Source organism: Marmota marmota, unplaced genomic scaffold, assembly GCF_001458135.2.
Source record: "Marmota marmota marmota unplaced genomic scaffold, marMar, whole genome shotgun sequence".
Lineage (NCBI taxonomy): Eukaryota > Metazoa > Chordata > Mammalia > Rodentia > Sciuridae > Marmota > Marmota marmota.
Window position 1 is genome coordinate 13,038,895 of NW_025999960.1, and position 112,170 is coordinate 13,151,064.

A 112,170-nucleotide genomic window follows, 5' to 3' on the forward strand; every position below is an offset into this window, starting at 1 on the left:
TTTTTTTTTTTTTTTTTTTTTTTTTTTTTTTGTTTTTAATTTTAGAATTTCCTTTCCTAAGATTCTGTTTAGGATTTTTGCATCTGTGTTCTTGAGAAGACTGATCCATAATTATCCTTTCTTTTTATGTTCATGTCTAGGTTTAATGTTCATAAAATAATTAAGTAAGTACTCTTTCCTTTTTCTAGTCTCAGAAAAATTTTTATGTAAGATTGCTGTTGTGGGTTTTTAAAAAAGTTTGGAAGAATTCAACAATGAAGCCATCTGAGCCTGGAATTTTCTTTGTGGGTTGTTTACAAATTACAGATTCAACTTCTTCAAAACATATTAAATTACTTAGGTTTTTGGTGTCACTTTTGGTAGTTGTACTTTTCAAGGAATTGGTCTAATTCATCTAAGTCCTAAAGGGCATTGATGTAAGGTTGTATATAATTGCTTCTTATTATCTCTTTAATATGTGTAGGATCTGTAACAATGTTCCATTCTCCATTCTTGATGTATTTTTTTTTTCTTTTCTCTTGAACGGTCTCCTTAGGGATTTATTCTTTTCATTAGTCATTTCAAAGAGCTACCTTTTGAATTTGTAGACTATCTCTGCAATTCACGAGTTTTATTTCAGTAAATTTTTCTGCTTATCCTTCCCCTCCCCAATTCCCTTTCTGTGTAATTTGCTGTCCCTTTTCTAACTTTTTGATATGGATACTTGGATCATTGATTTTAAGCCTTTTACCTATTTGATATATGCACTCAACAATGTAAATGTTTATGTAAATAGCTGTAGCAGCATGCCCTGTATTTCCATTAACTTTTAGTTAGAAATGTTTCCCAATTTCTACGCGGATACCAGAATTCACAGGACTTTAAAGTAAGTGTTTTGATTTCTTTGGTCAGTTTCAGAAAATTTTCAAATATTGCTTCTGCCCCATTCCTTTTCTGAGTTCTGATCATTCATGTGTTAGACCCTGACATTGTATCCCATTTCTCTCCCCCTCCCCCACACAGCTCCCCGTCCTCTCTTGTTTACACCTTTTTTCTCCCTCTCTTTGGGTTGTGGATGCTGTGCTTCACCATCCATATCTCCCAGTCAGGGCCTGAAGGCTGATTTTTCCAGCTGCTGGTCATGTTGGGGCTGACAGCTCTCATAGGCCAGTCTTCCAGGAATTGAACTCAGTGAGGCGAGCCCACTTCCCTCAAGATCATGCCCTTTGCCTGGAAACAACCTGCATCAAATGATTGATCCAGAAGCATAAAAGACAGGCCCTATTGCCCCTTGGTAAAATTCTGAAGGGCTATCCCAGTTTGAGAGTTTCCCGTAATGCTTTTCCCAGTTTTTCCTCTATTTTACTTTCTTTGCTTTCTTTAATTCCCTCCTAGTGATAATCCCAGTAGTGCTCCCCACAAAAATTTCTGCATGCTAATGTCAGTCCCTTGCTGAGCTAGCTGACCTTCCATACCATACTTTGGTTTATGTTTTTTCCTACTAATTTATGTTACATACAGTTCACTGATCTGATCCATTGTTATGATGTACTCGAATTAACTACGTGGTTTTAAAATTTAAGTTGTTTTATTTATAATTCTATAATTTTCTTTATATGCATTTTCAATTATCTGGTAAACATCTTCCTATTGCTAAAGTCCAATCTGATAACTAATATCTGGATCACCTACAGGTATGTTTGTATTATCATTTTTTCTTCTTGGTCTTTCTTGTTGCTATATTAATGATTTTTAACTCAAATGTGTTGAACAACATATATGAAAAATTATAGAGATTTGGGATAATGTTATCTCCTAGCAGAGAATTCAATGTCTTCCTGGCAGGCAGTAGACTTGATTATCTCAATACCATCTAACATACATCTGATTCAAAGGTGGGCTTCAGCATTTGAGGGAACTTGTTGATTTTTGATTCACTCTTCCTGCTGGATCCAGCCCCTCTGGTTTTCTAACTGGCCCCTCCTTCATTGTGGGTCCTTAACTGTCCTTTTTGTCTCTCCAGCTGTGAGGCTTCTGAACACTCTGTTTATCTGTTATCTATTGCTGCTGCTCACACTGCTTTTGCAAAACAAGTGCTTCCAAGGGGTTCTGGGGCTCCCCTCAGTGCCCTTATCTTCTCACAGGTATCTGGATATTCAAGATTTGGGCTCCTAGATAGTTCTGCAGTGTTTCCAAAAAAGATTTTAAAAAATTTAATCCTGACTTGCTTGTTTTTCTTTGTTAGATGGTTGTTCACTAACAATCTACTTACATTATTTTTTAATATTTGGATAATCAAGATAAATGAATTTTATTTGACTATTGTTTTAATATACAAATATATGTTTATTTTTTAGAAAGAACTTTCTTCTTAAAGACAGTTGTTGAATAACATGTACATATTTTTACCAACGAACCAACTTATCATTGCAAAAAGAAGTATAACTTTTCACTAGTTTTAGTGCCTCCCTTCCCTCTCAAAACTGTCCTCAGTTGGAAAGACAGCATTGTGTAGCAAAAAGAAGACTATAAGCTTTAAAACAGAGGCCTGATTTGAATCACTTCAGCAGAGTCACAGACTCTCTGGTAATTTTCAGGCATGAGTCAGCTCACTGACCCACAGCTCCTTCAGAAAGGTCCCTGAAGTAGTGTCTTAAGTACATTCCATAAATATTCTCTTAGTCTGGTGATAAGATGAGCCGAGTGGAATCTCCAAATGGTAAATATAAAGCAATACTGCATCCCACTTAACTCATTTGTGTGAGTGACACAGATCTTTGAGAGTGACAGTGGAGTATCATAAACTTAATCAGGTGGTAGCTCTAATTGCAATGGCTATTCCTGGCCCCCATCATGGGGTTATTGATCTGGTTATCAATCCTTTTCCTCTTCATCTATGCTACACAAATTAATTTTTGCATCGTAAAATAAAGTTACTTAGACTTTAATGCAATCAACCAGCAAAAAATAGAATCACTTCTAGCACTTTAGCTAGCATATTAAATCTCAAATCTCTGAGTGCAACTATATCATTAGATTCCACTGACACAAATTATATTCCTCCTGCCTCTGTCTACACTGTACCACCAATCCATTTCCTCATGTTTTCACCAGGCTAGATATTATTATTGTTGTTTGTCATTATATATGGTAGATTGAAAGAATGGCTACAAATTATTTGCCCTTTCTCATCAGGAAGTAAATTCTATTTCCCCACTTGATTGAGAATGAGCAGATTTCTGACCAGCTTTGATGGACAGTGTGTAGAGAAAATGATGTTATACAAATTCTTAATCTAGGCTTCATGGAATGTTGTAGTTTCCACTCTCAGACTAGGAACCATTCCACTCCACATGAGCAAACCCAAGCTAGCATGTTGAAGAATGAAAGATCATACAAAGAGTTCACTGTCACCCGAGAGATGTGTGTGAACCCAGCCATGAAGAGCTGATCAGGCACAGACCAGAAGTATTACCCAGCTGTTCTCAGCCCAGACTAATAAACACAGACTCATAAGCTAGATAAAATTGTTGCTTTAAGTCACTAAGTCTTGGGGCAAGGGGTGGTATGTTATATGGCAATAAATGATTAGCAATGTACACAACACACACACACACATACACACACACATGCATTCATGTATTTCCTCCTGGATTTGACTTTCTGATTGGTGTCCTGGTGAATGCTGGGATGCATTGCTCTATTAAAAGTCTGAGACAATGATAGGTAGTATAGGTGGAACATTGAAGAAAATGGTTCTTCCTTCTGGTAAAGAAAGAACACTTCAGTCAAGGAATGATAAGGTTGCAACTGAAGAATGATCAGTAGAGTCTAGAAAACTCGGGATCATCTTTTTTTTTGTGGGGGGGTGGGTATTGGGGATTGAGATCAGGGGCACTCAACCACTGAGTACTATTTTATATTTTATTTAGAGACAGGGTCTCACTGAATTGCTTAGGGCCTTGCCATTGCTGAGGCTGGCTTTGAACTCATGATCCTCCTGCTTCAGCCTCCCAAGCTGCTGGGATTGCAAGCGTGCGCCACCACGCCCAGCTCAGACTCATCTTTTTGCTCTCAAATGTCACTATTCTAATTCTCATGATTCTGCTCTTTGTCTCAGTCATTGCATCCACATAAGAACATTGTTAAGATTGAATTCCTGAACCCATGTGAGGGCACTCAGCATCTGATTCTTAGCCCCTTCCTTCCTTCCTTCCTTCCTTCCTTCCTTCCTTCCTTCCTTCCTTCCTTCCTTCCTTCCTTCCTAACTTTTAAAGATGTGGTTATTTTTGCAATGTCATGGACTTTATGAATAGGTGACATAATTTCCTTTTCCTTAACCATGCTTTTTTATTTTCAACCTTCTGCACAAAGATAAAAATCTTCGTTAATCTCATAGTTAATGATATAAAAAAAAAGGTCAGCAAACTTTCTCCAAAGGACTAGATAGTAAATATTTCAGGCTTTACAGGCCACAATATGGTTTTTATCATGTGTTCTTTATCTTATAACCTCTTAAAAATGTAAAAAACATTTTTAGTTTGTACCATACAAAAAAAGATAGCCAAATTTTCCCCACTGTTGGTAAATTGCTGACTCATGGTATAAAATATCTACTTTGTTTTATAAGAGAAAATGCTCTCATTAGGCTTCTTGACAGTCTTCTATGGCCTGAAGTCAAGTAAAGAAGAGCCTTATTTATAATTGAATGTGACTTGTGAAAAAGGTAGAAATAGAGAGTTCCTGCTCACTTTGACTCTCTCAGGCAGTTTTCCCACTCATTCATTCAATAAACGTGTTAACATCTGCTGTGTAGACTCTTTAACTATTTTTTTGTGTTATCCAGATTTCACTGTGTGTCTTTTCTTTAAAAGGGCAATTCCTCTAGTTTTTTTAAATCAGAAATACCAGGTCTTAATACTCATGTTTTAGGGAAAATTTGGATTAAAATTTCTACTGGTACTCAAGAAAATTCATGATGATAAAAAAATGAATGTAGTTTAACAATGATATTTTGCACTCAATATTGACACATCCTTCTTAATGTCACAGCCTAAATTGAGGAAACTATGTAACTATCTTTAACTAAAAAGATACTATTTTCTCTTATCAGTTGAAACTTTCTTTAAAAAAGATCTCAGATCTTGGAACCACTCCAAATAATTTCTTCACACTTTCCTCGTTTGCTGTCATGTAACACAAAATCTGCATCCAGGTAGGTTTTTTTTGGGGGGACTGGTCTTGATATGTTGCCCAAGCTGGCCTCAAATTTGTGATCCTTCTGCCTCAGTCTCCCTAGAGGGCTGGGATTAAAGGTGTGCACCACCCCATCTGGCTTCCTTATTAGCTTTATACATCAGCCATAAACTATACTACATTTAAGAATAAATATTTCCTCTGAAGCAATTTGTACTTGCACTTTTCAATCTCAGAGGAATGGTCATGTTTCTTCTCCCAAATGAAAAGTGTAACTGTTAGCTTTCTGAATCGTGCTATTCATCCAAGGAAAACTTTATCCAAGGTGAGAGTAGGTATTTTATATAAAAGGTGCCAAAAGGAGCACAGGACTTCAGTATTGAAATATAAAGATTGCCCCAATTGCAGCTCTTTGGCACAGACATCAACTATAATCATCTGATCACCCACATCACCAAAACATGACACACTTTGTAATGAGAAGCGGTGGTGATTTTCCTTTTGACTATGTAAACATAAAGGGAAATGCCTTGGGAAATCACTATGCATTGTTCTCTCATTTCTCCTAAATATACATATGCACAACCAGTTTTCCGATTTGTCAAGTTCTTGAAGCAGGGGAAGAACCCAACAGCCCAGGGTCATCGCTTTCGCTCCCCTCTCTTGTGTCCTTTTCTTTGCTCTCCTGCTTGGCTAGTTTGTCTCTTTCCCGCTGCAGCTTGTCCTGTTCCTCCTTCCTTTGGGACTCATTCCAAAGTGAAGCTTTCTCCAATTTCTGAGCATGGAGGACATCTTCTACATTGGTGATTCGAAACAGAGATTTCTGAGAACCGGTGTTCATCCTGGTGGCACCTGAATCATCCTCTCATCTGCTTCATCCTCTTCACCTGTGACCTCAGCACCCAGGGCCAGCAGGGCCGCTTTCCTCTGTTGTCCCTCTTGTGACACCATCCTGGGCTTCACCACAATCCGTGTCTGCTTCTCAATGAGGGTGACAGTGCCCCATACCTCATCTTCTTTTTTCACTTTGGTGACAACTTACTGAGTTTCAGACCATCTTTACACAACTTCCTTGCAGATATTAAGGAGGGAATCTTCTTCCAGAAAAGCAGACAGGACACCCTACAGAGCGTCCAACATCTCTTCCTCCTCCTCCTCCCGAAGGATGGATACCAAGGATGTAAGGACCCTAAACGGCTTGGTCCACTCCCAGCGCCTCCAACCGTCCACCCAGCCAGGATCCAAAACCTGCATCCCTGCCATCACTTTTACTGGAGGCTGCTGCGTTCACTTCGCAGGGAGCCACCATCTTGGAATCAGGCTTAGCCACATCAGTCTTGAGAGAAAAGAGATTCTTGCAGGGTAAGCCAAGATACTCATTGGTTCTCTGGCATGTGTTGCTCCAAAAGTTCACAACACTGAGCCTTGAATTTTTTTTTTTCTTTTAAGTTCTGAAGTGCAGATAGACACCTGTGACCCTCAGCATAGCTTTCATATTTCTTTTTTTTAAATATATTTTAGTTGTTGATAGACCTTTATTTTATTTATTTATATGTGGTGCTGAGAATCGAACCCAGTGCCTCACACATGCCAGGCAAGTGCACTACTGCTGAGCCCCAGCTTCAGCCCCAACTTTCATATTTCTTGTGCTTCTCATACTACGGTATGATAGTAGCCCCATCTACTAAAATACTTTATTCAACAGGCACTTTCTCCATATGCATATAGGCATTAGTTAAGGAACTATTTTGACCTGCAAGATATGAATTAGAAACTTTCCATTCTTTAATGGCAACTGGATCTTCACTACCCCTAACCCAACCTGTTCGGATAACCATCCCAGGTCAGTCAAGTTGCCATGACCAGAGTTCAATAGCAAATAACAGGAACCATTTAAACTAAAGCAGGAAGAGATTAAATGGTAGAGATAATTAGGTGCTTATAAAATTGTGAAGGCTGAAGAAGCAGGCTCTAGGCTGGGCTTCCAAGAAGAACTACCAAAATGGTAGTGCAGAACTGTCCCACTAAGTGAACTGTGCCTCTGCCACATCCAGGAACTGTTGGAAATAGTAGTGCCATCACAACTGCTGGTTTTAGAACCCTCCTACCGCCAACTTCTGCCATGATGTGGACCAGGAGGATGGTGGCTCCCTGCCTCTCAACACCCATAGAGCCAGACATGGTCCTAAGCTGGTACACAAACACCTCCATGGCATCGTATATCAGAAGTGAAAGAAGTGGAACTCTGGCCTCACTCAGTACCCTTGAACCTTCCAGATCTCATGCAGGTATGTCTGTTCAGCTAAGCTTTGTGACTAGCTGAATTATAAAGAATCAGGGAAATGTAGTCTTTTACAGTTTATCCTCTATTTCCTGAAACACAGTGTGTATTTGGGAACCAATAGCATCAACATAATCTGTAAGGAAATAGAGATTTGCAAAACCTTTTACACAGGGCTAAACTACACACAATATACTCAGCACACTGTGGGTAAGACAGGGTGGGAAAGTTCAATGTGGTAAGTGGTAATATACTCAGGTAAGTTCAACTCAAGTGAACTGTTTTTTTCTTTTTTTCCTTTTGGTACCAGGGATTGAACTCTGGAGCACTCAACCACTGAACCACATCCCCAGCCCTATTTCACATTTTATTTAGAGACAGGGTCTCACAGTCTCAATGAGTTGCTTAGTGTCTTACAATTGCTGAGGCTGGCTTTGAACCCTCAGTCCTTGTGCCTCAGCCTTCTGTGACAATGTGATTACAGGCATGCGCCCCTGCACCTGGCCTGTTATTGTTTTTGATTGTGTCTGTTTTTCCTGCCTTAAGGGTAAAATTTATACATTATTGAGATATTTTGTGGCATTATCTTTCTAGAGTAAAGCCCCTTTGATTCACTATAATGAATTAATATTTTTAAAGCACTTAAAATAGTTCCAAGCACACAATAAACACAGTTTGCATATTCACCTTTATTTAGTATTTTTTAAATGGACATACTTCCCCACTTTGGATGGGATCCATAAAGGACCTATTTTATACTAAATTTTGTTCTTCAGTGAAAAACACTAGAGGTTGATTTTAGTATTAGGATGAAGATCCTAAATCTCATTATTGCTGTAGCTAATATATTACAGGGAAGAGCAATTGGTGCTGAGCATTTGGCTAATCACGTAATTAAACCTAAACATTACAAATAAAAATAGCCCTGCTGTTTTAGAGGCTTCCTTTTGCATCTTACACCTACTTTCACACTTACCTGTAGTTCTGCTTAACAAGATTAGCTATTGCTTTTCCAGAAAAATCCAGGAATGATTGAAAGAGAACTACACAACTATTTATCACATACACATTTATATTTTGAACAATTTTAAACACAACCTAGATGTAAGTTTGTAAAAAGAGCTCGAAGACAGCAAGAGAGAAGAGTCACATTGGCAGAGAAGAACAGCTGCAAGTCAGAGAGGATGCAGTGGAGCCAGATCTGGAGCCCGCGCCCTGGGGAGTCAGCACTGGAGAGCTGTACAGAAAGCTGCCATTTCAGGCTTGCAGTGTGCAGGCCTAGGATTCCCAGTGGGAACCCCTGAGTCTGATATGAAGATCCTACCCGGGTCTTCATAGCTCACAGCTGCTTTCTTTTTCCTGTTCTTCAAAGATGGTTGGGTTGATTAATCTGTTTTGAGGTCTTTTGGACTACATGCTTCCTCAGATTCTCCTCTGCTATGACTGGCCCAAGGGAATGGGCACTGTGCAGATCTCCCAGGCTCTGAGACAGCAATTTTATCTCTGCAGCCCTCCAAAGGTACATTTTACAACTCTGCCTTTCAGCTTTTGAATGGGAGGAGGAAGTGATCATTTTTTTAACAAGGGTTGCAGTAGACTACAAGCTTGACACCTTTGTTAGGTCTAACCACTTCAGAAGAAAACAGGATGGTGAAGGAGGAGGCACATCAATAGAAACTACCATTGGCAGAGCTTGTGTCCTGAATCAACAGACTCTGCTGTCTGTAAACCATCTGTTACCTCGAAGAGCATTTATTGTAAAGTAAATTCTTCAGCAATGGGGAAAAACTATAATGATTTATGGCCAAGCAAGGATTCATCCATTCTCTCAGAGCTGATAGGACTCTGTCCAGTGTGGTCAGTGAGAGTGGCAGATGACTGCTTTACAGAGAAGATAACCAATCATCCCCATTTTCTAAGATACTCTTGGTTTACGCATTATCTCTTCATTCATCCAGTTAATAACTCCATTCATTCTCAAACCTTTCCAGATTTGGAGGGTCAATTAATGGCCAATTTATGTATAAACAAATAAGAACCAGAAAAAAAAGGAGGAAATGTAGCATTTACTCTCATCCAGTACAGTTTCTGTAGCCCTGACAAATTATGAATTCTGCTCACTGAATCAGGATCTTAATTGGATCTTCAGTGATGATGTTCAGGGTGGGATGGGGTAGGAGGCATCCCTTGTCAGTAGCCTGTACCTTCCTGAGCACCCTCCCTGCAGTCTTCCCCTGAAGCTAAACAAGACAAGGCTATTAGCATCACTTTTTTTTTCTTTCTTAGTATCAGTGCATAGAAAATGATGCCCCCAAGAAGCATTCTGTGTCTGGACTTCTCCTGCTCTCTGTCTTCTGCTTTCCTTTTTTTTTTTTTTTTTAACCCAAGGCCATAGAAACCTTTTCCCCAACTCCAGCCATGAAGTCTAAAGATATTACTCTAATCTCCTTCCCACTGTTGCTGCCTTTCTTGTAAGAGTTGGCCATAGAGAAACTCTGACCCACCTTGTGTGGTAGTAGGTCATGGAACCCTTATTCCTGAAGAGGTCCTCACTGTCCCAGGGAGAAAGAAATGTGACTCAAGACACCAAGAAGACTATGAACAGACAGACTTTGCTAGTTTCCCTTCTTGGTTCATCAGTCTTAGATCATAACCCCCCCCCCTTTTTTTAGATTTTTAGATTTTTTTATTAGAGTATTATAATTACATATACTATTTGGGTTCCTTCTGACAAAATTATAATACAAGGATTTGATTTCAATCTCCATTCCTTTCTTTTCCTCCCTTCCTCCCTCCCCCTCTTCTACTCTACTTATCTCCCTTTCACTCCTTTATTATTTATTTTTGATTGGTACTTTTTACATTTGTAAAGGAGAAATTCCCATTGGTACATTGTTATGTGTATATGACATGATTCTGTTAGATTCATTCCATTTTTCTTTTCCTTCCTCCTTCCCTCTCTCATTCTCCTACTTCTACTCCACTGATCTTTCTTATATCTTGATGATATTTGATCCCCTCCCTCACTGCCTTCTTTTCCTTATTTTGCTCTAACTTCCAGATATAAGAGAAAACATTCAACCCTTGATTTTCTGAGTCTGGCTTATTTTGCTTAGCATGATTTTTCTCCATTTCCATCTATTACCAGGAAATAATTATTTCATTCTTTATGGTGGAGTAAAACTCCATTGTGTATACATACCACATGTGCATCTGGAACGATTCCAAAACTTGGCTATTATGAATTGTGTTGCTATAAACATTGATGTGGCTGTATCACTACAGTATGCTGATTTGAGTTCTTTTGGATAAATACCAAGGAGTGAGTTGGCTGGGTCAGATGGTGGTTTCAGTCCTAGTTTCTTGAGGAATCTCTACACTGCTTTCCAAAGTAGATGCACTAATTTGCAGTCTCACTAACAATGTATATGTGTATCTCCCCCCCCCCGCATCCTTGCCATCATTTATTGTTATTTGTATTCATGATATTCGCTATTCTGAATGGAGTGAGATGAAATCTTAGTGTAGTCTTGATTTGCATTTCCATGACTCTCTAGAGATGTTGAACTTTTTAAAATATATTTGTTGACCATTTGTGTTTCTTCTTTTGATAAATTTCCATTTCGTTATTTTCCCCACTTATTTATTGGGTTTTTTTTTTTGCATTGAGTTTTTTGAGTTCTTCATATATTTTAGATTTTAAATTTTAGATATTAATCCCTTGTCAGAGGAGTAGCTAGAAAACATTTTTCCCATTCCTTAGGCTCTCTATTTACCCTATTAATAATTGGCTGTGTAGAGGTTTTTTAATTTGATGGCAGCCCCCTTTTGAATCTTGATTTTATTTATTGAGTTTTAGGAGCCTTGTTAAGGAAGTTGGTGTCGACACCTATCTGATGAAGTGTTGATCCTATGTTGCAAGGTTTCGGGTCTAATTCCTAAGTCTTTGATCCATTTTGATTTGATTTTTGTGCATGATAAAAGGCATCTCATTTTATTCTTCTACATGCAGCTATTCAGTTTTCTGAGCATCATTTGTCTGAAAAGTCTGTCTTTTTAACATATATTTTTGGCACTTTTGTCAAGTATCAGATATATGTATTTGTTTCTGTATCCTCTATTCTATTCCATTGGTTTTCATACTGACTTTGGTGCCAATACCATGCTGGTTTTTCCACTATAGCTCTGTAGTATAATTTGAGATTGGGTATTGTGATGCCTTTTGTATCACTTTTCTTATTCATGATTGCTTTGACTATTCTGGGTTTCTTATTTTTCCAAATGAATTTAAAGACTATTTTCACTAGTTCTGTGAAGAATGTCATTGGCATTTTAATAGAGATTGCATTGAATCTGTATATTACTTATGGTAGAATTGCCATTTTGATAATGTTAATTCTGTCTATCCAAGAACATGGGGGGTATTTTCATCTTCTGATGTCTTCTTCAGTTTTGTTCTTCAGTATTCTATAGTTCTCATTGTAGAGAACTTCACTTCTTTGGTTGGATTCCCAGATATTTTATTATTATTATTTTTGAGAATATCATAAAGGGGATAGTTTTCCTATTTCTTTCTCAGATGACTTGCTGTTAGAGTATAGAAAAGCCATTGACTTATGAGTGTTGATCTTGAATCCTGCTACTTTTCTAAATTCATTTATCAGTTCTAGTCATCTTAGGGTGAAGTTTGGGGGCTTCTAGATATACTGTCATGTCATCAGCAAACAGTGATCATTTGACTTCTTTTTCTTTATTCTCTTGCTCTGTCTGATTGCTCTGGCTACAGTTTCAAGAACTATGTTGAATAGAAGTGGTGAGAGTGGACATTCTTGTCTTGTTCCTAATTTTAGAAAAAAAAAAAAACTTTCATTTTTTTTCCCCATTCAGTGTGATAGTTGGCTTTGGATTTGTCATGTCTAGTTGTTATAATGTTGAGTAAGTTACTTCTGTCCCTAGTTTATCTAGAATTTTCAGCATGAATGGGTGCTATTTTATCACAGGCCTTTTCTGTGTCTATTGAGATGATCATATGGTTCTTGTTCATAATTCTATTTATGTGGTTAATTACATTTATTGATTTGCATATGTTGGACCACCTTGCATCCTTGGGATGAGGCCACTTGATCATGGTGTGTTATCTTCTTAATATGTTTTTGAATGTAGTTTGCTAATATTTTATAAAAGATTTTTGCATCTACATTCATCAGGGAGATTGATCTGTAGCTTTCTTTCCTAGATGTGTCTTTGTCTAGTTTTGGGATCAGGGTGATACAGACTTCATAGATTGTATTTGGCAGTGTTCCTTCCCTTTCCATTTCAATAAAATAATTTGAGAAAGATTAATGTTAATTCTTCTTTAAAGGTCTAATAGAACTTATTTGAGAATCAGACTGGTCCTGGGCTTTTCTTTGTTGATAGGCTTTTAATTGCTGTTTTTTTTTTTAATTTATTTTTTTAGTTGTAGTTGGACTCAATACCTTTATTTTATTTATTTATTTTTATGTGGTGCTGAGGATTGAACCCAGGGCCTCACACATGCTAGGCAAGTGCTCTACCGCTGAGCCACAACCCCAGCCTTTAATTGCTGTTTTAATTTCATTATTTGACATTGGTCTCACAGGATGATCAGGAATACAGTGCCCTTTTACTAGGATGCCACAGCACTTCTGTGCTTGTGTATACCACATGTTGTTGTCCTTGGTATTCTTTATTACCATTGGTATTACACTGGTGTTCTTTATTACCACCTGTGTGCTTTGTATTTTTCAGGTACATAGTAATGTCTTCCAAGCAAGGCTCTGTGTTTCCACTTATTTTTAAAATCCCTTCTGGGATGTAATTGAGACCATGATGGACTTTTCCCACTTAATATATTCAGTCCATCAGAGGTGATAACAAATAAGAAAAGTGTCAAAATGAATAGATTGATAAGTTTAGTAAACTAATGAACTAGAATAGCTAGCATACTAGTAAAAGGGCACTGTATTCCTGATCATCATGTGAGACCAATATCAATGAATGGAAAAAAAACCAACTTTTTATTTCTGCTCAGACTCAGAAGAAGGCAGAAACCAAGACCACTGCAGTGGAAGTGTCTATTTTATGTGAGATTTTGTATGACAGAAATGGAATTTCCAATCCAGAGAAGACAACCAATTACCAATAGGGACAAAAAGTTTCCTCTTGCCATACTAAAAAATAAATAGATGAAAATACCTAAATATTTTCAGATCTGTATCAAAATTTAAGCCCAATAATTTTAAATTAGAAGAAAAATCAAAATAGAAAAATGGTATATTAGGCTATGTCAAAACACAAAGCTATTATATGAAAAAAGACATTATCAAGAAAGCTAAAAAACAAGGGACAAATTTGAAGAAAATATTTGTAATATATAACAGAGAAACAATTATTACCTAGGATATGTAAAAATATGAATAGGTAAGAAACATTCTAGTTTGTGGGGATGTAAAATGGTATACCAATATGGAAAAATAGAATGGAGATAATGCAAAAAAACTAAAAATAGAATTACTGGATGGATCCAGTAATCCCAATTCTAGTTATATATTCTGAAGTATTGAAAACAGGGTCTCAAAAAGATATTTTAATGCCCATGCTAATTCCACCAAAAGGTGGAAGCAAGCTAAATGTCATTGATGGATGAATGGATAAAGAAAATATGGTACATATACATGGAATATTATTTAGCCTTGCAAAACAAAGAAATCCTGTCACATGCTACAATGTGGATGAACCTTGAGGATAATATGCCAAGTGAAATAAATCCAGTCACAAAGACAAATTCCTCTTGGATAAAGTAACTAAAGTAATCAAATCCACGGAATCAAAAAATAGAATGATGGTCACTGGGGGGGGAGTAGAGATCGGGGGAAAGGATGAGTTATGGCTCATTGTGTATAGAGTTTTAGTTTTGCAAGATGAATAAGTTGTGGAGCTGTGTTGCACAACAATATGAATATACTTAACACTACCAGCTGTGCAGTTAGAAAAGTTTAAGATAAATGTGTTTTATGTAACCAAAAATTTAAAAAACCTAGAGCTTTAAATCTCAGTGGGAAGCTTTGTATGTAAATTATGCCAGGAAGAGGGAAACAATTGATTTGAATTCAGCCATAGCAGAATTTAGAATCTAACCAGTCAGCTCCTAAACTTATTCTGCTGGGAGGTCTTCATAGCAGGATGGATTACTGAGAAGGTGAAACTTCAGAGCTTCTGAGGGGGCCGGTGGGTGCAACATGATGCCCAAAGGTTAGATGAATGCACATCTAGGTGAAAGGTCCACGGTGGTCTGTGATGGTACAGAGGCATGTGGGAGGAGGCATTCACCAATATAAGTTTGATTGGCAGAGCATGTGAAAACAAGATTTTTCAAGGAATCCAAGCATGATTGGAAAAAATTTAGTGCCATCCTATGTATATTTAATAAAGTGATGAACTTTTTTGAAGATTTATGTTGTATATATGAATGTGCCATGAAAAGCTAAAAACATAGATATTCATCATGATGAAATTAGTAGCAAGAAGTTGGTTTGCCCTGCTATCAAAAAAATCTGTAGTCACCTAACATGCCAAAAGCAAAATTTTTTAAAAATTTTATTATTTGTGCTTAATTAGTTCTATATGACAGTAGAATGGATTTTGACACATCAACATAGATGGAGTGTAACTTCTCATTTTTCTGATTGTACATGATCGAGAGTTACAATGGTCCTACATCTGGCCCAGCTGCAGATCAGCTATGCTGCTATAGATTTTTTCCTTATTGTATTATATCCACCCACCTGTGGCCCTGGTCTGCACTGAATGTCTACTTTTAAATTCCAGCAAAGTCACACGTCTTTTTTTTTTTGTTCACCCACCTGGTGGAGAAGCTACTTGTCTGTTTTCTTGGTTTCATGCCATGAAGCTACCAGGAAAGCAATCTCTTCTATTCTCTGCCATCTAGAAAAGCCCCTAATGGGTATCATCTTATTTTAATTATGGTAAAATGACAGACAACTACAAGTATGGGACATGTGACAAAAATCTGATCATTGTCAGATTATAAAAGGTAAGAGAAGACAAGAGGTCCTGTCACACACTGCAGGTAACTAAGGGGACAGTACAGTTAAGTGCAACTTGTGTTCCTAATGAGATCAGAAAGTAGGAAACAGATATTAGTGTAATAACAGGGGCAATTCCAGTACTTCGTTTGACTTAGTTAAGGGTATTGCACCAAAGTTAACATCCTGGTGTGCTCATTGTGCTAGTTGTATAAGATGTCAACATTGGAGCAGTGGGCTAAGGAATATATGCATGCCAGCCAGCATGCTTGCTTTCTCTGGAAGTGTAAGCTGAGGGTAAGATGAAAGGTAAAATAAAAAAACATTAAAGTATGGAAAATAATATAACACTCATGTATTATAACTTAGTGACAGGCATTAACATTTTGTCATATATGATTCATTTTTTAAAAATTATATTACAAAATAAAAAACGCATATTATAAATAAAACTTAGGGTGTTCCCCTCTTTGCTGTTGCCTTTGTGTCCCCATCCTTCATGAGCACTTTTCTCACTCCACGTTTACTTGGAGCATGCTTTCACACTCTCTTATTAATATATTGCTTTACTTCGTGGTTAAAGCATATGGAGGTAGGAACATACTCAATACATCTGAATTGTACTCATAAAAATAGTTAAAATGGTAAACTTTATATGTATATAGGGGAAAATACCAGTGTAAATGGACTTATATGATACTTTAGATGAAGATTTTCAAAATCATCCCTCCTAGGCACTTCTTCATATACATGCTAGAGACTGCTTTCAGCCACAACTCATTATGGTCATATATTTACATGGCTTGAACTCTTGAATAAGGAGCCCTATGAGCCCCCAAAATCTAGATATCTTTTCTGGTATTTTCAGCTAGTGAGGTTTCTATGTGCTCAATGATTGTGGAAGGGAGGAGGGAGTTAAGGAGGGTGGAATTGAGGAAAGGAAGGCCTTTCACAGTAAATACTCAGAGATTTTTCACAATATGAACACTGAAGGTCACACAGGGTATGTGTACAAGCCAGAGGAGGAAGACCTTTGCAGGAACCTGTGGATGAGTGAGGAAGATGATGGTGGCCATGGGAGATGAATTGACAACACAGGAAGAGTCAGCAAGAAGGATGAGTCCAGGCTTCCTCGAAGAAGTTGGCCTATAGGGACAATTTTAATGATATTTAGAAAGGAATTTCAGATAGCCCAGTGCAGTGGGTTGAGAGAAGACTTATTCAATCAAGTTCTGCTGAAAACCTGAAGTTGTGGTCACATGACTTCAGTGTAGGAAATAGCTCTGTGAGAGTTGATTCCAAATCTCCCTCTTGGATGCATCTTGAATCCAAGTCTTCCTGGGAGATGCTCAGGAACATGACCACCACCAGCACCAGCCACAGTATTTACCCAGTGCTTGCTTTATCACATTCATTCTCCCCAAAACCCTCTGAGGTCTGTGGTATAATTCTCTATATCTCATGAATGAAGAAAGCCAGGTGTAGGGAGGTTCAGCAGCATCCCCAGCCCTTAGCATCCTCCTCCACGGGCCTCTTGTGCCAACCAGCTTACTAGAACCAACCAACATGTCGGAACATTTTAGAATAGCATGCTAGAACCAGTCTGATTCCCCAGGGTCATCAGAACTGCTTTCTGAGAGTCTGAACACTACTGACTGAAGTGAACTTCCCATTCGCTCACTGCCCACTGCCACTTGCTCAAGACCAGAAGTTCCACCAGTACCATCCTGCCATGTGGGGGTCCCAGGTGTCTTGCTGCCTCTGACAGTACAGGTATGAGTTAATGATAAAAATCATAGATCAAGTGAGAGGAAAAAGAGTAGAAGGGGTACAGGGAGAGAGAGAAAACCATGCTTTGTATTTAGGAAGCATAATACTATCTAAAATGTCCTGAGAATGAATTTCAGTCTTCCAGACAACATATGTACTTTCAACCTGGGCCCAGATGTTATGATGGAAGAAGAGAAAGACATGGATGGATAACAAGAACATTTGTTGTGTTTATTGGGAAACATAAAACCATGGTAACTGTACAGAAGGAGCTATGAAAATGATTAGAATTCTGGGTAGACAGGGGGTCCTAACTAGAGGGATTCTTGAGGTTGGACTTTATTGCCTCCAAATAAATGTCTTCTCTTTATTGCCAGCAGAATGGAGCTGTTGTTGGCCCTCCCAGGGCGATTTCTCCCTGTTAGGGCGGAGACCACTCGCTTCCTGAGCCACTTGAAGCCTAAGTTCAAGTTCAGACAGCACGTGTTTTCTTCCTCTGAAGGCACGTCCTCCTCCTTGGAGGGCTCTGAGGAGACTGAGGAGGTCTCTGCAGTGCAGATCTCCTGGCTTTCCATCTGCCAAGACAGAGAGGGTGAGGGATGGACAAGCCACGTCAGGAGCAGTGGAGTCAATATTTACTGCTNAAATACCCCATCCCACCATCTTGGGTGATAACAGCAGGAAAAGAGTTGTGGATTTCTTTAGAATCTTCTCCTTCTTTACATATACATACATATATGTACATTTGAACTTGTATGCACTCATCCTTATATATGTGCATGTCACATCAAAGAATGTGAAATTACTCAATTGTATGGCACAGCCTGCAGGAGACACATATATGTCTCTCTGTAATTCTTAACCACTCTCTCATGAACTCTTTTTGAGGATCACCTCTTAATGACCATGAATTTAGGTGATCAATGACGCTTAGATTATTAAGACCACTAACAGTGGTCTTATTAATGATAGTAAACTCCCTTATCCACAAATTTCTGCCTTTCTTCTCATAGTCCTATAGGTTGAATTACTAGATTAGGATTAGAAATATATTAAAGTTATAATTGATACTAAATTACTTTCTAGAAAGAATACAGCTATTTAAATGCCCATCCTCCCCTCATCTGTTGGCATCTTTAGTCCAACATTTCCCATGATACTCTAGCAAGTGCTTGGGGGGAGAGAATAAACACCAAATGTCTTTCTGTCTGTCTCTGTGTCTCCCCCCCACTCTCCCCCCCCCCACACATACACTTTGGAGACTCTGTCATGTTTGTCTCTTGCGATTCTTGTGGAAGGAAATGCTTCCAATTCCTGAGGCATACACAGGATAACTGAAGTCCTTCAGATCCTGAGCTTACTAACTAAGAGGTACAACTGTTAGAAGTCTGTGTTCTGAGAATGTTGGCTACCGTGGCAACAGAAGAACCACATTAGAGCCAGAAGTGTGGAAGGAGGAGTGGGGGATAGAAAATCAAAGACTCATCTCAGTCATTTTTAAAAAATTTGTTTTAATTAGTTATGCATGATAGTAGAAAGTATTTTTACACATGGTACATAAATGGAATATAACTTCTCATTCTTCTGGTTGTACTTGATGTAGGATTACACAGGTTGTACAATCATATATGCATATAGGGTAAAAATGTTCAATTCATTCTACTGTAATTCCTACCCTATACCCCTTCTCCTCCCTTCATTCCCCTCTATTCTTTCCTAGACCCACCTGCCATTGTGAATTTGCATCCCCATATAAAAAAAAAATTGGGGACTTTGTTTCTTTGGGATTGGCTTATTTTGCTTACCATGATATTCTCCAGCTCCACCCATTTACCTGCCAATGCCATAATTTCATTCTTCAAGGCTGAGTAATATTCCATTTTGTATCTATACCACATTTTCCTTATCCATGCATCTGTTGAAGGACACCTGGGTTGGTTTCATAGTTTTGTTATTGTGAATTGAGCTGCTATAAACATTGATGTGGATGCATCATTGTAGATTGCCAATATATATATATATATATATATCTCCATCCTTTGGGTATAAACTGAAGAGGGTGATAACTAGATCAAATGGTGGTTCCATTCTGAGTTTCCTGAGGAATCCTCATACTGCTTTCCAGAATGGTTGCATCAATTTGCAGTCTTACTTGCAATGTGTGAATGTATATTTTTATCCACTTCCTTGCCAACACTTATTGTTGCTTGTATTCTTGATAATTGGCATTCTGGAGTGGAATATAATCTTAGAGTAGTTTTGATTTGCATTTCTCTAATTGCTGGAGAAATTGAACATTTTTTTCATATATTTGTGGATTGATTGTATTTCTTCTTCTGTGAAATGTCTGTTTAGTTCCTTCGCCCATTTGTTGATTTGTTATTTGGTTTTGTTGTTGTTATTGTTATATTTTTCGAGTTTTTTGTATTTCCTGGAGATAAATGCTCTATCTGAGGTGCAGGTTGTAAACATTTTCTTCCATGCTGTAGGCTCTCTTTTCACATTATTGATTTTTTTCTATGACAAGAAGAAGCTTTTTAATTTGAATCCATCCCATGTATTGATTCTTGATTTTACTTCTTGCACTTTAGGAGTCTTATTAAGGAAGTCAGGTCCTCAGCTGTCATAGTGAAGATTTGGGACTACTTTTTTTTTTTTTTTTCATTAGGCACAAGGTCTCTGTTCTAGTGCCTATCTTTGATCCATTTTGAGTTAATTTTCAGGCATGGTGAGAGATGGGTGTTTAATTTAATTTGGTACATATGGATTTCCAGTTTCCCCAGCACCATTTGTTGAAGAAGCTGTCTTTCTCCAAGGTATGGTTTTGGTGCCTTTGTCTAGGATGAGAGAACTGTATTTATGTGGGTTTGTTTCTGTGTCTTCCTTCTGTACCATTGGGCTACATATTTGTTTTGGTGCCAATACCATGACTTTTTTGCTACTATGGCTCTGTAGTATAATGTAGTGTCTGGTATTATGATGCTTCCTGCTTTACTTTTCTTGCTAAGGATTGCTTTGGCTATTCTGGGCCTCTTATTTTTTCCAAATGAATTGCATGATTGCCAAAACAAAATTTTAAAGACCTACATGTTGTCACATAAATAAATCTTCATTCTTCTTTGTTAGTCCTTTTTCCATTACTGTAAAATATCTGAGATAATCAGCTTTAAAAAAGGAAAGATGTATTCGAGCTCCCAGTTTTGGGGGATTTCAATCCATGGTCAGTTGGCTCAATTGCTTTTGGGTGTGTGATGGGAGTGCAGGGAAGGGGAAGCTGCTAGAGAGAGCAAGGGGTCCCCATATCTTGCTCAAGGGCACATCCTAGTCACCTAACTTCTCCCCAGTAGGTTCTGCCTCCTGAAGGTCCACCTACTCCTCAGTGGTGCTGGAAGCTGGTGACTGAGCCTTAAGCACAAGGCCTTTGGGGGACACAGCATTGCTGTTCCAGGTGTAGGTTCCCCTTGTCTTGGTGTCACACCAGGCTCTGCATTAAGCAGTTATAAAATATCAACATTCCAAATGGACTAAATATAGAAGTTAGGAAATACACATGTTGTCTTTTGATGGAAGATCATAAAAACAAAAATAGAACATTTGATTCAATTTTTCTTTAACTTCATTTGTGCAAGTGAAGTTTCCTTAAATACAGTTAACTAAAAAAAAGACCCTTAGGATGATCTGTTCAAAAGCAACACATTTTATGTCAGAAGGGTCTTGCTTACATGCTTTTCTGTCCTGTTTTTCATCACTTTGAATGTTTGCTTTGTTAATAAATATACCCCTGATTATTCCCTGACTAAACTCTGTTTATCCTGAGAGATCTGAGATTAGAAGACTTCATTCAGTTTATTAAAAAGACACATTAGCAGCGTCTATAATAGACTGATAATGCAGATTAATGTGAAAAAAGAGCAAAAAAAAAATCTTAACTGAAAAAATGGTCAAAGAATATAATAAACAACTTTCCAATGCCTAATAGTGGTTATAAATGTATTGCTAAATATGCAATCAGGTTTATTAAAATTAAGACAATGAGATACGGTATTTACCTGTCATCAAGGCAAATATTAAATAATGATGATATCAAAGAGTAAATAAGGGCTGGGATTGTGGCTCACAGGTAGAGTGCTCACCTAGCATGCGTGAAGCACTGGGTTCAATCCTCAGCACCAAATAAAGTAAAATAAAGACATTGTGTCTCCGTATAACTAAAAAAATAAATATTTAAAAAAAAGACTAAATAAGTTATATACAGCTAGTGAAAGAACCAATTGATGCTGTTATTTTGGAGAACAATTTGGCAATTTCTATTAAACTAAAGATGTGTGCACTGTATGATGCAAATAGAGAAATATCTGTACCTGTGTATGTGGGGAGGGGAAATCATGATCAGCAGCAGCAAAGGGCAGGGCTTTGAGCCCAGCATCACCCAGCAGTGAGTGGTGATGGCACTCAGGCCCCCAAAGCCTCAGGGCAGGACTTTTCTACTTTCCTGTAAGTAGAACTAGAGTCAGAAGTAAAATGATTTAGTCAATCCCTGATTCCAAACAAGCAACTGAAATACTAATCTGAAGTTTTACTAAATAGTGCTTCATTTCATGACATCACTAAGTAGAAAATAGTCCATGTGATGAGCACTTTTCACAGGTAAATAATTATTTCATGAAACAATCCAATTTCTTTTTTTTTTCATTTTTCTGCACAGAAAGATGAAGAAGTACATCATCTTATCAGCATCTATACCTTCCAGCAGTCTATCAATGGTTAACCAAGATTTGGAACTCTAGGAAGAGAGAGAAATGGAAAACGGCAATTCTTTTTTTTTTTTTCCTTTAAATTGCTGAGTTAGCAAGGCTAAAAGAAATGCTGATTATCCATTTGGGAACAAGTTTGGGCTGCAGACCAGGGTTAGACAACCTCTTACTCAGTCAGTAAAACTTGGAGATTTTCCAAAATTTTAAATGAAAATGCTGGCAAAAGTAGAGGAAACATGCCTATTGCTTCATGGAGAACAGTCAAGTTTTCCTTAGAGATGGCAATATCAGGAATCTAACCATAAAATAATCAATCTCAAGTAGTTTCTTCACAAATGACCCTGATACAATGCTTTATGACCCTGTGCCAGGGTGTCTGAGTCACACCCAACAGGGGAGTATCGGGTTTCTGTCTTTCTCCCTGCACTCCCAGGGCTGGTGGAAAACCTCCAACATGGTGACACTTATACTTAATGTCAAACTAGAGTTAAGAAGAGTTGTCTAGGAGCCTTATTTCTAGAGCTACACGCTGTCTGAGCTCGACTTTGAACTTACAGAAACCAGGAATGCTAGTTGCTATGTGAGACCAGTTTTCTACTTCTCCTTTATTCCTAGGGTTTCCATTTCCCTTTAGTCGAATTAATGTAATATATTGCTCTCCTAAGCTCATATGAGTCTATTAAGCCAATCAATTAGACCAAAATTAGAATGCTTTGGGGAAAAAAATCCAGATTTAAATGAGTTCATGTTTTATTTGGTCACCCTCCGTAAACTTTTCTTTTGTCTGGCCTGGTCTCCTCTATCACATCATCTCCACCACACACATACACTACTACCCTTGTGATGGTGACTGTACCATGTGCATGACCATTCACACGCACACATTAAAAGACCTCTGGAAGAAGTGGGACCCGTACACTTTTAACCACAGAATGTTAATAAAATTTTTGAAAATTAAGAATCATATTTTATTAAAGATTTTTAAATTTTAAGATGCATCATTATTTAATATACTACAAAAAGAGAAAGTTTCTGCCATTAAAAAGAGACACTGTGATTTCCATTTTCTTTTTGTCTTTCCTCTTAGAGGGTTACCAATATTGTTGATTGTTTTGAAGAACTAGCTTTCATTTCATTGATTTTTCTCTATTGTTTTCCTATTTTCAGTCACATAGATGTCTTATGAGTTTTCTTTCTTCTGCTTACTTTGGGTTTATTTTGCTCTTCTTTTCTAGTTTTTTGATACAGGACCTAGATTATTCACTCCGACTTTATTTCTAATGTAGCATTTGGCCTCTAAACTTCCCTCTCAGCCCTGCATTAGATCCATCTCACAAATTTAACATATTTTAACATTCTCATTCAGCTCTATGTATTTTAAAATTTCCTTTGATACTCCTTTGAATTACATGGGACTATGATGTTTAATCTTCATGTTTAGAAATCTTCCTATTGCCTTTTTATTATTGATTTCTAATTAGTTCCATTATGTTCAGAAAACACATTCTGTATGATTTCAACTCTTTTAAATTTGTTGAGGTCCCCCCTCACTACCCCAGAATATGGTCTGTCTTGGTAAATGTTTCATGTGAGCTTCAAAATCCAGTATTTCTTGCTGTTGACAATGGACTGTTCTATATATATCAATTAGAAACTGTTAGTTGATTGTAGTTCAAAGCTTTATTATTTGGTGCATGCACACTTAGGATTGTTATGTCTTCTTATTGGATTGATGTTTTTGTCATTGTGTTCTTTGTTGTTTTTTGTTTGTTTGTTTGTTTCCTTGGTATTGGGGATTGAACCCAGTGGTGCTTTACCATTGAGTTACATATCCATCCAATTGTGTGTGTGTGTGTGTGTGTGTATGTGTTTAACACAGAACTCAGTGCTAAGTTGCTGAAGCTGGCCTCAAACTTGTAACCCTCCTGCCTCAGCCTCTCGAGACACAGGGATTACAGGCATGTGCCACTGTGCCTGGCAATTTTGTCATTACAAACATGATGTGGAAAAATGGACACCTCTTGGCTCCAGTAACTTTCCATTCTCTGAAGTCTGCTTTGTCAGATATTACTATAGTCAATTTTCTATTATTAGATTTTATATGTATATTTTTTCTATTCTTTTGCTTTCTACCTTCCTATGCCATTTAATTTGTAGTGAGATTCTTATAAAGAGCACACAGTTAGATCATGGTTTTTACTCACTTTTCCAATCTCTTTTGATTGGTATATTTAAATCATACTTTCAGGGCTGGGGATGTGGCTCAACCGGTAGCGCGCTCGCCTGGCATGCGTGCCGCCCGGGTTGGATCCTCAGCACCACATACAAACAAAGATGTTGTGTCCGCTGAAAACTAAAAAATAAATATTAAAAATTCTCTCTCTCTCTCTTAAAAAAAGAGACGGTTTTATGCAGATTTTAAAAAATAAATCATACTTGCCAATAAAGTAACTCTTGATATGCTCATGTATGAGTCTGCTGTTTTATTAATTATTTTCTTTGGTTCTTGTTTCTCCATTTTTCTTTTATTAGATTCCATTGGATTACTTAAACATATTTTTTTGGTAAATTCCTCTTAATTTATTATAGGATTGTTGAATATATCTCTTTTGTAGAGTTATTATAGTGGTTATTCTGAATATTACATTATTAACCACTTTGAGTGCAATGTGAACACATTAATTCTAATTAGGTCTTTTAACTTCTCCATTAAAAAAACAAACAACTTTTCTTGAGTGTCAGATGATGTTATAATTTTTTAAGTAAAAAAGGTATTTATAAAGTCCATGGAGAATAGCATAGTCTATTACAGTCACTCGTCTTTCCAGTCTTTCCTCTGTTTCTCCTTCTTTCCAGACCCTCCAATGTTTGTTCTTTATCATTTACTTTCTGTTTAAGGAAATTCCTTTAGCAAATCTTTCAGAGGAGGTCGGCAGCAAATCCTTTTAGTTTCTTCCCATTGGAGGAGCCTCAAGCCTGCAGGGGCTTCTCTGAATGCCTCCCACACAGCCCACAGTGCTATTTATTTATTTGTTTGTTTCTTTGGTACTGGGGATTGAATGCAGGGGTGTTCACCACTGAGTCCCATCCCCAGCCCTTTTTTATATTTTATTTAAAGACAGGGTCATGCCAAGTTGCTGAGGCTGGCTTTGAACTTGCGATCCTCCTGCCTCGGCCTCCCAAGCTGCTGGGATTACAGGTGTGTGCCACTGCGCCTGGCTCACAATGCTTTTTTTTGGGGGGGGGGCAGGGGGGCTGGGAACTGAACCCAGGGCCTTGTGCTTGCTCGCAAGCACTCTACCAACTGAGCTATATCCCCAGTCCCTCACAGTGCTTTTTATGTTCAGAAGTTTTATTTTACTGAAGGAGACCTTTTATAACTTTAGATATAGATTTTAATCAAATTGAATTTTTGTGCATATGTAAAAAACATAAACAAATTAAGATTTTTGTAATTTTCCACAGAATATATATCCTTTCTGTTACAGACTCTTGGGAATGCAGAAGTGCTTAATAAAAGCACCATTATTATCACTGGGATATTCTTCCAAACTACTGATGTCCATTCTACAAGTCTGATACACAACTGGAGACAATTAATGACAACTATGTCAAAAGTGCCACTTGTCAAAACTCATTGTAAGATGCCTCTGTATTTCTACAATGTCAAAAATACTGTTTGGAATCCCATGCATTATTATACAGGTTTATACCCCTTCCTTCAGTTTAATCATTTTTAATAATATAATAATGCATTATAGTTGTACTAATAGTGGGTTCATTTTGACCTATCATACATTCATGGAATATAATTTACTCTATTCAGTCTCTAGTACTTCTTCTTTCCCTTCCCTCCTCTCTAAATTTTAAAGAAAGATGCATCAAATATAAAACGTTCTAGAGAAATCTCTGTCTCTGGAAAACTCCTGAACAAAAACCACATCTTCAGTTTAACACAGAATGAAGGGATCAAGGAGAATATTTGCTCTTAATGTGCGCGATGACCGACTAAAGCCCTCCTGTTTTCAATGGTCTTTCTTTTTCTATCTTAGCACCTTCCCATTCCATTTCCAAGTCAGCAGTTAGGATAGTCTTTCTACAACGCATCTTCTCCTTAACATCCTTTGTTCCACTGCCTGTGGGATAATATACATGTGCAAGTGGTATGTGTACATGTGACTGTACACCTGTGTGAGTGGTAGAGGGCATGCAGGGTGTGCTTGTGATGTGTGGGGTGTATGTGGGCACGTGGCAGACAGAATGATGGTCTCCCAAGGATGTTCATGTTTTAATCTTTGGACCCTACAAGTATGTAATGTTAGATAGTGAGGGGGCTTTAGAGATGTAAGGATCTTTACAAGGGAATACTACTATATATTATCTGAGTGAGCCCCATGTAATGACAAGAACCCTTAAAAGAGAAGGAGGGAGGCCAGACAGAGAAGGAAATGTGATAAAAGAGAGTGAGACAGAGATTTGAACTTGAAGATGCTGTACTGTTAACTTTGAAGACGGAGGAAGATGCTAAGAGCCAAGGAATTTAAGTGACTCCCTGAAGCTGGAAAAGGCAAGGAATTAGATTTTCTCTTTGAGATCCCAGAAGGGAGGCCGTTCCACCAACACCTTGGTTTTGGAATTTCTGACCTCCAGAACTGTAAGAAAATAAATTATTTGTATTCTTTTATACAAATATTTTATAATACAGGATGTGTGTGTTTGTGTGAGGTAAATCAATCTGGGAGTTTGTGTGTACAGGGAATAGAGAAATCATGCTTTTGTGATGGTGCACAATGAAAATGCATCCTATACTAATAGAAGAGGGGCAATAATTAGATTTTAAATTTTGTTTCATGTATATGCAACTCGTGACTTTTTTTTAAAAAGAGAAAGAAATCACAACATGGTCATTTGCAAAGTTCATTTATTATATACCAATATACACTTCCTGTAATAAAAAAAGCCTCCCAATACATTGAACCATCTTATAAATGAAATAAGAAAATAAAAATTTCATCTGTTTACAAATGGGGTTAAATTAACCAGCACAAGGTACCATCTGTATGTCTGCCCTGCAGAATATGTGAATTCTAATCCTGAAAATGGCCATGAGGAAAAAAATGGTGCTTTATTATTTGGCATTGTAGGACTGCTCTTGAATATTTATATAAGCATACAATTGATATTCTCAAGTTAGTATTTTAAATGAAAAGGATTCAAAATATATACAGATTTTACAGTTTTTCAATATTTTTGGATTAATCTTTAATATTTACATTTAAATAAATTTAGATTAAACAATTTTTAACATTCAGAAGACACATTTTCAACTTTGTTTTGATATATTCTTTAGAGAAATGAAGATGGAAATATATCTTAAAGATGCTATTTGGCAAATTTTTTCCAAGTAACAGTGACTTAAAAGTTATGATAGTTTCTAGTAATACTCAATTTTCATAGCAAAGTGCACCATTTTACAGTATTATGTCTCTAGAAAATAATACATAAAACAAATATTTCTTTTCTTTGGTACACTCCCAAAACACTATTGAGATATTATCTATTATGTCATACTTGTATGATACTTATATTTCATACTTGGCTTTAATAACATATAAAATATACAACAAATGTTCTTGCTACTGATTTGACAAAGAAGTGAACTCTAGAAGTTCTAGGCAGTGAGTAGTAACTTTTAAATCCATTCTACACAAGTATGTTTTGGAAATGAGCAAGAAGGATAGTTTGCATTTCTCTGTAGTGTTAGCACTTTTATTTCTATGGACAATCACTCAACATTGTATTAAATGACACACGAATGTCAGCAAACACCTCCACAAGCTAAAATGAACCAAATCCTATTTAGATGTGCTAAATTAAAGGAACAACCTTAGCATTGATAATTACTCACAAATAAGGAGCCCGTTTTCTCATAGATGATTATTATTGTAAACATCAAAGAAGAGCATTACTGAACTATGTATAACTTAGGTTTCAAATTTAGAATATCTCCAATAGACAGACGCATACAAATGGATTTCTGAGCCCACCTACTTAATTCCCTGCTCCCACCCCAATAATATAAATGTTTTGACTGTGAAGAAAGAAAACTACACATGTAAAAAATCAGAATCAAATGTACCATACATTAACATTCTGATGACTATAGAATAAGATTATATACATAAACATATAGCAAATTACAGTTTCCTGCACTGAATGTTTATCAAATAAAAATGTATCAGACAATACTGGGTAGTGTATCTCCACGTGACCTGTGGTATTCTAAACATTCTAAATGAGAATGGAAGACGAGAGGGAGAGCATTGTTCAAGGACAAAAGTATGACAAGACGACTAAGAACAACTTCAAAGCAGATGCTTCCACAGCAAGCAGCTGAGCTGTAAGCATTATTTTTGTTGTTGCTTAAATTTAAATAAAGCCCCTCTCTATGTTTAATAAAATGCTTTAATGTTTACCTAACAATCCATTGAATGAAGAAGTCACTAATTCAATGTCACAAATGGGATGGGCAAACTATCCCTTTAGTGTGGACACCAAGTGCTGTTGGCTAGAGTCTGACAGTTCATCTACCTCACAGGGACAAGCTCACAAGAGGTGTCTTTTGCTTCTCTCTGTTAGCCAAAAGCCCCAAAGAATTTGGTGCAAGATGTGGAAAGGCATTAAGTGTTGATAGTTTGCCACCAGGGCATTTTAAATTTAATGCTCTGAGAATACAACGATCTGTTACTTTGGGAAGGTGGAGGGTGGGGAGCCAGCTCAAAGGAAAAGGTGTTATCTGATGACCATTAAATGCAGCCACACTTATTCTGCTTGTATAGCAGCAAAAACACACCTTCATCATCTCACAATGCTCTAGTCAAACCTGGGTAGCAATGTGCACCATGGATTTTAAATACATTAACAACCATTCTCAACAGAAACCATGATTTTCTTTCTCGTAGGTGTCTGGTGATATTAATAGCAAATGTCTTGGGAATCTTCCTGTTATTTCCTATGAGTAACATTCCAATCAAGATAATTCAAATGTCTTGATTTGGGCATAACTTGCAACCACTTCCGACAGAAAAAGAACATTTTCTCCTAGGTTAGTGATGCTTGGAATTTGGAGGATCGTAGATCCAGTCAAGTATAATGAGTGCCATGCTTCCAATCATGAAGATAATTCCAATCACAAGAAAAATTAAAGCCTGTAATTCAGACAGAATTTGTTAGGGAACAGGAAAACCATATTTAGCTGTTTGTTTTTATAAGTTATTAATATAAGGTGGCAATCCTATTTGCATATTAAATTGTATTATTCTTAATAAATTAGATGTCCAACAAATCTATTTTGAACCCTAGTTGGGAAAAGAAGGGGAATACAGTGCAGTGATATAACCTAAAATTTCAACAACAGAGTAATGGCTAATTGATTTGGTACGTCTAAAGGATGGAATACTTTATGATCAGTAAAAAATTAAAAAGAATGTAATTATGGCATTTGCCTGTAAATGGATGGATATGGAGAATATCCTGCTAAGTGAAATAAACCAAACTCAGAAACTTAAATATTGAATGTTTTCTCTTAAATGCAGAAGCCAGAGTTAAAAAAAAAAAAAACAGGAAAGGGGGAGGGAAGGATAGGATATAATAAAGATAAAGGGAAAACCAATAATGTAGAAAAAGTAGATGAAGAGGCAGAGTGAAGGGATGGTTAAAGGGAGGCAATGAAGAATGAATTCTTAAAAAATCATGTTATGTGCCTATGTAAATATGCCATAGGGAATTTCACCTTTATGCATAAATAAAAAGAATCAACCAAATATAAATAAATAGACAAGTGTAAAGAGTACACTACAGTAGAAGAAGGGGAATGGGGGAAGGGAGAAAGGGAAAAGACGGGCATTATGAACTGAAATTGAATTCCATGCATGTATGAGTTTTTAGGAATGAACCTAACTACTATATATAACTATAAAGCTCTAATAATTTTTTTTTTTTTAAAAGTGACAAAAAATTTAAGGATCTACAGAATCTTTTAGGTGAAAAAGAGCTGGTCATAAAGAAATAGTACGTATGATACAATTCTAATTTTATAAAGCATGCAAATAAAAATGACAGACTAACATATGTTAGTGTGTATATATCTTTGTATTTACACACACACATATATGTATATACACTGTTTCAAATGTTAACATTAGAAGAAGCCTTAGATCAATATAATTCTATGTATGGGAAAACAGAAGCTTTTTTTTTTTTTAAACTAGAAAGGGTCTAGGTATTAATTTTACATCTAATCAAACTAAACATGGGTCACCATCAGGGCAAATCACTTGCCCAGATAATATTGCTATCAAAGTCTAGGCAAGATGGATTACATAGAGAAAATCCATGGGTAAGATGGTGGAAAGAGCTTATGATATCAAACTGTGCTGAACTCCCTGAACAATCCCAAGAGGTGAAAAAATTCAAGGCAAAAATTCAGAGTAATTCAGTAGGAACCATTCTTTTCAAACCTTAATAGAAGACTTTCTTAAGCAGTCACTGAGCATGTTTAATTGTTGGGAAAAAATATTTCTAGTATATGTTTCTGTAGCACTATTATGGAAAAGAAATATGCACTTCCTAGTTTAATAAGATCATATTTTGTGTGTAAATAAGTTAACTGAAAAACAAAGAGTTCTGTTTGGGATCTCAGTTCAAACCAGGGAACAGCAGGGAACTATAGAAGGAGGAAAAAAAAAATCAAGGCAACTCTTGGCCCTTGCAAACCTAACTAACATGTTGGAAACATTTACACTGCTCCATAACACTGGTAGGTCGCCAACTTCCTTCCTGACAATTTCATGTGGACAGTGCAGCTGCAGCTTGGCACTGGAAACTGGTGTGCACATAGAGCACATGTTCCTGTAGGGAAAATTCCATGAGCATTTGATGTGAGAGGACTCAACACAAAATATTTGCTATTTGAAGAGAGAGAGCCTAGATCATTCAAGTGCCAGAAATCATTCCTGTTTCCTCCTACCAGAAAGTTCCAGCCCGTCTTTGGTTTTGGGTTCTTGTTCATTGTTTCATTTTCCCATACCAATCAGATTCTCTGGTTTACTCTATGTAGTTAAGACTTATAATGGGATGAATTGCAAGCCCTTACTTACCCCGACCTTTTGGGGTGACCTAAGGGATTCTTTCTTGACAAGTCTAAGATAAAACGCAGCTGGAAGGATGAAAATCAACATAGTGGCAGCAGAAGACCCTGAGGAGGGAAATGCAGGGCAGGTTAAGGTCTCGCAAGGCAGATCTTCCCTGAAAAGCACCAATATAAATAAACCAAATATAAAACTATTCCTGTTCTTCTAATAGCACGTGCTTAAATCACATAAGTTCATCTTGGTTGCTTATTCATGGAAGGTATGTCTATAAAGAAAATAAAAATGTACCTAACAGCATAACTGCACAAGTACACGTAATGTATCATAAGCAATAAAAGGCCAAAATAATATGAATTTACAAAGGCTTAGTAATGTAAGTACATACTAAGGAGACAGCTCATCACATTCCCTTTCTAACCACCTCTTACTTTTCAAGTTGCCTATACCTGATTCTTTATAAAGTTTAATATTTAAAATTTGAGCAAATCCTTAATCATCAGACAAAAAATTAACTATACTAATAGACCATGTAGGTAATAGAAATAGTATGCTGTAAAAAAATCAACCTCCTACTCCTCCAAAGAGCTCCTTAATGCTTGGCTGATACTTACAGGTTTGAGAGAGTTTCTGTTGATAAAATCTGTCTTCCTCTTTTCTGGATGACAGAGATAGGAGCCACCTCCAAATCCTGGGTCCATCCCAAGGTGTATGACTTGCTTTCTTTGAGGCTTAGTTTCCTTAGAAAAGGCAGCTGGGCTAAGTGACCTCTAAAAGTAGCTCCCAGTGTCACTAGGGAGGTTAGGTGACTGGCACAGCCACTGGAATCTAGTAGGGCTGCTGGGAGCCTGAGATGGACTAGGGATTTTGACCACCCAGCACTGGCTTCCTGATTACCATGTAAGAAGGTATAAATTTGGGCTGACTAAAAGTCTTACTGAAACTTACCTATGAATCCAAAGATGTATTTTATAGTCGGCACAAGGATGACCAGAACATTATTAAGTATAATAATCATGGCTGCAATCAGGAAGTGTCTTATCCAGCTGAAGGGTCTTTTGGGAAATAACAATGTGGTCACTGATGTACGAATCTGCAAGCACAATGTTCAATGGCAAGATCATTTCTTTGTTTTTGACCTTTTCTATTATTTTCAGCATTCTCATCAGTCTAAAGCATTTTATTTCTTTTTCCCTTGTTTCCCAGAAAATATCCTGATGTTTTTTTCCCAAAATTTTAATTGTGTTAAAATATGCATAACATAAAATTTACCATCTCAGTCATTTTTTAGTATACAGTTCAGTGGCACTAAGTACACTCATGTTGTGCCCATTTCATGCTGATTTTTGATGTCAGGATAATGTTATTTTTCTGCGGTTGTGTGCTCACTTTCTTATTTTTCAGAATTGTGGTTAAAAATTATCTTAGATAAAAGAACAGATAAGATGTACAATTCAGAGACAGTAAAAGCCTTGTGGATGGGCATCTCATCAGACTGGTTAAACACTAATGGCATGCGCTGAATTGATTTACACCTGAGTGTAAAAGGAATTTCTATAAACCTGGGCTTTTCTTAATTTTCCTTTCTATTTAGCATTGCTTTCCTTCTGATATTTAAAACAATGTACTTTTTGTGCTTGCTCCTTTCTCTTTATCTCCTCTTACCTCCCCCACTAGTATAGGATAAGCCCACAAAAGGCAAGGAATAGAAAGAATTTAATAATTTCAACATTCCTCAGAGTTTCTCGTTTAGTGTCTGGCATGTAGCAGGCACACAGTAAATGCTGAAATAAATTGACAGTAGGAGTCTCTTTTCTCCCTTCAGAGTCCTTGACAGATTTCAGCTTTATTTTAGCAGCTGAAACAAGTGGGCAGAGAGTCAAGAGAGGCTCCGTTGGCAGCAGCCGCTCAAGTTACTGTGGTGTGAGTGGATAGAGAGATCCCTGTGGGCAGAGGGAGGGAGTGCATTATGTTTGTATAGCTTAGCAAAGCTGAAGCCTACTTATCTTTGGAATCTGTTAGAAGACACTTCTTTGACTTAGTGGAATTACTCTACTGGTGTTTTAATACATGAGTACTTCAGTTAAGCTAAGACTCCACTTTTTTAGAAATGCCTGAACTGGTTTTCATTAAATAATTTTAGTTCTGAAGTCTTTTTAGGGTGTTGAGATGGGAACTCATTTAAAAGAAAAAATGTGAGATACATTTTGCAACATGCATGAACAACCAAAAAATGCATTGCTCACAGATTCTCACGCGACATTCCATTCATACCTCTCCATCAAAAAATTGAAGCCATCTGTTTAGGTTGAAAAGGGAATTTCATTTCAAGAATGGCAAACCAGATAATCCCTGAAAATGGTTTAGGAATGACTTTGCAAAGAATTTTTTAAAAATTGGATCAGTGAAAATTATAAAATTCATTTTGAAAAGCACACTAAAGAAAGGAAAATGGTTGATGTCATTTCCCCCAGCAGGCTGTAAGTTCTACATTATGTCTTACAATTAGTGTTTCTTCAGTATTGTCCAGAGTGATCTAATTAGCAGGCTTAAAATAAGTTTTCTGTGATACATACAGTGTGCTTAAGGACTCGACTGACAGTGCTAAACTTATAAACAAATCAAAGATAGGTTTCGTTTTCAGGCAGATGTCACACTTAAGTGCTTTGTAGTCTTTGTTACAATGGTGCATTCGATTCAGTAAGGGAGTTAGAGGCAATCCTATATAGATATAGGGCCTCTGAGTATAAATGCAGTGTCCTAAAGTCTAGTGGCTTCCAGAAAGATTTAGGTTTTGTTTCATGATGATAGGTTGTGTGCAGTTTTAGAGAAAATAACAGATGATAAAGGACAGAAAATTTACAGGAATAATAGGTAGGATGGTTGGAGTAAAGGGTGAAAGCTTTGTCTTACTGAGTAAGGATTAAGAAAATCCTGAACAAAACCAAAGGAATATGGAGTTGCCAACAGATTCCTGAAGAGGGCAACAGAGTGAAGAGTGAGGGAGGCTGGGATAGTGGTGGAAGGGAACAGGAAGGGAACATTCATCCTATGTTAACATGCTGTGCTTGTTGAGTCTGGGACCAAAGGTCCTCAGCGCCTCTGTTCACTAGTGTTGAGACAGAGATAACTCTTATTACCCACAAAGGCTTGTCTGCTCTTCTATGTATCCATGTGCCCTTTTCTCTTTTGACATAAACTGATAAGAATCTGGAAATGTGGGTCAGATGTTGCAGGTGGAGAAAGTCCCCAGCAACACCTAGGGCCTCTGACCCAAGCGTGATTCCAGAAAGGTTCTGTGCAGCTTTAGAAAAAACAGTTATTGAGAGAGAGAGAGAGAGAGAGAGAGGGAGAGAGAGAGAGAGAGAGAGAGAGAGAGAGAGAGAGAGCCATGTACAGCCAGTTAGGAGGTGCTGTGTTCTGAGGAGTGGATCTAAAGTGAAGGTCAGAAACCCAGAGGCAGAGTAGAAAGAGAACTCTAATCAATCAATCAATTAAATTCTTCCATGGTTTAGACTGTTTCACTTTGCAGGATTGCTTAGGGCAAGAAATACCTATACTACTGTCGTTCATGGCAACATGTGCCATATTTCTATGCCCGTATCTGTGCAGGTTTCAAAACAGGGGATTTGAAGGCAACACAAGTTAGAAGAAGAATGATTTTACTATAAGAAGATGAAATAGAAGTAGCTAAAGAATTTGAGATGTGATCACTTCTTTAAAATAAAGTACAGCAGGTGGAATTCGAGTCTGTGTGTTTATGATAAACTATGGTGATATGTGAACTTAACTACATAAAGGGAAGCACAAGCTGAAAACAGGCCTGTAATAGGCCCCCTCCCCACTACTCAGGAAATAAATGTGGGGCTGCTAGGGAAAAAGCTGACCTAATTCACTTCATTTATGCATGTATGCATTTGACATGAAATAACTATGTGCCTTATACAAATAAGGAAAAATACTAATCCAATTGGGGAAAAGAAGATAATAGTGTACTAAAAGGAAAACAAGTGAACAAACCCTATTCTATCTTCTTGAGCTCCCAAGAAAGAGAGCCCACAGTTATCATTTGTTGAAAGAAGGGGAACACAAAATAATACCTAACACTGATACATTTTAATCCAGACTATTGTCTGAACATGGAACATCAAAGCAAGTAAAATTCTTAGTGGTCAAGGATTTCTTAATGCAAAGAATCCTGGCAGGAGAACTATGCTGTGGCTCAGCATTTGACACACTGAAAATCTTGGTCCTAAATTATAAGGAAGCAAATAACCAAAGACAACACTTAACAACTTCTATCACAGCGAAAAAGTCTCTGAACTTAGTCTTGTAGGATTTGATTGGGACAAAGAGGTTGCACCCACTTATCTGTCACCATCACAGATGTGGATGAATCCATCACATTCACAGGGATTTGATTCACTTAACTCAGATCCTCACTCAAATTGAATTCATGGTACATCAGCAAGGAAAATAGCCTATGCTTTTACTAGAAAAAGCAGTTTATACATTTCAAGAAAATGCAAGGTAAATTTTAAAAGCCATTGTTCTTTAGCAAATGTTACAGGGCCCATCCTTTGTGCCAGTCACCATTCACATACCCAGTCTCCAGGGACTTGTAAGCCAGTGGGGAAGAGGGTACTTACGCAGATCATTCCACCATAACACTGTGCAAAATGGTGCCTAAATGCTAATGTTAAGGGAAAGTGCATAATGAAAGATAGTGATTAGTTACTCTTCTCAATTTTGGTTCTCACGACCAATTTTGGTTTCAATGGCTTTTAATGTTTACAAACTATTACTGTCCCTCATGATCAGATGTATTCCAGTGCTTTCTCTCTCACATGGGGAGATGAGGCTTTTTGATGGTGAGGTGAAATGCTCACTAATAAATGAAAGGCTAGCCAGGCACACTGGCACATGCTGTAATCCCAGCAGATGGGGAGACTGAAGCAGAAGGATTACAAGTTCAAAACCAACCTCAGCAACTTGGCAAAGCCCTAAGTAACTTAGTAAGACCCTGTCTCAAAATAAAATATAAAAAGGGGTTGGGGATGTGGATCAGTAGTTAAATGCCCCTGTGTTTAATCCCAGATATCAATCAATACATAAATAGGCTGACTTGACTTCCCATTCCAATAGTAACAGCCATTGGTGGTATTATGCAATAAGCTCCACATCCTAGCTACATGATCATGGCCACATCCATCAATCTCTTGACGACCCAGCATGAAAACACTGTTTAAGGCTTATGAATAAAGAAACACAGAAGCATATAACAGAGTTCCTTCATCAAATGCTTTGATTCAACAAGGCTGTGAGTGCCTCCTCTGAAATTCAGTGGTATCTTGACCCACAAAAAAGAAGAAATCCAAATATTCTTTTCTCATTGAAACTGCTTGCTTGGAAATTTTATCCTGTAGCACACCTTCTGGTTTACAGCTGTCTTTTGCTTTATATGCAAGCTGGAGCTGATTTTAGGCTAAAGCTCTATGTGTGTGTCATTTGAATTACTTTCAGATGCATTACAGGCAAGACATTATTTAAGAGTAAATTATTAGCCAGCATAGTAATAAGGATCTGATTTCATGTGCTCATGAAAAAGGAATGTGCCAAAATATATTTCAGCACACAAGCTGCATTTAAAGTGACCACAGTGTCATTATATAAGTAGTCCTCCTACACCAGGCCCTCTATGGAACATTCTGTACATAATAATCCTAGCTACTGTGTCACTTATTTTTTTGCCCCTAAAATGAATGAGCAAATTCAGTGTTTATGAAAGGAGAAGAGCTGGCAGGCGGGTGAAGACCTGTGTTTATCCATATGTGGTGGTTTTAACTCACCCAGCCCCAGCCCCCGGGTCAGCTCTCCTCCGTCATCTCACAACAGACTGATGGCAATGGCAAATGCTCAGGAGGGATGCCCCCAGGCCAAGTCTGCCAGAGGCATGTGTCAGTCTTGGTGGGGGAGGTGGGGGACAAGATACATGATGGATAACAGAACTATTTTTTAAGAATTTCTGTTCTAGTAATTAATTTACTTAACATGAATCCCCTTCTCATTGGCCTTCAAATCACTGGATTAAATAAAACAATTTTTGGATGTTATTGCAGCACAAGAAACTAGAAAAAAATGAAATGCCTTTAAAACCGTTGTGAAAATGCAATGTGATCTGACACTTAAAGTGGTCTTTGCTTTCAAGTTTCAGAAGTCATCGGAACTCCTCCTCAGTTTTACTAATCCACAAGACAGCAGATTAAGTTCTGCTTTTTGAATTTAAAAGTAAATTTCATGATTCTTTTTCCCAGACCTAAAAAACACTGCTTAAAAATGTTGGCTGTGTATACATCTTAAATGATCAACTTAGTGACTCCAACTTAGTGACTTAGTTAGTGACTCCAAAATGCTGTAAAAAGCACAACGTCCTCGGGCATTGCAATTGCAAACTCACGTGATAATTAAATCTTCATCAAGTCAGAACATAGTACTGATCTATGGATTAAACAGGATTCTTTCATTGGAGCTTTATGTACTTACTGGAAACAGGACAATGGGCACAGTTAGTGTTACTGCCACCAGGACTGCTAGGCGTACCATGAGAAGAGGGGTGTCAAATGTATACACTTTGCTGTAGGCATGAAGTAATTCATCTTCAACTTCTCCTACAAGAAGAGAATGAGTTTGCCTAGTGTTACCAAGTTGCCACTGGTTACTCAAGGACACATTTTATGCAGGGAACCTGGGACAGGGAAAAAAGACTCAGGTCTGGGAATCCAGATGCCCACATTTGTATCTTATCTTTAACCTTATAAAGCCATGAGGCTTTTGGTCAAATGAACAAAGGAGTCTTGAAGCTTAAAAAAGTTGCAGAAGCTAAAAGAAAAATGATCAGGTGCTTCTTAACTTGTTTTGCATTATAATAAATCAATGTCTGCAATAGAGAAGCATCACAAACCATGCTGAGGTACTCTTGTTGAAAGAGATAAGAGGTCCAGACCTCACCAAACTGTCCATCCCATATTATCCACACATCCCTTCTGTCCAGCCACCCCTGACACAGCTTCTCCAAGTACATTCTGGAAATTCTGGGACTACTGACTTCTAACACTTTTTCAGTTTCAACAGTTACAACTCCATCATGACACTGGCATATATACTCTTGGACTTTTTAAAGTTTGTATTTGTCTTAAGAAACTCATTAGAGCAACATGTAAGAAAGAATCAGTATGATTTTTATAGGGTTTCCCATGAATATTGCTCTAAGATTAAGATGATGCTCATCTTGAAAATATATTCACTCAGCATCCCAGACACAAATGGAGATATTTATGGAAGCAAATGTAGTTTGATTTTCCCATTACCCCTCTCAAAATCAGATACAAAGGGATAAAAATGATTTCAATGGTATTGGCCCTGACTTTCTTTCTTTTCTTTTTTTTTAACCATTTATTTAGTTGTAGATGAACGCACAGTATCTGTTTTTATTTGTTTTTTATGTGGTGCTCAGGATTGAACCCAGAGCTTCATACATGCGAGGCAAGCACTTTACCACTGAGCTACTACAGCCTCAGCCCTTGGCCCTGACTTTCATTAACCCATAAGCAACAATAAGTTAATGCCCAATCTAAAGTGAGTGCTTGATTAATAGTCAAATAGAAAACAAAGCTAAGCAAATAGTGGCCTACTCCTGAGTCATCTCCTCCCCAACTTGTCATGCAATGAATTTAATTTACCAACTCAGTCAGGAAAGTTAGACCCAAGATGATATTGACTAGCATGACTAATGTGAATATAGCTCTAGGTCTATTTGCTTCCATGTAATTTTTCTATTGGGCTTCATCGAAGGAATATAAAAATTCTACTCCTTTTGTGTATTATTAAGATGCTAAAGAGAAAATGTATAATGCATAATGCTATTTTTTTAAGAACATTCCCATATTGAAGAAAATTCTGCTATATCCTTTCTTTCTTAGGAAACCCCTCACTATAATAGAAGAGAATTATATAAACCAGAAATAATTCTTAGTATTACAATCTCCCAGATTTGATGTAGTGAATAAATAAGAAACAGGTTCAAACTTAAGAATTTATAATTTTTATGCCATTTTCCTGGCAGTTAGGTAGGTATTCCATCAAAAGAGCCTTGTCACATGCAATGGATTCTTTCTCATTGCTTCTAGCCTGAGATGGACCAGGAAGTCTAGCAAAGAAATACAATTTATATCTGAAGGAAAATGATTTAATATGTGGATATTAAAAATAAAAAACACGGGCTGGGGATGTGGCTCAAGTGGTAACGTGCTTGCCTGGCATGCGTGGGGCGCTGGGTTCGATCCTCAACACCACATAAAATACAATAAAGACGTTGTGTCCACCAAAAACTGAAAAATAAATATTGAAAGAAATTCTCTCTGTCACTCCCTCTTCTCTCTCTCTCTCTCTCTTTAAAAAATAAAATAAAATAAAAAATAAAAAACACAAAAATTCACAAATTGTTATAACCTGTTAGCCAGATTGGTCCAGGGCTCATTTCCTTAGATCAGATGACAAAGGTAAAATTGAGTTAATTGAATGTGCATCATCTATTCATCAGGCTGCTTACAGAGGTAATTAAAAGCGTTACACCTACTCAGGTGGATTTTCAGTCTAACCAGGATGTGCACAAACAAATGACTTTGACAGAATGACCTACCATAAAAGGTTAGGTAGCCAAAGAGGGCAGCAAGCAGGTACATGACCAGCATCCCTGTGATGGAAATATTTGACACTGTTTGCATTTTCCTCCGGGACCGACTAAAGATAAAAAGAACATTGAATTTCATTTCTTAAACTTATGAAACATCACTATTTAAAATTAAAACAAAAATAATTATGTCTATTGCTCATTATGAAACCACATTTCTGGTATATAAAGTTACAGCTGATTTAAACTTGTCATAGAGCTAAGGATGATTTGTTTCCTTTTTTCTTAAACATTGTTTCTTTAGTTTTAGAAACAACTATTTCCCTAGAAGAGGGTCTATCAATAAGTAAACTTATCTACTAAATAATTAAAAATGTAATTAACATAAGAATCAAACTGGCTCTTAATGTAGAAAGCTTTTGTATTTCATGATGAGATGAGTTTAATGAGGAAAAGAACCACCTCTTGCTACTGCCAAGAGTTCAGACTATGACAAAGCTTGATACTGTTATGTGAACCACTTCTAGAGACCACACCAGAGGGATGCACCTACCTAGAGTCACTTGCTAGGCTTCTGAAGTATGTGCTATATGTGGTTTTCACAGTAAATCAAAGATATCAAAATAATTGAAGGTGTTCCAAAAATTTGTTATGAGGTCAATCAGAATTATAGGGAAAAGTAATGCTATTGTCTGGGGATAAAAATGTTGAGAATCACTGAGTGATACCCTAACTTAAAGGTAAAGAGGAAAGCTGCTAAAGTGGACTCATACCCACTTGGTCCCCATGTAGGTGCCAACAACCTCAAAGGGAAAAGACTATGAATGAATCATAGGCCATCGGCTGAAAGAAATAAGATTTTCAAGACAGAAAAAGACAATGTAGGCCATATAATGGCTCATCTCTTTAGACAAAGGTTAAGAACTGATTATAAGTGACATCAATGACTTATTAAGGCTACTATAATCATAAGTTTTGGTCTTCATGCATATTATCATTTCCAATCTGTTTACATCACTACTTCTCACCAAAATTCCTATTTAAATACCCTACACCTGCCAAAATCATTAAACCCATTGGCTCCTTTTTCTACCAGCCCTGAACCCCTCCCCTGAACCATTATGGTTGAGGGAGAGGAGACAAGGAAGCAGATAAGGTAATGAAGTGCATAGACTGACTCATACCTTGCTGGTTAAAGCATGTTACTTATAAATGGCTATAGCACTGACTCCCACGAGAGCGCTACAAACCATGATTCCTGGTAAAGCACCATTGAACATATGAGCACATTTTCATAGCAAATTAAGAGCTAAAATGATGGCTCCCTTACTCTTTAAGTTCGCTGTAGATGGGAAGGACCTCAGGGTGGCATACAAAAGCAAATGCTAGGATAGGAATTGCATAGGCCGTCTGTAAAACAAAGACAACACACGTTTAGCATTTCAACACAGATGGCAATTCCAGACCATCTCAGTTCATGAAATAAAAACTCAGAATCTGCATTACTGGGCTCATTAGAGCCTGGGTCTCTCACTTACCCGGGAGTTGAATACAAAGTATTTGGGTTGACACTGGTCATCACCGTGGGCTTTGTATTCCACTCCACTGCCATGAAGAGAGCCCTTGGCCTGATTCTCCTCCAGCCCTGCAGGATTGCGATGGGTGTAATCCATCATGAAGTTCACGCCAGTATCATCAGAGTTATTGGGTAACATGATCACATGCATCGGAAGTGTGTTGTTGAATGTCAGATTTCCAATATTATGATCCAAAACAGGCAGTGGGCAAGGTATTTGGAATTTCTTATAAATCACCTAAACCCAGTTATTAAAAAAAAGAAAGAAAGAAACACAGATTCAAGCTTTTAAGGAAAAACAGTGAAATAAATATCCCTATGTGTGGCTCATTGGGCGGGGATGAGGGAACTCAAGTGTAGATTCCATTTAGATTAATGGACTACGAATGAGGACTCCCTCTAGCCTCTCTCCTAAGGAAAGGGCAGGAACTGTGGTTGGCAGCACTGCCCCCTCGAGTCCACAGGACCTTATTTTGCATGAGCCCATTCTAAGCTTTTCATGCCCTTTCATGACAAAGATGATCATTTCCTTGCTACGTTTCATATCTTTTATTTCTTCAAACTAATAACAACATGGGTCGTCAACAATTCCTTCCTCCTTTGTTTCTTTGGGGAAATGCTTTATACATTTTGCATCCATGATAACGCAAGAAATTTCTCCTTTTAAGATAGGGATAGAACTTCATTTTTAATCCTGCTGTTGTTGCCCTCTATGACTGGATAGAATTGTGGAAAAGGAAATATCTGGTTTGTGCAGATATGGTATCATCTATTCATGTCTCCTGTGGGCCTCCTCACTTTTTTCTCCCTTTTTCTAAATATTGGGTTAATATCATGTACTCTTATCCAAATATTCATCCAGTGTGCCTACAATATACCATTAGCAGTGGCCTTGACATTCTAACTATAACTCAACTATTTTTAAACTTGTGACTACTCTTTTCCTTTTCCAAATTAAAATACAATAAAATTGCTCATGATGCAGGAACTATTTCTAACTAGTGAAGTGCTTGACAAAAAATGGGGACATCAATTTAGTCACACACACCATTTCTTGATTCCCAAGCTACAAGGATTTGGACCACAAGTCACTTACCACACTGAGAAAAAACACCATGCAGGTCAGAGAAAATCCACTAGTATAACCAAGGTAACCTAGGAGTTAGCAGAAATATTTTGAAGGTGAATATGGCATCTGCAAACAGCTTACCTATTAGAATATGAAATAAAAGTAAAAATAGTTTCAATTAGAAAATGACTTTACCTAAATTTTTAAGGAGAGAAAGTGGAAGAATAATTCCCACAGACACAAGTATGACGAGGTAGTTGCCATTGAGGTACCATTCCCTGGGACAGAAAAAGAGATGAGGATATTAGGATCAGAAAAGATGAAGTAGAATGAGTCACTTGATGTTATAAAGAGAACATAAGACATACCCAGTATTTTCTTCAAGTCCCATGAATGCTCTGATTACTTCAGGTAGTTCATATTTAATGATAAAGAGGTAGCTTGACATTGCTAAAATGGAAAATGTGACAGCTTAGTGGTGTGCATGGCACTATAGTCACATGCAAGTTTTAAGGAGTCATGACATTTGGAACACCCATTCTTCTTGGCAAGATGATCATCTAATCCTCCAAACAGAAAGAGAAGCCACTGTGGATTCTGCAGTGCTTCCAAATTCTTTTTTAAAATAGACTCTTGGCCCTGTAGCTCTCACATGTGGACCGTTGCTCAGGGGGTCAATGTCAATTCTGTGTTAGATTCAGCTCCAAGTTTTCAGGGAAGCTTCAACTTCAAACTTTTGCCCTCATTACTTATAAATTATTATGGTATTGAGTGATCCAGGTTTAGTGTCAGGGTCTGACAACATAAGCCATGGGCCAAAAGACTAAGGGCGGAATTGTAGGGCAGAGCTGAAGAGACTCTACATCACTCTGGCCTTCCCCAGGTGAAGACCTGTCTGATCCTCTGTGATCTCCCTGAGGGACAAGCAGTCTCAGACCACTGGTGATTAGATAGAGTCTTCCTGGATTGATAAAAGAATATTAGAATAGCCAAATTATGGAACCAGCCCATGTGCCCATCAACAGACAAACTGATAAAGAAAATAATGGTATATATACATGACAGAATTTTACTCAGCCATGAAGAAGAATGAAATTGTTGACACTTGCTGGTAAATGAATGGAACTGGAGAACATCATGCTAAGTGGAATAAACCAGGCTCAGAAAGTCAAGGATCAAATTTTTTTTTCTCATATGCAGAAGCTAAAGAGAAATAAGGAAATTAAAGAAAAGAGGGACCTCATGAAAAGAGAAGGCAGAACAGTGGAACAGAGGAAGAGGATCAAAGGGTATGGAGGAGGGATAGGAAAGGGAACTGTGGAATGAAACTGAACAAATTATGCTATGTTCACAGATGAATCCCACTTTTATGATTATTCTGCTAAGTGTTAAAACATCTGTGGTGAATGTTAAGTTTTGGTACTATAATGTACCAATTAAAAACACTAAATAGATAAAAGGAAGTAACAGAATAGAGAAAGGTGATTGGAGGAGGAAGGGGAAGTAGTAGGGATTGAAATGGAGCAAATCATCTAATATGCATTTATGAATATGCCAAAATGAACCCCACTATTATATATGACTAGCACCAAGAAAAAAAATATAAAAGATGACAGTTTCTCCCCTTATTTGCCAAGTAAGTTTTTTGGGAGTTTCCTTTTCTACTCCATATTCTAGTCTCCCTTTGTCCAAATAAGAAATCACACAAAGTGGCAAAACTTCATCAGAATCTTGGTAAGTAATATATGAATAATGATGTATTGTTTTGAAAATCTTGGAAAATATATATATATATATATATATATATATATATATATAACATATAATATCTATCTATGTATATATATATATATAACATGTTATATATATAATAAACATGTTTCTCATATATATAACATAGTTTTTGAAAACTGTAGAGATTTATGCCACATCCCTTTACCAGATCTATCCATTCAGTGAAATACATTACTAAATTGTTATTTGATACAAGGTACAAAGTCAAAATTTAAAATAAAACTAACAAATTTTACATAGAAGCTTTGAAGGTATGCTACATCCTCTTCATGAATTTTTGCTAATAGACATTTATTTAAAACAGATATCTGAGTTGTAAATTGAACTACAGTTTTAAAATACTTCCTTAACTTTTAATGAAAGTAATAATGGTGATAAAAATTTCCTGGCATTGTTTAGTTCTGCAAATTACTTCATTTGATCATCCAAAAAGTCCTGTGAGATGATGAGGTATATGTTGTTATCCTATTCTGCAGCTGAGGATAAAGATTTTGAGAAGTTCAATGACATATCCAAGATCACACAGCTTATAAAGGGGAGAACACATCTAAACTACAAGTTTCTTGACTTCTGGATCAGTGCTGCTCTGTTGTCGAAGTGAAATGATTTCTATAATACCAGATGCATCTTCTGTACACACTATTTAGTTAATCTTTACAAAGACCTTGGCTAAAGCTGAGTCTTATGGAGCGTAAACAGGAGATATTTCTGATTAACTGACTCAGTGAGGTCCCATCCAATTTTAGAGCTATTAATTGCTGACTTTCAGTGATGTCACCACTGTTAATGTGTTTGGCCTTTGAAAATTCAGAATTATCCAGATCTGTTTGGGTAATGTCAACATTATTCTGCTAAGTGTTAAAACATCTATGGTGAATGTTAAATTTTTGGTACTCAATATAGCAGAAATGAAGTGTTCCAAACATGGAGTTGCTTAATCAAAAAATACAAGTGGTTTTCCTTAAGCCAAATATACACCAATCATATAAAGTAACAAAAGTGAGAGCATTTTTTGCAGTGGTATTATGAAATTTCATCTCACTCTCTTAAAGCCACACTTCTTGTGTGTGGCTTGACACAGCCCACTGCATAGTTTATTCCATATTTAGAAGCACAACAGTGGCTACACTTTGAATGACTGCTGCTGCCAGCGCACAGCTTGATGAGTTCATGGCAAAATATGCTTATGTCTGGTTATTTTAGTTGTCAAAACAAATAAATTAGATCAACTATGAGGTGATCCTATGAGATGCTTGATACTTTAAATCTTGATAAGGCTAAATATGTGAACCAAATGTAAAGCAGTCTATTTGGTGGGATTCAGGGACTTAGATGTTTATGGCCCAAATCCAGTAAAATGAATGAGACAATCTTGGTGTTACTGCCAAATTCTACCCAAGACTATAATAACGTATAAAGCTATGAAGAGAAATAAACCAAATTGGGGGTTGGGAGCTAAGCTAAAAGTGCATCTTTAGCATGTTTAAGGTCCTAGGTTCAATCCCCAGTACCAAAAGAAAAAAGATAAGAAAGAAAACACATTAAGATATGGTTACATTTTATTTATATGATTACAGTTGTCCATTCTCAAGGGCAGGTATAGTTGGATAGAGGTTATTAAAGGAATTGCTACATTTCAGAAATCCTAGGTAACTCCACTGAGTTCACTTATCAAAAGGGTTGATTTCTTGCAAAGTCTCTGTGCAGATTTATTGATTGCAGCATTATTTGTAATAGTGAAACACTGGAAATGATTCAACTATTCATCAAAAAGTATTTGGTAAACCAAATATGATACATATTGATAATGCAAAAGTTGAAAGTCACAGAGAAAAATAACATGCAAATTCATCTAAGGCACACTGTTAAATAAAAACAGCAAGTCACAAATCAGTATTTATAAGATGATCCAGTATTAACAATATCAATACATTTGCTAAATTTGGAGTAGAAGAAAACCTGGAGCAGTTATTTCTGAGGGTGACTTGCACAAACTTTTCTGGGTATTTTATATATTTATATAATGTTTTAGTTACAATTAGCATAATTTATTTTATAATTATAAAAATACCATTTAAAGTGATCAGAGGGGCTCTAGAGATGTGGCTATTGAAGAAGAGGGAGGAGGGAAACAGGTTCTGAACTAGCCATATGTTATTTATTTCCTCCTCACATTGACCTTATGAGGTTAGAGTATTACTCACTTTCATAGGTGAAAAAATTAAACTCAAAGGAATAAAGTGATTTTTCTCAAGGTCACAGAAAATGATAGAAAAAGTCTCAAAAGCAGGTGCAATAGACTCCAAAAACATTTTTTTCCCTCAAATGTTTTAAAAATACCTTTTTAAAAAAGTAACATTTGTACAACTATATACAAACAGGACCAAGAGAGCCTAGGGGAATCTAACAGCCTAGAGCAGCTATGGACCTGGGGAAGAGAGAGAGGAGAAAAGACTAGTCGGGGTGTATCTGTCAGGGTTGGAGGTCTTCAAGAGACACTGAAGGAGAGGAAACAGTGAGTGTAAAGAAACCCTCATAGAGGAATTTTTAACATGGTAAATTAATACTAGTACTATTGAGAGACTGAATACAATTTGATATGGTTTGATGCCTGTCTCAAATGTATGGGATTGATAATGGGGGGATAGATATGGACATAAAAAGGTCAGCAGAGGAATGTAATGAAGACCCTTATATCCGGCCAATGAGTTTAATTTTACCTTAAAAATAATGAGGAATTTTATGCATAGGAGAAACAGGACTCGATCTGACTTTGAGAAAGTTTATCTTGAGGATGAATCAGACATGGAGGAGGGGGAAACTCAATGCTGGAAGACCAGAAGACTATTGCAATAGTATGAGCTGATATTGCAGATCTCTATGGTCATGAGGATAAAAGGAGAGGAGGGACTTGAGAAGTAAGAGATCAAGTGGACAGGACGTGATATTTGATGGCATATGCTGAGTCAGGGAAAGATGGAAAAGTTTAGGCTGACACAAGATTTCTGGCTTAAAAAACTGGATGGTAGCTGGTGGTGTTTATAGAAGAAAGAACCCAGGAATAGAACAGCAGGTGGGGGGACTGAGTAGGAGGCAAGGAAATAAGAGCTATTATATGAGGATATAGTTGGGACCACATCAGAGATGTCGCCAGAGGATACCTTATTTGATGCCTTCTGGGGGTCAAAGACATCACAGAACTCATATGAAGCTGGTGAGTATCATTCAGAACACTGATGGAAATATTTATTTTTAGGCTCTACTATGGGAATTCTAATTCAGCTGGGATTATAAGAATCTGTAGACCAAGCAATCTGTTGTTATAGAGCTTCTGATGTGAAGATGGGTGTTGGCCTTAGGACAACTAAAAAGCCTCTTCCATGGGCTGGCTCTATGCCAACTGTGCTCAAGGGCCACAGCATTTGGCTATTCCTGCCCCCACTTACCCTATGAAAGGAACTCAGCCATAATTATGGCATATTAACTATTTTGCCAATGCCAGTAACAAGCATTAGTGCTTTCACTTAAAAAGTCATAACATCATAATAGCATTTGAGATCAAGAAAGGTTTTATCCTATATAAACTGAAAAATTCAATTGGTGTGGCCTGGAGTTGTGGCTTAACGGTAGAGTGCTCGCCTAGCTTATGTGCGGGACGCTGGCTTCAATCCTCAGCACCACATAAATAAAATAAAGGTCTGTGTCCACCTACAACTAAAAAAAATTTTTTAAAAATTCAGTTGGTAGATATTTATACACCATTAAATTCCTAGATATTGCTATTTTTAATTATAAATGAATAGCAAATCTATTCCAGAAAGTTTAGTTCGAAGATTTAAGAACCATCTAAACAGCTATTTTTTCTTTTTTAATCTTTAAGGTGCTTGTTCATTGCCATAAGAGTTTTCTTATCCATTGAATATTCTATGGAAAGTTTATGTGGTTTATTGAAAGCTATACCCCCTTACCTCCAATGTTCTGCATTGTAATGGAAATAAAAGCTCCAATTTTTCCTGGCCATCCAAATGCCTTTTCCCCTAATTTTTCATAAATTAATGACCCTACAATGAAAGATAAAATAACCTTGTTAGAAGAAATACTAAAGTATTTCTGCACCAGAGTATCAAACATGTAAGTAAACATTACCTAGAAGTTATAAACCCAAATGAAGCAATGTCAAAAATCAAGAAACAATATAGTAAAATGTTGCCCAGATAGGAAGTGATGGCATCAGGCACTTGAGCTGCAAGTATCCATCAAAATAGTTATTTCTGTCATCCATGATAAGTCTCTCTTTGTCTATTGGGCTTGAACCAGAGCAATTTGCCCAAATAACTAAAAACCTTGAGAGATTTGTCACTGTGGCTAGAAGAGAAGGAAATGTGAAACTGACTAAATCATCTCTGGCTATGGAGCTACATAGACTGAAATACTCTTTTATGAGAATCAAAAAATACGAAGATATTTTATTATCTTAAGATACGAATTTAAGGGTGCATACCTCCTTCCTTGGATGTTTTTAATAAAAGGTGAACTGAATAGAGTGACAATATTGCCACAGCAAGCAGCATGATTCTGTAAAGGGAACAGAGAGTAAAAAATGAGATTTCTATAATAAATGAGATATTGTAATGTTAGATGTTAAAATAACTGATCACTTTCAATCAATAGCTTTCCAAAAGTATGTGTGCTTGGGGAACACTGAGAAATTCTTTTCAGAATGCCACATTCTTCCTTATATGTCACACATCTAGAATTGTCTATATTTTTATAAGTCTAAACCTACATGCTGAAATTCCTAAAATTTTTTAGGGTTATACAATTACAGAATCTGCATTATAACTTAGAAACTAAACATATAGCAAAATTAGCAAATACTACATTTGCTTACTCAGCATGCAGGAATAGGTTTATCATATTTGCAACAACATTTAGAATTGAAGAGCTATACAAGAAATCTAAAATCTAGGAATCCAGAAACCAAAGTATGTGTGTATTGTTTCTTTACTTCTTTTAGTTTATGCTGATCAATATTTCTCTAAATCTTGGAACAGAGTACAAAAATAAGAGTGTAGAAGAATTAACTACATAATAAATGAAGGGACATTACAAATCTTTACCTGAATTTAAAAAAAAAAATCTTTGTGTTTATTTTGCATGATGAGAACACACTAAACATTTTCCCAACAATTGATTCAATCCTTTCGTAATTCCCAATGAGATCAATGCTGCAAATGCACATTTAGAACATGAATTAAACATTTTGTAAGTACTCAAGCTTTATTGTGCTCTTATTTTCCAGAACTGTCTAATCAATGACTTATTCATTTATTTTCCCATATGCTTAATTAATTTAACCTGTTTCTAAAGAATTATGTAAATCAGATTACACAATTTTGTTCAATGGAAAAATAAGCACTCCTGTATTTTAAACATGTACTTACTTTGGCAGAAAATACTACCAGTAAAACCAATGAAATAGTGTCACTTGTTGTGAACAAAGAGAGACAGCTAAATCTATTTTGAGCTAACTGGACACACAAAACAGATCCTATGTGTTAGTGATTTATTTACTCTTGCTAAATTAATCTACTAAATGTTTATAGGTTTAAAATGAGCCCCTTTCAAAAATCAGAATATTCTCCTCCTGTAAAAATGATCTATGGCTCTAGAATTGGGGGAAGTGCTTCCTATTTCTATTCATCAATGATCTGTGTTAACTTCCTAATTAATTTTAATGGCATGTATAATTAATAAGGAGAAGGCAGTCTTTTTGTCTTAGAGGTAGTACACATTGCAAAAGCATACAAATGTAGAATACATTTCCAGGCATTAAGAATCAGATAACAAAAGAGCAACTTTGTTTCAACCATGGCTTAAAAAATTAAGTTGATATAAAAATTCATTCAGCTAAAGAATATTATGTATAAAATAATTTAAAGAACTAACACAAGATAAATATTTATAGTCCTGATCCTCGGCCCTCAAATAGCTGTATGATTATCTAATCACACGTGATGTTCAGAACATAAATAGCATATATTTATAATATAAATGTTGCATTCTTAGACAGTGAACTCTCGAGCTTGCATTTGGGATCAGGATTTGTGTTCACATTGATGCTTCAGACTTTATTCTTGTGAAGAATTCCACTGCTGTCAACCGTGTCTTGACAAATACCAGAATGTCCATTTTGCACATAAATGCCTGTGATTGTCTGTCATGATGTTTTATCCATTCTACAGGTCAGCTAAGTGAGGCTACTACCCTTAGCTCACAGGTTTAGGAATAAGCTCTGTCACTTAGCAAAGATTCTCTGAGCCAAGCACTGAGCCAGGTCTTGGGGAGGTGGGCTCAACTCTCTGGAACTTATAGTCTAGCAAGGGAAATGGACATTAATCAAGTGAATTAGACACACTAAAATACTAAAGCTGTGGTGCGTATATAATGGATTAGGTTAAGTGAGGGAAGGCTGCACTAAGGTGAAGTTGAGATGACATATGAAAAGTTAACTTGATGAAGAAGAAAGGAAAAGTGTTCCAAAGCATGTGCAGAGGCCCAGTGGTGAGAAGGCACATTGCACTTTCATGGGACAGAGAGAAGGAAAGTGTGCTCCATGTATCTGCTGCCCAAGGGCACAGGGAACAGGGCATGAGATAGCACCAAGGCATTTAGGGCTCCTAAGCCTGATTGAATGGGCTACTTTCTCTAAAAATGTGGAAAAAAAATCAGGTTTGCTTTTGGATAATATCTTTTTGACTACTAAACAATTACTTTAGGCATATATTAAACACTGAGATCCTTGTAAAATGGTTTCTCTGGACTAGTAGGGCTGCTCCACCAGTGGTGTCTCCACTAATGCTAGTGTCTACCATATAGTTGGGGGAGCAAGTACTATGATTAGATGGCTCTAGTTACTTCACAGGCTGCTGTTTTATCTAAAAGCAAGATTCTTCCTGCCCACCAAGATCATATTTCAGAGTGTTAACTGAAAGAGCAGCAGGTGTGGACAGACCTCATCACCAAATCCAGATACTTACATGAAAAGTATGATCCCTGTGTTGGCCATGGCATAGGACAAGCCCAAGATTCCACTGCCCATGATGGCGTTGCTCAGGTTGAATGAGGACATTCCAAAGGAAGTCGTTCCAGGATGCTTGAAGGAAAGGAATGTACCATAAGCAAACGTTGGCCAAAGGACCCATCTTTTCCTGGGTCATTCTTATTTTCATATTACCTCTCCTGGTGATTACAGTACCAAATCAAAGACTAAGATAAAATCATCTTATTACTCAACTTCAATAAAAGCATGTACTTTTAAATGGAATGTGATGCTTGATTTTAACATAGAACTCAGTAAAAAAAAAAAGGAAAAAAAGTACAGGTGGTGTAATATAAAAGAGAAAACATGTATGACAGCAGATTACATTTGGGTTAGAATGATTTCTCCAAAAAACAAATAAATTTCATAAATGATTTATGCAGCCATATGGCGAACAGGAAAAACAAGTCCTTATTCCAGTAAGGGCCTGAATAAACAGAGAATGTGCTGACCAAGGCTCGGAAAATTTCAGTCACATTGTTTTCCCACAGAGACCTAGGTACATCAGACACCCTCAGACCTGTTTATTTCCTGAAAGCATAGATTCAACTTACATGTTCATCATCGTAATCTGCCAGCTTCTTTTCCCCAAAAAACCCATTTGTCAGGAACTTCTGGCTTTCAGCGTCTTCATTAGCAAATTGACTAAACACAAAAGGGAAAATAAGAAAGTAACAAAATCTATGTAAATACTCACTCTAAGTAATATTTATGTTTCGGGTGATCTAAGTAACAGAAATAGGAGAGCAAAAATCAATGTAGGAGACAAAACACCTAGAACCTATTTTCTTCTCCTTCACACCAGTGTTTCTTCCAGGCTAGCAACTGAGCTCCATTTATGAAGTGATTTGGGGAGGGAGAGAAGATGTCATGAAGGAGGAAATATTATTTTTAGTTGAAAAATTGCTTCTGCCACATTTCTTCTTTCCCATATTAACGACGCAAGGAAGAGACGAATTGGAACTGATGTTGCACCCACTTATTTCCCTTCCAAAGAAAGGGTACAGGATCATGATTTTGAGTTTTCTAAACTACCACCATGCCATAATCAGATGATTTTATTACTTTAACAACTATTCATTAAATGCCTAGGCACTGTAATCCTCTTCTCCTAGATGCCCAAAATATCCCTGTGAGAGGAACTTTCATGATCCTACTCCAAAGATGAGAGAACTGTGGCTCAGAAAAGTGAAGGAGCCCTGCCTCCACTGCCAGACTCAAGTCCATAGCCTTCCATGACATCACACAGCCTGGACAGAGCCCTAGAGCTGGCATTTCCTCTTTGCTGGTTCTGTTTATTTATATCTAAGATACATATGTTAGATGGTAGCTCTGTATTAATTTGGTTGTTTGTGTGTGTGTGTGCTGATTACTCTGAAAATGTACCTGAGTTACCATTAGATAAAGGATTAAACTAAGAAAATTGTTCATAAAAAAAAAAAGTTCAATGACTTGATAGAGGAGTTGGGAGGGAAATGGGACTCCAAAATGTTGCTAGGCACAGAACATTGCAATTATGGTCTACTTGGGCACAGCCTGGAAGCTGCACACTTTGTTCCTAATGCCACCTCCTTACTGTACTGGTAAGCTTTTGGAGTTACATGCCAGAAGCTTAGAGGCTATAGACAGGGGGCCAGCCACATTTCCAAAGGCTTGGCTAATGAAACAGCTGCCAGTGTTGCATTTTTACCCACCAAAATACCACAGGATTTTTTGTTGTTTTACATAAAATATTCAACTATGCACAATTCTTAAAAAAAATGCTTTATGAATAAGATTGCAATTCTTAGGGGAATTTCTTGCATTACAGAGTAAGATAGAATAATTGGAGTGTATTTTATGAAAATAACAGTTATAATGCTATATTTTTCTCTTCAGAATATATAAATCTTTCACCCTTTACTAAAATAAACCTTAGAAATGAAGTGGAAAAGAATTATTATTAGAGAGAAGTACGAATTATCTTTCATAATTAAGAGTTAATCCTGAAAATCATCTGGTGAGGATGAGAATGACAGAGTCATTCTCTGAGGATACAGAGCAAGACAAGGTGCAGAGAGAAACAGTAGACAAAACCCACCAAGCGTTATGTGCTATTCCTGGAGACTCCAGGGGAAGAGAGTTCTGAGTGTACAGACTGAGAATATTTCCTGCTGTTCTCCTCCCCCATGTTTCTCTCAGCAAACACAATGCCTTCAAACCTGTTGCCTTCTTCCATTTCCACACTCCCTCCACCATCTTTTTGGGATTTACTTTAATAGTCTGTAGTTCATATACTTGCTTTATGAGGAACTGCTATAGGGGGCTCCTAGCCGGAAACTGAGATAATAGGATAAAATAGGACCAAGGACTATAAAAACAAGTGTCACTTAAAAGTGGAATTTAAACTCAGGAATATTCAATGTTCTATTTTTTGCTTTAATCAATAAACTAGAATTTCTAGTCCATGAGTAATTTTTAAAATTTAAAATTTAAAAGAAAACAGATCGCTTTTAAGGCATTTTGCATATTCCTATTTTGGCATGAGATGAGTTATAGCCATAGAACATGCCAAAATTATATAAAATACATGAGAAATGTCCCCAGTGTGTCAAATGTTTTTGGTACCAAACCTATAATGTATTGAAAACATAAGTAAAATGATCCCAAATAAATGCAATATGTTGAATCTCTCAAAACTTTACATTTAAAGGTTCAATCCAAACCAAACATAAACAAAACCTATCTTTTAAAAGTGATCATAAAATTGCAAAATGATGACCTGTGTTTGAGCCAGGAGTTAAAGGTAAGTCATTGTGTGTGGTCCTTGTATAAAACACAACAAAAACATTGTGGTTCTTTTCATTAGGGCTTTGAAGGCCAAATGGAATTGCTCCAATATCCCCTTCAGCTCAGGCAATCTCTGCTGAGTTCTTATTTGTGTATATTCCTTTCAGAATAAAAAAAGCCTGCAGATTTTGAACAATTTACTAAGGGACATGACATGAAAGAAAATGCACAAGCATTTATTGAATACCATTTGTATTCCAGGAACTCATTTAATCCTTAGAAAAGTAGATATTGGTTTTCTAGTGTATACTTTTAAATTAAGCTCAAAGAAGATAGATGTTTTCTAAAGTCAAGTCCCTACCCTACAGAATCTACCACAAGACTCACCCAATTTACAAATTGCCCTGATTTATATCTCAATGGCCTCTCTAGTTCAACAACCCTCAAATTCCTTGCACTGACCTACTAGGAATGCCTCCTCCTGAAAGCCCTTCTAGGATGATGTGAATGAAGAAGACCTTGAGGATAATATTTTTTACTTCAGGCTTAGATTTGATCAAAAGATTCCCTTCTGAGCATCTTTAATTATGTACAACTTGTGTTATATAATGCTTTGTGGGAAATTAACTTACTTATTGAATAACTATAGTGCGGAGGTCATTAACCTGTGAAAATGATATGATTATTATCTAATTGCAGGGAAGGTTGCACAAAGGAGGAATGGTCACTGGGGGAGTAGAGGCATTTGGAGAAGGCTTCCCAGGAGAACTGACATTGAGCTGATTCTTGAAGAATGAGAGGTATCACAAGAAAGAAAAGGGAAGTGGGTGGATTCTAGCAGATGGAACAGAATGAGTGAAGACAGGCGGGTACATAAGAGGAGGGCAAGAACAGGACAGGTAAGGTCGGTCAGGGGCAGATCATGAAGGGCCTCACATACCAAGCAGTGTACAGTTGCATCTAATAGCTAAGGTGGATTCATGGGAGAGCTTTATCCAAGGACGGAACATAACCCAATATGCAATTACAGAAGATTACTCTTGTGGAAGTGAGAAGGGCTAGACAGAAGAGAACAGAATGTCAGATGGACAGACAAAGCAGGGCTGCTCTGACAGACAAGTGAGAGAGGATGAAAGCCTAAAGATGACAATGGAATGGATAGACAGAAGAAGGTGATTTGAAATATTAATTAGGTAAAAATGACTGTATACAGACGGCCATTGGATGTGTGGTCTGGGAGAAGGTACGCATCTACGATGGATCCTGAGTTGATTGATTCCAAGGTTGATGGTGATTTTCAGCAGGATGGGGATAACTTGAGGAGGAACAGGTTTTGAAGAGAATGACAGGAATTTGATATTAAACAAGTCTGACTTTAGGAATGAAGTATTTCAGACACATTAGTCATCCAGTAGAAGTGTGTATCAGTAGGCCATTAAATATAATGATCTGAAACTTGGTTGTGAAATAACAGGCTGGGAATGTGGCATCTGAGTGGGTGACCCCATGATGGTTACAATGAGCTTGCTCAGAGGACACCTAGAAAAGGATCGCTATCGAACCCTGGGGATGAAGCAACACTCAAGGGCAAGCAAGGGAAGACGACTCTGAGAAACAATAGTTCTAAAATGAAGTTCAGTGCTCAGCTAATATAATCAAACTATAGGCAACATTATTAGTGGAGAAAAGGACATGAAGTCACACAAAGGGTTGACATTTTATTACTATATCAGGAAACTGGTATGTTGACATCCAGGCCATTGTGATCTCCAATTTGTAATAAATCCAGTTCTTCCCAATGACACCCTTGTTTTCCACATCCAGAAGTCAGTCTTGCTTTTGCATGGAGCTGGTGATTTTTAACCCCATACCTGCTTATTGCTGCCTTTTCTGAACTGCCCATCCCTGTGTAGCTGTCTTGAGTACTTTCTCCACCGCTGCTGCTCTCATCATCAGGCTCGATGTTGACATTGCTCAGCTCCATGGGATCCATTTGACCTGTCAGCGCTTTCCTGTCCACGCACGCCTCCTTCAGTGTAAATAATATACTGACCCTTCAGTTTAAGGCTCTTCTACTTTGTGTTGATGTTCAGAACGCTGTGTTCTGCAAACAGAACACAAAATAAATCATTATCATTTTCTTTAAATTAGAATAATAAATATGAATCTCTTACTTTGAAGGTGCTTGCTGTCAAACATGGAAAGGAAGTAAACTCCTAAGAACTTTACATAAATATATCCCCAGAGTTTCCTTGGCTTCATATAGAAAAGAAGAAGAAGAAAACTTACAAAAAGCTGCTAAGCCAGTAGATACTTAACAAGTGCCTATGCATAATGAACATGACAGGTGCTTTGCTAGTCACCATAGGAAGAAAGAGAAATTGTAAGATGTGGCAGCAGTCATCACAAAGATTTGGGTATTTGGAAGCAGACTGCATGATTTCCTGTTGACAAAGGAAGATCTAACAATAATTAGATCTAACAATAATTAGCAATAATTAGAAAGAAAATTACTGCCTGAATTTAACTGAGTGTGAAAGAATGAAAACAACCTACACATTGATTAACATGCAACCCAGGATAGGATCAAGGTTAGGAAGCCACTTTCTAGGCATCTGTATCCTGAAGCCAACATTAAGAATAGTAACAAACGAAAGCCAGGTTTACCTTTGAATCAGCATCAGTCACCATCCATATCAAATTAAAATGCATTTTAACAACCAGAAAACGACAGCTTTTAGGTTCTGCTCACTGGATCTCAGTACAAGTCATTTAACTTTTTGGGGCCTCATTTTCTCAAAGTGCAAATGGCTTTGCGTTTTTAAAAAAAATTGCCATGTATCCATTTTATGTTGTTGATACAATGTCTTCTGAAATGTTTACTATTTAATTCATTCAATCATTCTTGAACCATTATATGGGAGAAATATGATCACTGTTGAAAGGAGTGGTTCTGAAATGTGATTTCACATTTGATCAGGAAATCCAAGCAGAAAAACTAACAGAAAAGTTGCTCTAGATCTTACAAAAATCCATAAATCCCCTCACAAACATTTAACAACCATATAGCAATGCCTCCTTAATGCAGTGCCAGACTGAGCACCTGGAAGGCAGCTCACACTTGGGATGAGTTCATAACCCCAAACTACAAGCCACAGAAGTCCACACAGGGAAACTCTCTCATATGATTGTCAATAGGCACAAGAAACAATAATATTCACATTTGAGGAACTACAATTAGCAAAGTGATTTAAAAGACTTTTAAATTATTAAGAATAAAAAGCATTAGTAATAGACCTCTGGAAATTACTCAAATTATAGCACAGGAGCTAAAGAAAGAAAGATATTGAAGGAGCTGTTAAGAGATATTGTGGGAAAAGAATAAAAGAGATGGAACAAATATAAAATGGTAAAGAATCATCCAGAGGAAGCAACTCTCAGAATTTAAAACAGCACAGGCATTCCAAGGAGGAGGAATCATTCGTCACTAATACCAGGCAGTCTAAATTCATTACATTAAAAGTCAAAAGAAGATGCTTAAAAGCTACCAGAGAGAATGAAGACATGCATATGTTAAAAGAAAAAAAATAGAAACTCATATCAAATGAGTATGAAGGTTTCCCTCATCTATCACACATTACCAGCCTCACTTCTCAGCAGCAGCCAAACTGTTTCTGTTCTTATTTCTTCATTTAAAGTTAGCTGTTCTAAATTTAAATAATTCACTGAAACCCCTCTGACCCAGGTTTTCTGCTACTCACCATAGGACAATGTTGAGAATTACAACACACGATTGCTGTAAAGCAATTCATCTGTTATAATTTGTCAGTAGGTTGCTTCTAAACACAGAAAACCAATAATCAAGATTTATATTATGATCGAATAAATAGAATCACTCGAAGAACTAAGTGGAGTATTTGACTACATAATAAATGAATCATTGTAAACATATTTATTAACTAAAATAATTAGAAGTGTAGAAAGAGGGTAGAAAGAAGTATGCTAATGTCCTTATCTTTTTTGAGTTACCAGTCTGGGACTGATAAACTGAGTCAGAGGGGTTTTGATTATATTCAAGTATAATTCTTCCATGTCACATCCAAAATAACAAACTTATCTTCAACCATATCCATGTGACTTTTCAACTTAACTATTCAAGCAACTATTTTTCTTAATCATGTTTTTAATTTTTATTCATAATTTGTTCTTTTGTTTAGTTTTATGGATGCAACATTTCCTCAAATATTTTTTTTCTTTTCTTCTTCTTCTTCTTTTTTTTTTTTTTGTGGTGTGTGTGTGTGTGTGTGTATTACTAGGGTTCAAACTCAGGGCTTCATGCATGTGAGACAAGCCCTTTACTACTGAGCCACATCCCTGGCCCCTTCCCAAATCTTTTATAAGGATATTGATGGGAAACTTTCAGAAGTTCCTTGTTTCTTCTGGGGCAGTTACTCTGTTTGCTTGTTGTTGTTCTTCTCTTTCATGCTGCTGGTTTACCTAAAATTCTTATAATCCTTGGTTGTCTGTTCATAGTTATGAATGAAGGAGTGGACGGGTTACTTTAGACAGCTAGTGCTTGGGGTTTCTCAGACATTTTATCAGCTCATTTCACTGCTTCCTTGCAGGTCTCTGTAAGTGGCTCCTTTGTGGCTTGTGTGTGTGTGAGAACTTCACTCCTGGGCACAGCTGCCACTCTAGGAGAGATTACTCTGGGGATGAAATATATTATCCAGGGAGTGGAGTATCTATATCTGCTTGTTAGACCTCTTTGTCTTTTATGGAGGCCCTAATGCTAATTCTATAGTCTTTTCTTTACAGCTTTTCTTTATAAACACAATCAGAGATTTATTTTATGGGCAAAACCAGCAGCCCTAACAGACCATCACATCCAAAGTGAGGTTCCTTGCTGAGTCCTATCACTGTTTTCCTCTAATCTATGCCTCTTTGAATTTGTTGACTTAACTTGGAGCTGCTACAGAGCTCCCTTCAGAAAAAAAAAAACACACTTATCCTGGTTCCTTTCCTAATTCTCAAACTATCCAAACTTAAATCATTTCCAACTTCTGGGAATTCTTTAAAAAAAAAAATCTGTTTATTGATGACACTGCTATTATTTTTCACAGTTTTTGTGGGCTTGTTCTTTTAAGAAGCATAATTTTGGTTGAGGTTTCATTGCTTGATTTCTTCAAGGCTACATCCTAAGCCCTCTTCTTTCAATCTACTGCTAAGACTTAACACACACTGATGGTTAATTTTATGTGTCAACTTGGCTCAGCTAAAGGACAGCCAGAAAGCTGGTAAGACATTATTTCTGAATGTGTCTGGGAGGGTATTTATGGAAGAGATTGGCCTTTGAATCAGTAGACCTGGTAAAGAATATCAGCCGGCTGTAATGTGGACAGGCATCATCCAAGGGGTTGAGGGCCTGAACAGAATAAAAAGGTAGAGAAGGACAAATTGACTCTCCTAGGCCTGGGACATCCATCCTTTGCCCTTAGATATTGGAGTTCCTATTCTTAGAGCTTCATATTCAGGGACTTAGGAAAAGCCTGGGCTGAAGACGGAACTTGAGGAGTCTTTGAGGACCACAGAGTTATTGATGTAAGCGCCTGCCCTGAGTCCAGTGGCATAGTTGACACCTACATATCTGAAGACAGTTTAAATTCAATGTGCCTAAAATCTACCTTGTGATAGTTCCCTTCTTTCAGTGTTTCCTATTCAAAAACTGCTGCACTATTTATTCAATTATTTAAGCCAGAGTTCAAGAGTCTTCTGTTTGAAATTTTTCTTCCTTATCCCCAACATCCAGTCCTTAAGAAAGTCTGATCCACTTTACAGCTAATGGAAGTATTTCTCGAGTTAGTCTCCTTTCCATTTCTTCCACCATCACTCTTGCTAAGCTACCATCATTTCTTAGTGTGTACTTTAACAGCCTCCTAACTGAGCTCCTGGATGCCTCTCTAACTGTCCTATTCATCCTCCACACAAAAGCCAAAGTGATCTTCAAACAGCAACATCATAGATCATAACATTTCTTTGCTTCAAACCCTTTAATGTCATCCCTTTATTTTTTAAGAGAGAGAGAGAGAGAGAGAGAGAGAGAGAGAGAGAGAGAGAGAATTTTTTAATATTTATTTTTCAGTTTTCGGTGGACACAACATCTTTATTTTATTTTTTTATGTGGTGCTGAGGATCGAATCCAGCGCCCCGTGCATGCCAGGTAAGCACGTTACCGCTTGAGCCACATCCCCAGCCCACATCCCTTTATTTTTAAATAAAATCCCAAACTCTCAACAAGCCCAGTGTGTTAGCTTTTCATTGCAGTAACAAAATAACTGATATACACAACTTAGAAGGAGGATAGATTTATTTTAGCTCATAGTTACAGAGGTCTCAGTCCATGGTTGGATGGCTTCCTTGCTTTGGGCTTAAGGCAAGGGAGAACACCATGGTGGAAGGGTGTGGTGAAGGAATGTTGTTCAGCTAATGGCATCCAGGAAGTGGGGGGAGGGAGGAAGAGATGCAGAGAAAGAGATATAGAGGAACAGAGAAGGGACCAAGGACAAGATGATATTCCCAAGGGCATGACCCCTCCTAAGGATCCATTCTTTCTATTAAGTCCCACTTCCCTCAGCCTCTGCTACCTTCCAATAGTCTATTCAGTGATCAACTGATTAATCCACTAATGAGGTCAGAGAACTCATGATCCAATAACTTCCCAAAAGTCCCAACTCTGAATATTGCTGCATTGGGGACCAAGCCTTCAATATATGAATCTGTGGGGGACACACATCCAAACAACATCCAGCAAGGTTCCACATAGTCCACCCACCTCTCTGAGCTATACACTCCCCTTCTCAGTGTTCTAGATACACTATTCTTTGAGTTTCAGGAATGCACTGGACCGTGTTCTCTAACATGTCAGGCTATTTGCACATGCTGTTCACAGTGGCTAATTTTGTTCCTATTCCAGATGAGTCATGGAGACACAGGCTCAGAGGACGCCAGACTCTGCCATCTCTGTATTGCTATCTCTCCTAAAGAGAATTAAAGTTTGTACTGGGAACAGGAATTCTGGCCATAGTGACACACAGAGCTGGGTATAAATCCTGACCATGTTATTTAACTTCTGACCTTTTCATCTTCTGCAAAATGAGGGTATTATTGTTTCCCACAAAAGTAACACTGTGTGGATCTAAATGAGATAATGTATGTCAAAGTTTGGCATCTACTAGCCCCTCAATACATTCACATTCTTTTCCCCTCAGAATCCTATCGATGATTGCATCTGCACACAAACAGACAACGCATTTCATATGCTTAATTTATCTCAGGCACTTCTAAAAGAGGGCTTTATAGTTCTCATAATTTTCATAAACATCGCAAGCAAGATAGGTCCTCCTTCACAGATAAGAAAATTAAGACTTAATTTAATGCTATTTTTACCATACATGAAACATTCCTCTGGTTCTCTTTTGAAGGTGATACATCCCATGAAATAGAGCTTAAGAGCTTAGCCCATAGTCCTAATTTTGGTCCTTGTCATGGGAACTCTCACAAAAGTTAGAAAACATTTTCATAGCTCGTATTTTTGCCTCTGAACATTCTTATTACTAGCCTGTTTTAAGGGAATAGCAGCCCAAAGCACATTTTTAAAAATCATTAGAACATTATGAGAAATGAAATATTCTGAATCCTTTGCCTGCAGCACCAAGGGTGTACCTTGAAGTATTTAGCCTGCATTGTGAATGCTAAAATTTAGTTGCATGATTACTCACATTATTATATTTCAATTTTGGAATGTTTCACAGATGGTATTTATTTATTCATTTGTTCAAACCATATTGAGAATGAAACATGAGCCAGAAATTATGAAAGTTACAGAAAATGAATAAGACAATTCCTGCACCTGAGGAACTCGGCCTATGAGTGCAAACAGAGTTTGGAATGAACTATATAATATACATAAGGAACATCTTTGCTATTTTTCCTCTGGATAAATTCTTATTGAACTACACAGTGAATCACTGCAGGAGCAGAGTAGAAAAGCATGATGTTGACAAACGCCATCACTGACTCAAAGATACAATTTCCATAGGCTTAAATTCTTCCACTGCTCCCCCGTCTGAGTACATGGCGCCTCTATTCGCCCATTCACCCATTGGAGAAATCTACCCATCATCATTGACACCTCTCATCCGCTGTCTGTCACCTCTCTACTCATTTCAAACCTATCACCAAGTCCGATCAGTCCTTCTTTCAACATATATTTAAAATCCACCACTTCTACCTCCATGGCTGCCGTTATTCCAGATAACTTCCTAACAGTCCCATGGTGATTTTCTCTTGGATTTTTGAGTCAAATGTCCTAATATCCTGTGAGGCTCTACATCCTCTTACCCAGGCACAGCCATCTAGCCCCAGGTGGAATCACAGCTTCTCTCCTTCTCTGAATCCAATGGGCTTCTTTCATTTCCCCATTACGACCTCAGGACCTTTCAACCCAGCGGGGCTCCCTGCATGGAATGAACTTCTACACATTCTTAATGGGGGTGTCTCCTGATGTTCACTAAGACAACCTAAACATCTTTAAAGGCCATGTGGTCAGAGAATCCTTCCTTGACTCCCATAACGAAGCTAGATCCTCATTGTATGCTCCTGTAGCATGTTCTCCTTTCCCTCGGAGTTCTCATCACTCTCTGTACCTACATTTTTATGTATGTAATTATTTAACAAAGAATTGTCTTTCCCTCTAGGCAGGAAGCTTCACAAGGGTGGAACAGTGCTGGGACTGTAGACTCTACCTGCCCCCAGCGTCTAGGTGCCTGATGTCATATTCTACTAAGACCAACATGCTTTGAAGTGATCTCCATTATAGATACAGGCATGCACTCCTGTGGCAGTTGTAGGGATTAATAGTTCAAGATAAAATGGAACTGTTTTCCTGCTCACCAGGAAAAAGAACAGCTTTTTGCTCAAAGATAGTCAAAGTATTTCTAAAAGAAAGATCAAATTTGATTTGACAGATGTTTTTGTAGTTCAGCCTTCCAGCCCATTAAGTTTCCCTGTGATACAAAGAGGTCTTATAGAAAACGATTGGATATTCCAATACAGAGGTCAACAGCACTGCCGATTCAATTGACCCATTCGTGGAGCTAGAAAATCAAAGCTTGAAGCAAAAGTACTTAGAATACTATCAGGTTAGAAGACTTCCATTTTTATCACATTTATTAAGAGTAATCTAGGAGCTGGGGATGTGGCTCAGTGGTACAGTACTTGCTGAGCAGGTGTGAAGCCCTGGGTTCCATCCCTAGGACTACCTAAAAAATCAAAACAACAACAATATCAAAAGAAAAGGAAATATCTAGATGTCCTAAGTAACTGATTCCTTACATCCAAATTCTAGTACATTTTAATGTCCTGTTGTGTGAGTGGTTACCTAACACACTGAGGATGGAAGATTCTCAAAACAGTAAATTTCTCAAATTTTACATGCGTGGCTCAACTTGAAAGAAAGATACCAAATCAGGTAAGCAAAACTGTTCTTGAGTCAAGAAGCAGAAGTTATGACCTTCTTGTAGGTACTGCAAACATTTATTTTGCTGGTAAATCCAGGTGGAAAGAGAGCTATCATCATCAGCATAGACTTCCCACCATCACTATTGGTCTGATCTCTCACACCAACCCAGAACTCACAAGTCTACTCTGACATCTAGTTTAGGTAGCAGACAGCTCACATGGCATTTATCATTGAGCAAGTGAGGATAGCTGGTCATGCAACTTCGGAAAGTCAAGTATCTTACATCCAAGGGACTAATTTAAAGTGACATCTAACTTATACCTCAGATAGATGACTACGGCTTTTTAATGCTTTTTAATGCTATTTTTTAATAGCATTTTTTTTTAACTTTTAAGCCTATCTAATATTGCCATTATGTTAAGTTCGTTTAATATCCCAGCAATTCCATTCTAGTCACACTTCAACAGTAAGGTAGCCTGTTAGTCTGCGGCACAGTTTCTCACAGAAATTAGCTTCCATGAGACATTCAGTCTGAGGTGGAATGTCTTAGAGAGGAAACTTGCCAATAACAATAGGGCCTTCTTTACTTGACTATTTCCTATTGCTGGTGCTAATATTTTAGCATTTCCATTCCTTTCCCCTACTGAGATGCAGCTTAGAAATAGCATCTGGAAAGATCTAGAAAAGGCACAATAACTAACCCTATGCTGAGGTCTCTTCCCTGAGCTAAAACACTACCTTCTGGCTAATATAAGAATTAAAGCATTATATTTGAATGTTCTTTTTTTTTTCCCAGACAGGCTTTCCAGATCTGTTCTTAGAAGACATAGATTTTTTTAATCATCTAATTCTGAAATAAATTTGAGATCATATTTTTTCCAAACAGTAGTTAGCTTGCAGAATATTCAAGGATATGTAGCATCTATGTTATTATCACTGTGACTCTTCATGCTGTACATTTTAAATGCATAACAGCTAATAAACTGGATGCAGTAAATTCTGAAATATTTATATTCTATATAATAGATAGTAGGCCACCCCACAGGTACTTGTTTTTCTTTTGGAAAAAAAAATTGTTGTTACTTTATTTAAAGTAACTCATATTAAAAATAATTGCTTCCATAACCTTTTCTTTAATTAACTTATTTATTTATTTATTTATTCTAATTTGTTATACATGACAGCAGAATGCATTTCGATTCTTAGTACATAAATGGAGCACAATTTTTCATTTCTCGGGTTGTACTCAAAGTAGAGTCACACCATTTGTGTCTTCATACATGTACCTAGAGGAATGAAGTCCATTTCATTCCGCCATATTTCCTACCCCCATCCCCTCTCCTTTGCCCTATCTGAAGTTCCTCCATTCCTCACATGCTCCCCTACGCCATTATAGTTCATAACCTTTAAAACATATTGTATAACTTAGTTAAAGAAAACTCCAGAGAGTGATCAAAAGTACATTTTTTTCCAGAACTTCCAATATTGCCGATGTATTTCTTAGGAATCTATGTAAAATTCTATCAAGAAAATCCCAGAACATGATGTAAATATAAATATGAACAGGAGGTTCTTGAACTGTAAAATAAACAGCAATCTTTTATAGAAAACACACCTAAATTTCTTCAGTTTGTCCAAATATTACAACCGCTGTGTAGCCCAATCAATGTCCATGAGTATGATATATTCCTTCAGTTCAAATATTTTTCAATTTTGCTATTGTCTGGGCTTTTAATACAGATCACCATCATATACTCTGCAAGATGCTTAAGACACAACTAAACTTAAATCCACTGGGAATTTTCCCTTTCTGATTAATAAATTTGAAGCAAACAAGCCCTGTTTTTAGGTAATCAATTCTAGTCCTTCAAAAACTAAAGCTATGTTTATATTCTATACAATTCCCCAGTTTCTTCTAGTAACTTTGTTCTAAAAATTCTTTTTTAAATGGTCCAATTGAGAAGATAAGGTAAGAATAACTCTTTTTCTTTTTCCTTCGATTATGTTTTAGCCCAAATCTTTAGTCATTTACATCTGCTGTACTCATGTGATGTTCCTTCTTTTGATTCAATGTTTTTAGGTTGTTTTTGTTTTATTTTGTTTTCAAAATACAGGAAAATCCTTAATGGTGTAACATTAAACTGTACTTCTACAACTTTGTGTTTGATCCTAAGACAAACTCTTTATTACATTCAGTGAGCAACCAGAAGACATAAATAACTAAAACAAAACCTATTGTCTTTATAATGTTTCATTTTCTTCTTATCCATATTTCTAATTTTATGCTCAAATCTAAAATTATCTACAAAAGAAAACTGCATTCAGGATCTGGGCAAATAATTTCAATGTTTGACACTGATTGATCTTTTTTAAATGAAAAAAAAAAAGTTACCCAAGTAGTATTTTCAAACATTTTAATTTGTAATGAATAAAAAAGCAACATAATAAGAAAGCACTATTTAACACTGCAAACATTTATATGTAAAAATAGCTGTACCTTAATTATTTATCCAGTCCTGTGCAGTCTTTCCTGAATTGTTTGGAATGGCAGACCCCTGAAACAGAGTTGACTGAGATGAACCTTTGGAGACCTAGACAATGATTTAAAGACCAGTGGGAGTGAACAAGACAAGCCAATCAACACCATCACCTTTCTCCAACACCTCCCTCTGCCCAACTTGCGTCAGCTTAAAAAAAAAAAAAAAAAGAAGAAGCAAACTCAGTTTACTGTTGTACAACTGGATTAAACATCAGTTACACCAATTTCTATTTGCTTTTAGAATTCTGGCTTTTATACAGCAAAATACTCACTGAAATTTTTACTTGGGTGTCATTCTTCAACAAAATGCTATAGATTGGTTGGCTGATAAATCTAGAAATGCTGATTTTGGGGGGTTTATGAATACAAGTCAAACCAGTAACCACAGTAATGGGGTCCGATTATTTAATGAAATAACATAATCACAAAAGCAAAACAAAATTCATTACCTAGTAGAGGAGTTATTTTCTTTTGAATTGTTGATCTGTTTGGAGGAAATTTTACAGAATGACATACACTTCCAAATGATGTCAAGTTATCTATCCAAGGTGTGGGAGATTGGAAAGCATATGCCATTATCATCCACTGCTACCAACCTCAAAATAAGCAAAGGCTATTTGATGTTTTGAAAGAGTTCTAAACGTACATTTTTCTCCACTTAAAAAACCCACATAGCTCTCCAAATACATAACGAAGGGCTGAAATGTATTAGCAAATAATTTATTCTGTTATGAAAATTTGTCAGCTAGACTCTATTCTGAAAGTAAGCTGAGAAAAACAGATTAGAAATCAATCCAAAATTAAGGGTTTGTTGCCTTTTAAATATTTAGGAAGTGAGTGTACAATCTGATAACCAATCAGAAGCAATGCTAGGTTACATCAGTTGTGTCAATTCCTATTTCTATTTAAAAAAAACCTAGACATTGTTCTCTGATTAAGAAATTCTTAAGTTGATGCAATACATTAAACATTAAACAAAATGCCTAGTTACCCATTTCTCTTTTTCCTTTCAAATGTGGCCTATTTGGTCTATTAACTTAGTATGTTATACTTGGTTTTACTTGTCTTTTAGCATGTTCTCCTTTTTAAGAGTCATCTGGTAGCTTTGTCTTTAGTCAGATGAGAATTATTATGGTTTCAGGAATAAAGCAATAGTAAAAGAAGTCCTAATTATAATATCAGGAAAATCTAAATAATACTCCATTTTAAATTACTGTTTCCATCATCCAGTTGTGATCTTTCCAACTTGGGTTTTCACTCTGTTTGCAAAATTACTTTATGAATGTGAGATGGAGCAAAGACCAGCAATAATTTTTAGAAAATTAAAGACTTCTATTCTGGTAAAATCCCATTTAATAGTGGGTCAACTAAACAAGAGTGAATGAACTCCAATAAGTGAATTTTATTTTATATCTTCATATTTAAGAAGTGATAAATGCATAAATCTTCAAAAGCTTTTCCTCCCTTAAAATTTTGCTTGTAATTCTGACCTTTATATATAATAAATAATTGTAGCAAATAGCATATTTGATTATAAATTAAAAGCACACTTAGAGATTTCTATAAAGGATCTTACATTCCTTTTGAACCTAGCAAAATTCTTATCATAAAATTTTTTCTAATACTTCTTAAAAATCAAATCTATGTACAGAAAAACTAATTTCACAGAAATTAAATGAACTAAATAACTAAGATCCTCATTTGTCGTTTTACCCTAGATCATTTGACATGTTTAGATGTGACCAAAATTAATGAAGAAATGTTTGGTCTGGTCTGGCCTTGACAAACCTCATAATAACTTTTCTTTGGTAAGGAAAGTACAAACTTAAACATAATTTAATGCCCTAAATAGTTCTTTCTTTTTTCCTTTCTTTTTTTTTTTTAATGGTGCTAAGAATGGAACCTAGGGCCTCATGCATGGTAGGCAAGCATTTTCTCACTGAGCCCAAAGCCCTGAATATTTCTCAAAATCATACTGTAATATGATTGTACATAATGTGGTAATAGATTTATGCTCTTAAAATTTTCAAAACATGGCAAAGGCAACATATTCAGTCAAGCTCCGATTTGGTTCCAGTATCACAATATGTACAGCCTTTTAAAAACATAAACAAAATGAGAAGCAGGGTGATAGGGCATAATGAAGCAATTCTGGGCAACAAGGTGACAGACACCACTTGTTCATAAATGAAATTCAAGTAAGTGCCACCATGAACAGGTGTGCAAGGCTTGGCCTGCACTCCAGGGCTGGGGCTGAGGAATACGATGTGTTCACATGAAGAGATGCTTGGCTTCCCAGACTCTGACATAATTAATGCCAGGATGACTGCAGTGTGCTCCCGGACTCCAGCAGACGAAAAGTCCCTTCTTGGGGTCGGCCATGCAAGAAGGTTTCGGGGATCTCCTGGGCCTTGAACAGGGCCTTGAAAGTTCATGTGAGATTCCAGTAAGCAGAGAAGACAGGAAAAGCTTCGTGCATGAAAAAGGCAGAAATTCTAAAAGCAAATTCTGACCAACAGTGAAAGTTATTCTGACCACAGAGGGGAACTTTCTGAAGCAAAATGGAAGAATAGAATGGAACGATCCCGACTAAAACGAGCATTATGTCAGCATATCCGATTTTTAGTGATGGAGATCTCTTGAAAAATTTCTGAAGAAAATAATGAAACTAGCAGGGCAAAGAAGCAGGGGAGAAGATGGGTGGAGGAGGACCACCAGGAGGTTGACTGACAGTTTGGGTTTGGTGGCATTCGCCTATCTGAGAACGATGGCTGAAGGAAAGGCAGATGGATAGAGTTTAAATTGGGGTTAACAGAATTTGGCTCTTTTTCTTGTATTACTATTTCTTTTGGTCATTTTCACTAGTTCTCAATACATACTATGAGTTTTATATGATCATTTTATAAGAAACAAAAAACTTGCAATAAAATCTTCATTTTTCTTCACACAGAGAAAGAGAATATGGGTGCTAATACAACCATTTTAGCAGCCCTTCCGTGGATTTCTGCCTATCATCTTCAAATAGTACAGAGAAGGTGCTAGAATGCACATGCCAGTATAATGTTATCTATTGAGAGTATAAAACTGATGGCTCTGAAGAAGCTGATTTAGCTCATACCTTTGCATTGAATTATATTTTTTCTCACCCATATTTAAAATCTCTGGTCATCCTGTTTAAAATCTCTACCTTCAAAAGTGTCCTCAGAGAGAGACCTGCAGCTAGATCAAGATTAGTCAACAATTAAAAGCAAAACAGAAACCTTAGTCAGACCATCCTGGCATTTTGCAATGGTACAGAGAAAGATAACCTCTTGTTCTCATCTCGATTGTACCCAAATTGCTAATTTTAGTCATGGGACAAAATAGTATTTGGAAATAGACTCTGGTTACAGCCAAACTGGAAGAAGAGGTATAGAACCAGTAATGATTAAGAAACCAAATGACCTAACTTTGAGTGATTTTGAACTGTATCCACTGATTTCTTTGCTCTCACTTTACCTGTTCTTTAAGTTATCTACCTTTTTCTCGCTTCTGTTTTTTTTATCTTCTCTTTATTACACTGTGTTTATGATGCTTTGTTCTCCCCAGAAGAGTTGTCTTTTATCATTTCAGCCCTTAGGTTTGTGAACTCAGAATCTAATAAAGTAGATTAAGTCCATAGACCTCCCGTCTCTCCCCATCCTGCAGCTCTCAAATATAGACCACACTTATGTGAATCCAACTGGTTTTTATAGTGTTGTAGGTATCTGTTTATCGGATGGACTAAATCTTTCCTAAAAAAAATGGAAGACTAACAGAACTGCAGTTAAAAACACTTTTATGGTTTCTCTTTAACATAGGATTTACCCTGTGCCTTTTCATTTCCAAGCTTAGAGAACTGAAGAGAATTTGTGATCTTTTCTGATGTCAGGGCTTTGGCACTCCAAATTCTTTGCCTTATCTCTTTTTAAATGTTGGTTCTCATTAAAAAAAGAAAAGTAAAAATCCATAGAGAAATGTTACAGAAGTCTTCCTAAATTATTCAAACAGCAGAGTTCCATATTATCACAAAGATGAATCAAGCACTCTGTACTGGTATATTATCCTCTCTACCTACTTGCAGGGGGTAAAAGCTGAACTATATTATGAGTTTCTTTTTCATGGTTCTGTAACTACTCAACTCAACCTACAGAATAAAAATAAGTAAAAGAAGATAAAGTTGAATATTATCCTCCAAAGATAATATACACATATACAATTAATCACAAGCAGAGATTAAATAATTTTCTAATATCCCTTCAGCTGGAATTCTCAATGTTCATAGAAGTTTGGGCCTTTGAGCACCAAATATATTTAAATGATTCTAAAATCTAAAATAGGGTTCCTAACCTGTAGTGCTTGTACCGGGGACTGAACACAGGGGCACTCAGCCACTGAGCCACATCCCCAGCCGTATTTTGTATTTTATTTAGAGATAGAGTCTCAATGAGTTGCTTAGTTCCTCTCTATTACTGAGTCTGGCTTTGAACTCGTGATCCTCCTGCCTCAGCCTCCTGAGCCGCTGGGATTTCATGTAGCACATTTTAAATGTTTCTATTTAATATTTAGAATTTCCACACGTTATTTAAGTCTCAATCACATATAAAGCTTATTACCCTTCTTCTCCATAACATATCTGCTTAGGCAGAAGCCAGGAATGGGCTTGATATGCTTTCATCTGCATCACTGCATCAAGATCTTCACACATATATATTTGAAATGACTATATGAATAGCCACATTTGATGATACCTTCAAAAAGTCACAATTTGAGACCCTTCCAAATATGAGGCCCGGAAGAGCTTCTTTAGCCCAAACAAAGGGAAATTCAATGGCCCATGAACTCTAAGGAACTGCTCAGTCTATGGCATCACCCTCTATTCAATCCAACCTGAACTACCTCTACAGTTATACAATGCAGCATTTGGGAAATGTTTGAATAGTCAACTATGGTGTTGCAAAATCAGCAAACAAGTTTGGTGCAAGTTGACAAATGTATTGACTTTGCCATAGACCTAAACAGAAAAATGCATTTCACTTCAGCTGACTAAAAAAAAAAAAAAATGAAAGCGAGTTAGGGGATAGTCCATTACAAATTGACAGTCTCTGTCTTTCCTCTTTGAAAGAGACCGGCCTCGTCCACATCAGTTCTTTTTTTTTTTTTTTCATTCTTGGTTGTTCAAAACATTACTATAGTTCTTGATATATCATTCTTTCACACTTTGCTTCAATGTGGGTTATGAACTCCCATTTTTAGCCCATATACAGATTTGCAGAATCACATCAATTACACATCCATTGATTTACATATTGCCATACTAGTGACTGTCGTGTTCTGCTACCTTTCCTATCCTCTACTATCCCCCCTCCCCTNTATGCAGATTCTCTGATTTGATATCAAGCTCCTTGATCCATTTTGAATTAACTTTTGTGCATGGCGAGAGAAAGGGATTCAGTTTCATTTTGTTGCATATGGATTTCCAGTTTTCCCAGCACCATTTGTTGAAGATGCTATCCTTCCTCCATTGCATGCTTTTAGCCCCTTTATCAAATATAAGATAGTTGTAGTTTTGTGGATTGGTTTCTGTGTCCTCTATTCTGTACCATTGGTCCACCCGCCTGTTTTGGTACCAGTACCATGCTGTTTTTGTTACTATTGCTCTGTAGTATAGTTTGAAGTCTGGTATCGCTATACCGCCTGATTCACACTTCCTGCTTAGCGTTGTTTTTGCTATTCTGGGTCTTTTATTTTTCCATATGAATTTCATGATTGCTTTCTCTATTTCTACAAGAAATGCCGTTGGGATTTTGATTGGCATTGCATTAAACCTATAGAGAACTTTTGGTAATATCGCCATTTTGATGACCACATCAGTTCTTAATCCCACATATAAATGATGTAGAGAAAAGTATTACAAGTTCATTCCAGACTTCTGCTTAAACAGATATATTATGGTGAAGAAGGATTACAAGGTCTGTGAAACTTATGGGTAATTACAATTTAAATAATACATTGATATTCTGTTAAATTAAGAGTTCTTAAAAGCTTGCTTTAAAGAATGATTCCCAACCTTTAAAATGCCTAGTTAAGAAAATAGCATGTCTAAGAGATGTATAATCACACAGATTATTACAGTGACACTTCCTAAACAGCTAAATCACCTTGTCAATTTCAGTTCTTTATAATGATTGCAATATTAATACAATACTGGGCTGAGTTGACTGCCTTTCTAATTAAGGACAATTGGTGGTTTTAAAAATTGCATTCTTCTTGGGTCACAATATATTAATTCCTCTGCTCTCTTTGGTATTCCCACCATCCTATTCCTTTGAAAACCAAATTTCTTACCAAAAGAATTTTGATTTTTGTAGCTTCATTAGAGCTTGGACTTTGTAATCCTGATGTCATCTGACTTGAATTTGAACTCTCAACAGTTCCTGAAGCTGTAACCCAATAGGCTGTTAGGGAGGAGCTGGGCTGGGAGCACTCAGTAGGGCTTTTGAAAGGAAGGTTCCCATCCCAAATGATGGTAACACCAAACTATGCTGTAAAAAACAGCATCCCTACTGACCAAAGACCTACTCTAGTTTGCCTTTTTAGTACCCTATTCAGAATGCTGAAATAAGAAATGCACACTCACCAAAACGCATTGTTCAAAGGAATCTGAGTGAAAAGAGAAAAAATAATTTCCTTTTCAGGGAACTTGGGATTTCCTGAATCATGCATGTCTCCTCAATAGAGGAGAAGATGGGTTTCTGTACAGGGCTCACTTCTACTGCTGGTGGGGGTCATGGTGCAACACAGCCCTACACAGCACACTCACTGAGCGATGGGATTGTCCTTTGCTATAAGAATGGGCAGTGCCAGCTCTGGCACCATTAAATCAGCTTTTTGTTCTTTATGGGTTGCTTTAGTAGAGAATTATAATTCAGTTGCTTTAGTATAGAATTTAGTAGAGAAATTCCTGGAGGGCTGGGTATAAAAATGGTAACACCAGTCTTTCTTTAAATATAGCAAAGCTGACTCAGAAAAAAATAAATATCTTGACCTTATTCAGTGGGACAACAGCAGAAGGGAGACATTCAGGCAGATGGTATATTTAGATTTTAGGATAGATTCAAACTTTGTCTAGACACCCAATTTATATTAGTTTTTAAACAACCTATTTTGTTTACCTTGATTAATAATAGACTGTCTGGTTCACACTAGGTACTGTATAAATATTGAATGAATGAAAGTCTTTATTAAAGACATTGATTCAAAGTGTGTGCATCCAACACCTTTCTAAAAAAAGAACTTATTTACAAGGTTGCAACAAGAGACATTCTAAGACATTCTAATTATTCTAATTGATGAGTTCTGTCATATTAATGCAATAGCTCCTTCTGCTCAGGGTCAATTGTAAAAGGGTAAAGCAAATGCTCCTGCTTATATGCAAGGATTTCTTAGTTCCTTTGGAGAGAGCTGCCTTCTTGGAATAGTAAGGAATCACTGAAAATCACGGGTTCACAGGAAAATAAGAACATAGGAAAATTATAACTTGTAAAATGTAAGAGTCAAAATCTCATAATAACATGATCCCTAAATTATTTTAAAAAATATGTATATAATATATAAAAATACATACAAAGAAAAAATACTTGAAATAACATATATCAAAATATTAATAGTGGTTGTTTCCAGAATGAGGAAAGGTAGATAATATTTATTTTTTGTCATCTACATGTGCTGACTGATCTTTAAAAAATATAGAATATTTTTGTTTTTCAGAAAATAACAAAGATAATTAGAACAAAACCTACAAAAATAAAAAGCTTCTCTCAGTTTTTTCAACAATTGTTAATCAATCCCAGCCATCAGCTAAACCTCTATTTTTAGTGAGAATATCTGGGGTACTTAACAAGCAAACAATCAACCCTTAAAAATTCTCTGATTCTGAATGGGCACTTATGAGCTATTTAGCATCTAGATAAAAAAAAATTATGTGTGTCCAATTTGTTCCAGAAAGATGGATTGTTTCTTCCCAATCTGCAAGAGGTCTCAAAATACCATTGAGAAAAATGGAGACCAATTTTTTTTCATAATGATGGGAAATAATCAATTTCTATTATGGCATTATAAGCAGATAGCTTCATTTATTCATTCAATAAAAAATATTGAACACCTATGCTTGACTTTATGCTAGAAGCTAACACAAGTGACTGTGGGGAGGGGGAACCAATTTCCTGCTGTCTCTCAAATGAATCTGTTGCTTAACTAGGCCATGATGACACAAGATGGTTCGTGAAATGCACTTGGGACCTAAGGGGTAGGAGAAGTCGGCTCCCAACTCAGTTTGATGGGGCAGGAAGACTTGTTTGAAGAGGTGACACTGGGCTCAAGCTGAAAGAGTAGACAGGAGTTCTCAGGAGGAATGGGATGGAGAGCAGACTGCAAGCAGAGAGGACAGCAACAGCAAGGTAAGGAGGTGAGATGGGCTCTTGGTTGCCAGGTGTTCCTGGGATGAGGAGACTCAAATGGAGCAGTCACTAGGGGGTCACAGGAGGCTTTGGGTACCATGTCTTTTTTTGTTGTTGTTGTTCAACTAAAATGAGTTCATAATAAGAACAAACAAATCCAGCTCACCAGTGCCTCATGGAGCTCAAGACTTCAGACACGTCAAGAACACGTTCTTTGTTAGAAATTGTGATAATCAAGGTTATCGTAAAAAGTAAACATCATCTACATAGCATGCATGAATTTTTCCCTGCTGTGCATCCTTAGAAAGAGGGCTGATGTGAACTTGGTCCCCTGCTCTGTGCTTGGACCACAAGGATTATTGTACTATAAATTAGCTAAGAACAGAAAAACTCAGGTTCATGAGGTAGATGCTCCCTGACTTATGGTACAATCATGACCTGATTAACACACCATAAACTGAAAATACATTTAATATGCTTAACCTACCAAACATTATAAGCTAGCCTTGCCTATTTGGAATGTGCTCACTCAGTTTAGCCTACAGTTAGACATTGTTAAGAATATCACACCACATACTGCTAGCCTGGGAAAAGATAAAAATCCAGGTATGGTTTCTACTGAATATATATCACTTTCACACCATCATGAAGTAATCATAAAGCAAAATATTGTATATTAAAAAGGAGCTAATCACAGGTCTTATAGGGATTAAATATTTAACTATGGATATCTTGATTATCTACTCCTTCCAAGATATTTGGAAATTATTTTTCAAGTAAGAACATATTTAAATTTTTAAAAATATTTACATTTTTTCTAATTTTAAAATTCACCTGAGGTTGATGCTTAAACAAATTATATGAACCATTTTCCAGTGACACACATGTCCTTCTTTGCAAGCATTTATATTTTCTAAATCTTCTTTATAAGGTGCAGTTTAGTGTGACAGGGTAACAAGTGGGCGAAGGATCTGTGTTTTTTTTAGGATGAGTGGTCTGATTTTTAGATGCACAGAAAATAATCATAGTGACTCAAGCAATTTAACTTGTGTTTTTTTCTCTCAAAAGTTGATGGTATTTCCTTTGGAGTTTGCTTACGGCTTTTAGTATTAGCTTTTCCTGAAGAAGACAGAGAAGTTGCACTGCCTTTGTCTTGAAACTGTACCTACCCCCTCCCAACCCGCAGGAGAAGTCTTTGGACATGGTAAAGATCCCTAAGGCTGAAGAAGTTCTTTTATAATGCCAGTACTCAGCATGGGATTGGGGCTTCAATTCAAAAGGTACCTGAGTCAATTCTGACTCCATCAACTACCAACTGTACTATCAAGAAGTCAGTAAACTTCATTTCCTCATATAAAAATTGTAGATTATTCCTAGGGCGACAATAGGACCCTGGCAAGTAGAAATGAAAGTCGCACACTTATTTTTTGGCAGACCTTCTTTGTGCCAAGCCCTATTTTATTAATGAAAAAAAAAAAGAGAAAAATCTATAGCTCTAAAATACACTATAAATAAAACAGCACTTCCAAAGGATCAAATTTCTTTCTTCTCATGGAATTCCTTCTCCACTGTTTGGACTAAACAAACTTAGCAATGTAAATAAATGGTAACTCTACTTACACAGTGGCCAAAGAAATCTTAAAGTGGGTTATCCACTAGGAAAAGTTGTTGGACATAAAAATTCTATGTTCACAGGAAATTCCAATTTTAATTTTTCAATTTAATTCTCCTCATCAAAATTTTCACTAAAAGATGAAGAGTGGAATGAATAGCCTTTAGCCCTTTTTTATTTTCCTTTCCTGTCTTCAGCCATTAATCAACCAATTATTCAATCAGCGTATATCTATGATGCTCCCTAACAGGGCTTATCAGGGTCTTCATGCCTTGAGGCTTGCTTTCTGCTTGCTGATTTCTGGTTGTATTTCATTCCAACTGACCATAAACCTTAGAGTAATTAGGGAGCTTTATAGTCAAGCTGACATACACAAGAATTCTGGCAATATTTACATATAATTATGTTCCATGTATGAAGAGAGATCTAGACATCTATGTTTTTATTCTTATCTACTAGGAGGTATAGTACTTTTTTTTTTTTCCCTGTTCAAAGAAGCTCAGTTTTTATCCTCTGGCTCCCATGTGATGGTCCTGTAAATGCATTATTGTTTTCTCACTGTCATTTCAAACTCATTATCAAATATGGGGCACCCAATGAAATGCAGAGCACATGCCTCTGGAGTCCAAATTCAAGGATTCAGATCTGACCTCCACTCTGCTGCCAATCTGCTGAGAGTTTAAAAAAGGTCGAGTTAATCCTTTGTTCCTTTTTCCTGTTTCTGCCTCCTACAGACCAGACTGAAATGTATTTGTTTATATCTGTCCTTCTAGACGAAATTTCAAGTCTTCAAAAGCAGACACTGTGTCTTATTTACCACACATGAGTCAAACAGTATAGATTCAGGAGTTTGTCTGCCTAGACTTAAATCCGATTTCAGTCACTTATTAACTTCCTGACTTTGGGATGAGTTGTTTGCCTTTTCTTGTTTGACTTTTCTGTTTGCCTCAGTTTCCATATCTACAGAAAGGAAATAATAATAATGCTTACCTCATACTGCTCTTATGAGGATTAACTAAGTTAATATTTATACAGCATTCAGCGGAGTGTCTGGAACATAGAGAAGATTATATCTAAAGAATTGCCTCTAATGTCAATGTCTCATGTGGTGCCTACTTCATAAACCTCTGTTGAAGAAGGAGATTAAATCAGAGTGGGAATATTCTGGAACCTAGTTTTCTCTTTTAAAACTGGATCTAATAAAAAACATATGCAAGGTTACTGTGAGGATTAAAGGAGATACTAGGTATTAGGCATTATAAATTTTTATTGATATTTTTTATAAGAGTGATGTGATATTCACAAAATTGATTAGATAATTAAATTAGTTTCAACACTTTTTGCTTGGAAGTGTATTATTACTGTTTATTAGACCATTATTTCTCTTGTTAAACTTATCGATTAGTACTGCTGCCAGCTAGAAAAGGACAGATTTTTGACCCTGACTCATGGAATCTCAGAAAACAACCTTGTAATAAGACACAGTTTGCAATATGTGTTTGCTTAATATTAACCAACCTGTGAAGCTGAACAGCACCATGGTACAATTTACCCCTAAATCCGTCCTTTAGTCAGTGTTTAAACATGCAAATGTGTGGGTAGATTTTAGGGGGGTTGGTTTGATCTTGCTTTGGGTTATTGTTCTTTTTGGTGAGATTGACAGATCAGAAGACTCAAAGATGTACCAATGCACATTTTCCAAATGCCAAAGTAAGTGACCTACATTTTGCTTATACTCTAAGATTCGAAATTGCTGAACATGTCAGTACTCATTCCCAAATTGGCTGGCCACACTGGTTTGGTGTCATTCACAGTCAGCTGAATCAAATGTAAGAACTTTTTAATCAATATGAATGGGTGCATGGATAAGTTAGCTTACATGAATCAATAATGGTTCTCTCTAAGGCAGCTTCTTGACCAAGCACATAATTGATGGGCATCTTTTAGCTTTGATACAGGGAAGTCTTACATATATGCTACTTTCCATTAACATGAGGTTAATCTGGATAAGACTGCTTAGAATTTGAGTTGAAGTCTGAAAGATTATGGTGTCACATCCTTTATTAGATCCAGTTTGACTCATCCTTTGAAATACAGAAATGAAGGATTTCATTCATTTCAGTGTACAGAAATAGCTACGATACTATGGCTTTGTGCCACATGAATTAAATCTAAAATGCTTACCAAGAGTAAAGCTAACATGTTTAAAAAACGATTTTCTTTCAAGGCTTTTCATTACCTCACATAATCACATTTATTTATTCTATGTTATGATCACTAATATTATTTGAGAATAATTAACTACAAAATACACATCAGATAACATGTCTCAGTTAAGTAGATTTGGGGACAAAATGACTTTTCAAGGATTCTAAGTGGCCAGAGGGTCAGTAGCTGGTACATAAGATAATGCAGGCAAAAAGCTACACACCTGGGATATAAATAAAACATAAATAAGTATTTGTTATTTCTGGCTGCATACTTTTAAATAAGTAAACCACATAAAAGAACCTAGGTACTTAATATTTTTATGGACATTTACTAGCAATAGATTATTTTTGATTCAGAATAGTGATAAAATATGAAATTACTAAATTCCAATTCAAAAATTTTATTCCATTTCCCTGGCCAAAAACTAAATGGCAACTTTAATTCCTAAGCCTTCTGGCAAAAGAATGGTTCCCAAACTTTTGATATTTGTAATGTTGACAGATCTATGGCAAACTGGCTCCATTTAGTAGGCCCCTTAAAATGTCACCATCTTGGGCATTAGCACTTGTTGCCTTGTTAACCAGTTAAGGAGTTAACATTCCAGGTCTAGAAAGCTCTGAAAATATATATCTATATATTTATAAGAGAAATGCAGACATGGTCTACAGGCCTCCAGTGCGACTCTGGAAGACTCTGGTCTGATATTTAATAGACTATACGGACTTGCCCTAGCAACCAGTGCAGCACAGAGTTTATACATATGTGTTTCCAAGATAAGGAGACTATTTTTTTAAAAAAAAGAAAAAGAAGAAAGAAAGAAAGAAATTACAAATATGTTTTAGTTATACCGGTACAGATTGGATATTCTACAAAGTGGAAATATGCACAGTAATATCTTAATACGAGACCAGAGAATATTTTAAATCCTTAACTTAGAATATTTCTAAGTATTTGCTATTGTTATTGTTTTTAACAAAAAGAAATTAGAGTTTAAATATATTAGGATGGTAGCAAAGAGCACACAACCAGAAAAATATGAGGATTTAGGTTAATGATTATCACTTTAGAAAAGAACATGATATGTAAATAGAATATCTTATTTTTATTCTGCCTGATATTTTCTGTATGTTTGAGATTTATTTGTCAAAAGTAAATCTTGAGGAACTTTAAGAAAAAAATAAACAAAATCCTTTGTTTCTGAAATACAAAACCCTTCTTCTATTTTATCGTAGGAAAAGCGTTTGTGCTTTATAATCTAGTGGGCTTTCTGTTCATCCCAGCTGGTATGTTCAATGGACCAAGTCCTAGGCAACCTGAGTCCCACCACACTCAGCTACTTCTTGACTTTCCCTTTTGACTATTTCTTGACTTTTAAAAAGTGTGCTTCCTACATTTGTTTTTCTCAGTTTAAACTTGGTGGAGAATAAAGGGACAATTTTTTTAAAGTATTCACATTAGTTATTGAACTGGTTTTCTAATCTTTTATAAATCAAAAGAATTCACAAAGCTAGAAATTCTGAAATATACCTGTGCAAATATGCATATTCCTCTGTGTTTGTGTGCACGTGCTTGTGTGTGTATGCATGTGTTATTTGTGTTTGCCTTATTGAGAGAATTACAAAAGCGGCATCAATAGACTTTTCATTTTAATTCTGGTCAAATGTTTTAAAAAGTGACTATGTACAGAATAACAGTTGAGAAGAATTGGGAGATCTTGGTATAGAATACCTTTTATCAGTTGAGAAAATAAAATTCCTGAAAAGTCTGTGACAGGAGAATTTGAGGTTGAATAACTTAATAGTTTATGAGGAAGATAGAGTATACAGAGTTGAGTCCAAGACTAAAGTATTTTTCTATATATAAAAATTAAAATAATATTTTTACACACTTTTAAATGGCAATAGTAAATACGATTATATTTAAATTTACCATCTTTTTTCAACAAAAACTTCCAAGGTCTTTCTCTCCGACAGCTTCAATAATTGCAAACCACTCCTTTGCTGTGAATAAACAAACAGATACCGGGGACATTCTGTGGTCTTGTTCCACCAAAATATCCAATGCCTTTCTGAACTCATGGCATAGAGGGGTTGCTTTCTACCTCCCAGTGTGGGCCCAGGAACAGGACTAATTTGAATGCTCAACATGAAGAAACTTCTAGAAACATTAATTTATTTACTAGGTTTAGATGTGAGATATTTCTTGAGCCTGATCCTTTGTATCTCAAAGCATATTTTTTTTAAAAAAATTTGAAACATGAAAAACTATATCACAAGGCATGAATTGCCAATCTCTGTTGGTCTGTCACATTAGGCCTGTGGCAAAGCAGAACATCATGGTGAGAAGCATGTGGTGCAGCAAAGCCTTTCATATCATGGCAGCCAGAAAGTAAAGAAAGACATAGGAAGGAGCCAGGATCCCAATATCCCCTTTGAAGGTACGTCCCCAATTACCCAACTCCTACCACTAGGCTCCACCTCCTAAAAGTCCCACCATCTCTCAAAGGGCCATTGGGGGTAACCAAGCCTTTAGCATATGGGTTTTTGTGGGGCACTTTAGATCCAAACCATAGCAGATACTATTTATAAAGCAGTCTTCAGGTCTTTGTGACTTGAACCGGAGAGCTCAGCATGATAGCTGAGGCAGACAGAAAAGGGTGAGCAGATTTCATGTAGGAAGAATGTGTGACTTCTGACAGAAGAGAAAGGATCCCAGGAAGGAGAAATGGGATCAGAAGTTTGACCCAAGTAACACCAAAACAAAAGGCATCTACTTGAGCTAAAATGAAATGTTTACATAGAATTTGGCTGAGGTTGACCTTGACTGACAGGTTGAGGAGTTTAAACTTTAAGAAATTTTGAAATAAAGAATAATGTAAAGCATTAAATATTTCATTCTTCAAAGTGTGTATATTGCTAGAATGTTACAAACTAGTTTGAAAATAATTATACAACTAATACTTGATCTTTGTCTACATCCATATAGTAAATGTGACATTTCTATTTTACTTCAGAAAACTCTATTTCTTCTTTTTGAATGAAGTGGTTTAAAAGAAAACAACCACCCTCCCATGATCCTTTAGAAAAATCAATGCCTACAATGTTGGAAACATAATCAATATATTTACATTTCCTAGCACACCTTCCTAATGGCTGTAATCATTAGTCAAATAAGTAAACAGCAAAACATGAAAGAGGTTAACAAAAGTCAGTGGGCTTTTATTCAGTCGCCTGACTTGCAACAAAGTAGTTTCTCCCTCAAGATTACAGGACTAAGTTAACTACCCTGCCCATGCTGAGGGACCTTTGGACCACACACACGCTCAGCAGCTATGCCCCAGAAGTGTCACTGCAAAGTGACACAGGTATCTAATGTTTACTCAAAATAAATCATAAAGAAAGACAAGACTAAGAATTCAATTGCATCTTGCAAGATTCAGAAAAGCAGACTGCCTGTAAAGGAGTTATAAATTACTTTAGCTGTGACAATTCTTCATGTTTAGATCTTAGAACCATTCTCTACCTATCCTTTGTTCTCTGGCAGGGTGTAGGATAAGGAATATTCCTCTGGTAACAGAAATCATTAAAATGAAGAATTAAGACAGCGCACTGAGTTAGATGCAAGACTAGTCAGGGTTCCAGACTGATAATAGGTTTTTATTCTGTGACTTAACAACATGACTTTGAAAGTCCAGAATGTGAAATTCTAAAAATGCAAAGAAAGGGTTATTTGCAAACTCTTTGAATCATAGTGGGTATTTTCTTCTCCCCTCTGCTGATGGGGTGGGTGTGGTGAGGGAGCTTTCCAGTGAGCACTGGCTGAAGGAAGGGGTAGAGCCTAAGGCGTCTGCACACCATCCTGCAGTAACATACTTTCCCTAGCTAGTGGCCGCTTCCAGTTTTCAGATTGCTCAAGCTTTAGTGCATATGGGAAGGATAACAGCTTCCACTAAAATGAGACAAATACTGAGAAATGTAGGTAGGTGGGTGGGGCAAAGGGCCAGAATAGTGTTATCTGACAGTCTCCAAGAACATCCTGATCTTGATAGATGCCCTTGGGCTAGAGATGCTGTTTTGTGTTCTTGGTGACTGCTGTCAACCCAAAGAGCTACTCTTTGTCATTTACAGTCATGCCTATTCCTCAGGGTTTTTTTTTTGTTTGTTTGTTTTTGTCAGGTGATGTGACAGAGCAAAGGCTGACAGGAATTTTCCTAAGGCAGAGGCTTTGTTTTTGTTAGTTTCAGGAAACCTGAGTTGTTTAACTAAAGGTAACCATCAAAGAACAGATTGCCATAAGGATATGAAAAACTTCCAAGGTACAGGGTTATGCCTTATTGTCTGAGTACATAAATTTCTCTTTCCTTTTCCTTTTCTCCTTTTTAATCCTTCAGTGATCAGTTTTATTTATTTCTTTATTTTTGGTCCTGGGATACAAATCCGGGAATATTTTACCACTGAACTACCTCCTCAACCCACTTTCCCCCGCCCCCCCCTTTTTTTCTTTTGAATCAGGGTCTTACTAAATTGCTGAGGGTCTGGCTAAGTTGCCAAGACTGGACTCAAACTTGCAATCATCCTGCCTCAGCCTCCCCAGTCACTGAGATTATGGATGTGCGCCACTGGGCATAGACAGGGGTCTGTTTTAAATTAAGGTACATTACACATTCTTTCGCACTATAACACACAAATGCCATTTTGGAAAGAAAAACTTGTTCAAATTGTGTCCTCCCACTTTCCACCTCATCAGGTGAAATTCAGTCCCATTGAGTGTCAAATAAGTATCTCCATAGATTAAAAAAACAAAAAATACTCCTAGAACACTACTCAAAAATGAAAAAAGACAAAACTATTGGTTTACAGAACAATTTGAATGGATCTTTAACAGCATTAAACAGAGAGAAAAAAAATGCAATCTTATTTTAAAATAAAACAGTAGTATTCCATGATTCCATTTACATGACATTCTCAAAAATGATAAAAATACAGAATCAGGAAACATATGGTTGCCAAGGGTCAGGAGGAGAAGGTGGGTGTGGCAATAAAAGGGTGGTACAAGGGAGCTCTTCATGGAGATGGAAGTCCTGAATCTTGAATGGAGATAGCAGCACAAATCTACACATGCAATAAAATGACACAGAAGCTATACACACACATTGTACCAATATCAATTTCCTGATTTTGATACTGTACTGAAAGTATGTTGGTGTAACTACTGGAGGAAACTGGGTAAAAAGTATATGGGGGACTGGGGATGTGGCTCAAGCGGTAGCGCACTCGCCTGGCATGCGTGCGGCCCGGGTTCAATCCTCAGCACCACATACAAACAAAGATGTTGTGTCCGCTGAAAACTAAAAAAATAAATAAATATTAAAATTCTCTCTCTCTCTCTCTCTCTCTCTCTCCTCTATCTTAAAAAAAAAAAGTATATGGGGCCTCTCTGTGCTAGCTCTGCAACTTCCTGTGAATCTATAATGATTTCAAAATAAAATTTTAAATATATATGACAACCAACAGCATAGACTCCTCTATATAGAAAGAATGATTAAATACAGCAGAATATATAACCCAGCCACATATGCTAAAGAGGTGTTAAACTTACTTTTCTTCTTCTTTTTTTATTTTTTAAGTGTGCTGTTACTAAAGAATTGCCTCAAAAGAGGAATAAACATGTTTTGGGGACTATAACAGAGCAGCTCTTCCTTCCAGCCTTCTCAACCATTTGAACGCTTTCCCACATTCACAAAGCGAGGTTGCAAAGATCAATCTTTTAAGTACTAAATCATTTTAACAAGAAATGATTGGTCATACAACCCATGTATTACAACTCTCCTATATGCAAAAAACTTCAAACAAGACCATAGTATGTGGACCCCATATAGCTTGTTTCTTAAAACCACGAGCCTCCACAGCCTCCGTTTTTAATGAATCCTTTCCTTTCCCCTCCTTTTTCAATTCACTTTCCACTCTCATCTCCCTTCCTCCCTCCCTCCCTCCCTCACTCATTCACTTATTCGCCTAGTCCCTGTCTAAATCGCCTGATCCTAGCAAAAGAAGCAGGCTGACCTGTGTGAGTGCTGTGTCCCCAGCCAGCGGCCTCTCGCAGTGTCCCCGGGCGCCGCCTCCCAGCTCAAGTTCCCCGCGCACCCCCGCGGCGCATGCCCGACAGTCTGCACTGCCACGCAGCCAGGGAGCCACAGGCCACAGCGCGCCTCCAGCAACCGACACTGCACACATTGGTGCGTCGGGCCAGCTCTGGGTCGAAGTTGCCTTTAGGTGAACTACCTCTTTTTTTTTCTTTTCTTTTCTTCTTCAATATTTTTATAGTACCCGGAGTGTACCCAGTGTTATAAAAATTATTACAAAACAAAGAGCAAAGTCCCTGTCCTGAGGAGTATGCAGATTAAAAGGAGCGAATGACGCACGGCAAAATGACATGATAAACATTGGGTGGGTGAAAAGACTTTGCGCGAAAGGTAAGGTAGACTCAATCAGACTTTCATGGACCGAAAAATGGAAAGGCTAAATCAGGACCCAGATCACTACTGCAGATTATAGAAATAAAGATTTTCAATAAGATCTGGAGAAATAATATATGATTGTTTTTCACATGCCAGGCAGTGTCGTCGTGATCATTTCATAAGGTAGGTACTACTATGTCTAATTGGGAAACTAGGGTTTCTGTTAATTGTTTAACAAACAAGTCTATTGTCACTCATAAGAGTGCCACATACAATTCCAAATACTTTGCAAATATTAACTCATTTACTTCTTGTAAAATCCCTGTGAGGTAAGAACTGTTATTTCTCCCACTTTACAGATGAGGAGTGAAGCAGTGAGGTTAACTAACTTGCTCAAGGGTCACTCAGGTAAAAAGTGGGAGAGCCAAAATTTGAACCCAGAGACTTCAAATGATACAGCCAAACTCACAACCTGAACTCAGATTTCTGAACTCAGAAACAGCTCTAGGATGGCACTGGGGCTCCTATCTGGGGCACTGGGGCACTGCCACTCCCAAGCCTGCATCCTTAATCATGAGCAATAATCCACATTAAATAAATAATTTAATTTTAAAATATTTCCACTGTCTACAGTGCACAGGCATTTAATTGTTAAATTAAAAAAAAAGTGTATATTGGAAGAAAAATACTATCATTAAAAAGGGAAAGAGGCAGATGTTCCTTCCTTCCTCCCTCCTTCTCTGCCTACCTTCCTTCCTTCTTTCCTTCCTTCCTTCCACAAGGAAGTGTGTGTGCCTGTGCCACACACTGGAGAAGGCAGTGGGTAACAGCAGTGAACAAAAGAGACAAAAATGAAACAAACAGGGGAACTGAAGATGTTCATTTTAATGACAGATACATCCTAGATCGGTCAGGAGCCACAGCATGACATAACCAACAGGAACTAAGGGAACATTTCACTCATGTCATACAGGGAATGCCATCATTCTCTGAGCTGGACAGTCCTTCATGAGTATTATTTAGTCCTTTTTTCACTTCCTCTCTTATTTCCTTCATTTTAGTTATGACAGAGGAAAATATACTATCAAAAACATTTGATGTAGACAGCTGCTGTTAACATTGCAAGTAATGCTTTGGGTGGCAGAAGCAATAACAATAAGCGTGTAGTGAGTGCCTCCTATGCACTGAACTTCATCTAAGCATTTACATGTGATAATGCATTTAATCCTCAAAATCCCATGAGGTGGATGGCATTATGATTCTGATTTTACAGATGAGTAAACTGAAGCTCAGAAATATAAAGATATCTTCCCAAGGATTTAATGCTAAAATGTGTGGAGTATTTAATCTACTAACTGAAATTATGTTTTGAGTAATTTGTAGATATCATTTATTCTCAGAATTTCCTTCCTAATAACATTGTGATCAAGGGTGTTTTATAAGTGTGAATGTGGTAAAGACTCCCACAGACCTCTGGGCCTACAATGCAAAATGGTATATAAAATATCCTTTAAAAAAGAAGAGACACTGGGAGTTAAATTTTCAAAGTAAGTTATGAAAAGGCAAAAATCTTAACTGGCATAAACACTCTACTGTGGAGATAGGCAGGTGATGTTATTCACTGTTACAGTCTTACTTCCTGACTTTTCTATAACACACTTAAATTAAATATAAAGCCACTAAAAAACTAAAATCAGGAATGAAAACACCCCCAGTAGTCCCCCAGAAAAACAGAATAACTTTGTTTGGACATCATTTCTGTGTTGTGTAGATTGTATCCACACTAGAGTAGAATATACCCTCAATAATAAGAAAAAATAATTTGGCATTTCCAAACAGTAGACAACAAAGCCTAATCTTCCCATCTGAGCATAGGTTTAAAAATTCTAACATTATATGGAGTCTAAAAATCTATACATTGTTATGAGGCCATAATAAAATGATGAAATGATAAAATGTATTGCTATCCCTGTATTTAAATATTCTGTTTTGTTAGCACAGGTCACTTCCAAAATCCAAGGGAAGGGCAGATCAAAGGGACATTTGCAGAGAGAATGCCCAGGGTCCTCCCTGACCATACTCAACCCCATTCTCTACTCCTGAGTACTGAACTCCTAAATTCCTAAAGTGTCTCTGACATTCTTTCTTTGTTCAGGGAGGTCTCTTCATTGAGGGTCCTCTTCCCACTTTCTCCAATTCTTTGTCTATTATTTCTGCCTCAAAACCTGCCTGAGGCAGTGATTCAAATAATTCTGGAATTATTCCCTGACCAATTATAAAGCTAGATTTTTATGGTAAAGTGCTCAAATCTGAATTTTCCCTGGTCTTTATCATTATGTAGAGCAACTGTTTACTTGTTTATTCTTTCTTCTACTAGTCTACTTCATAGTTCAACAAATATTTCTTGAGCACCTAGTGTTATCCCAGCACCATGCTAGGTGTTAGGGCTATGTTTCCTGGAAGATAATGATGTTCAATGATTATTCTCGGAATGAATGAGTGGAATTAGGTCATTATATAAATAGCAGGAGGAAGACCAGAGGAAGATTAGCAGGTCACATGAAAAGGATTTTTTTTCCATTTCTCCCATTGCTCAAATCCTATGTTGTGTAACAACATTTCTAACCCTCTTATTTTCTTAAGTTTTTGTCCTCCCTCCCAATTATCTATATTTTTCTGCCACCTTTACTGTAATAAGCAGGAGCTTTGATTTGAGCAGACTTGGTTCTAATGTCACTTCCTAGTTGTTTGACTCTTGGCTCCCTTCCTTAACTACTCTGAGCTTCCATCACCTGCTCCATAACAGGGAGATAACAAATGCCTATAGCAGAAAGTACTATGTGAAGATTAGATGAGATTCACATGTGCAAAGGGTTTAATAGCACAAAGCCTGGCTCTTAAAAGACCTTCCTCTCCTTTCTTGAGTGTCACCCCTCTTCCACCCCTATCCTTCCTATAGGGTAGATGGAAGCACCTTTTTAGAGGCTGTATTATTGTCTTAATATATTAATATTTTGATGTACATCAAGAATATGCAATTAGACATCAAACCTTTGGGCTTTTTAAAGTAGAAATCATCATTTTGGATATGTAAAAAGCAAAAATAAAGGGGGGATTACGTTTTAAAAAATGGAATAAGGAGAAAAAAAGAATTAATACACAGATGCCTGAAAAACACTACTGAAATGAGCAAAGACAATGCCATAAAAAAAGAAAACACCCAAGTTCACAAGTGGCTGCTTATTGTGCTTGTCCTTAGTGTTCCACTAGCTCACATAAAACCACAAAGGTTTAGATACGTGGGTATACTATCCATTTCTCAAATGTCATTTATTGTTAAACTCCAAGATCACATCTTTGCCTCTCTTAGGATTGAATTAGTCTGTAACATACCAAGAAGTCATTTTCTAGGGTGATCCCTAGAAGTTACTTGTCCAATTGTGCCCATGATAAAGTATAAAGTCAAAGAGATTTATTCCTTTACATTTAAGAACAATTAATGCCCAAATAAAATTTCCAGAAATGTTTGTTTCTCGCATTTCTATACCTCCATTTCCTTATCTGCAAAATAGTACAATCATAGACCCTCTCTCATAAGCTGGTCAAATAGTAATACAAAGGAAGTAGTAACAAGAAGAAACCTAATTACCATGTATGTGTGAGCCATTACCATCATTAATCTAGTAAAGTCTGGCCTCCAGCTCTCCTATGGCAGCAGCCTTCAGAAACAATTCTTTTTCCCTTCACACAAGTCTCCTAGCTTTTTACTGTTTTGTGACAAATTATCCCAGTAAAAGTTTCCGGTCTCTGAACACATATGGTACTTTCAGTTTGGGAAGATTACATATTCTCTTCAGTGTCTCTATCCTTACAGATTTTTATCAAAAACATAAATTTTCTGTGGATTCATTTGTTAAAATTTGAGTCTCTCTCCCCTTCTCTCTCCTCCCTTCCCACCTCCACAATTCTTGTGTTGCATGAGAAAGTCTAACAATTTTACTACTTTTTAAAAGTGGGAACAACAACAACAACAACAATTAGAGGCTGATTTCCTCACCCCACAATCCCCCAACAATGAAGGTCCACAAAAAGGCAATTGAAGCAAACCCTAACCACATAGCTTCCAGGCCCTGGAAATTGTGACACAGGTGTAAGATTTTTTTTTTTTTTTTTTTTTTTTTTTTTTTTACAACATAAGGCAATCTACTCGTAATGATCGTGTTTGAGCCCTCCGAAGCAAAGAAGGATGGCTATACAACAAACAAACAAACACCAGCAAATGGGCAAATGGGGAAGGAAGCGATCCAAATTTAAGTCCTGGTGGGGTCCTACTTCCCCTTTGGGCCAGAAGCTGAGCTTCCACGTGGATAACCAGGGGAATTGATCCAGCCCCTTTGGGGGATGAGACACAGCGAAGGGGGTTGGCTGTGAGAAGTGCCAGGCCCTGGCTACTCCAAGGCGGCTTCTACGCTTCATTTTCTATTTAAGTTCCCCTCCCCACCTCATCCCAGACATGTAGGGTGATGTACCTTTTGCTCTGAGAACTAGATTTCAAGCTCCAATTGTCCTCCCTTAAAGGGTCTATCATGGTCTGGGGCTTGGGATCTCCAGGCCTCAGTCTAGTTTCTCAAGTCCCCTGCAGACACCCTGGCATAACCATGACCAGGTTTCCCTCGCCTGAGTTTCCCAACTTAGTTCACCCCTCTTCCTCCACTCAACCCAGCAGCCCGGAGCGCCTCTCCTGAGCTAGCCCCGGCGCGGATACAGAATGGGGCTTTCTGGCCACCTCTCCCAGGTGGATGACGACGAGTTGCAGGAAGATTCGCTTCTCCCTCAACCCCCATCTCGCGCCTGGGCCAGGGGGCCAGGGTGCAGCGTCCACCTGTACCAACAGTAGACAAAGGCTCGCTTTTTGTGCGCTGCCCTCAGAGAACAGCTGTTTGTTTGCCGCGCTCACCTCCCGCCTCTCCCCGAACTGGAGGTGCTCCCTGCTCACCTCTCCTGGGGCTTCCTGAGTCCAGCTCCCTTCCTTCATTCCATTCCTTCCCTCCTTCCTCCATTCGCTACTCCTAGCTCTGCCTTCCTTTCTGCCCTTGTTCCCGCCGATCTGGCCTCTTACCACTTCTCCCCCTCCTCCCTGGACTTCTCCTCTCTTCTCTTCATCCCCCGGACGCCCCCTCGAGCCCAGCAGCCTTGGACTCGGCATTTCTACATCGCCCCTCCCCTTGGCTCCAGCGCGCAACAGGCTCCCAAATCCGGGGGTGCTGCTCTGCGGCTAACCCTCCTACTACCCCAAAATGAGTCCCCGGACCCAGAACCGCTTAGCCTTCCTCTAAGGCAAGAGAGACTCTGGGAAGTTCCCCAGGCTAGGACTCTCCCCACCTGGAGAATCACACTGGCCATCGGGGGGCCCCAGCTGTTAGGGACGCCGGGTCTATTTTAAACCGTGCACCCAGTGTCCCCATCCTGAGGACACGGGCACGGGTCCAACGACTCGGGTAACACCTAGCCGGCAATACCCTGAGGGGACGCGAAACCGCTCCCCTAGCGCGGTGGGACCCCTCAGCTAGACAGGCTGCGTGGCCACAGCAGTGGAAGGCGGTCCCGATACAGCCGACTCTAAACCCCAGTGCCAAGGGAATCCCCGGCCCGGGCAGGCACGGGATGCCCCATCCCCACCCCCACCCCAGCCCCATAGGCTACCTTGGCATAATCACCTCCCTTTGGAAAGTGAGTCCCGCAGGAGCCTTTCCAGGCAATCTCCTTCCTTCCGCGTGCCGGGTTGACTTTATTTCAAGTCAATCCAGTCATTAGCCTGCAATAGCCCACCCAGAGTGTGGTCTTTTGGAAAGTAAGAAGAACTGGGAACTATCGACAACTTGAGAAGAGCCACGCCGCTTAACTTAAGCCCCAGACGGCTAAAAGACAGGGCTGCACACGTGTGCGTGTCCCGGTGCTAACACACTAGCCTATCCAGGCTAGTACCCAACCACAAGTTTACACACCAACAAGCTCCAAGTTTAACAGAAAATGTGCAAAATTTCACTCACCCGCCTCTTTTTCTACCCTCTTCCGATTGGAATCCAGGGGAAGTATCGGAAAAGGGTGGATTGAAAGACCCTTCCTTCTTTTCTTTTCGCCTTTCTAAAGAGTGGAAATTTCCATCATGTGATAGGGGGCAGCATCCCCAGTGTCGCGTTTCCTGCGGACCCTCCCTTCCAGACCAGCCACCAATCGTCAGGCGGCAACCTGAGATGTAAACAAAAGCATCCTCCCAGGTGGGGCCGAGTAGTCCAGCTGTCCCCCTAGAGAACCCTGGAGCTCAGTCCCTGCTACCTCTTTCCTGGGTCCCTAATAACAGAGAAGAACTTAGTGTGAGTTTATTTTTAACGGTTAGTTTTCTTCACTGTTTAAAGTGCGTTTATTGCCTGTTCCTATGTGCAGGAATACATGTTGATCTTCAGAGGGTTCAGGGTAGGTGAAACAGTAAAGTTCCACAGTTTGGGGGGCAAACTTGAACTTTACCTAAAGAAAAAAAAAATATGGAGAAGGAATACAAAATTAAAAAAAAACAACAACCTGTTATTCACTGTAAAAGTCACTTCATTCATGAGCAAAATGGGACAACTGGCTAGTACTCACCCATGGGTCTTTTGTGGGAACTTCTCCACACCCCTGGAATTCTAGAGCAAGCATAATCCTCAATATATATGAAGAAGAAATTAGGCTATAATAAATAACACTTCAATTCTGCTTGTTAAAGTTTCTACCTATCATCCTAAAGAAAACTAAGTAAAACCACAGTCTGATGTTTGGCAAAATTCTTGTTTCAAAGAAAGGCCTATGTAACAAATATGCTCAGAATCCTGTTTATTTAGTAGTCAGTTGTCATTCTTTAGGGGGAAGAAAATCACCAATGGTGACCTGACCCACAGTTGAGCAAAACTCAACAGGGAACACGCACTACTTTCTGAATTCTCACACATTCAATTTAACTTTATTCAGAATGGTGAGTCTCACCGTTTATCCATATCATGAACACCTAGTACCTTCTCATTCATTTCATAGTTTCCAATACCTGTAACACCAGCTGCCCCTTATCACTTAAAAAAAAAACACAGTAACAACAGAAATACACCTGGATGATGTATAATAATCAGGAACATTGAGACTCTTATGTTAAAGGAAAGAAGCCAAACTCAGAAGGTCAAGAACCATGTATTTTCCCATGTGGAAACTGAAAAAGAAAAAGGAAAAGAAAGGTGGGTTTGGAATAGGAATCTCATGAAAACCAAAGGAGGATTAGAAGAGGAAAGGTGGGAAGATTAGGGAGGAAGAGATGGGAAAAGGGGAGGAAGGGTGAAGTGCCGGGGAGTGATTTTGGTCAAATTATATTGTTATATTGTGTGCATGTATGAATATGTAACAATAAGTCCCACTGTTATGTAGAACTATAATGCACCAATAAAGATGTAAAAAGAAAAAAAATACAAAAACACTACCTTAACACACACACACAGAGAGAGAGAGAGACAGACATATATACACCACATACACACATCAGATTAGACTAAAACCATCCAATAGTGCAAATTCAATAGCAGGATGAGGCAATACATACTTTCATGTACCATTTTGGAACTTTAAAAAAAATAGGAGAAATGCTTAGTTTTATAAATTGATTAGCTTCCCTGACCATATATGATATGCCTTTTCAGTTTATCATAACAAGAAGTTTACATATATCAGAATAATTTAAAGTACTTTTAAGCTTGCTAAAAGCAACTGTCTTTAAAGTATCATGGTTCTACATGGATTCTTTTTAAATGTTTTTGGTAATGGGGATTGAACCCAGGGGGACTTTACCATTGAACTAATCCCTAGTCCTTTTTGTGTGTGTGTATTTTTAATTTTGAGACAGGTTCTTGCTACATTGCTTAGGGCCTCACTAATATGCTGAGACTGGTCTTGAACCTGCAATTCTCCTGTCTCAGCCTCCCAAATCTCTGGGATTACAGGTGTGCTCCACTGCAGCCAGCTCCATTGATTCTTATTTTTTAAATATAAGCATATTTTATAAAGTCACTAAAATGTCAAAAAAATGGCAAGATTAGGAGAGGAGTAGCAAGAAGTGAAAGTAGATATGTGTTCTTCCTTGACTAACTTGATATATTGTAAAAGCAAAAGCCAGGTTTAGAAAACAAAAGGCTATTGCAGAGAAAATACCAAGTGAAGAACAGATCAAAGCAATTCTAAGACAGAAACAAGTTTCCTGCGCAGCTACTCAACTTTTTAATGAACTATATAATCAGTTCTTGGCATATATATTTTAGTTCAAAAGAGATCAAAAGCTGTGGTTCATTGCCTAGTTTAAAGAAGAATGATGGGTTATTCATCTTTATATGCTGGTAATATTAATCAAGTTGTGGGTTGAGGTAAAAAGAGTCTTATGTTCATCTATAAAACAATGAAGTACTGAGCAATGATCAAGTTTGTCATCTTCTGTGGTTATTTTCCATAACAATAGAGTTGGAGACCATCTCAGAGCAATGTCTGAGCGGTAGTAGACAGCTGATAATTCTTTATCTTCTGTGTTACCAAAAAAAAAAAAAAAAAAAACCCTAAATAGCCATGTTGCACCTACCCAACAATCCTCAGGGGTTTGTTTTAAACCAGTATTTGAAAGGACAGAAAGCAGCCCTAACTAATGATATGAATATCCCTGCAGGTCCACACTGAGAAACACATTTTCATTTAACATCAGATCTTTTGCTGGCCCTGGAGGAGACAGCTTGATTCCAAATTTCAACTACCAGCTGTTTAACCTGGGATAAGTTGACCATGTTCTTAGTGACTCAGTTTTTCTGTCTGAAAAAAAAATGGAGACTGATTTTCTGGCAAAAGTTATTTTCAAATAGTACTACAAATTCACTTAATGATAGAGGAAAATTAAATGTTTGCAACAGATAGAAGAGCTTACATAGCAATTAGAATTTATTCATCATTTTGATAAAGCTGAATTGGTTGAAGCTCTCTAAAATTTTATTAACACACTGGTCCTGGGAGTGGCTATTGGTTTTGTTATGGCCACTTTTGTTTTAAGAAAAACCTATACAAAAAATTCACAGTACATATTCTTTAGAACTAAAGTCAATACTAGGAAATAGAGTTCTATGCTCCCATAAATTTGGCAAACACCATGTTGTAGTTATTGTGTGAGTCCCCAGAGGTTTCAGTCACTGAAAGTCTTTGTGACTCTCTGGATTGGTAAGAAGCTTGCAGTATTTCTATGTGATCATGGGCCCTTCTTGAGGAATATCTCTCAGGTCCAACAATACAGAGAGCAGCCATTAATAGAGAGTTATAAAAAAAAATACCCTAGGAAGGAAATAGAACATGATTATTATTCAAATATAATTCAAATACCATGACAATGCTATAGATTTCCTTAGTTTGTGGATTATTGTTGTCAAGTTTGATAGCACTGATTTATTGGACATTTCTATAATGGTATTTTGTTCGGCAGTGGAGTTTTAACAAAGTATTTTTTCAATCAGTAATTATCATAATTAGTAAAATGGTTCTAAGTTACAAAGCATCTTCACATGTGTTATGACATTTTGTACTAAAACAAACCTGTCCTGTAGGTATTGCTATGGTCCCCACCCCTTAAAGAGAAAAGAAAATGAGGCTCAGAGATGTTAAGTGACTTATGCAAGGACTTAGAACCAAAGAATGACAGAACTGGAGCACGAACAAGGTTTTTTGACTCCAAATTCAGTGTATTCCCTCCCACAACTCACCTCCTTTCTTCTGAGCATTTTCTTTATTAAGACTCATTATTGTTTTTCTGCTTACAATGAAGCCAATCCCAAATGGCATGTTTAACCATAAAATTATGATTTGAAATATAACTCTTAAAAGGTAATTATCTCATTTTATCATAATTACTGAACTTTTATATATCTTCTAATGACAATATAATGATTTTCTTTTATATAAATGTGAATTTAATCTCTCTGCTAAGAAGTAAATCCATGAACTGTCTTTCTGTCGAGTTTCTTTAGTGTTATGTTTTCTAAATATGCTACTGACTAGTTCTTGCTGAGAATAGTTGAATAGATCACTCACTGTCTCAGTTTCACATATGATGAAACCATCAGATACTGATCTAAAAACAAAAATACCAGACTAGATCAGGACTCTAACAAGTTCAACTCGGGTGTCCAAGATTGGGATTTCAGGATGAAGATTTTGAGGTCGCATCCAGGAGGTGACAAGGGAGAGCTGAGACTATGTAACATCTGGATAAATCTCGGAGAGCAGAATCTGTGCCCATGTGGTCAGGATTCGACACCCAGCACCAAGGAGGCTGGCTTTCATCTCACTGCTCTGGAAGTGATACTATATACAAGCAGCTGACCAGTCAAATCCTCCAAGGCCTCTACTTCCTTTTCCAGCTTGACACTCAGGGCACCAATTTTACCCCTGTGTATAGCCAGCACTCTAAATCTTTCGTTGTCCTCCAGCTTCCCAATGCCATGGTCTTCCATCCCTTAGCACTTCTCAACATATTGTCCCTTCTTCCTGGAAGCCCTTGCTATGGGACTCTGCCTTCTACTTCACTTTTTCTCATCTTTTAAGACCTAGTTAGCATGTTAATGCTTAAGTGGTTTTATGTTGTGTATGGGGTGGGTGCTTATCTTATTTCAGACTGAAAGAGGGCATCTTCCTAACCTGTATGAGATATTGGAGAAGTAAAGTATTACAAAGTCACCTTCTGTGCCCCTCTATGCAACTTCTACTGAGCAAGGGAAATTCTGTCTCCTACTCCGCTCAGGAAACCAATGCCCTTTTTAGTCCCTTCTCTGATGAGGTTGCCAGGAAAGTGGGAGGTCATGCCTGTCTCTTGTCTTTCATAGTCATTGTATTATTTAGCTTTTCTTCACTGTGACAAAATACCTGAGAAAAGCAGCTCAAAGAAGGAAAGATTTATTTTGGCTCATGGTTTCAGTTCATCATTAGCTGGCTCCATTGTTTCTGGGCTTATGGTGAAGGAGAGCATCATGGTGGAAGGGCATGCCCAATCAAATTTGCTCATTTCAAAATGGCTAGGAAGGGTATGGAGGAGAGAGTGAAAAAAGAGTCACGGACAAGAAATCCCCTTTATGGGTATACTCCCCTCCCCTAGTGACCTACTTTTTCCAAGTAGATCCCATCTCCTATAGTTTCCATACCTCCCAATGGTTCACTGAATTATGGATCCATCAATGGATTAACCCACTGATAAATAGATAAATCAGAGTCCTCGTGATCCCATAGCTTTCCCAAAGCCCCATCTCTGAACATGGCTGCATCGGGGACTAAGCCTTATACATATATGGAACCATAATAGCCATCCTGCCTGGTTAGCGTTCAACAGCCCATAAACACAGGACCATGTACATGTGCCAAGTTTTGAAGAGTGGGGCACATCTCAGAAGGATATTCCAATCAGAAAATTAAAGGTTAAAATACTAGTTGATATGACTGTGCAAAGGAAGGCTTGAACATGAAGACCTCTTGGAGGAGGCTGAGCCCCTCGGACACTGCCTTTCCTTGAGACATGGCTTTCTTCAGGACTGTGCTTGCCCGTAGGCACTCCCATTATTTGGGTCTGTTGACCCCATTTCCTCCCTGGAAAAATCCCATTTACTCGTCCTCCAATATCACAGGTATTTATTGGGTACCTCCTAATAGCTAGGTACTGGAGATAGAATAGAGAAGAACAGACACAATCCTTGTCCTTATGAAGTTTACAGTTTGGTAGGAGAAAATATTTTAATCAAGTCCTGACACAAATAAATATAAAATGACAAAACTGCAGTGAAGGAAAGATTGAGCCTGAGGGAAGATTTCACTCAGGAAACAACTAGAGGATGAGTGTGAGGTTTTGCTTGTTGGTACTTATAATTTAGAGAGACTCCTTTAAGCCTTAAACAAACAAGCAAGAAAAAAGCAACTTGACTGAGATTTACAGTCAATCCCACATTTGTTCTTAAACTTGTGTTGACATATTGCAGTGGGTAGTTTGTTAGGAAAGACATGTTGCAAGATTCTGCAATATTTAATGTGTAAAGGACAAAGTCACACCTCTAGCCTAGGTTCTGCTTGTGTTTTTTTAATGCAAGCAATTTTCATGTTACTGGTTGAATTCATAGCATGAAGGGAAAATCTTACCAGATAAACTTGACCATCCCTATTGAAGGGAAAACGAGGAACAAGAGATGGGTAAGCGAGAAATGAAAGATGGAGACCAGACAGAGAGTTTATTTGTCCGAATTGACAACAACAAAAAAAAGGCCATCTCTCTATAGCAGAGAGAGGCAAAACAGGCTTGGGTTCCAGGACTTTTATGGGGCAGGCTCAGGAATCAGAGCCAGCGGGTCCTGATGTGGGTGGTTAGGGGTTGGGTTGATATGAAGAAGTGGTGAGCCTTTCTCAGAAATGCCCTTGGGCCGGAAAGAGAAATTTTTTCCTTAAAATGGTAGTTTTCACTTAAGATGGCCATCCAGATGCTAAGCAAGGACATTACCTATTCAAAGGTAAGGTCATGACATTTGGTCACTGAATATAAATTCCAAACATCGTCATCAAATTGGCTCTTTTGTTTATAAATCCATATTCTGTGACCACTTCTCTCACTTCAAAATCATCCTACTGTGTAAAGCACACTCTTCCGTAGATTGGCATTAGACAGAAGAGTACATGGGAAGGAATATACTGTTGGTACCCTGTCCTGCCTTCTCATTTAATTGTCCTCCTATTTAAACTGGTCCCTGCATTACTGTCCATTGTCCTATTTCCTCTTTCTTTCAGGCAAGAAAGAGTATTCTGCCCAAATATAAACTCCCTACTTTGCTTCCAAATGTGGAATGGCTGGCCACCTCATTAATAAAATTTTTCTCATTTTATCAGATGTTTTTATTCAGATATCAACAGACTAAATATTTTGGGGGGGCAAGCAAGCCTTAGGAACCTCTCCTGCTTGTCTGTAAAGCAAATCCTGCCGAGCTGTGTTATGGCAGCTACAAACTATCCTGCCATGGGAGAGCTGACCTCAGCAAAAGAGATGACCACTTGGCATCTGTCTAATGTGTCTTCAGCTTTCTCTCATCTCATAGGAGGTGGCATCCTGATGTCCTCAGGTTTACGTCCTTCTCCATATCAAAATCTACTCTGAGGAAAAGGACTGATAAACCCACTAGCATGGGGGTGTGTGGACTAAGGTGCTCTCTGCTGTTGATTAAGCAACAATTGGCTGAACACACATGTTGAACAATGTCTAAGATACAGAGACTAATTAGATGCTTCCTGTTTTAAGATTTTGCAGTCTATTGGAGGGGTGCAAATATGTAAAAAGAAGTATTCTACACGAAAGCACTTGCTACAGAGGTAGCAGTGTCAGTGGGTAAGTGTGAAGCAATGCAGAACTAAGCAGCCTCATGATTCTAAGGGGAATATACCTAAATACCTTCCCCAAAACATCATGGTTGTATTTCATGTTAATTATTTATATTCCCTGACATTTGAAGAGACCCTCTTTTCAACGGATGTTAGTATGTTTAACAGAGTAATCTTTAAGACAAAGTGATAAACCTCTGTGGAATTTTAGGTGGCAGGAGGAAATGTGCATATCCCTAGAGTACCTGATTGCAGACCCAACAACCACAGGATTGCCTCAGATTCATCAAAAGCATGAGGTAAATCAGGAAGTCCTAGAATCCATTCGGAAGAAGTCAATTCACTGATAATTTGGGCTGTGGCCCTTTAATCTATATTTCAGTCACATACCTTGTGTCATTCTAATGTGTGACTAGGTTTGAAAACCACACTTCAAACTCTTGAAATGCTTGAAACTATAATTTGTAAGGTCAGCTTTCATCCTTTCCTAGACCCTAACAATTTCAGGGAATAACTCAGGCCCAAACAGTGTTGGGTTCTTTGTGTTTCAGGGTCCATTCCTACTATATGAATGCTGCTTACTCCTGAGACCAGGCCCATGAACTTCAGCAGGATGGGGCCAAATGACATAAAACCTGGGACCACATCAATGTTTTGTGACAGACACCCTGAATGGGAATGTAAACGTTTCCTTAGTTTCACCCTAGACTTATAGAATCAGAATTCCTGGGATGAGCCCCAAGAATCCAATTTTTAACAGGTTCCCTAAATGGTTTTTTATCCCATTAAGGTTAAGCTATCTAGACTAGACTAATCCACTGAGGAGAGGGATTTGAGTGTGTGTTGATGGTGGGGGGGGTGGCGGGAAGGCAGTCTAGTAGGCCAAATACAGAAACCTGGTGACAACTAGCCATAGTGTGGAGGAGTAGGAGGACCAAGCAGGAGAGGAAGCCTAAAGACCTTGACCTCGTTGGGACATTCTAGGAGGAAGAGTAGACAAAGAAGAGATCCTGTCAGAAAACTAAAGGGACACTTCAGTCTGAGAGTTCTCTGATCATGGTACTGGGAATTGGGGACAGGATAACAGTACCCCCAAAGACACTGGTGTCCAGTGGAAGATTTAGGTAGAAGTGTTACTGGGGACCCCAACCAGAGGCTTGACTTGGAGATCAAGAGTTTAATTAATGAAGAGTGAACCAATGTTGAAGCAGGAAATGAATTTATTCTCAGCTGGGCCAAAACTGGGATGAGAGCTAGCCTAGAAATCTGTCTTCTCCATTCTGATGACAGCTTCAGAATCACAGAGGGGAAGAGCAAAAGCAGGGAGCCAAGAGATGTGCATAGGTACCTGCAGTCTGGTCCAGCTGTGGTACACCTGGCTCAGTGGGTTGTGTGGGCGTCTTCCAGGTACCAGGGCTTGGGGAACAGTTTCTGTTCAGCTTCCATTCTCAGCACGAGATGTCTGCCTATAGGAAACTTGGTCAGAGAAATAACTTAAAAGAAAAGATCATAGGAACAAAATGGAGTTTTTCAGGGCAATGGCTGGGTGTTTAAATTTTCTGATTTTAAAGGAGCCCCTGTTACAGATGAAACTATGTAGAAATCTGCTGTGAACTCTGGGTACTCAAGTGACTCAACGTAGATTTCCTAAGTGTAAGGTTCCTCTGGACTGAGTTAAAACTGATTCTGCAGGTGGAAAATAACATGGCAGCTCTGAGTAAAGGAGGTTGAAGCCTAGGAAAGCAGCTCTGCATTGTCTGGAGAGAGGGTCCCTGTAGAGAGAGGAACTGCCAGCATCTCAGCAGCTGGGAGAAGAAAGTCACATACTTGAACTCTGGTGCAATCATTCATGGTAAGATTTTCTCATAGAACCTCAGTCCTAAGGGAAATGATTATAAAATAACACCATGATCATATAGCTAAGAGAAAGGAACTTTAGTGAAAACAATCTCATGCTGGACATACTTTATAAAAATTGATATTTAAAAAATTGATATTTTATCAGCAACTTGTTATGTAAATTGTAATCAATAACAATTTTAAATGCAAAATGAGGCAACAGGATCAACTCATCTATTGTCTCTTTTGATATGCAAGGTACACGAGACTTCAGTGTCCTAAAAAGGTATATTTTACTCTATTCTTTTATTCATAAATATTTTTCCTGTCTGTTCTCCTGTATAAAGTCTTACCTATATGTAAGCTTAAATTTAATAAGGGATAATAAGATGTCATATTGATACAGGAAAATGTAGCATGCTTTTATTATACACACACACACACACACACACATATGTACAGACAGATACATATGCAAAAATTTTTCCATCACAGTAACTAAGGTCTGTTTCCCCTCTTTCAAAGTTCCCCTAGTTATTTCTGAGCATGTCTAAAGGCAATATGTCACACGCACATGACCAGCCCATCAGCCAGTCACCAACTTGATTCTCCCCCTATGCTCTGGAACCTACTTCACCATAGCTTCTATGGAGCTACTTGGAAAAATTCAGAACAAGACATCCCTGCCCACACCCAGAGCTTGTCGTCAGGAGATGCCCAAGCTTCCAGCCAATGGGGCCACACCCTGGATGGGCTGACCCAGTGGTAGGGAGAAAGGGCTCTTTAGTTCCTTGGGCAGCTGCATCCTCCTCTACCCATCCTCGTTGCTCTGCCCCATTCCCTCTTGCCATAAAAGCCTTCCTGCAAGGTAATGGCAGGAAATTAGTTGGGGGCAGGGAAGAGAAAGGGACTGGAGTCTGGTAGTTTCTACATTGGCAGGATCAAAGCCCAAGCCTCCAGTGTAAGTTCTCAATGGTTGAAGCCATGCCTGGGCTAGGATTTAGCACTATGGAGAACAATCTTTTCTTTCTCCTCCTCCTCCTCCTTCCTCTCCCTCTCCCCCTCCTCTTCATCCTTCTCCTCTTCCTCTCCTCCTCCTCCTCCAAAGAATGTGACTTCCCACCATTGCACATTATCAGCTCACAAATAAGTACAGTAGCTAGTGATTTAACTCTTACAATATAATTAGTACACTGTGGGGTCTGGGGTCTGCTGAGTGTTGGGAGAATCTGGAGGGCAAAGCACTTCACTTCAGGAAGTAAAGGGCCTAGGCCCAGCCACTCTTGGATACAAAGCCACCCTCCCCTTCCTCTCTCTGGGCCAAAACATTAAAGGCACCAGATTTAGGAGTCCTGTCAGTGCTCAGAGGGTAGCACAGAGGAGAGAAGTTGGAGGAGCTTGCTTTGTTTCCCTGATCTCACACTGTTTGGTTTCGGGGTTCCATTGGCCTTGGAATACCCGAGAACCTAGTTCTCAGTTCTCTGTGATGATCACTGACAGATCTTTAAGGGGTTATCTCCAGGAAACTTTGCTGTTCCCCTAGGTGCCCATCCTCCTGCCCTAAATAATAGGCTCATTTGTATTCTAAAGTTAACAAAAAAGATATGATGCAGGGCTACTGGCAAAGACACACACACACACACACACACACACACACACAGATAGCCCGGATAAGTTTTAAAAAGGAAGCTACTTAGAGTCTCCTGGCAAAGAAAATGTACAATAATTTCCTGATTTGTAGTATTTTCTCTAACCTCTCTACCCATCTCTTTTGGAGAACTGATCCATCAACAACATGTTTGTCTAAGTGCCTGGCTGTGGGGAACCGCTCTGAATGACCATGCCTTCCAGTCCTGAAACACAAGCCTCTGACCAATCACTACATTTCGTGGTGACTTGGGCATTGTCCCAACTCAGATAGCAAGGCGTGGCTCCAGGTGTAAGTATCACCCATGGGGGTTGAGCTACTTACCTATTTCTTTGTAACCCTCCCTCTTCATATTCCATGGAAACTCCTCTTGTGTGTTCCCTATATAAGAATAAAGAATTCCGGTGGCTCTCTCTCTTTCCAAGGACCCTTAAGGTCGAAGAGACGTCTCTGGATTATTGAAAAGGTAATTCTGTGTGGTTGTGTGCTTTCTTTGTTGTTTTCTTGAGTTATTGGAATAGTCAGATTTCGTGAACCCAGCATTAGGTCACCAGCAAGGATAGATGGTGATACCTGGCCCTCCTGCTGAAAGATGTTTCCACGTTGTAGAGATGGAATTTCCAGCTGCTGTTTAAACTTCCCACATAACTCCTTCCATGGAGATAGTATTGATGGCATTAATATACACAGGAGAAACAGGAACAGTCCAAAGAATGCCACAGGTAGTCCCCTTTTATTATATCTCTTTTTGCAAAGTTTAAATTTGATATTTCCCATTCATTCGATGAACATGTCTGGGATATCTGACTTCTCCCTGCTGGGTGACACAGCACAAGCATGAGGAAGGAGCTCATCACCTGTGCAGCTGGCAGACACAGGTGGGTGTTCCAGGGGTAAGCTCGACAGGCCATCTAAGAGTAAAGTGTGCACCCAAAGGCATGACAGACACTTCCCTTCCTGTGGGAAGGGAAGAGGGACTTCTGCAGAGCTAACATCAATCTGAGTCTCAAGGACTCAATGACATTAGGGCTGCCAGGCACATCATCCCGAAAATCCTGCTAAGAGATCAAGTTTGCTTAAGAATCCAGCTGGGCACGGTGGCACATGCCTGTAATCCCAGTGGCTCTGGTAGCCCAGTGAGGAGGATCACAAGTTCAAAACCAGCTTCAGCAATTTAGCAAGCCAAAAGCAACTTAGTAAGACCCTGTCTCAAAAAGAAAAAAAAAAAGTAGTGGGGATATGGCTCAGTAGATAAATGCCTCTGGTGAAAAAAAAAAAAAAGAATCCGGAGCATGTGCTTCTTTAGACCAGAGTTCTAAAGAGTCAGATTGAAAGTAATACTTCTTTTCTTACTTCTTCGAGAGAACACCAAGCAGAATGTGTTTCCAGGGGACATACTTAGTAAGATTTAAAAAAAATATATTTCTAGTTTTTGTTTCTTAGTTCAAAACTATACTCACTCAAGCCTTGTAACTACAATTATTGATTGTTAAAGTGAGAAAACAAATATCCCAGCAAAAATAAAGAGGCTTGTTTATAATGATGAAAAGTTGAAATCATGCTTTTGTGGAAAACAACTTTTCTCTAGTTTATAAGTGCCACTTGACAAATGAAAGTAATGGTATCTCGTATGAAGAATATTTTGTCCTTCCCCAACTATGCTCATGTGTACATTCTCCCTTTATGTCTGTGGTTTTATTTCTGTGTACATTCTCTCTTTATAACTGTCTAGCCTTTGGAAACAAGAACTTACGAGCTAGCTGTTACATGCTGGGCACTGTGACTGGCGCTGCATGTGCTGTTCACATTTGCAAACATAGCACACGAAATGTGGGCTGTCTTGCAAAGAGTGAAGGCTGAACTGGGAGCACTCACCCCCTCATCTTTCTGCCAAAGGCAATGCCTTTGATATTATTTCTTTAATTTTATTTATCACATCCTAATTATTTTTAATATTTCAAACACCTATGCTCCCTTTGTTGACTTTTTGATCAAATATACCCTACTTTCTAGTTTAAAAGAGTCCTCCAATATAGTATCTTGCTGGAGTTTCCTCACACAAGCTGTGTAGTACAATGGCTCAGGAGCAATCTGCCTAAGCTGTAGCCTAAACTGATTGCTTGCTGTATAACCAAGCTGTCTCTGGGCTTCCATTAGTAAACTTGGGATAAAGATGGTGTCCCTCATAAGGTTGTCAAGTACAGAATAAGGAAACACCTAAACTAAAATAGAATGGTAACTTGCATGTGATAAATAGTGTCTTAATTCATTTTCTGTTGCTATAACTGAATACCACAAACTGAGTACTTTATAAAGAAAAAAGATTTATTTAGTTCTGGAGTTTGGAAAATCTAAAACCACAATGTTGCCTCCAAGCCAAGAACATATGTTTAGTCTCTAGTGAAGGTATCCCATGTGAGTCATGACAGCAAATAGTATCACATGGCGAGCTAGACCAGGTGTACCTGACAGGGTCACTCCTGCAATGACTCATCAATCCATAAATGGATTAGTCCATTCATGAGGGCTCTACCAATCTTTTCCAAAGATCCTGCCTCTTTTTTGGGGGAGGGGGAAGTACCAGGGCTTGAACTTAGGAGTACTTTGCCACTGAGCCACATCCCCAGCCCTATTTTGTATTTTATTTAGAGAAAGGTTCTCATAGACTGGCTTTGAACTCAAGATCCTCCTGTCTCAGCCTCCAGAACCGCTGGCATTACAGTTATACACCACTGCATCCAGCAAGATCCTGCCTCTTGATGCAGTCTGCATTGGGGACCAGGTTTCCAACATGTGAAATTTGGGGACACATTCAGACCATAACACTCAGAAAACATTAGTTATTGATGTTATGTTATTGTTATCATCAATTATGATTGCCTTCTCCCATTTGCAATTAATGTTATCTATATCCAAAATAGGTTCTCTTTCTTCTAAACTTTCTATGTATTTATTCTCTAAACTTTATATTCCTCTGCATAGCCCAGAGCAAGTATATTTCTTCTTGGAAAGTTTTCCTGGTCCATACTCCACAATTATTAAATTTGTTATGCACATATTCAATATCACTTATTGCACTATATTACAGTTAGTTAATATAGTGCAGTAAGTGATATTACATATCTATTTTACTAATGACTATGAACGCATTAAGTTAAGGGATCATGTCCTATTTATCCTTTTAATTTCGGCACATAACTAGTAAATACCCAATTGATTTCAGTTAATGAGTGGGTAATTGAATTACCAATGCTGGAGGGATGACAGTATTTATATTAAAAATAAAGTCTAAACATCGGAGCAGGAAGAGATCTCAGAAATAATTTAGTCGAATCTCATTATCCTATCCTTTACAGATGAATAAATTGAAGCCTAAAAAGGTAAGACTAGGGCTGGAGATATAGCTCCGTCATAGAGCACTTACCTACCATGTGCTAGGTCCTGAATTCAATCCCCAGCACAGCTAACAACAACAACAAAAATAATAAACAAAAAGGTGACACTGCTAGGGGGAGGCCAGAATATATGAATAAAAGTGCTGAGCCCTTAGCCAGGCAATTGAAAATTGTTGCCAAATAAGAAATCAAACTCCAAATTCTTTCTTCTTTTTTTTTTTTGCTACTACTTAATCAATATAGCCAAAGGAATTCAGAATATCCTATTGATTGCCAGTCAGCACCTCCCCTCCGCATATTGGGGTAAAGTCAATCACAACCAAACCACTTTGCTGCTATCAATGATAAAGTGATGGAACAGATATTTTAGAACTATTACAGTGCCAATAATTATCCTTATTTACTAACCTCTTTTGAGCCTCTGGTTTGCAATGGCTATTCAGATATACCAAGGAGAGTCAGAGGACAAGAGTTAAGGAAGTGTGTGTGATGGAAAACTATGTCATAATATTTAATGATTTTTCTTGAATGCTCTACTTATCTATTGCTGCATAGCATGGTTCAAAATAAAAATGGTCACTTGTTTTACATATAAATTTGATTATTGAGAACAACTTGCCTCTGCTCTACCTGGTGTTAATAGTAAGAATTCCCTTCTGAAAGAGGTCACCCACATGGTGGTAGATTGGTATTGACGGTTTATGGCCATCTCTAGAGTTTGGGTCTAGAATGTCCTCCAAAGGCCTACGTGTTAAAAGCTTGGTTACCAGCGCGGCACTCCTGGAGATAGTGGAACTTTAAGAGGTGGGGCCTCCAAGGGAGGTCTTAGGTCATTGGGGGTGTGCCCCTGAAGGTCATTGGGGGTGTGGCCTTGAAGGTCATTGGGGGTGTGCCCTTGGAGGGGATTGTGGGCTCTGTCTCTTCCATGTGTGTTCACACACTTTCTCTTTGCTTTCCAGCCACCATGTTAGCAGCCTCCTCCACCAGATGTCCTACCAAGATATATTACCTTGCCGCAAGCCCCAAAGCAATGAGACAACTAGTCATGGACTGAAACCTCCAGAACTTTGAGCCAAAATAAATCTTTCCTCTTTTTAAATTGATTGCTCTTTAAAAAAAAAATAAAGTTTTAACAGTTAACAAAATGCTGACTATCAGAGTGATTGTCTGAGGTCTTCAGTTTTCCTCCTCATGGGCTTCTCCAGGGAATCACTTGAGCTTTCTCACAACAGGGTAACTTGTTCGCAAGAGGCAGGAATTTGAAATCGCTGATCTCTTATATCAGGACCTGAAATAAAACACTGGGTCACCTCCATTGTATTCTATTTGTCATGAAGTCACAGAGCATGACCTTTGCCCCTACCTCTTTATGATAAAAGTGTCAAAACTTTGAAAACAAATCGAATCTTTCACAATGAGAATGATTTAACAATAATAAAAAATCCTTAATATGGCTAAAAATATGTCATGGAAGATTCCTTCCTAACAAAAGTTTTAAAAAATAAATATAAGGACTTATTTTTAGGAATGGCAGCTTGAGGAACTCTGCAGATCTATTCTTCAGAGAAGTAACAGTACCTATTAAAGGTATTGAAAATAAAAATGATAATTTTAAGTCTCTGAAAATTGTCTTTAAAGCATATACAACAAATAAAGAAACATTTACTCAGGAAAATCTACTAAATCTCATTAAGAGTAGTAAGAATGTTTTAGTCAGCTTTTTTTGTTTGTTTGTTTCAATAACCAATATATCCAACAAGAGTAATTTAGATGAGGAGAAGCTATTTGGGGCCTATGGTTTCAGAGATCTCAATCCATAGACAGCTGACTCCATTGCTCTGGGCCCAAGTTGAAGGAGAATATCATGGGAGAAAAGACCAGCGGAAGAAAGCCACTCAGCTCATGGTGGGGTCAAGAAGAAGAGAGGGAAGGGGAAGGGGCCATGGGGAAGAACAACCCCTCCAGGGCAGCTCCCAGTGACCCACCTCCTTCAGCCATGCCTCATCTGCCTCATCCTAGTTTGAATGGACTAGTTTGAATGAATCAGGTTATAGCTCTCATAATCCAATCATTTTACCTCTAAATATTCATTAATTAACAGGAACTTTTGGGGGACACCTCATATGCAAACCATAACTGAGAGTCTGCAATGCTTGAACCATACTTGACCTGCTCCCCCACTCTAAGCTCACTATGATGGGAGCTGCATGGCGGGGATGAGATTAAGAATATGGGGCTTCCCCTCCATTGGATCCCAGTCAAGGGATATGATTTCTCACTAGAGGGGTGAACTGCTATCATTTCTTATGACCAGATTTCAAAGGCTAAACTTCTGGTGAGTGTAATGAAGATGTCTGGAGTCCTTTCCTCCATCCAGCCTCTATACAGAAGACAGATGCATACAGAAGGTGCCACAGCGAAGAATACCACAGCCTGAATACCTTCATAATAGTTCACTCTGGAGAAAAAGTTCACCAGCAGAGAAGACCAGGGCCACCCTCACTTAGCACTCTGATTATAAAAGAGAGAAGTGTCACAGAGAAGTGGACAACTATCTCCGTATCCAGCTCTAGGGCAGACGCAAGAGATTTAGCTTAGGGAGAGAGTCCACAAGAACAGCTCCAAAGCTCTCCCAAGAGAAATTTATTTTATTTAAAACAGGCAGTGGGGAAATTTAAATGCAAACATTCTGAAAAATAATAGTTTAGGTTTAAGCAATTAAGAGGAGGTTGATAGTTTCATAAAAGCATTAAGTTAAACTGTGGGCCAGAAAGTTTGCCAAGAAAACCAGAGAAAAAGACAATTGAAAAGAGGCTTCCAGGGATTAGAACAAGCCTTAAAGCTTGGCTTCAAAGATTGCCCTTGCAAAGGAGCTTCAATTCAATTGGATAATACTGTGGAGTAGTGTATGCTCTAGGACATTATCAAAACAATAGAGCAGACATCCAGACATAAGTGAAGTCTACCATCTGGGTGTGATACCAGAAGAGGCAGACAACTTAATAGAGAGATCAGGAAAAGAGACAAAGAGAGCTCTGCCCAAATCACTGTAATCCCAGGGTGAATGTATTCATGCCCAAGACTGTGTTCTTAGGAACAACATCAGAGATTTTACATTGCAGGGGAAGAAGACTCCATTACAAACAACCCACCAAAGTCACCCAACAAACAAACAAGTGAATACAAAAGAAACAAAATCTAGGGAAAGGAGAGAACAGTACCCAAAATTACTACTTAAAATATGCAGTTCTTAATAAAAATAGTTATGAAATATGCAAAGATAAAGGAAACCATGAGCCATATCCAGTAGAAATAAGCAGATAATAGAAACTGCCTCTGACGAGCCCAGATATTGAATTTTACAAAGACCTCAAAACAACTGCTATAGACACATTCGAAGGACAAAAGGAGGCTATGTTTAAAGAAATAAAGGTGTGATAGCAATGCCTCACAAAATTGAGATTGTCCATAGAGAAACATAAATTATTCACAAGAACCACATGGAAATTCTCAAGACAAAAGGTAAGAGAACTGAAATGAAAAATTGAATGGAGGGACCCAACAGTTGATTCTAAATTGGTAAAATAAGAAAGTAGCAAAGTTGAAAATGATTTAATCAAAATTATGCAATTTGAAGAACAGAGGAAAATATTAAAGAAAATGCACAGAGCCTTAGAGAAAGATGAAATACTACTAAACATATGACATATAAGTATTGGGAGTGGTAGACAGAGAGAAAAAGGAGCCCATAAAAATACTTGATGGAATCATGGCTGAAAACTTCAAAAATTTAAGAGAAAGATATTAAATTATATATCCAACAAGCTCAAAAAACTCTAAGTAGAATAAACGCAAAGAGAGACATGCCAAGACACATCATAGTGAAAATTCTAAAAACACAGACAAACTTTTGAAAGCCACTAGAGAAAACTGATTTATAGATAGGAGAAGAATAATAAGATAAACAGCCTAGTGGGATGACATATTCAGAGTTCTCAAAGGATAAAAAAATGTCAACCAGGGATGTTACATTCAGCAAAACTATCTTTTAAAAATGAAGGTGAAATAAAGAAAGTCCCAGGAAATTAAAAACGGAATGATTATTGCTGGAAAACTCAATTTACAATAAATAATACCTTAAGTTCTTTGGGTTCAGTAGAATAATTGAAAATCAAAGAGTACTGTGGGTAATTATGTAATTATGAAAGACAAAATAAATACATATTCAGTCTTTTTTCTTATCTTAACTGAATTTAGAAGTAACTGCATAAAACAATATTTATTATATTCTTAACTCATACAGAAATGTAATATATTTAACAAAATCAGCTGAAAAGTGGTGGTTAGGAGCACAGCTGTAGTGAGCTAAGGAAATTACTTCACATGGTAACTCAAATTCACAGAAAGGAAGGAAGAGAACCACAAATGGAAAATAAGAAGGTTAGTAGAACATACTCTATAAAAATATTCTTGATTTCACTTTTTTCTCTAAAAAGGACAAATTAATATAAGTAACAATTATAACAATATATTTAGGGATCTTTCAAATATATGAATGCAATATACATAACAATAAGCTCAGAAGAAAGAACAGAGCTTTAGAGGATTATTTCTGTATCTTACTTAAGCTAGTATAAAACCAAATTGAAGTCTCATAAATTAGGATGTGTATGGTGAGTCCTAGAGTCCTACAACTCCTTTGTGGGGAGCCACTCTGAATGACTCCCGCCTTCCATCCTGAAGCGAGAGGCTTTGACCGATAATTACATTTTGTAGTGACTTAGGCATTGTCCTGGTTCAGAAAGTTGAGGGTGTGTCTTCAGATGTAGGTGAAACCCCTTGGGTTGAATTACACTCACCTGTCCCTTGTAACCCTGACCCTTCTGGCCTTTTTTGGATGGAACTTTCTAAGAACAAGCGTCCCCCCAATAAAAGACCACTTCCAAAGGTGCTCCCTCTCTCTTGCCAGCCTCTCATGACGTTCTCTTGCTCTCCCATTTGGGGAGCCTGAGGCCAAGAGCAGAGAAGCCCTCCTGAAGTTTGTGTAAAGGTAAAGTGTGTACCTGTGTTTTATTTGGTGTCCCTAGAAATTCACACAAGGGACCTTAAGTTCAGCTGCCTGCACAGGTCGGGGGCAGCACTCCTTAAGGAATTAAAATCTTACGTGAGAAAATATTCATTCAATGCAAAAGAAAGCAGAAAAGGAGAAAAAGAAGAGCAGAAGACATGAGAAATATAGGAAAAAAGTGAAAGGGAAGACTTATCTCCAACTATTATCAAAGTTGCAAAGGGTGGGGCTGGAGTTGTGGTTCAGTGATAGAGCTCTTGCCTGGCATGTTGAGGTGCTGGGTTCAATTTCTAGCACCACATATAAATAAATAAATAAATAAATAAAATAAATGTCCATCAACAACTAAAATTATATATATATATATATATATATAAAATTTAAATTTTTAAAAATTATATATATATAATCTAAAAAATTGCAAAGTGTGAATGGATTAAGCAAGCCAATAAAATGGCAAAGATTATCATATTGGATTTAAAATACAGATTAAATTGTATGCAGTCTATAGAAGACACACTTTAGATTCAAAGATACAAATGGGGAAATAGTTCTATTATACAAGCTGTAAGCATATCAAACCTGGAGTGGCTATACTAATATCAGAAATATTTGAAATGTTTCTGGAGCTTGAGGGGCATTTTACAATGGTAAAAGGATCAATCCATCAGGAATACATACCAATCATTAATATGTATGCACCTGGCAATAGAGCCCCCAAATACAGGAAACTAACTGGCTGAATAAAGGGAGAAATTGATGATGCAACAATAATAGTTGAAGACTTCAGTGCTCCTAACAGATATTAGCAGAGCACTGTGCCCAGCAAGAGCCAAAAGCATACTCTTGTAAGTACATGTGGAAAAATCTCCAAATAGAATATATGTTAGGCCATAAAAAGTATCTCAATAAATTTAAAGGGATTGGAATCATATAAAATGTTTTTCAGTTTCATTTATGAAAAAAAATTAAGAAATTCACAAATATATGAAAATTAAATAACACACTTTAAAAAATATAAGGGTAATTGGAAGATATTTTTAAATGAGTGAAAGTGAAGGTACAACATACTAAAACTTATGAGATGTGTGTAAGCTAGTTGTTAAGGAGAAATTTATGACTGTAAATGCTTATAATAAAAAAGGAATATCTCAACTCAATCTAATCTTTTGCTTAAGACACTGAAAATGAAGGACAAAAAAAAGACAAGAAAGGGAATAATAAAGATTAGTGTGGAAAGTAATAAAGTGAAGAACAAAATTTGGTTCTTTCGGGAAAAAAAAAACAACAACAAAATTGTCAGGGTTTTATCTAGTCTGACCAAAGGAAGGAGCAGAGAAAGGAAGATCCAAATCTTTTTTGAATTTCATAACACTAAAATTAAGAACAAAAAAGGGGATATTACCACAGGCTTTAAAGAAATGAAAAACATCATAAGTAAATATTACAAAGAAACGGAATGCCAATGGATTAGATAATTTAGATGATGTTATGGTTTGGATATGAGGTGTTCCTCAAAACCTCATGTGTGAGACAATGCAAGAAAGTTTAGAGCTAAAATGCCTGGATTAAGAGAGCCTTAACCCAATCAGTGCATTAAACCCTAAATAGGGATTAACTAGGTGGTAACTGTAGGCAGGTAGGGTGTGGCTGGAAGAAATGGATCCTTGGAGGTATGCCTGTGGGTTTATATTTTGTCCATGGTGAGGGAGGTCTCTCTCTCTCTCTCTCTCTCTCTCTCTCTCTCTCTCTCTCTCTCTCTCTCTC

General features: G+C 37.6%; 1 protein-coding gene and 1 pseudogene across 3 annotated transcripts; both read right to left on the bottom strand.

Moving 5' to 3' along the window:
- Window positions 1–5,668: 5,668 nt before the first annotated feature.
- LOC107148851 lies at window positions 5,669–6,484 on the bottom strand (annotated as a pseudogene).
- A 20,466-nt stretch (window positions 6,485–26,950) lies between these two features.
- Window positions 26,951–91,197, bottom strand: Slc38a4 (solute carrier family 38 member 4). Of its 3 annotated transcripts, none has more exons than XM_015493249.2 (16): window positions 91,061–91,197; window positions 56,066–56,298; window positions 51,980–52,070; window positions 51,364–51,479; window positions 48,825–48,898; window positions 48,292–48,384; window positions 42,898–42,979; window positions 42,725–42,807; window positions 42,557–42,615; window positions 41,423–41,698; window positions 41,215–41,294; window positions 39,894–39,994; window positions 37,739–37,863; window positions 32,144–32,288; window positions 31,205–31,302; window positions 26,951–29,254 (listed from the first exon to the last, which is right to left on the bottom strand). In XM_015493249.2, the coding sequence occupies exons 2-16, from the start codon at window positions 56,185–56,187 to the stop codon at window positions 29,153–29,155; spliced, it is 1,647 nt and encodes a 548-aa protein (XP_015348735.1). In that variant the 5' UTR covers window positions 56,188–56,298; window positions 91,061–91,197; the 3' UTR covers window positions 26,951–29,152. The 3 variants fall into 3 exon arrangements, with proteins under 3 accessions (XP_015348735.1, XP_015348734.1, XP_048658545.1); XM_015493248.2 differs by lacking the exon at window positions 91,061–91,197 and adding an exon at window positions 66,212–66,357; XM_048802588.1 differs by lacking the exons at window positions 26,951–29,254; window positions 91,061–91,197 and adding exons at window positions 30,268–30,956; window positions 66,212–66,357.
- Window positions 91,198–112,170: the final 20,973 nt, after the last annotated feature.

Coding starts and splice junctions, on each gene's coding strand:
- Slc38a4 (XM_015493249.2), bottom strand. CDS start 56,187: ATGGATCCCATGGAGCTGAGCAATGTCAACATCGAGCCTGATGATGAG. Junction 48,385..48,824: donor AAAAACATCCAAGGAAGGAG/GTATGCACCCTT, acceptor CTTTCATTGTAG/GGTCATTAATTTATGAAAAA. Junction 29,255..31,204: donor GGTCACCCCAAAAGGTCGGG/GTAAGTAAGGGC, acceptor TCTGAATTACAG/GCTTTAATTTTTCTTGTGAT.